This window comes from Hoplias malabaricus, chromosome 10 (assembly GCF_029633855.1).
Source record: "Hoplias malabaricus isolate fHopMal1 chromosome 10, fHopMal1.hap1, whole genome shotgun sequence".
Taxonomy (NCBI): Eukaryota; Metazoa; Chordata; class Actinopteri; order Characiformes; family Erythrinidae; genus Hoplias; species Hoplias malabaricus.
The window spans coordinates 23,366,038-23,480,081 of NC_089809.1; the positions used below are offsets into that span (position 1 = coordinate 23,366,038).

The 114,044-nt window shown below is 37.9% G+C and overlaps 9 protein-coding genes across 14 annotated transcripts; 2 read left to right on the plus strand and 7 right to left on the minus strand.

Annotated features, from left to right (window-relative positions):
- The first annotated feature begins 2,718 nt into the window (after positions 1 to 2,718).
- Positions 2,719 to 6,378, plus strand: LOC136708704 (T-cell surface glycoprotein CD4-like). Its single transcript, XM_066683428.1, has 8 exons — positions 2,719 to 2,857; positions 3,077 to 3,194; positions 3,555 to 3,766; positions 4,203 to 4,442; positions 4,727 to 5,047; positions 5,356 to 5,610; positions 5,953 to 6,074; positions 6,222 to 6,378. The coding sequence occupies exons 1-8, from the start codon at positions 2,794 to 2,796 to the stop codon at positions 6,363 to 6,365; spliced, it is 1,476 nt and encodes a 491-aa protein (XP_066539525.1). The 5' UTR covers positions 2,719 to 2,793; the 3' UTR covers positions 6,366 to 6,378.
- Positions 6,379 to 7,134: 756 nt separating this feature from the next.
- plekhg6 (pleckstrin homology domain containing, family G (with RhoGef domain) member 6) lies at positions 7,135 to 25,848 on the minus strand. The gene is made up of 15 exons (XM_066683430.1): positions 25,628 to 25,848; positions 25,354 to 25,479; positions 22,217 to 22,229; positions 19,906 to 20,048; positions 18,946 to 19,041; positions 18,117 to 18,167; positions 17,540 to 17,689; positions 17,154 to 17,264; positions 15,591 to 15,740; positions 15,334 to 15,468; positions 14,990 to 15,109; positions 14,759 to 14,891; positions 10,471 to 10,586; positions 8,501 to 9,762; positions 7,135 to 7,602 (listed from the first exon to the last, which is right to left on the minus strand). The coding sequence occupies exons 1-15, from the start codon at positions 25,805 to 25,807 to the stop codon at positions 7,425 to 7,427; spliced, it is 2,964 nt and encodes a 987-aa protein (XP_066539527.1). The 5' UTR covers positions 25,808 to 25,848; the 3' UTR covers positions 7,135 to 7,424.
- Positions 25,849 to 32,234: 6,386 nt separating this feature from the next.
- On the minus strand, positions 32,235 to 39,787 carry tnfrsf1a (tumor necrosis factor receptor superfamily, member 1a). 3 transcript variants are annotated; one of them, XM_066684123.1, is made up of 10 exons: positions 39,030 to 39,051; positions 37,588 to 37,702; positions 37,126 to 37,255; positions 36,799 to 36,927; positions 36,557 to 36,703; positions 36,339 to 36,420; positions 35,228 to 35,301; positions 34,972 to 35,135; positions 34,680 to 34,791; positions 32,235 to 34,555 (listed from the first exon to the last, which is right to left on the minus strand). In XM_066684123.1, exons 2-10 carry the CDS (start codon positions 37,651 to 37,653, stop codon positions 34,266 to 34,268), a joined length of 1,194 nt encoding a protein of 397 aa, XP_066540220.1. In that variant the 5' UTR covers positions 37,654 to 37,702; positions 39,030 to 39,051; the 3' UTR covers positions 32,235 to 34,265. The 3 variants fall into 3 exon arrangements, with proteins under 3 accessions (XP_066540220.1, XP_066540219.1, XP_066540218.1); XM_066684122.1 differs by lacking the exon at positions 39,030 to 39,051 and adding an exon at positions 37,830 to 37,945; XM_066684121.1 differs by lacking the exon at positions 39,030 to 39,051 and adding an exon at positions 39,635 to 39,787 and having other exon boundaries at positions 32,236 to 34,555.
- Positions 39,788 to 46,330: 6,543 nt separating this feature from the next.
- On the plus strand, positions 46,331 to 51,826 carry cd27 (CD27 molecule). The gene is made up of 6 exons (XM_066683101.1): positions 46,331 to 46,432; positions 46,877 to 47,006; positions 48,457 to 48,585; positions 49,903 to 50,121; positions 50,368 to 50,478; positions 51,647 to 51,826. The coding sequence occupies exons 2-6, from the start codon at positions 46,877 to 46,879 to the stop codon at positions 51,778 to 51,780; spliced, it is 723 nt and encodes a 240-aa protein (XP_066539198.1). The 5' UTR covers positions 46,331 to 46,432; the 3' UTR covers positions 51,781 to 51,826.
- Positions 51,827 to 55,771: 3,945 nt separating this feature from the next.
- Positions 55,772 to 61,310, minus strand: si:dkey-260g12.1 (uncharacterized). 2 transcript variants are annotated; one of them, XM_066683099.1, is made up of 9 exons: positions 61,257 to 61,310; positions 60,707 to 60,766; positions 60,132 to 60,186; positions 59,208 to 59,318; positions 58,694 to 58,915; positions 57,886 to 57,996; positions 57,766 to 57,797; positions 56,650 to 56,812; positions 55,772 to 56,017 (listed from the first exon to the last, which is right to left on the minus strand). In XM_066683099.1, exons 2-9 carry the CDS (start codon positions 60,764 to 60,766, stop codon positions 55,773 to 55,775), a joined length of 999 nt encoding a protein of 332 aa, XP_066539196.1. In that variant the 5' UTR covers positions 61,257 to 61,310; the 3' UTR covers position 55,772. The 2 variants fall into 2 exon arrangements, with proteins under 2 accessions (XP_066539196.1, XP_066539195.1); XM_066683098.1 differs by having other exon boundaries at positions 60,132 to 60,189; positions 61,257 to 61,305.
- A 654-nt stretch (positions 61,311 to 61,964) lies between these two features.
- Positions 61,965 to 79,599, minus strand: iffo1b (intermediate filament family orphan 1b). 2 transcript variants are annotated; one of them, XM_066682752.1, is made up of 9 exons: positions 77,877 to 79,599; positions 74,280 to 74,340; positions 72,684 to 72,779; positions 72,307 to 72,447; positions 71,833 to 72,023; positions 71,390 to 71,510; positions 68,985 to 69,074; positions 67,941 to 68,071; positions 61,965 to 67,203 (listed from the first exon to the last, which is right to left on the minus strand). In XM_066682752.1, the coding sequence occupies exons 1-9, from the start codon at positions 78,818 to 78,820 to the stop codon at positions 67,119 to 67,121; spliced, it is 1,860 nt and encodes a 619-aa protein (XP_066538849.1). In that variant the 5' UTR covers positions 78,821 to 79,599; the 3' UTR covers positions 61,965 to 67,118. The 2 variants fall into 2 exon arrangements, with proteins under 2 accessions (XP_066538849.1, XP_066538848.1); XM_066682751.1 differs by having other exon boundaries at positions 68,985 to 69,077.
- Positions 79,600 to 80,162: 563 nt separating this feature from the next.
- Positions 80,163 to 86,609, minus strand: opn9 (opsin 9). The gene is made up of 8 exons (XM_066682288.1): positions 86,483 to 86,609; positions 85,823 to 85,973; positions 84,758 to 84,897; positions 83,927 to 84,065; positions 83,290 to 83,404; positions 82,990 to 83,073; positions 81,852 to 82,380; positions 80,163 to 81,746 (listed from the first exon to the last, which is right to left on the minus strand). Exons 1-8 carry the CDS (start codon positions 86,607 to 86,609, stop codon positions 81,580 to 81,582), a joined length of 1,452 nt encoding a protein of 483 aa, XP_066538385.1. The 3' UTR covers positions 80,163 to 81,579.
- Positions 86,610 to 89,147: 2,538 nt separating this feature from the next.
- On the minus strand, positions 89,148 to 94,129 carry gapdh (glyceraldehyde-3-phosphate dehydrogenase). Its single transcript, XM_066682207.1, has 12 exons — positions 94,032 to 94,129; positions 93,413 to 93,458; positions 91,766 to 91,865; positions 91,333 to 91,439; positions 91,154 to 91,244; positions 90,949 to 91,064; positions 90,675 to 90,756; positions 90,398 to 90,549; positions 90,005 to 90,083; positions 89,686 to 89,769; positions 89,474 to 89,571; positions 89,148 to 89,384 (listed from the first exon to the last, which is right to left on the minus strand). The coding sequence occupies exons 2-12, from the start codon at positions 93,433 to 93,435 to the stop codon at positions 89,315 to 89,317; spliced, it is 1,002 nt and encodes a 333-aa protein (XP_066538304.1). The 5' UTR covers positions 93,436 to 93,458; positions 94,032 to 94,129; the 3' UTR covers positions 89,148 to 89,314.
- Positions 94,130 to 108,029: 13,900 nt separating this feature from the next.
- Positions 108,030 to 111,043, minus strand: nppcl (natriuretic peptide C-like). Of its 2 annotated transcripts, XM_066683780.1 has the most exons (3): positions 110,866 to 111,043; positions 110,081 to 110,225; positions 108,037 to 108,872 (listed from the first exon to the last, which is right to left on the minus strand). In XM_066683780.1, exons 2-3 carry the CDS (start codon positions 110,177 to 110,179, stop codon positions 108,573 to 108,575), a joined length of 399 nt encoding a protein of 132 aa, XP_066539877.1. In that variant the 5' UTR covers positions 110,180 to 110,225; positions 110,866 to 111,043; the 3' UTR covers positions 108,037 to 108,572. The 2 variants fall into 2 exon arrangements, with proteins under 2 accessions (XP_066539879.1, XP_066539877.1); XM_066683782.1 differs by lacking the exon at positions 110,866 to 111,043 and having other exon boundaries at positions 108,030 to 108,872; positions 110,081 to 110,194.
- Positions 111,044 to 114,044: the final 3,001 nt, after the last annotated feature.

The following is a 114,044-nucleotide window of genomic DNA, read 5'->3' on the forward strand; positions in this document are numbered from 1 at the left end:
TCTGTGGCAAGTCAGCTTACAATAATACATTTGTAGTACATTAGCCAGTGAGTGTATAAGATTTTTAAGTAAATATTTGAATGATGTATGATACTTTCCATCAGCAGCAGTAAGATGAAATTTTTTTTGGGCTGTGGTTTTTTTCCCCTCACATTTTCCACTATAACACAAGCTGAACCTGAACAAATAGGAGGCATCAAAAGAAACATGGGCAGAGGTTAAATGCAACTTCAAAGCAGTGTGTGTATTCTGTATGATTCAGTATGTCCTTCTTGACCTGTATAAAACAGATCTGTATAAAGTACACCTGTTGTCATAAATAAAATATAACATGTAGTGTGAAACATGCAGGGGAATATCTAAGGCGTCTTATACAGGCGTTGTAAGCAATACCCAGATTTCAGTGGAAACCTATTCTGCATAATTGCCAGCATTCTGATGTGCATGTGGTTAAGCTATAGACTTAGTGATGAGGCTTTCCTCTCACGTCCACTCACAGAAATGGGAGTAGAGGCTCAAACAACAAACAAGTAAAAGAGAGAATAGAGAGGGGGGAGACTGAGTCACCCACAGCATCACTCTTCTTTCTCTCCATCAAAACAACTGCTGCCTCCATACTCCACCTATCATACATTCTCTCTCTCTCTCTCTCTCACACACACACACACACACACACACACACACACACTTCCTCTCTTGTCAGTATGTCTGGCCTGCCGGGAAGTGGCGCTGAGCTGAACGTGCTGACTGCACATCTGTATAGTCTCAGAACTGAAGATGAGGCAGCATTCACTAGAATACCGTTCCACTAAGCAATGCAAACAATAAACAGTCACATACTGTAAATCAAACTATGCCACGATTACTGCATGGATGATTACTAGACAGACGCAGTAATGTACGTTTTTTGTGTCCGAATAAGAAAAGTTGCTTGTAAAATAAAACTTCTCAAAATAATACTTTTGCAAAAAATTCAAAGAGCACTTCCACAAAAAAAAAAAAAAAAAAAGTAAATTAGTTTTGGTCTTTTTCTGGGTTCATATCCAAATTAATGTATGAATTGACAATGATGTGAACAGTACCGTGCAGAAGTTTTTGGAACATGCAAAAAAAGCTGGAAAGTAAAAATGACTTCAAAAATAATGTAATTAATTATTTATTACTTGAAAGAAAATGACAACAATGTGCAGTAAACATTAATAAACTAAAGAAAGTCAGTATTATATGTGGCGACCATTTGCTCTTTTTTTTTTCTTAATTATTAGTCCTAGGTACAGTTTACACAGTTTTATAAAGAAATTAGATGGTAGTTTTACTGAGCATCTTGGAGAATCTGCCACAGTTCTTTTAAGAAGTTACTGTCACACTTTTTTTATCATGCAAAAAACTTTGCACAGTACTATTTATATATAAGCAAATTGTTTCTTACAATTTTGCTATACACACTGCTGCAATAATATCTTGCAAAACCTTCATCATTTTTATCTAGAATCTTAATTCACCTCTTTTGTGGTTTAAGATCTTTCAATGACCATTCAATAACCAGATGCAATGCTCCTAACTTACTTGCTCATGTTTAGCCATTTGATGATTCAGGAATGGATGTTTTTAAGCACATGGAAAATGCATTTAGAAAATGCAATTGTGTGCTGTGTGTTAACTTGAAAAATGCATTTTATCTCTCATTATGGTAATGTTTATGTAATTTTTTATTAATTACTTTTGTGCAGTGTGTAAGGCTAGTAGTTTGATTTGGACTATACAGTTGAAGGTAAGAAAAACCTAAATTTAGCATGAATAAAAATACATATTTTTCCTCTACCATGAAGTACAATGACTGCATTGTTGATCTTGCTGGGCAAAATCTAAATATATTAGGTGCAACTGCAAAGTAATCACATTGTTAGAAGAATGCATTGAAGGATGCATATATTGTTAATAATATGGTATGGAGAATAAGACTGTGCAAAGGGTTTTAAAAATCCACTAGCACCACTGTACACTTATTATCTGCATTGCTCAGAATGATCCAAAACCCAAATTAATTCTGCTCTGTGGTACATTTTGCAGAGCAAGGGATGGACTACCGGATGTAACTGTATATATATATATAGAGAGAGAGAGATGGGCCCTGATTCAGCTCAATTCATTATATATCTAACTATATGGTTTAAGGTGTGACAGAGCAGATGAAACACATTGTGCAAGTGGGCTTCATGCTTTTCATGGCAATGCAGTGCACTCCTTATAAAATTAAATTGTATTGTATTAATTGTTGCTTAGAGAGTGTTGCAGGTGTTGCATTGCATCACCTCTTTGTAAACCTGACCTGTTGCAAGGAAAATGTTCCTTTAATAAACACTGAGAGTAGACTGTGTTGTTTTGTAACAGCAATGATTTTTCCACTCCTTAAAAGTCATGACATACTTTCAGATTAGAAAATTCTGAGAGGTGCTGTCTGTCTGTGTGTGTGTTAGAGAGAGAGAGAGAGAGAGAGAGAGAGAGAGAGAGAGGAGAATCCGTGGGCATTTGATTATTTCATCTCTCTCTCTCATTTTGTTTCATATTCCATTGTGCGTCACACAGACCATAAATTAACAACTCTTTGTCACTGTCTTTGAAGTCATGTGACAGAGGCGGAGGAATCACCTACAGAGCCACACTCCCCACCCACCTGATATAATACTCTCCTCAAACCAGAAACTGCAGACTGTCGGGGAGAGAGAGAGAGAGAGAGAGAGGTGACTCTCTTAATAAATATCAAGGAACAAACATTTCAGTTCAAAGAAGAACATGGCACAATCAGTTCTTAATGTGCAGTTTCTGATTCTCATAGCAGCACCTCTGGCTATCTCACGTGAGTCTGATTCTCAATATTGTGCACATGGTTTCACAGATAAAGAACATTAACATGTTGTCTTTTAAAAAAAGGAGGCTTCAGCTTGATTAATTAGTAACAGAGGGTTTGTTTTGTACTTTGCTTGATCTACTGATGCATCTGTGAGAAAATGCTGGATAAGGGCTTTGTAATTGTAAGTGTTTCTGTGAAGATATTCAGTTTGTGTGTTTCCTGCAGGTGGTAACTCTGTGGAGAAAGAGGTGTTTGTGGAGAGTGGCTCAGTAGCAGTGCTGCCGTGTTTGGTGTCTTCCCCATATTCGTCCCCTGCCATACAGTGGAAGAAAGTCATTGGAAAGTAAGGACCATCTATAGATATTTCTTCATTAGACAGGAATTATTCTATTTTTTTTCTTCCAAAATCTCTGTGAACTTAAATACGTTTAATATCTGGTATCATACACCATGGGTATCTAAAATGAAGATGTATTAAAATTGATGTTCATTTTCAGTATCAACTTGACTAGGAACTGCAGATGAAAACAGTTGTCTATATCTGGCACACTTACATAAAGAAATAATGATGATTTAATGTGTATATCAATATGACAAAGTGGCTTTGTTTATATTTGAGCCTTATTGTTGTGCAGAGTATTTCTATATTAAAAACAGACGAAAAAAAATATTAATGTAGGCACTCCCTCACTATTTCTTTCAGTGATCTGAAGACCGTGTGGCGCAGGGACAGGAGTGGTCTCGAGTTTCGTTCAGTGGGGAAAGTTCCACACGCTCACTGCCCAAAGCCCAACTTTAGAGAGGGGGATTACAGTCTTCAAATTGAGGCAGTGAGAGAAGAGGATGGAGGAATGTACTACTGTGTGGTAGAGGGCAACATTGTTGACATCAAAGTCATGCTCCGTGTCATTAAAGGTAATGACCTCACATACAAGCACAGACACAAGCCATGACGAGCAGCCACTTTATGAGTTTATTTACTACATACTATGCTTTTCATATTCATATTAAAGAGAGAACATGTAAAAAGAGTAATTAAAAGCTAAATGTGTCAGTGAATCAGCTGGGTGAGCAGTAACCCATCCATAAAACCCATCCATTCAGTCTTTTCTGTGTTCACATTTTCCATAAGGTTTGTATGTACATAATTGTCACACTTTGTTTCCACGTGAATGTCCTTCTCAGTCTCTTAGTAATTGTTACTTGAATGTTTTGACTGTATCCATATAAAATAGAAATATATTTGTGCAAAATATATGAAAATATGCCAAAATACATACAGGATCATGAACATGTAAAAAAATATTAATTGTAAATTCCATTTGGTCCTCATGGTACCTTTTCTCTGCAGTGTCCTTTTCTGCAGCTGAGGTTTTGGAGGGGGAGAATCTGGAAGTGACTTGCAGCATCACTCCACAGCCCAACAGCAAATTAGAGTGGAAATTGAGTAACTCAAACATCCAGGCATCTACTAAGTCACTGATGCTCAACACTGTTTCTCAGAAGGAATCTGGGACCTGGACCTGCATGGTTTGGCACTCTGTGCAGAGGAACCTACTGGGAATGTCATCTGCATCACTGCAAGTCAAAGGTGCACACTTTACTCACATTGCTGTTATACAGTACCATTGTCAAGCTTGTATGATTTTGTTACATTTACATATAACCTTAAACTGTAAAGGCCTGTTTGGAGGGCCATACTTGGACAACATGCTCTTATTATCACAAAATACATTATAATTTATTGATAGTCACTGAATACGTTATAAATATTTTTGGAAAGAAATCCTTGAGATAAACTTTAAGCAACTGAATAATATGATCTAGATTATGGGGTTAAGTGATTAACTCTTTTTTTTTCTCATGCTCCTTCAGGAGTCCTAGCCCCTAAGGATAATCATGCAGTGGTGTATGCTGAGGTGGGTTCCTCTGTGTCTTTGCCTTGCAACTTCTCAGATGGTCTCATTCTGAACAGCTCGTCTTGGACGAAAGTGTCAAGTAAAAACTCCCAGCCTGTTGCACTCCCTTCATCTTTCAAGATGTCCTCCAGCCTTGCCAACCCACTGTGGGACAGGTCAGCTCTCATTGAGAGTGTCGAGGAAGCAGACCAAGGAATGTACAAGTGCTCGGGTCAGATGGAGAGAGCCGATAAGAAGAGATCAGTAGAGAGGGTCATTAAGCTGGTCACTACTCGAGGTGAATAGAGACTTTCCCAAAGGCAATATGTGATGATACATATATATCAGCACCACCTTTCATTTGTAACACCTGCAGAATATTTTTTTTCAAGAACTATACCAATTTCCTTCATTGTAAAGAAACACAACGGATCTTGTGAAAACATTAAGCACTCAAAGGTTTCTTTGAGTTGTTTTGGTTCAACTTAATTTTCAAACACCCCACATTCGGATTGTTTCAGGTTGAAACTAAAGGAACTTTATAGAAAACAGAATGAACAACATTTTAACTATTTGCTAAACCACTGTGTTTCTCTTTCACTGCAGTTCTGAGTTCATCCAGAAGTGGCCGGCTGGTTCTGACATGTGAGCTTAGCAACACCACTGATGTCACACATTATGAGTGGCTCCGTTTGGACTATGGTGAAAATGCAACTGAGACACTGACCCCTGTCCAAAAGTCAACATCGAAGGTCTTAGACATTCGCAAAAGTGAAGTAAAGGACCTGAGTGGATGGGTGTGTCGTTTTTATGCGCAGCAGAGACTTTTGGGAAATGTCACATACCATCAGTCAATAATGAGTGAGTAAACTGCTCTTATGTAATATTCTTTGTGCATGTAGTTCTATGATTTGTGGCTAATTACAGGGTTAAATGAAAACTAAACTATTAAATTAAAATGTGCCTTTTCTGTTAATCATATCTTGGCATGTACAACTGTAGATTAATTTATTTTAATATTAATGAACCACCTCCCAAAAACAAATATAATGTTATACAGATGGTCAAAACAAAACCTGCTGATATGTGTGGGATCTCCATGAGTAAAAGACAATAAACCTTACAAAGAAAGGAGAAGAATTCTTTGGAGATCCAAAGCAGCTCACAGGGTTTGTAACACAGATTGTATTACTGTATCTGCAGGTACTTTGAAGGTGCAGAGTGAGCCGGGAAGCAGTAAAAAAATTATTACAGTGATAGGCCTATGTTTGCTGTCACTGCTGGTGCTGCTAATTTTGCTCCAGCTGTTCAAGAACCACCGCAGGGTAAGTTCTGGGAAATATTTAAAATAAATAAAAAAATGAATAACTTTTTTTTGCAAAATTGTAACAAATTTTCAGTCCACTGTACACTTGCATCATAGACATGATACAAGATGAATAATGTGGGGGATTCTCCATGTTTCCCTGTAGAAAAAAATGATCATGCAGTATCCAGCTATGGAGACGATTGTACATCTGGCAGCGAATGAACGTGAAAGGAGAGAAAGAAGCAAGGCGAGGGAGAAGGAGCTGAAGGGCTGCTGCAGTGGAGAGCAAAAAGCAGAGACTGTATGAATCCTTTGCTTGTTTGGACAAGGATTCCTGAGATTTTGAGGGCTACCTGCATTATTGGGGTGTGTGTGTGTGTGTGTGTGTGTATGTGTGTGTGTGTGTGTGTGTTTGTTTGACACTTACAGACAACTGTAGCATGTAAATAGGCCATGATATTGAGAAACTACACAATTTCCTTAAATGCTGATCTTTATCCATGATATGAATAAATGTATTCACACAAATAGTGCATATGTACATAAAATAATAATTTTTTTTTTCAAATAATGTCTATGTATGGTTAATCTTATAAAAATGATTTATAAATAATAAATCATTGAATTCAGACTTTTTCTCTGTACAGTATATACATTAGAGTATTTATAGAGGTGAACTGTGGGTTTAAAATAAACAACTTAATTTAAAAAAATTCCTGCTGTTAAACAGATATGTATTATATATACACAATACTGTTCGAACTTTGGAATCACTTGTAATTTTTTGGTGCTATTTTATATACAAATATGTGTCATAATATAGACTTGACACCATAACAAGCCACCACAAGTGACCTTTATATATTTTGTTACATATTTAAAGATTATTTCACATCTGTACACATAACATAATTGAGGTTTTTTTATATACAAATATGTGTCATAATATAGACTTGACACCATAACAAGCCACCACAAGTGACCTTTATATATTTTGTTACATATTTAAAGATTATTTCACATCTGTACACATAACATAATTGAGGTTTTTTTATAACACAAAAATGTCCTATAGTCAGTGCGCAAAGGCTAAACAGTGAATGATGCGTGTGAAGAATTGTAGCACAAAATGTGCAGCTGATGGCTCTCTGCAGATTTTTTAAGCTCTGTACCTAATTTTACTATGATATATAATGAAAAGTGTGTTGGTGCCATGACAAAACATTTTAGAAACTACTCTTTTAGCCTAATAAGGACATTATAACCATCTGCTCTGAACCTAAGGCAGCAGTAATTAGTTATGGATTCCAGGGCAGGTCACAGGTTCCAGAGCCTTTCATTTATAATACAGTAACGACCCATAGCTCTAGACCTCGCTGTACTCTCCATCCTCTTGCTTTTGTGTTTCTTGGCACTTTGCAGAGTCCAGGGTGTGGTCAAACAACTCCACTGTCCCATTATAAGGCTTCAAGAATTCAAGCACTTCCTCATCATCAAAGCACCAGCCAGGCCAATCCACACTCGCACCCAGAGGAGTCACAGGGCTAAAGCAAGAACAAAGAAACAATGATGTTGATTATAACAATAATAACAATTCTGATTTCATATAAATAATATAAAATAAAGATGTTATCTTAAACCTCAACTACTTAAAAATATACGGAAAATAATATATTTTAACTAATGTGGAAATATTAACGCAATTTAATTTTGAAATAATACGTTAAAATGTCACATACTGATTTATAAACATAGAAAAATAATAAACATAATAATCATAAATTTAAAAATTTTTAAAAATAAATACTCCACTGTATAGAAATAAAAACAGTAGCAAAATTAACAAAGATGAGCCACAGCACACTAAGCATTATACAAGTGGATAAAACATGGATTTTATCTTTCATTCTTATTGTTCTCAGGATATTGCTGAAGCTAACTTTAAATACCATAATTAATATCAGAAACAGAACTTAAGAGGAAGCCAATGTAAACTGCATTTAAAATAATGGTTATCGCTACAAAAAAAAAACTCATACAAAAATCTGATTTTTCAGCTAAATATTTCCGCTGTGTGAATGCTGAATGGATTTAAATGATGCAGCATGAAGGATTATCTGTGTGGGTAGAGCAGCACAGTAAGAATAAGACAGCACAAATGAAACTATTGTCCTTATTTGCACACTAACTCATTTTTGTAGTCATTTTCTTCTAATGGAACAAACAATGACCTCCACACAGACCATTTCAGGTTTTAGTAATAATTCCACTGGGCGTTTTTGAGATATGTTAAATATTCAAGGGAAAAACCTAAACATGTAAAATACACATTGTAATAAGCATAATTAAATATTCCAGCTTGAAATGAGAATCTGTAAAGCACTGAAGGTGAAACTACATCCAATTTAAAAAAGAAAAAAAAAAAAAAAGGTTGAATCTAACCTATATTTCCTCTCCTTCTCGGGGTCATCCACACTGCACTCCCTCCCACTGTGTGAGAAATGTTCCCTCTTTCGTTCTCCTTCACTGGGAGACGGTGATGGCTTGCTGGAGACAGAGACAGGCTTCTGAAGAGAAATTGTACTCTTCTCTGTCTGTTTTACCTCTGTCTGCTCCTTTTTTGCCATCCCTCGTTCCCTGTTTCTCTCCTTGGCCCTCTCGAGGAGGCCCTGGAGGGGGGAGGGATGTAACATGGAGTCATGCCCTGGAGGAGGTGATGGGCTCAGCCTCTTCGGGACGCTAAGTGGAAAGCTTTGGCTGTGCGAGTAGACGACCTCTGGCGTGGAGGCGCTCCTCTGACTTTTCATTTTGGGCATTTTTAGAGAATTCTGTGGTATTTCATTGGGCAGCTCTGGCTCAGAAAGAGTGTGTAGGTCTAATGATTGTCTCTCAGTATTCCAGAATACACTACTGTTCCTCTTCAAGGAGCCCAGCTTGAGCACCAGATGGGAATCCTGGGGTTTGGAAGAGGAGGAGGACCTGTGAAAACTACTGTTACCATCAGAATCTGAGTTTGAGGAAGAATTTCTGTCAGGCAAAATTTCTGTTCCTTTCAATTTCATCCTCATAGAGTCCTGATTTGCGACAGAGGGTTGAGGATTCACTGGACGCTTCCGCCGTAATTTTGGTGACTTTAACTTCCGGGAGAATCTCCATGACTCAGAGTTTAAATCATCTTCTTCACCTGAGTGCAATGATTCTTTCAATGAGTCAGTTTCCCGAGACTGGTCATTGGAATGTGCTTGTTTTGTTTTTTCCATGGATGTCACTTGATGTGTGTCTCTTATTGCAGGTTCAATAGATATATGTCCACTTGCCAATAAAGCATCGCTTGATGATGTCTGGTTTGATGTAGCATTTTCCATCATTCCACCTACTAACAAATGATGTGGACCATTTGGCTGACTGGTCTCTACTTCTTCTTGTATAATGTTATTGGAGTCCATGGATTTATAATTCCATGTAACACGTCTTTCATTTATTACACTGGACTGAACATCAGTCTCCCCTTGATGTGCTCCTTCACTCCTCTCTCTTTCCTCAGGTTCTATAATTAGTTCATCTGGTTGACCCACTGGTTGTACTTCTCTTTCCTCGGGGGCCTGTGTGCTGTGTGTTTCTTCAGAATCCTGTAACTCAAGTTGATCATTAGGCTCCATTGGTTTGCTTTGGTTTTGTTGTTTTCTTAGAGCCTCCAATGATTCCTGTAGGACAACAGCAATAATGAATATCAATAAATACATGTAAAAAAATAAAATAATATATCACTAAATACCAAAGCAATCACAAAAAAAGAAAAATAATGTCAAAATAATAAAGCTTAATCTTCCAAACCAGAAGAGGCATGCATACAACTTGTACTGATTCATTTAGCCTAACACTGAAAGTTGAATATTAATGACGCGATGCGATGGCACAGCAGTTAATGTTGCTGTCACACAGCTCCAGGTTACTGGGGTTGTGGGTTCAAGCCCAGCTCTGAGTAGCTGTCTGTGCGAACTTCAGGTGTGTTCTCCCCGTGTCCGCATGGGTTTCTTCCGGGTGCTCCGGTTTTCTCCCATGGTCTAAAAAACATGCTGGTAGGTGGACTGGCGACTCAAAAGTATTCATAGGTGTGAGTGTGTGAGTGAATGTGTGAGTGTGTGTCACCCTGTAAAGGACTGGCGCCACCTACAGGGTGTGTTCCTGCCGTTTGCCCCCACAATGATTTTGCACATCAAATGATCATGAATAACTGGGTAAGATATAGGTGAAAGCATCAATAAATTTTCACTGAATCAACTTTAATCTTTGTCACCTGAAATAATTCAAATGAAAGATGCACAAATTAAACTAGGCTGAAAATAATTATCTATTGAATTATCTGTTTAGAACCAAGTTCTAAGACTGTGTATTTGTATCAAGTAACCTACCTGGGCTTGGTGGATGGCAGAGACCCATGCTGTGCAGATCTCTGGGCTGGGGGCCGAGACACTGTATACACTGACAGCACAGCCTAGGTCACTCACCTCCACCAGCACAAAAGAATCTGAAAAGTAAAAACACAAGTATATTTTGAGTATTACATTTTCTAAATATCTGGTCAATGGATAAGAAATGTTTTTTTTTTACATACATCTGAGGTAAATAATCTTTATATGTCACTTGTGCTAATGATGCAAGTGTAGAATTATTTTTTCACAGCATCAGATCTAGCCATGGGGCCTGTTTCATAGGAAAAGACAGATCTGTGTTGGGGAAGTTAGGCAACCACAAACACCTACAGAGAGTAATTTTTCTTTTTATTTTTTCCTTAGCTCTTTCAGTGTATAAATTTACTTGTTTCTGGTTTGGTGGTTTGGCTAATTAGCCCCAGTCCTATTAATGCAAGTTATGTTTTTGTTTGATTGTTTTGTTTTGTTTGGTTTAAACATAAATTTAATACTGTGGAAATAAATGGTGCACAAGTGCATTTATTTCCCAAGAGAAGAACACTTGGAGTATAATGAAGGAATAGTTGTACAGTTGCTGAAATCGAGGCATTGACAGTGATATTTGACTGAGCTGGATTAAGTACCATGCAGTAGATGAACATACTGATTCATGAAACCACATGGCACTGAAGTCAAGATAACTGGATTTGCTTTCTTTTCCATTCAAACAAACCACAACAAACATTCTTTTTCATTTGATCATTTAAAAGGCACGAAGGCATGCAAATATTTGTCAAAAGTCAGAATATTTGTGTCTATTCATGATGGAATTCACCCAAAGTATAAGACATTTCCATTCATGCAAATCATGGGAAAAATCCCTACAACTTTCACGGTTGCTTAGGTGAATCAGTTTCTAAACAGAGACTTTATTCATGCACAGACTTTAGTATGTGTAATTTGTTTGTGAAAAAAAAGTGTGTATATTAGGCTTATGACAAGCTTTAAAAATTGAACTAAGGAATTAGGAGTGGAGTTTAACAACAAGGTATAACAACAGTTAAAGACACTATCATAATTCATCAAATAAAACACACATCACAATATTAAAAATTTGAATAAAAAATTAAGTAGTTGTGTCATATTTGAAAAAAAAAATATGAGGACAGTTATTTTTCTCCATTTTACCTACTAAATCCAGTTCAATAACAGATCAGTTAAGTACTGACAAAATCCACTCCAAGAAAAAAAATGTTCTTAATTACAAATGAATGATTTGGAAAATTGATATTATACAGGATGACAATTATTATTTAATTATTATACAGAGATGACAAAACCCTTAATACTGTGGTTAAACATAGGGCCTAACTTCTTATCTTCACACAACTTAAAGCATCTGCTACCATGCAAGCTTTTCACATGGGTCATAGAGTAGGCACCACCCTTTATCAGTGTTCCGCAGAATTAAGGCCACTACACCTGCAAAAATCTCAGTGAGATCTGGTGTCCCAGACTCACCTTTGGAGACCTATCATTTAACCAGCCTCTTATATGTAGATGCATGTTCAGTGACAATAGATCCATGTGGACTCTACACTCTGCATCTCCAACCATAAACACAAAACACTGGCATTTCTTCAATAATCATAATTTAACACTGGCCTCCCTGGTGTCTAAGGCTGTACACTGGCATTATTAATGCATGCTTAGTGCCAGCAATTCCATGTGAAATATACATGATACATAAATTGATTGCATATAATTATTTATTGTACTACACCTGCACAATTAATCCCTTACTGTACTTCTACCCACTTGCACCCTTCTTGTCAACAACCACTGACTTTCTTTTTCCTCTTCCTGTGACAATTTCTTCATGGCTGCCTTTTAGCACATGTCCACAAAATCCAAATTTAAGAAGGATGTTGCAAATACCCTAACTCTACCTAAACTGGCCTAATATATCCCTGTGTCTCCTCAAACACCTGCATACCTCACCTTCTTCCTTTTTCTATGCCTCATTGACTCCATCTTCAACTGCGACTGTTTATTTCAATTAAATCAATGACCCGTTTGATCTCTGAGTACACCACAATTCTGAGATTATTTAATGTAAAATGGTAAAATGGTGTGATATTTTATCTTTAATGATTTAAGAAAAGCATATTTTTCTACACACATTTCTCCCAAATCACCAACACCTGTGAAGGATCACTGTTTGTAGAGTACCTAGGATATTCATGGACTCATGTAGAGCATGCCCTGGACTGGGAGGGAAATTTTGCTATTTAAATGCCTTTTCCAGAACTCGATGATATCAGATCTATCATTGCTGTCTGGCCACATGATCTTTGTTTAGTCAGTGATTAAACAAAGAACATAACTGCAGCTACAGCTGTAGATCAATTTGTCGATATGCTTGCATGGAAATACAACCTACACTATTCCCAGAAACAACTTGAAACTTACTTAAGTAACTGGCATCCATCACTGCTAATTCCACAGTTCAATATTTGCTTTTGATTTTTGATTCAAATGAGAAAGTTAGATAATATAATATATTTAAATGTTGTGGACTAAAATGTAAATCAATCAATTTCTGTATCTTTGAATGTCTTCTGCACCTGTCAAATGGGTAGTTCGGCCCATGCTTCCTGAGCAAATTGTCTTAGGTTTGAAGAGTGTCTTTTCCAGACGCTTACAGCTTTTTAAAAAGATGATTTATAGGATTCAGCTGAAGAATGTTTTTTAGTCATTTTTGAGTCCTTTTAGCAGTGTTCATTATCCTGTTGGAGGACCCATGAACTGCAAGTGCGACAGGTTTTTGGACATTTTTCTTTGCCCTGCATAGATTCAATGCACCCTGTGCAAGATGGGTTGTTTTGAGATTGTCTTTGAAATTGTAATGTTTTTGTCTGTGAAAATATAATGTATGTAACTTGCTGAAAAGCTGAAGTTTTGTCATCTGACCAAAGAACATTCTCCCAGAGAACGGCCTGTAAACATTAATTATAGCAACTTCCAGTCTGGCTTTTTCATGGTGTTTCTTCACCAGTGGAGCCCTTTTGGGTCTTCTTCGATGCGAAGAAGTGACTCAAGTGACAGACGGTGCAGTCAGACTCAGAAGTTTTTATTGGTTTGTCTATATTTTTTTCTTATTGCAGTTGGAGGTTGGCTACGATCTTGTTTCTTAAACTTCTTAATTATATTTGCAGGCATTTTAAAAAGAATATCAGGCACCTTAGATATGTTCTTACAGCCTTTACTTTTAACATGGCTGTCCAGAATATTCTTTCTGATATCCTAAACAGTTTTCTCCTTTGTTTTCTCTGTTCCATGTTTAGTGTGGTGCACATAATGATACCAAACAGCAGAGGGACCCTTTCCTCAATTTAAAGGAACACCGTGTAGTATTTTTTCCTAAAGATGACAGTTTCAAAAAGATTGTGAAGCACCTTTGACCAGATTTACACTTTGTGTCTGTGGAACCCAAGCTTTGTTGACGACAAAGTGTTAGAATCAGGTATTTGAGAGTTACTGTTGAAGCAGGGCCAGTTGTAGCACCTGCTAACTTTAGCCGGATTAGCTCACTTTTTAGTGTCAGACACCTAATCTGGTAATAAGTGCTTTTCTGTCGGCTGCTGTGTGGTTATAAATTCTAGAGTAATACCAAATTTACACACGTCCCACAGGCTCAACATTGAGGTAGTGTGTGTGCACAAGCCCCGATTGTGTTTATCCGGTGAAGACCTCCGAGACTTGTTTTCACGACAATACTGTAAACGTGAACAACACTCAGCAGTAGGGAGAGCTCAGTAGACAAATAAAGCCACTTTTTACATAGTATTCCTGCAGTCTTTATAATACTGAAGATGTAATAGTTATTTGAAGTATTAATATAATCCATTTATTTATACTCCTTTCTTCTTTAGTCACCCACAAATCTTATCTTTGTATCATAAGCAATGATTTATTGCTTTCCAATTTGGCTTTCATTTACTCTATGATATACCAAAGGCATGCAGTTAGACATGGGACAATTGCTTTTAATTTCATCATTTTTCAAGAGAATGATGAAAGAAACTTTTCCACGTCTGTATGTGCCTTTTCAAACTGTATAATATGCCTTAATATATATTAAGGTTTCTTTAATCTTATTACTCAGTTACCATGACATTCAGAAACATCTAATTACTGTGTGTAATTACCTGCAACAGACAAGTAATGTAGGATCATTTCTGCTTTAAGCAGGTGAAATGGTTACCACAAGGGTTGAAAAACTCACAGCCATCCTTCAGCTCAGCACAGTGTATTCTCTCCAGGGACAGCGGGGGGCGCACTATCTTAAATTTGTCTGATTTCTTCTGGGATTTGGTCAGCAGTAGAACATCAGTGAAAAGCAGGACCACAACCTCCAGCTAAAGACCAAAAACAACAGAAGAATGATGTGCTCAATTTGGCTGATATTATACTCATATGAAAGCTCTTGTTTCCCGTTTGTTGACCTGCTTCTTACCTTGCTATCCTTTCTGCCTCTGACCTTCAGGGTCTCTTCCAGTAGAAGCTTGCGTATGATTTTGGGTCCAATCCCTCGGATTGGGCTAGTCAAATCAAAACGACAGAACTCCTGCATGTACTGGGAAGTAAATATAGGGTCCACTAAGCTTTTAAAGCAAAGGTGCAGTTGCTAAGGTGAACCAAGTAAAATTAATATTTTATTCAAAATAAGTACACATCATCTTCAGGAAACACACTTTAATATGAAACTGGTTTATCTGCCAAATTAAAATGACAGGAATTTTTTTTCTAATGACTAAAATTAATACATTTTGAAGATACTGAAAGTCAAATAAAATTTACCTTGTCTATTTCTTCATTCATTCCCTGCATTGTATACCCCTCTATTCTTTGGGAAAGGGCAAGGAGAGCTAGCTCATCAAACTTAAACTGTAGATAGTCATTGATGCTGTCAAGAAACTGACCGACACTGGTCAGCTAAAACACACACATGCATAAGACTTTGCATTAAAGAGGAACATGTACTGTGTGTTATTTTTTTAAAAAGGTAATTCTTCATTATTCTTAAAAGAAAATGCAGAAAATTAATTGTGACTCACCATGCGGCACAGTGCTTGCTGCGTATAGGGATCCTGTGTGGTCTTGAGAATGGCCTTAAGAAGCAGGGGATACTTTGTAATCCTCTGGTGGGGCTTTGCTTGCATGTCACCCACTCGCATTCGCATGCACTGAGGATGAGTCTCTACCCACTGAACATACAATAGATAATAGTCATGAACATATTTTACCACATTGACCTATGATCTGAAAAAGAGCTACAGTTTTTATTGTATCTAGTAAGCTGTTCTGGGCAAGGAATATTAATCCTAGATCATTATATCAATTTAAATATTTTATTTTTCAGCATCTGAAAAAATATAGAAAGCACAAAATGCCAAAATATTCTATAAGAATAATAACAAACGTGTCAATACTTATTTTGTTCACCATTTACAGATTTTTTTAGAATTCATTTATTCAATGCCTGTAACCGCTTATCCAGTAAAGGGTCATGATGCTTCCGGAGCCTACCCAGAATCACAGGGCATAAGGCATGGACTGGCACCTTGCTCAGGGTGCCAGTCCATCACAGGGCAACACACACTCACACAGGACCCTGGAGCTGTGTGACTGCAACACTAACCATTTTACTACCATACTGCCCCAATTTATTTATTTATTTCATGTGCATCTAAAATGATTTGAAATATTTGGGGAAGAGTCAAAGGAAAAATACAGTAGATGTTTAAAAGCAGATGCTTCTTAAACTGGAGTTAAAAAATGATTAAGAATATAACGAAATACATGACTAATAATAATTATATAGGACCTGGTATACCAATATACAGTTAATATAAGTTAAACAGTCCTTATTAATATTATATTATTATTAACAGTACAAAAACTGTTATATTGCTGAATACTTCATACAATATCCTGCCTGTTTGATTAAAATTAAGGTGCTTTAATTGCAAGAAAAAAGAATGAGTTACACTTGTAGACTGAGAAAAAAAAACACGTGTAGGCCACACCTATGTCCATATCTCAAATTTATAATTGATTGATTGTTTGGGATTTTTTGTTTCTGATTTTTTTTTCCTGAACTGATAAATTAACTTAAACCTGATGGTTAATTGATTTTAAATTAAAAGTGTGATCTTCAAATTTTCTTTTTTTTTTTTACTTTAACTTCACTGACAGTGTGAATTGGGGTTAATTTTATTGTTTGATTTTAATTGTTTTAATCATTTTAATCATGCTTTCTTTTAATCTGTATTTTTTATTGCATTATTTTAGTTGTTTTAAATTACTTTTATTTTTATTCTTGCTCTTAATTTAACTCTCTTTTTTAATTGTTTCTTTAAACTCTGTAAAGCACTTTGAATTTATTTGCTCTGTAAATAAACTTGCCTTGTCTTGCCTTGAATAATAAAAAAAACATTTATATAAAGTCCATTTCTGGAAACGTGTGCCTTTTCACAGCAATGGGCTGAATAAAAGAAAAGCCTTACGTTGCCTGCTGCTCTCATGAATACTTTCATACATGGGTTTCACATTCAGTTCTTTGTTTAAGAATTGTAACAGCAGAAGTTGGAAATATGGAAATATCAAATTTTCAGTACCGTGAGAAAGGTGTAGAAATGTAGGTTTGTTTCCAGTTGTCTGCGTGTAGATTCCACATTTCTCTCCTCCTCCCAGCAGTAATCCAAATACGCAGAGAATCGCTCTGTGAACTATGAGCAAACAACATGAGATCAAAGTAAGGGGGCAAAGTAAATAATATAACTTTTGAAGCGTGAAGTCCTTTGGTCAAAGTATGTTTAGGGTTATTTGAAGGAGAATAAAGAATGCATCCTCTACATAGAACACTACTCAACACATTTAATGGACAATTACTATTTATTTGTTGAACAGAAGATACTGAAACATATTTTGACCTATGCAAACGGGGTGTCCAGGTATTAATTTTCATATCAATGCAGTGGACTGCCTGACAGTTGTCATATACCTGCAAACATCCTGGTTCAAGATTCAGAGGGTCAAAAGGTTGTTGAGATATTCTGGCGTTTTTTAACATGGGGTACAGCACTTGATGCCAAAAAAGCTTATGAGCGTTGAGGATGTCGGGAAGGTTAGAGAAGAGCTGGGTTGAAATAACCTGGACAAAAGTAAGAAAAAAAGAATGAAATAAAGATATGAGTGAAGGCCACCATCTCAAAGTGGGCTGCTCTCACCCACCTCCACACTCTCAAGCCAGGCTAAGAATAATAGTTTTCCACCCTGTCAGCAGAAACATTTATTTCCACTGGTAGGTGCTCAGAGAGTTACTGAATACTCTATTGAAATTAAATGGAAAGAGTCATGCTAAGAGCGGAAAGAACATCTTACAAAAACCCGCCACACCACTGCTGCCAAAACCAGTGCCCTATATTAGCCCTTTATCAGTCTAGCAGCATCAAATTATATCTTGATCACAGTATGATAACAATGCAAGGCGTAAAGGACATGTAACTGTGTACAGTTAATATTTGCCAATGAATATTGTAAAAATATTGACGACTTGATTTAAAAAATTATGCACAGACCTCAAGGAGGAAGCCTCGTTGATGAACAAAATCCAGTGCAGCCAGAACAAACTGTAAAACATCAGTTGGATTAATCAAAGCTCATATTATGCTTCCAATTCCATAAATAGGTGGCCATATATTTTTATGGCTCTGCATTTTCTTTGATGTTGCACAAATCATTCAAATAAATAGAATTTGACTACGGGCTTCTGGAGAACACAAATTTAAAAGTAGTTCTCTAATTGTTCTTTAGTAAAGATAATAAAAAGGAGAACTGCGATGAATCCACTGAACTGTCTGAAGGAACTAGTGGGTACTAAGCCTCTAAGGAGACATGATGGTTGTTTTTATATATGGTGTGGCCACAAAATAATATATTAAGGCCAAAACATTATATATTGAGCCTATACAATAGTATATTTTGCCTGCAATATATTATTTTGTGGCCTACATATATAATTCTTTTGTTATCAAAATATAACACTGTGACATTAAAATATATTTTGTGGCAACACCTTATTAAAACAACCAGTACATCACCTTAGGGACTGTGTAATAGCGATTTTTCACATGGTAAAACTTTCTTTTCTATACTGAAAATCCTGATGGACTTTAAAGAATATAAAAAATAATTCAATACAAAAAAAAGTCTTGTGCTAAAACATTTTTGGTACTGAACGTTTTGGTGTATTTAGATGTTGCAGGACCCCAGGATTTTACTCCTAACTTTAAATTAACTTTTAAATACAGAAAACACTCTGCATGCATTAAGCTGTAGAAATATCAGAGTGAAAATATTTACTGTTAATTATCACTAGAAACACAGCTTAAGATTGTAAAACCTTACATCAGTAATGACAGTGAGTTTGTTGATGTATATGTACTCAGTGTGAATGAGCTCCCACAGCGCTTCCTGCTGGTGCCTCTGGGTTTTTGACATTGACTGGGCAGAAGACAAAATTACTTAATTACACTTCAGTTATTTCATTTTTTAATTACTGTTTTTATAGGTGATATTTTATTGTAAGTAATTAAAGACATTCATTATTTGCAACTTACAATTTCACTGATTATCAACAAAAGATACTATTCACTACACAGACCATTCATTCTTACACAACATCAGTTTACCAAATATTCAGACAGGATGTACATCAAGATGTAAACTGCAGATATAATTTGAGTGGTGGATCATTCCCATTGATGCAGTGACACTGACGTGGTGGTTGTGTGTTAGAGTGTGTTGTGATGGCCCAGGTGAATCAGACACAGTTCAGCCAACAGTGTCCTTTGTCCACTGACTAGAGGACAACCAACACAAACTGAGCAGCAACAAATGAGCTGCTGTCTCTGACTTTACAAATACAAGATGGACCAACTAGATGGATGTGTCTAACAGAGTGAACAGTTAACAGACACTGTATGAAAAAAAACACATTAACATCACCACCACGTCAGTGTCTCTGCAGCGCTGAGAATGATCCACCACCCAAATCAGACCTGCTCTGTGGTGGTCCTGACCATTTAAAAACAGGGTGAAATGGGATTGCTGGACTACAGTCTGTAATCGTAGAACCACAAAGTGCCAATGGCTGTAGATTATTTACACTTACATGTATTTATATATTTGTATATGTATATGATAGGTTTTACTCAAGTTTGACTCTCTTTCCCGAATGTAAACACATCTGGAATTAATCAAGCATATATTCTGTCTTTACAGTCTCTATCCCTCAACTCATGGTTACTCTGTGTGTGTATAAACTATATTCTCCCTCTTTCCCTCCATACTCTCATCTGTTCATACCTCTGCAGACTTCACTATGTCTGTCCAGCTGTTCTCCAGTGAGTCAGAATTGTCTTCTCCAAAGTTCCAGCTGAGATCAGCAGGCACTGGGAATGAGTCCAGAATCTCTTTCAATGCATCCACTTGCTCCTGACCTCCAGCCACTCCACGCTCCTGAGAGGAAGAGAGGGGGGGGGGTTAGCCATTTTAGTTATACACGCTCAGGCGGTGGTGGTTCTAGCTTGTGTGACACCCTGGGCGAGCCCATTTTTTAAGACTTACAGAGCCAGCCACACTACACTTATTGTTGCACAATATACAATTATTCAAGCAACTGATAATGCAATATATTCACTAAAAACAACATAGTAGCTAATACAACTACAGGAAACCCTTATGATATCAACTCACCAAATCAATAATATATTTTTAAGTTGTTATACAGGCTAAGTAATTCCTTTTTCTTTCGTCTTTTCCCAAACTGGGCACCTTAGACCTAGGCTTAGACCTATACTTCATTTTTGTGTGGTTTTGGCACTCAAGCATTTTTATCCATCATTCAGCACTATCAACCAATCAAAACTAATGGTGAACCGTATTATATATATATATAATGAATAAACTGCATCTTATTTGGTAGAATACCATAGTCACTGCCTGTTTTTACTTATTTTAGTACTCTTATGTGTTCACTGTGTTCCAGTGTAGAGACATGACTTAACATCCTCTCCTCTAGTGCTTGTCAAAATCAAGGGGCAAAGTGCACCCAGGTGCTGATATAATGTAAACTAAACACATGGTGGAACTGACAGGAAAACAGACAACAATGTGGAAGCTACATGACTCCTGAGAACAACATAATGACAGGCGCCCACTTCAAAGAATTAACTAAGTTACGTTCATTTAGTAACCTGATGCGCCGGGCAAATATCTAGTATTTTAATAAATATATAGTTTTGTGTGTGTGTGTGTGTGTGTGTGTGTGTGTGTTTTATGCACGATGCTGCTCAACACTCGCTGAGGACAGATTTATAGCTGCTATTTATGCTTTTAAACACCAGGTGTCATTGTTGTTTTGCAATTTTAAACTACGAGTAACAAACCCTTAAATTTCTACTAATGAAAATCTAACATACATTGGATTAAAAAACTATATCAGTCGAGACTTATCTATATGGTCAAATTAAATTATTTGTGTATTATTATTTGAAAGAAACTACACAAATGACATTAGAACATCCCTAAACCTAAACATTAGCATTCCTTAAGAAGCTTAAGATGATAATCCACAACATATGAATATACACAATGGCCTCAGTGTGTGAATAGCCTGAGCAAAGGAGGTTAAAAATAACTGCTACTGTAACATTAATAATCAGAAAATATTAACACTAATCCGCACATACATACATGTCACTTTCCAATTAAATCATGTGACTCCATTTTTGTGGACTCACTGAAACACAACAGCTCTCATTCACATTGTGTGAAAATCTCATGATGAATGAACCAATAGAAATGCTACAAAATTACTTGGAATTAAATCTTTATATATTGAATTCATAACAGGAATTGCTTCATAAATTACCTCCAACAACAAAACCTAAAGCCTTTGTGTAGCCCCTTTGTTTCATCTGAATTACACATAACATAGTGCGCTAAATGCTTACATCTGATTATGCTGAGCCTACCACAACAGACAGGAGAAATTATGTAGGGGGAACACTTCCTTTAAGCAGGGAGCCAACACAAAGGTTTTCCAACAGCAAGAAAATCCAAACATACAGATTTAAGAGAATGTTTATGATTGTGGCTAACTGCAGTTCTCTCAAAAGCTCAGTGTCTGTTAATAGCGGACAGTATGTTTGAGGAGAAAAAATGACTGTTGTTTGTACATTTTTATTCACTGTTTGAATTTCCATAGAGAAACAGAAGATTTGTATCTCAAATTGTTTAGATTTGCAACACTTTCAGTCTGTTTACTTTCATGCAGTTCCCCACTTCTTGTTAATTATTTACTGACACTAAGGTTTTGCAAAAACTTTAGACCAGTTTCCAACATGTAAATAGACTGAAGGATAGCGAATGGAAACATATTTTACGTTATATGCGTTAACATTAAGAGTCCAAGACATTTAGGGACCAATGGCCTTCCACACACTTGCACTTGTCTCCTCGTGTAGAGGTCTGTTATTAAGGAAATGAAACAAAATAATGGAGCTGAGCCCATTCCCAAAGAGAGAACCCTTCCCAATGGCTCCTCTCACTTCAGATAACACTTTAACCGTTTTTTATGTATGTATTTGTATGCAGTTTGTATACGTTTTCCTACACCGTTTTTCAGTCTAAATCTTTACTCTTTACATCACAAACTCATACTGTTCCATTTTGATCAGAAGGGATATTTTGTATAAAGCCACAGCTCTGGATACACATTAAATTTTGTTATGCCTTAAATGGTTCAGAAAGAAAATTTTAACAGTTTAACTTTTTGGAAGTTTGTTTGGAAATTGTGGAATAAACTATTGCCAACATTGTCATTTTAAATCTAAAATGACTTAATCAATGAACACCATACAAACATCTCAAACATGTGAGAGCTTAATTTGTCCACCCAGCTCAGCTCTGTAACTGTAATTCCCCCATTATAAACATTTTGGACAGTGACTGATTAAAACCCATTCAGAAACTCATACAACACTGACCTCGTCAAGCCCCATGAATCGTTAATTTCTGTGCAATATTAATGTTTGACACAAATGTCAATGTGTAACACCACAATAAACCCTCTAAAAGAAGTGAACCTTAAAAAATACCCAGATTTTTTGCAACATTTTTATATTACTTGTAAGTTACATGGTATATAATTGGGGTTATAATCATAAAATACCAGTGTGTGACTGTGGGAGGAAACTGGAGCACCCAGAGAAAACCCACACAGACACAAACTCTTCACTAGGGCTCGAACCCACAACTCCAAGGCCCTGGAGCTGTTTGACAGGGACACAACCTGTTGCGGCACCATGCTGCACGCCATTAAAATATTATCACTTGTTATACACCAATCAGCCTATGTCATTATGAGCATCTCCTTGTTTCTATACTTACTGCCCATTCTCTCAACTCCACTGTCCATATAAGACAATTCTGTTTTTTCACAATAATAGGTTGTAGCCCATTTGTTGCTCTATATACTTTGTTTTTCCCCCTTTTCACCCAATTTACCACTAGACCCCCACAGAGCAGGTTCATTTGTCTGGTGAACCACTGCAGTCCACTCTGTGGTTTTGTGTGTGGCACTGGTATGATAGGATCAGACACAGCAATGCTTCTAGAGCAGGGGTCGGCAACCTTTACCACTCAAAGAACCATTTGGACCCATTTCACACAGTAAAGAAAACACTGGGAGCCAAAAAACCCTTTTGAAATTTTAAATGAAATAACACTGTGCATAACAGGGTTGTTTTGCCTTTGTGCTATGTATAAACAAACTATACTGTGTGACATTTATGAAATCAATGAACGACTGCAGAGAAAATGAAATAACATTTCTGCATGCAACAAAATATTTTTAAATCCGAAAAATACTGAATGTCTATTTGAGTCCTTGTAGTAATGGGAAAAAAAACGCCGAACTTAAATTATCCTCTATCTGCGTGGCGTCATTATTTTACTGGCGCCGTGCAGTCAGCTGTCAAAACGTTCAAGAAACCGCACACTGACGGGTGTCGCACATTGTAAATTGTGACGTGTATTAAGAGCGACAAAAATATTTTAAATATTAAAATATTTTAGATGTTACAAGATCGCCATAATCTTCATAGAATTACATTTTGAAAATGAACGAACTAAAATAAAATAATTTTAATTAAATTCTCATTAATTATTTTCAAAAGCTGAGCCGCATCAGAGGGATCAAAGAGCCGCATGCGGCTCTGGAGCCGCGGGTTGCCGAACCCTGTTCTAGAATGTTTAAAACCTTCAGTGTCACTGCTGGACTGAGAATAGTCCACCAACCAAAAATATCTAGCCAACAACATCCTGGGACCAACAAAAACCTTGTAAAAACAGATGAGCTAATGTCACTGGCATTATATCTAGAAGGTGTACCTACAAGATACCTGTGTCAAATTGAGTCCTGTGAGTGGACACTTTATTTTATTTAGTTGAGCAGTACTGCTTTGTCTGATCTACTTGGACCTATGCAACACACACTAACACATCACCACCACATCAGTGTCACTGCAGTGCTGAGGATGATCCACCAACCAAATAATGCTCTGTGGTGGTCCTGAGGGGGTCCTGAAAATTGAAGAATTGGGTGAAAGGTGGTAAACAAAGTATGCAGAGAAACACAGACTATAATCTCTAATTATAGTACAAATTTCTCCTGTATAGTCAGTAGTGTTAAGAGAATGGACAGTGAGTGTACATCCCCATTTCCAGAAAAGTTAAATGTAAATCACTTAAACCCTATATTTAAATGAAAACGAACAAAGATGTTGTCAGTAGGTCAGTGACTTGATTGGGTTTAAAAACTGTGTCTCAGACAGGCTGAGTCTTTTCGCAGTTATTAAAGATAGGGAATTTTTAGTATTAAGTAAAGATAGGGAAGGGATCACCACTCAGTAAAAAATATGCACTGGCAGTGAAATTATTCAAACATAACTTTTCTCAATTTAAAATAGTAAAGAACTTGGGGAGTTCATCATGTATGACACATCATTGAACATTTCAGAGAATCTGGAGAAATCTCTGTATGAAAGCGACAAGGCCCAAAACCAGTATTAGCTAGATGTGGTATTTGGGCCCTCAGATGTTACAGAATAAAAACAGACATGTTTCTATAGTGGAAATCACTGCATGGGCTCAGAAACACTTCCCAAAACCACTGTCAATGATCACAGTTCGTTACCACATCTACAAATGCATGTTAAAACAAATGCAAAGAATGATCCACAAACGCAGCTGCATTTTCTGGGCCTAATCTCATTTAAGATGGGCAGAGGAAAGTGGAAATGTGTCCTGTGGTCTGATAAATAAAAATTTGAAACCCCTTTTTGGAAATCATGAATGCTGCATGGTCTGGGCTAAAGAGCATTGGGACCTTATGCACACAGTTTAAAAGCCAGCATCTGTGACCTTAGCGGTCTTAGTTGACAAAGCATGGGTGACTTCAACATCTGTGAAGGCACCAGTAATGCTGAACCTTATATACAGGTTTTGGAGCAGCATGCTGCCTTCCTTTCAGGGAAGACCTTGTTTATATAAGCAAAACAAGGCCTAATCACATTCTGCATACATTGCAACAGACTGACGCCCAGGTGCTGTATTAGTCATAATATGTTACCCACTGAAAACAACTGGTGCATTATTAAATGAAGAACACTAATACAATAAATAAACAAAATGTGTTAGAATGTATTAATCTATGTTAGCCACAGTAAGAACACAGGGGAAGTTAAATACCTCTTGAGCCTTTTCAGATGATCCCTGATTGAAGAGCACCTGCTTCAGTGCTCCTCTAGATTTGGTGTTGCCAGATGCTCCTTTACTCACTGTAGAAAAGTCCACTGGCAGCTTCTGCTTCTTTTTCTGATAATATAGGGATTAAATAAATATTGCATACTTTATAAACAATTTTACATATTGTTATCATTTAATTACACAGTTTGCTGACAGCCTGCAACAAACTTCATTATTTGCAAAATTAAAATTTGCAGAATCCGGGTAGTGGTAGTACCTGATAACCCAGAGTGTTGTATCTCTGCTTTTCTAATGCCCTCCGGTGGCTGGTCCCTGTCTCTGTGTGTTGTGAAAAAAGCCCATCCAAATGATCACTTTCTTTCTCTTTCTCTTTCTCTGCCTCTCTCAACTTGTCCATTTGAGCATTAAGGGCAGATTCCTCTGGGGGGCATGGCATCACGTCTTCTGTTTCCACTTTTTATTATTATTTTTTCTTCAAAATTGCTGTGGAGTCAAAACAGATAAGAATTTGTTTAAAAGTGAAAAAGTGAAAAGAACAGAGAGAGAGAGAGAGAGAGAGAGAGAGAGAGAGAGAGATAGTGGGTATTTCCAACAGTGTCAAAATGAGACAGAGACAGAGATAGAACATAGCACTGCATCTGAAAAAGGAAATGAATCGGCCTCATAAATGTCAGCACTGGTATTAAGCTCTTAGGTGACTGTGTGACTTTTGGGAAGGGAACACTGGCTACAGCTGGGTTCTAGAGGAACTTGTGAGAAAGCCTGGGATTTTACACAACAACAAATAAAACCAACATTAACATCAGTCAAAACAATCAAAAGCACCAAAGTGGCAGAGCCAGTATAACAGACTCATTTCAAAATGCCCATGGGTATTACAGTCATGGTTTCAGATCAGAGCATCAGAGCAAGGGAGAATTATGCATGCCTATTCTCAGTTTATTAATAAGAATGCCTAGACTCCCGTAAAAACAGAACTTTTCTTGTACACACCCAAGCACTGGGGTGGCACCCTCAAACTATACTCTCAGTGAAATGAGCACTGCGGTACTACCTCTCACAGTAACTTTTGTTTTGCTCTCAAAGGTATAAGTCCTCAGTACTTTTAGTTAGAGAACATTATTGTTCAATATCCTACATAGATTTCCTACATGGAATTTTAAGTTTCTTTAATTTCATACAGCCACTTCAATTCCTGAAATTTTAACTTTTTTATATTAAAAACAAACAAACATTCAATCAAACAACTATTCAGCCATGAAAAGGAATAGGTGCTTTTTCCAGAGAAAACGAATAAATTGGACTTTGGAATAAGCTGGAATAAACCTACTTTTTAAAATTCATTTTTTGACAGTGTAGACCTGCTAAAATTTCACATAACTTTCATATGTTAATAAGCCCTCTAGCTCTAAAATTACACAGTAACATAAAAAGTATATAAAGTTTAAGCTTTGTTTTCTGTTATCGTGATAAATATATAATGACAAATGTCTAATTACTCTAAAGAATAAACGTATGATTCACAAATCACACACCCACTACACACATGCGTAGACAGAAGACACAACAGTCCTCCCATGTCTGACATCACGCCCTATCAAAACACCAGCTGTGCTTAAAATGGCTTTCAATAACATGACTTTTTCCAGACAAACCATTGAATTTCTTTGTATCTGTGTGTTCTTCTGTGTCATATGGGTATAGATGTACCTGGTTTAGTGCCAGAACATTAAAACTAATTTAGCAGTAATCTAAGTCACCATGTACTTTGTGGCTCTATAGGTTTCATGGGAACACCAAGTTGGCCTCTAAATCCACTTAGTCTCTCTCTCTCTCACACACACACACACACATTTTAAAAGCTCTCAAAATGACAAGTGTATACTAGATTACTTGCTTTTAGGCGCATCCATCTTCACAAGGTAGGCATCTGTCCACTCTGTCTGCCCCAGAATGATTTCCTGAGACTTTTTGCCTATGCCTCCTTCACTGATTTTTTTCTCCAGCCCTTTCAACAGTAACTAGTCTAGCAAGAGAAACAGGATTCTTTTCTGTAGTTTTGTTCAGTACAGTTAAGGCGTGTACTTAAGACAGTTTTCAGCTCACTGAGCTGTGTTGACTGACAGGTGCAGTATATGTGCAGCAATAATCATTATAATCATATCAGATATGAGCTGACTGGAGAGAATGACCATGTTATCACAGGTCCACATGCACACAAACAGAAGTGCAAGGAAGTATGAGAAAGAAGTGGAAAATCAAATTCAGTTACCTTAATACCTTATGAAGTTTGAGTCATAAACTATTTTTACTATTTCAAGCAAAACTTGCTTTCAGACACAAGCTGTGCCCAGCTCAGTCCTCCTGATATTTTAGGGATTGTTAGAAGATTCTAGAATATCCTCCACCCATTTAATCTGGTTTAATTGTTTGAACACTTGCTTTAGCTCATTCTATTGAGAGGGTTTGTTGTGCTCTGCAATGATAGCAATGATAAGTAAATAGAGATGAGGAAAGTGAAAGAATAATGATTGGAAAATCACACACTCTATGAACAGTACAAAACTGCACTGTAAAAAGTAGAACACAGGACAAAGTTCATTTAAATTGTTTTTAAAACTGATGAAAAATGCAGTGTTTGCTCATCTAATCTGAATTGTGTTTTACATTTTTATTTACAATATTTTAGTTTAATAACCCTAGTTTAAAGGTGCATTACAATATACAGGGTGAGTCAAAAGTCTCAGGACACCCTTTATTTCAGAACCTAAATGAAAAATTACACATCTGAATACCCCAGCAAGTAATGGGTGAGAGGGGCCTATTTTTTTGTCTGGAACATGTCCACCATTTGGGATTAAGTGCAATTTTTCCAATGGCAAGTTGGTCATGTAGCATATCAAAAAAGACTAGAATTGTCTCAGAAATCAACGGCTGCAATCAGATTTGTTATATAATGCGGTTCAAACATTATCAACACAGAAAGTTAAAAACATTTGTTGTTAATTGCAGGCTTGTCGACCAGACTCTAAATGCTCAGCACCATCTAACAATGCTACAGGAAACAGTTTTGCCCTCCATTCTAACCAAAGATGGCACTGAGTAATTAGGGTCTGGTCAAGCCTGTAACAAGCCTGTAACTAACAACAATAGTTTTGAAATTCCTGTGTTAATAACTTTTGAACCACAAGAGATATTGCACATCTGATTGTGGTAATCTGGTCCTCTTTGATATGCTACATAAGCACCTTCCTATTGAAAAAACCTGCCCTTGATCTAAGGTGATGACTTTCAAAATGGCAGCCATATTCCAGACACGCCTAAAACCCCCTCACCTTTTACTTGCTGTGGTTTTCAGATGTGTCATTTTCCTTTTCCTTTCTGAAATAAAAGGGTGTGCTCCAACTTTTGACTCACCCTATAGAGTGCCTTGATAATTGTCTAAAACAATTTTTCTTGGCAGGTAAAATAGGGTGACCATACTTGAATTTTCAAAAAAGAGGACACATGGTGCTTCCATAACCATGTAACTATGGTGCTGAATTTTATACATAAACAGATACTCTTTAACAAGATAAATAACAAATGCCTTTTTGGACAGATTCCTTTCCATTCAACATATGGCCCTAAGCAAAAATAATAAAATAATATTTTTGTCATTTCATGACAGTTTATTATCATTGAAATCTGTTATTTTCTGTTCATACCAAACTTCAAAACTGAAGCCTTGTATTAAAGTGACTTGTTTACACCAGAAGGCTCATGATCATGACAGAAACTAATGAGTTTACATTTTAACTGTGTTTTTTAAATGTTACTAAAACCAAGTACCACATTTTATCAACCAGAAGTAATACAGACTTGATAAATGATCAGAGCATCACTGGATCCAGACATTTATGTAAAAATACGTATGCTACATTTCATATTTTATAAGGTCTGGCTGATAAAAACGTGGACGTAAAAACGTCTCCCCTGTTCCAATTTTAATGATCCGGAGATTTGGACAGTTTTTTCCTAAAGTTAATGTTAAACAGAAAAACTGCGCAGATGTAACTGGATTAACTCGTCAGAAAGTCAGTAACGGTCAGTTGTGTCCGTGTATTTGTGTCTTTATAGGGAAAGAAGTGACGTCTTTCAGTTTTGTAAAATATAGGGCAGAGAGTGAAAGGCTCGTGTGACACAGAAACGCTTCCAAATACGAAGAAGAGGCTATTAAAAATTACGTTAACAACTTTCAACACATTTCTGTTCGAGGCTCCAGTAAAACACTGTGATGTGGAGCGGAGCTCGGCTGAAAGTGATGTAAGCCCAAGAAAGTGCGCGACGAAGTGTGTCCCATTTCTGCTCTGAGACCGACCCCTTGAACAACTTGATCCCTTTTGCTCACCTATAACAACGTCATCATACGTTATCGAAGTGCACACTACAAGAAAGAAATTAGGATTTTTTTGTAAGAATTGGGATGGGGAAAGACGGTGGACGGCATTTTTAGGTCCCGAAAAGAGGACATGTCCGGCAAAAAGAGGACGTCTGGTCACCCTAGGTAAAACCAAGTTTTTTACAGTCAAATACAGTAAAGCCACTTCATGCATTGGTTTAATCTTATTAGTAGAACTCACAGAACACTTACAATTACAAAGCCCTTGTCCAGCATTTTCTAACAGGTGCATCAGTAGATCAAGCAAAGTACAAAACAAACCCACTGTTACTAATTAATCAAGCTGAAGCCTCCCTTTTTTAAAGACAACATGTTAACGTTCTTTATCTGTGAAACCATGTGCACAATACTGAGAATCAGGCTCATGTGAGACAGCCAGAGGTGCATTCAAAATTGATTGTGCCATGTTCTTCTTTGAACTGAAATGTTTGATCCTTAATATTTATTGTTTTCTTTTTCTTGTGATTATTACAAAGGCTTAAACAAGGTAAATGAATGATCACATCCTGATCAAGTAAGTCTGTAAGTGTTTTTGATCAGTTTGATGACCTAAAAGAATAAAATATTGCATGTAAAGACAGACAGGTACACCTGAAGCTCTAGTAGCCAGGGATGATGATTAAATGAGATGGCAGTGCAGGAATAACTGTGGTGTGTGCAGGCGTAGAAGGAGTCCAAGCAAATGAGACAGACGAAGCAGACACTGAAGTGTGAGAAAAATCAAAGGAGCATTAATACACTTTATAGGGAATGCAGAAAGACAACATGCCAGTAATTATATTTAAACACAGATATTCCACAGGCACATGCACAGACACGTCCATTAATTAACCATCAAGAACATCAGGTGCAGGTTGTTAAGGAATCCGTTCCTTCCACTTATTATACAAATACCTTATAAAAACAACAAATTCTGAACAGTGTTTCAAAAGAAAATTAAATGATAGCTAGGCATGGGCAGGGAAAATGTCCTAAAGTTCCCCTGTTATTTAGACTACACACCTGTTATCTAGGCCTCTTACACAGCAGAGGTGAAAAGATACACGTAAAGACTTACAGTTGCACTCCCTTACTGTATATGTTTTACATTTTTATATTCTTTACATTTTTACATTTCATGTCAAAATCTGTCTTACCGGAATTCTGTGAATTTGCTTTGTGACAACATCAGTTGTAAAAAGCTCTATACAAATAGATTTTATTTTATTTTATGTATTTTTTAATTTTGTATTTTTATTGAGAGCTATAAAATACATATCAGGGACACAGGATACATAAAATCTAAACTGAGGCACAATCAGGGCATTCACAAGATTGTGAATCAAAAGATAGTGATAGACTGGCCAACAGGGGGCAATCTCTTGCACATTTACACACTTATCCACTAAGATTAGCCACTTCCTTCAAGCTACATGAGACATTAGGAAGCAGACAGTTGAAACTTTGTGCAATTTTTGCTGTAATTTGCTGAACAAGAAATAGGAAATTACTAAACTGGGCAGAATTTTAAAAGTGTAAATCTTTTAAAAATGTCATTATCCAATTGCACATTCCAGGATTTTAGATGGTTTTTAAACACTGAATACTGTAAATCATTTGGTAACTACTATGAAAATAATTAATGATATTTGAAGAACCGAAAGCAAGCCCTGAAAATCAAATAAGCTGTGATAAAGGCAAATGGTGGACAACAAATTTTAAACATTTTATACTGTAATACATTACTCATATTTCTCGATATATTACTGATAAAAAAGTTTCCCGTAATGCATCACACACTAGTTGTTTTATCTCCTTTCAAAGACAAGGAAGAAACAAATAAAATGTAGCATTTTAACTTATCAATCACGATTAAGCATAGAATATAGTTGTGATTAACACAATTAAATGTTTGAATTGACTGACACCACTAATTATTATTATTATTTTTTTTACATTTATATTCATTCACTGTCTGTCCAGTTTGGGGTTGTGGTGGGTCTGGAGCATACCTGAAATTATTGGGCACAAGGCAGGAACACACCCTGAATGGGACACCAATCCATCACACGGCATCACACTAAAATATTTACTCACACCTATGGTCAAATTGTGCATGAGCAATCAACCTACCAAAGTGTGTTGTTGGACTGAAACCAAGGCACCCGGAGGAAACCCACAAAGACACGTGGAGAACACATCAAACTCCAACACATCCAAACTATTAACTAATTCATATTAGTTAGAAGCATATTTCCTACTTGGTCACATCATCTTTTCTAGTAATTACACTTCTCTAATATTTTGGAATTGAAGATACTAATTACAGTTACATTCCATGCTGTATACAAGACTTGACTTGCTCAACAGTCTGGTCACTGATTTTGCTCTTCAGGCTTCACCACATATTTTCAACAGGAGACGGATTAGGATGCAGCCTGGCCAGTCAAGCACACACATCTACAAAGCCTCGGTTTATCTTGTGCAAAATGAGGTCTGGCTTTGTCCAGCTGAAACAGACATGGAGTTCCTGGGATGTCTTCTAGACAGCAGCGTATGTCTCTTCATTATACTAACATAAGTTTCCACATCAGTGGTATCTTCACATGCAGAGATATAATAGTTGAAAAGGGTCTTATTAGGTAAAGGATTTTTAATTGTCATTTGTTTTGTTTGGCAGGTGCTTTATACATGGCATGACACATATTTATAGTCTAGAGAAACAGGAAGGTAAAAATGGCCGTTTAAGGATCTTCAATGATTCAGTTGTGCATTAGAAAAGTAAAATAATATGACAATATATCAGGTACATTTTATTTACAAATAAATTCTAGGAATGATAATATTTTTTTAAAAGATTTTATTTATTTTAAAATATTCTGTCCAAGTAAAAAAGTTCACGTTTTCAGTGCAGGATCAAGCTGATAAAATACCCCCATACCATGGTATTTGTTCATATTTACTTAAAATTAATCATCTGAACTGTGAATCTTGTAAAACATAAATACTTAGTAATTTTTTTGTAAAGTGTGATACAGACACATCAAATAGAAATCTGTTCATATTACAATCCAGTTCTTCAATTAAATTTTTTTTTTTTTTTTTTTTTTTTTGCATTTTACAAAATAGTCCCAACTTTGCTTTGTTCATTTCTTGGTAGAAAAATATATTATTGCAGATATTATTAAGCAATAATGCATGAGAGGGAGAGCTGTAATGTGAAATATTGATGCTGGTGTACAGCGGGCAGAGAGCAATGCAATAGAGACCACATCTCACATTAGAGCATGAACCTTGAGAGCGTATTGCACTTTTACCATAGTTCCATTATTGCTGTTTAATGATAGGTTTTAAGATAGAGGACATCATCATCATCATCATCTTTTCCGCTTGTCCATTTCAGCATCGTGGTGAAGATAGAAGACAGAAAAACAGTTTGTTTATCAACATTCCTCAAGGTAAAATAGTTCCATTCTATCAGAGACAGCACAGCTGTCTTGCAAGTGCAAACGTCATTGCTAGGTTACGCGTGTAAGTGGTGAAGTAATACTTGAATGTCTTTGGTCATAGTGGAATTATCATGTAATATTAGCACTCCTCTGTCTTGCAACCAATCACAATACGGGGTGATATGTAACTCTGTTATAACTAATTTTGTATTTGTTTTGCTTCACAAAATTACACACTCCTTGCCCATGCTTTCACTCTAACATGGTTTCTCATGTCTTATCTCATAGAAATGGCACACAAGCACATGTTCTAAATCAGATGTGTATACTGATTTTTATTTCACAAATCAGTAGATTTTTATTATCATTTTTTTTTTTTTTTTTTTTTTTTTACATTTCAGTATTACAACACCTATTTTAAAACACCTGCCTGTATGTCAATAGTATTACAGTTTGATTAAGTGTTTTAATTTTTATATTTACATATGAAATAGTTACAAAAAAATAAGTAACAAGATAGCATGGAAGTGTCTATCTTCAGAAGAAAAACTAAATCCAATACTCCTCAGACTTAGTGTAATTGATCTGTACAGTACATAAATGAAAGATGTTTTTTTTTCCTTTTCGTTTTAACCATATTTACACATTGGAAAATGATAGACCTTCAAAAATGTCAATCTCTTTGTAAAGTATTTATAATAAAGCCAGTGATCAATGTAGACGTATATAAATGCAAAAGTTGTCAGGTGTTGAAGACTTCACCATTCGTTAATTGTACAAAACACAATAATCTTCTTTCACCTTAGAAGCTCTAGTATAAAAATAATGCAATTTTGTAAAAGCTAAAAGAGTGTGTGGCTATACCATATTCTCTTGTGCATATGATAGTTGTCAAAATTCTTTATAGTATGAAATTACATTTAACTTTTCAAATAATGCCCTATTTTTTTCATTCTGGTATGAATACATGAAATTAATGCTGAGTGTGTGCATGTGAACATGTAGCTTCTGTGTTCGCAGTGTGTCTAAGTTTCGGGGGAGTACTTGCTTTCAATGCTCTCTGCACAGTTGTTCAAATTCATGTCCCTTAGTCTGTCTACAAACTCCTGGATGAGTGGGAGAGGCAGAATGTGTTTCCCTGCCCCAGTTCCACTGTCACTCCAAACCTTCAGCATCTGGTACTGGGCTTCAATGAATGTGCGGTTATCATGTTCTGCTCTGTCGATATCCTGCTCTGATACATTCAGACGGCGAGCCAGCTCCCTAAAACGTTTAACTGGCACCACTTCCAGCGCAAAGTAGATAAATTCATGAGCTACACAGGGAGGGAGAGAGAGAGAGAGAGAGGTGGTAGTATAATCAATGTAAATGAATTATCAAATCTACAACAAAAGATGATTGCACCTTAAATTCGTTTTAATGTATTAAAAGACACATACTTTTAATCTCTTTGGGGACGCAATCTGGCAGCTCAGATTCTCTCCAGTGACTAGCCAGTGCCAGTGGAGTATATTCCTCAATTTTGACCATTGTGGTCTCTGGACAGTATACCTTTAAACAAAATAGTACACATCAGTATCAGTGTGTACACACACATATAAGGGCTGTCAGATTACTAATTCACTCGATTACTTTGCCATTTTTTTGGGTAATGTTCAGTATTCTAAATATTACTACTGATCTAGCTTACCCTAAAAAATGGAACAGATTTTGCTAACACTTTCACTATACCTGTTTTGATGTTTCATTCTCTGGGTCATGTGATTCTGACTGGTTGCCTACATTTCGTCTATTCTTCCTACATCGTGTGATTCCCACATAGACAACAAGGATTACCAGAGCCAAAACTGTCGTTGTGCCCAAGAGTGGAATGAGGACTCCTGGTAATGTGGGATCTGAAAATTAAATATCATATAATTATGTGTTAACTAAACAAGGTCTGTAGAAAAAAATAATACTCTATAGAAAAGGGGAGATTCGTGTTTACCCTGTGGAGGACGAAATACTTCACCCGGATCGGTAGAGGGGGGGTTACACATGTCTTCACAATGTTCCCCGCAACTGAAAAAAAAGCCATTTTCAACATGTATGTATGCAAATACAGAGAACATCAGTTATTACAGATTCCTCCTACAGTCCAAAAACATGCTGGTAGGTGAACTGGCTATTCAAACATGTCCGTATGTGTGTGCATGTGATGCCATGTAATAAACTGACACTGTCCAAGGTGTGTTGCTGTTTTGTGCTCAATGCCACTGAGTCAGAGTAGGCTCTGGACCCACCATGACCCTGGACAACATGAAGTGTCTACAGAAGATGAAAGAAATTAATTAATGAAAATGCTTTGACCAGTCAGTTTTCATTTCCTGAGTTCCTCAAGGCAAATTGAGAATAATTTGGACAGCCTTGGATCATGTTGGCTGTTTTAATCTTTCTTTTTAGGCAGCAAGAAATTATGAGAAATGTCTGGACATACAAACATAAAAATCATATGAATCTAGACCTTCCTGTTCAGAGTGTGTCACATTGCTGCTTATTACATATTGATTGGATTTCATTACCAAATGTGAAAGTGGCGCAATTTGAACTGAAACTATCAGTTTCAGTGTGCTTTTACACACAACCTTGTGTTTTTTTGTTAACAATTTGGAGATATAAAGCCTTGTCAATTCCAATGATTTCATTCATTCATTATCTGTAACCACTTATCCAGTTTAGGGTCACGGTGGGTCCAGAGCCTACCTGGAATCATTGGGCGCAAGGCTGGAATATACCCTGGAAGGGGGCGCCAGTCCTTCACAGGGCAACACACACACTCACACCTACGGACACTTTTGAGTCGCCAATCCACATACTTTTTGGACTGTGGGAGGAAACGGGAGCACCAGGTAGAAACCCACGCAGACACAGGGAGAACACACCAAACTCCTCACAGACAGGCACCCGGAGCGGGACTCGAACCCAAAACCTCCAGGTCCCTGGAGCTGTGTGACACTCCTTGCTGCGCCACCGTGCCACCCTTGAATCAATAATGATACTGTCATTGATAATGATGATAATGTCACCACATAGAAAAATTAAAGTCTCTGATCACTCACTATTTGCATGGTACACAGGCAGTCTTGTTTACACGGTAATGCAAATCTCTGCATACACACTCCGTGTTTTTGTCTGCAACACCTGATCAAAACATGGGACCATTCATTGGACAAATTACAATCAAAATAAAGCCAGAAAATATTTTGACTTATAAACATAAAAAGACAGCTCCCCTCAGAGAAAGGCCTTGGCTGAATGGTAAAAAAAAGCAGCTTACACTTTGTGATGTTTCTCTCTCCAACTCCACACTTTTTGCAGCGCTCACAGAACCTAGTTTCCATATCTATATGCTTTGTGTAGTATCCTTCTTTACAAACACACACACTGTTTGTTTTATGTGTACATGGTGATATCTGTTTTTCATCTGTGAGTAAAGAATGGGTGCACAGAGAGGGGGATTAAAATTTGTCGCTCTCAGTCAGAGTAAGTAACAATGATGTATGAAAATCTATGACATACTTTTCACGCATTCATTACACTTGAAACAATTAGGGTGAAAGTTTATGTTGTCTTGGTATGTTCCATCACTGCACTTCTCACATTGGGACCTCAGACCCACTGCTGAACACTCCTTTATCAGTTTAAATCCTGTAAACCAAAGAAGTCTTACTTAAAATCTGTAGCATGAATACATTATTTATTTTAAATTTCGTATAGGTATACTTAGCCTACATTAATAAATCTAACACAATAACAAATGTGCCACACGGTGAAAATTAAACAGCAGGTAAAACTATATAGTTTTCAAAGAAGAATAAAGTTTACAATTAATATTGGTTATTTCACCTGGTGAGCATTTGTCGCAGCAAATTCCATTTTTAGACATGTACTCATCATCTTTGCAAGATATTTGGCTTGCATTTCTTCCAAAGACTTTTTCAGGTTCTGCTGTGGTACCCTGTTGCATTAACAGAGTCTAGGATGGAACAGAAAATTAAAGTTTAACCATAAATCCATCCATATATCCATTGCCTGTAATCAATTATACAGTTCTGAGTTGTGGTGGGTCTGGTGCCTACCCAGAATCACTGGGCGCAAGGCAGGATCACACCCTGGATGTGGCACCAGCCCATCACAGTAACCACAAGCATAGCAATATAAGTTGTATCATTTATTAAGATGATGGAAATGCTGTTGTTGCATAAATAATGCTATCATGATTTGAAAAGTACAGATATAAGCTGCTCATTAATAAAGAAGTTAATTTATTATTTCATTTGGGCCTGGTATCCATAAGAGACTTCTTACCATAAGAAATAATATGTATGGCAGGCATTTCTTCCTCCATTTGCCTCTGCTGTGCCCAGTGTCCATCCTAGCATAAGTCTTCAGCTCTCACTCCATCAGACAGAGCACAAAACAACTGAGAGGAAACAAGAACAAAGAGTAAAGCAATAAGTAACAAAACATCAGTAAAGTGGAATAGTTACAGTTGAATATCAACTAAACTGAACTGAACTAAACTGCGTGATATATATACACATACATACATACACCAGGTGGCTCCTATGGACCTGGGGTTGTGTGTTCAAGCTCCACTCCATTGAGGAGTGAAGAGTTGGTGTGTTCTCCCCGTGTCCCTGTTGGCTTACTCCGGGTACTGCAGTGTCCTCCCACTGACCGACAATCCAAAAAAAATACATTGGTAGGTGGATTTGCTACTCTAAAAGTGTCCCTTCATGTGAGTGTGAATGAATGTGAGAGTGTGTAAAGGACTAGTACCAACTCCAGGGTGTGTTTCCACTATCTGCCCAGTGTTTCCAGGTCAGCTCCAGACCCACCGCGACCAGTTACAGACAATGAATGAATGAATGTAAATATATTGAGATGTGAAACAATTTATTTGTTTTTGAGTGATTTGGCCCTAAGCAGTAATCATGGGATGAGCTGGATCCAGAATTAACCATTCAAGATCAGTACACAACCACATTGCAGGCATCAACCAAACATTTAGATAGTGTCTATAATAATTGTCCATTACGTTGGTGTACAGTCTAATTGAATATTCATTCATTCATTCATTCACTGTCTGTAACCGCTTTTCCAATTCAGGGTCGCAGTGGGTCTGGAGCCTACCCGGTATCACTGGGCGCCAGTCCTTCACAGCGCGACACACACTCACACATTCACTCACACCTACGGACACTTGAGTCGCCAATCGACCTACCAACATGTGTTTTTAGACCGTGAGAGGAAACCGGAGCACCCAGAGGAAACCCACGCAGACAGAGGGAGAACACACCTTACAGACAGTCACCTTGAGCCGGACTTTAACCCACAACCTCCAGGTCCCTGGAGATGTGACTAATTGCATATTGTTTGTTTATAATAAAATTACAAATTATATAAGTAAGATATGTAATTTTTTCAGTCTTTAAACTGTTGATATGGAAATTTGGAAATATAACCCATTTTATTTTTACTTTGTGCCTCTCAAAACCCACCCAAACAAAGGAGGTGTAATACCACGTATAGACACCCCAGTCAAAACACATTTAGGGCCCAAACAGGCTGTCCAGCTATGTACATACAAGTTTTTTCCATGGGTTAAATGCTGGCCCCATCTATGCCATTTAGGATCTGGGCGATCTATTAGGGCCAGGGAGGATTAAACATTGGGCCAATATGGGGCAGCCTACCTGGGTCCCAATAGTAGCCTATATACTAAGCCACTCAAAACCCATACCCACCATGAACCCAGTTAGTCCAGTAAAGCAGGCCGGGACAGTCTTCAGTAGGAAAACAAAGAGAAGCATATTTAAAAACGGGCGAGTGTTTTTAATGACACTCACTGAACTGAGTATTAAGAGACTTTTTGGTTTACCTAAAGATGACTTCATCACTCATTAAATATGAAATTTACACTTTTTAGTAACTTCGAGATATCTCTACCACTTCCTTTTCTCCGTAAATCTTGCGCAACTTTCGTTTTGGTTAACGCTTTAGAGACTCTCACAAAATTACTAGATTTAACCAACATTCACCATCACTCTGGTCCAACATCTGTATGTCTACCCTATTACCCTGACGCTATACACAAACCACGAACAATAATATAAAATGTCAGACATTTTTCCATTTTTTTCATTACTTTCGATGTCGTTTCACCGCCCACAACCAGCGATACTGATCTAAACTAGTTTCCGTCGGCGAGGTCAGATTACCCTTTGCAGATCAAAGGAGCTTCGCCTTTTACTTCGTTTAAAGATACACGACCCCAGGAGCACTTTCAGGGCCCTGGGTTCATTTTATAGACGGAATGCTACACATTAAATAGAGAAAGCTTCAAACAAACCTGTGGAAGTCCATTTCCCCTGCTCGCTGGGAGAAGAGGAAGGCAGGCTTTGACGGGAAACGTTCTGCGTCACATTAAACCGCTCCGCCTCGAGTCAGTGAGTCCTACTACAGAGCCACAGTACGCCACTTTCAGACCCTCACTATGCAGTCCAATTCAGCTTGGTTTTACTGGCATGACTGATTCAGAAACAATGTTGCCGAAGCACACAAGCTTTAAAGCTCAAACAATTGTGTGAGGAAAGCAATAAACCAAACAAACAATATATTAAAAACTCATAAACTCATTTACAGTAGTTTTATAGAGTGTCGGAGCTTGAGGTGGGTGGGGTTTTGTACCGTGTGTTGCTTTCTGTTCTTCAGGCGGCGGCATGTTAACACATATTTGGCAGCGAGAGGCGCCGTTTTTCCTTTTCTGAAGTTTTGTAACTGTTCATATTGGGTCAGAATTATGTGTGGTTTTAAACATAAATAAATATTATATTATATTATATTATATTATATTATATTATATTATATTATTTATGTGTGGTTTTTAATTAACAATTATTTAGAATCCTAGGCAGGAGAAATTGCAGCTCTGACTGTCTCGACCTAACCGCTCTCCCCACACACTCTCTCCTCTCTGGACAGCCAGGCTGTGGTCACTGGCCCAGTAATTATTCAGGATCTGTATCTGTTGCGGCTCTCTGTGGGTGATGAGATACTCTGCTAATTTAGAGCATTTTTCTATAGTATTTATTTTTTAGCTAAACACCGGCCCTCTAAAAGTTTGAAAAACAGTGAGCTGGTGAGTGTGCAAGTGTGAGTATTGGGACTGGGTGAGAAAACAGGACTAATCTAACATAATCATATCAAACAAGGGTCTATATGGTCTTGACAAATCCAAGCACAATCAATTCACAGGGCCACAGGACTCACATTTGTGCATTAAAGGTACACTAGCTCCTGGGCTCCCCTTTCAGCTGCACAGTGTAATTCACTTTTACAGCACTGGAAGTGCTGGAAGGAGGAAGTGGTAGTGAGAGGGACAGTTTTCATACCCTCCTCTAGAAGTAAGAAGTAAGAAGCCGGTGTGTCAACAACCAAGGTTCTGTTCTCTCTATTTTAGATCACTGAGGCATCACAATGATTTTAAAAATAATTTGAAGGTAAAATACTATTTAGTGTTGCTTGAACTAAGTATTTTAAGTCCTGTACAAAACAGAGAGTAGATTGTAACTACAGACCATTTAAAGTTCCCTTCCAGTCAGGGATTAAACCTCTAAAGACTTAAATTTATTGATCAGAATCACATATTTAGAAGCTATTTCCATAGAAAAATATCCCACAGTACATTGAAAGTTGCTTAGATGTAATCTCAGCTTGTCAGCTATATTCACCCTGGCTGTCTTAATCAGATCATTTGAGAGTTTCTTTGGAACACTTCAATTTCTAGGCAAAAAGTGCTCAGTGTAGCGTATAATGCTTAAACATTTCAAATGTGAAAAGCCTCACCACAACCCTGAAATGGATAAGCGAAAAAAGATGACGATGATGATGATCATGTGATAAGTCTTCTAGCATGTATTATATAGCATGAAGTTGACATTTTCATCTAATGATATTTATAAAGCACCACTAGCATAATACGGCCCTAGAGTTGATACTATTTCCAGCCTAACCCCGGGCTCTCACAATTTCATGATTTTCTTATCCCTCCTGCATAAAAAAACACGTATTCAATAACACTTTTTATTATAATAAAGCTGGGGTTTTGTGGAAACTGGCATGTTCTGGATTGTCAAATCCAACACTAAGGTATGTAATTATCATGCAGCGACCTCTGTTCAGGGGAAAATCAAACAGTATTACCACAAATACACTGGCAACCTTTCCCTATCAGTGCATGGGGCCTATGTGTGGCAAGCTTTTTGTTGCTAGCTCTTATTAGCAATCAACTGACACTCCACCATTTTTCTAAACCTTTGAATCTATAGTAATACAGAGTGAATGGATGATTACAGAGGTTTGCATTCCTGTAATCATGTGAGGTATTGCTTGGCCATCTATCAACTGCATTGATTCCACTACAGCTTAATAGTCTTTAAGAATTTCTTTTAGTCTGCAGGTAGTGTCGCAAGTCACACAGCTCCAGGGGCCTGGAGGTTGTGGGTTCGATTCCCGCTCCGGGTGACTGTCTGTGAGGAGTTGGTGTGTTCTCCCCGTGTCCGCGTGGGTTTCCTCCGGGTGCTCCAGTTTCCTCCCACAGTCCAAAATCACACGTTGCAGGTGGATTGGCGACTTGAAAGTGTCCGTAGGTGTGAGTGAATGTGTGTGTGTCTGTGTTGCCCTGTGAAGGACTGGCGTCCCCTCCAGGGTGTATTCCCGCCTTGCGCCCGATGATTCCAGGTGGGCTCTGGACCCCCCGCGACCCTAAATTGTGTCAGAAAGTCATGACATTCCTAATCAATGAGTTTTCAGGATTAGAACCTAAAATAACAATTTGATATTAGTTATTATTTTAAGGGAAAGACTGAAGAATAAAGAACAAAGTATGTCTTTACACCCTGTTGCAGGATTGCCAATATTTGTGAAGGGCAATCTTAGATAAAGTGATAATATAACAGAACATACACAAGAATATGTTTCTGAATAAGTTATATTTTTGTGTGCCTGCATGTGTGTGTGTGTGTGCTCGTGATACATCTTAAGGGGCCACATCCTGACACCTTTTCCACTTCCTGTGTGACATCATATGTATATATAGTGTTTTTAGTATGATAGCACAATGAAATAAATGCCAGTGTGTGTGTGTGTGTGTGCGCACATTTCTGATTGAAGTACATTATCCAAACATACCCAGCTAAGAGTGGTTTTGTAGTCCATAGTTAATGAACAAATGTGTGCATTGTATAGGCTATAGCCTCTAGTTTTGCAAGTGTGTACGTGCAATTAACTATACAGGAATCCTTCTCACACAGACAGTTCTCAGACTCTAAGAGAGTAATTTATTATTAGGTGTCCTTAAAACTGCATATATTGATAATGTTACCATTGATAATGTCATGAGGTGTTTAAAATGTTGCCCTTTTGTAGCTGAGTTGTTCTTGGATGCTTTCATTTCACAATAAAAAATCACTTAAATTTGGGAAGATATCTACCAGGGCAGATTTTTTTACAAAGTGACTTCAGGCAAAGGTGGCTTTAGCAAAGTGAATGCCTATATAAGTTCCACATTAGTTTTTTCTGATATCATTGCCACTTACAAGCTAATAAGCTACTGGACAGAATAGGTTTACTAATGTAACATCATCTGACTTTTATGAGTATTATATTAAGTGGCTGTGCTCCAGTGCCTTGTATTTTATGAGTTGTTTTTTTTTTCATATGGTTCATCAAAAATGAGATAATATGTAGGTGTATATTTATAATTTAGAAAGTTCTGATTCAAACAAAGAGATCTTTGTGATACATTCTGTGATGAAGTTCATTTACTACATATTTTCTATTTTCCCTTATAGGTTGTAGTTCAAAATTATCATAACACTGTGACTGTTTTGCACCTCCCTGAGCAGCCAGGAAACTGTATTTAGCATATTTCCTTGTACTACTGAAATAGACCCCGATGACCGATTTGATGCAGAGACTTTGACACAAAATGTTACAGGCTGCATATACCATGTGCTATACAGCATACATCAGCATAAGTCAGTCTAAAAAATGCTGAACAAAGAAAGTATGGTCATCAGAAAAACATTGCTGAAGACAAACATAACTACAAGCTAAAAAAAATCTAACTCATCAATGCAATAATAATAATAATATTAAATAAATAAATACATTTAAAGAAGTAGCATTTAAAAACATAAATAAATATGTAGGGCAGCACGGTGGCGCAGCAGGTTATGTCGCAGTCACACAGCTCCAGGGTGCTCCGGGTGTCTGTCAGTGAGGAGTTTGGTGTGTTCTCCCTGTGTCCGCGTGGGTTTCCTCTGGGTGCTCCGGTTTCCTCCCACTGTATAAAAACACCACACATTGGTAGGTGGATTGGCAACTCAAAAAGTGTTCGTAGATGTGAATGTGTGAGTGTGTGTGTTGCCCTGTGAAGGACTGGCACTCCCTCCAGGGTGTATTCCCGCCTTGCACCCAATGATTCCAAGTAGGCTCTGGACCCACCGCGACCCTGAACTGGATAAGTGGTTACAGATAATGAATAAATGAATGAATCATATATCAAAGTAAATCAAAGAGACAATTTATTCATTTAAAGTATACATTAAAATAGTGTTTCATTTTTTTGTAGTGTTTACACCACATAACTCTGCTTGAAGATTTTTTTTGCAGAAAGGTTGCCATGGAAGATGTAAAGCTGTCATCAACAGAGAAAAAAAAGGATGACAAAGCAAACATTTTAGAATAAAAATACTAAAACTAAACTAAGTTAAGACAATGTTAATTTCCCAAGATAATGGAGGCATTATACATAACACATGCTAATGTATTTCATGAGATGTACAGAAGTGACACTGATGAATATTATTGCTGATGAAGCTGAAGACTTTTATGAGTAACACATGAGAAACATATATGAGTAATTGCAAACCCTGCACTTAAGAACCTTAAGATCGAGTGATGGTTTTTTCACACTCACACATCTCTTAAACAAACATGGTTCTTTATGGAACCAAAAGTAGTTCTTCCAAGGTATCACTCAAAGAATCCTTTTATAGCACTATTATTTTTAAGAGTATCTTTCTGGAAAGGTTGAGATATCATACAAAATAAAATACATTTGTTAAATTCCTTGAACCATTATAACCAACAAAGGAAAATTGCAGTTTTGCCAGTGCAATTTATTAGCCATTCTTACCTGATACAAGTCTATAACTTCCAAAGTGCATGCTCTATTTTTCTGATTCTTCTGATCATAGTGGGCCATACACTTTTGATAGGAAACAGATCTGGGCTGCAGGCAGGCCAGCGAAGCACATGCACTCTGTGTCTACGAAGCTATGTTAATTTAGTACATGCAGAAAGAAGCCTGGTGTTGTCTTTCTGAAATGACTATAGACTTCCCAGCAAAAGATGTTGCCTTGATGCAGCATATTTGTCTCTAAATTCTAAACATACACCTCTGAGTCAAAGGTAACTTGTCAAATAGTGACAGATGTTAGCTTCTGCACCTTTTGCTGATAACAGACCACATGGTCCCTTTCAACTTTGGCACAAAGAAGTTGGCATCTGTTGACAAGTTGAAACGTGGACTTAACTGACCACAGCACACATCTTTATTGTTTTATCCAAGATGAACTTGGGCATAGAATACTGGCATTTCTGCACAGAATTGATGTATGGCTTTCTCCTTGAATTATAGAGATTCTGCTGATTTTGCAGCAGTGGAAAGTACTCCTGAGCCCATGTAGCTATATTTACCACAATAGCAGATAGATAATAGCACAATAGATGGTTTCTCATGCAGTTCTGCCTGAGGAATCAAAGGACATATACATTCAACAGTGGGTTTAGCCTTGCCCTAAATGTGCTGGGAGTCTTTTCACAATATATTACAGATGGTGGAAATTGAGGAGCCAGTTTTTTTTTTAACTGTTTGACAGTTTTCTCACAAAATGTGGCACAAAATGACGACCCACACTCCATATTTGCTTAGAAATACTAAGCCTGTAGTGGATGCATTATTGTGAATTGTTGAAGTGATGGAACTTGAATATTGAATACGTTTTTTGAGCGCAGGCTTTTAAATTGTATTTGTTTGTATTTCAAAATACAGTGAAGTGGTCCACCCAAAATATTTCAACACATTTCTTTGTATGTTTGTCATTTAAATACAGGTTAAAAAATAAGTTTAGGTTTACAGTATATTCCAACATTTCTGTACAGTAATGTCATCATTTTGCTGATTGGCCTTTGCATATTAACATCTCGTATTTCAGATTTATTTTTACAGAATGTACATTTAAATACATTAAAAAATATATCAGTCTGATTGATAAAGTCAATGAAGTAATGATATGCGCATATAGAAAGAAAATGAGATTGGGTGTGATTCACTACATCCATTTACCTAGGTTTACAGGCACAGGGGAGGGTCTTTACACTCTGTGATCCTAATTCTGAGAATTGCAATAAACCAGAGAGCCCTGACACATCTAAATCTCTAACTTAGAATATTACTACATCGTGTAGAGAGAGAGAGAGAGAGAGAGAGAGAGAGAGAGAGAGAGAGAGAGAGAGAGAGATGAAAACACGTTTCAAGTGATTCTCGACTGGGTTCTCAGCTGACCTCAATGGCCCTAGCAGTTTACAGTTACATGAGGTCATGTAACAGTTCACAGAATGAGTGGTCTCCTTGAAATGCATGCTCATTATCATTTTCATACTCATACTCATAATGAGACTCATAATGTGCAGAGGACTTGTGGTACATGAGAGAGAGAGCAGGAGAGAGAGAGACAGAGAGAGAGAGAGAGAGAGAGAGAGAGAAAGAAAGAGAGAGAGAGCGAGCGAGAGAAAGAGAGAGAAATTGAAAGAGTACAAGAAAGAGACTACTAAAGTGGGGTGTTTTGGAATCAAAGTTGACAGCTTAAAAAGACATGTAGATTAATGGAAATGGTGAAGGAGGTAAAAGGCAACGCTTTGCTAGGGTGGTCTTATGCTTAGTTTGTCATCTGAGTTCTTGAATGAGTCATCATGACATTTACTGATAACGGCTTTCAAGAGGCTTCTTAGACCTTTACGTTCAGAGTTGTCTAGGGGTCCGACCCAGTCACTTCACTTACCTCACCTTCTTGTTTTAAAGGTAAGACTCTGAGCTTGGGGTGCAGTGATGCTATTAGGGTGCTATTGTGATGGGGCCAAACCTGTTTGATAAGGTAGTTTAATTGAAGGACTGATTGACAAATAAGATTAAAGCAGTCTAGATGTATTTTCATGTTTAAGAGCCCAGATATGCAGTGCTCTGCTGTGATCTGTATTTTAGGGATGTGAAAGTTTTCTCCACATGACTCCTTAGGCGCAGTGTTCAGTCACATGTTGCACTGAAAAAGGGATGCACTGCATGTACGTGATTTGAATTTGTTCCACGTGAAGGCAGTATTTTACATTAACCAAATTATTATCAAAAGGAAATAACTGAAATATATGAAAAATGTTTTTTTTTCAGTCCACTCAGTCTGATTATGTTTTGATGTTTCTACATGTTACCCTGATCCAATATTAACATCTGTGATTCTCCCTCCATCAGATGTGGATCCAGAGCTGCTGTGCCCTTCTCTTAACACAGTTCATCTTCGTCACTGGAACCCTGGTTTGTGACAATGATACACATTATAACTGGACAGGTGCAAGACAGTGCTGCAAAAAATGTCAACCAGGTAAACTTGTCTACGTTCTACCTGCAAATTTGCTCACAACATTATAGTATTTTATTCTCCAAAATGGACATATCTAATGACACTTATTAAAAAATAATATCACAGAGACAATATTTCTAGAAGTTATAATTAAAATCTTTTAGACAGAACCACCGAGAGCACAATGACCTTTTCAGTGCTTTTCTACATTTCATGTTAATACAAGGGGAAAGTACTTGTACAGTACTTCATGACTGGATTGTCAGAAATGACACATCAGGTGATTGCCATGTGCACTTGATTTTAAGTAACATAAAATGGCAATTTGTTACAGTTAATATCAAAATAAAGACAGTCAAATCCAGTACAGATACTTATGAACACAAAAGAAATGTCAGTAGAGTATTATCATAGATCAGAATTCCTCTTTTCATGCCCTGCAGATTAAAGCCAGAAACATTAGAAAATTCCAAGAGAGAAAAAAGAAATCTGAAAGTAAGAGGGAAAAACTCTGTTTGAGCAGATACAAACAAACAAAAAAAGGAAGTGTGAAGTGTGACAAGGGTTTTGTGGCTATGTTATCCACTCCCTGCACAGACTTCACCACACTTTCCATTAAATGAGTGTTTTATGAAGGTTTATAATATAAATATATAGAATGTTAATACAGGAACCAATATCTAAACACAGTTACACTTATATTCACAGCTTCTACACTTCAGTGTAAAATTCAGTGTAAAATGTGTAAAATCAGAAACAATTCTGAGAACTAATTGTAATTTGCAAATATTTAAAGAGCGAGTGATTAAAAGTGCATTAAAAGCAGGCGTTTATGTTTATTAAAATGTATTTCTGTGTGAAAGAATCTACTTTCTGTTCATTACAGTATAGAAATTCATATTTAGTTACTAATTCATTTTTCATGATTTCATGATGTTTTGTTGTTTATCTGGTGCTCACATCACTGAAATCAATTTTATTTATAGGGCAATTTTTTCAAAAGGTATTGACACAAAAAAGTCTGTATAACCTCATTTCCTGTGCTGAGAGATGCTGCTTATAATGAGAAGTTCCACTGCAGTTGCATAAGTTGTTTTGTACTTGAGCTGCTACTTTGCTAATTCTACTCATACAGACATATGTACTACTATAACTTTTTCCAAAAGGGTAATAAACAGTTATTTTGCAGAGCATAATTAAATATTACCCTCCAAATCCTGTATGTAGGAATGACATATGGCATTCTTGAAAATGATGAGCTGTTCCCTTAACTGTAAAAACATAGTGATACCAGACTTGCTGTTGTGTTACTGACAACTGCTGACACATATCCTTATTGACACATCATAATATTCACAGCAGTAGATTCAGAACAAGTGGTCTTTGACCACATGTAACCACCACTGTTACAATAATTCAGAAGACTCTGACATGTGTGTGTGTGTGTGTGTGTGTGTGTGTGCTTATGCAGGAGAATTCATGCTTCAACGATGTTCTGAAAAGGATGAGACACAGTGTAAGCCTTGTGGAACAGACTACTACATAGATTACTACAATGTGGAAAGGAGCTGTGAAATGTGCTCTCGGTGCACCAAAATGAGTGAGTATTACACAGACGCTGAGCACATTTACACACATCACATATGTTCAGGATCATCAACCGTTTGAATTATTATTATTGTTTCAAATGTATTTGTTAATCATTTCTTTGAATAGCCAAATGAATCAGCTTCATCATATGAGAGTTCAGAAATGTTAAATGGCAATCAAGAAATGAGAGTAACATAAGAACAGGGGATACCCCTAAACTTGGGTGGGTTTCCAGCACTAGGGGGTCTCAGGTTTGCACTAAAAACACTGAGTCACACACCACAATCTATAAAACAGACAAATATTAGAAAGTTTTTACCAAATAAAATATTAAAAGTAGTGAATCAAAAAAAAAACTGCAACATTTTAGAAAGTGGGGGAGTGGGGTTTTAAGACCAGAATCTAAAGGGACATTAATTACGTTTTGCTTCTTTAGTTACTTGCTAAAATAAGTTCTGTAGACATAAATAACAACTCACCCAGTATAAACTGCCTAGATGATGATCACTGTCTTTTGAAAACCTTGTTTCATGGAAAATTAGGCATATACACATATACACAACACTTCAAAAACACCTGGAGCCCTTACATTTTTGGAAATAAAGGTGCAATGAAATGTTCTTTGACACATTGTCTGGAGGAACCCATTTGGTTCCTTACAGTACTAGTAAATAGATGTCAATATAAAGAACCACTATTTAATATATGAGAGGTATGCCAAGAACATTTTTAACTTTTAAAGAACCTCAGCAGAATGTAAACGACAAAAATCAGTTAAAACCTTTGGTTGCCAGGCTTACCTAATGCATATTGCTTACTATTTATTTGGGCCATCTAGCTATTTAAGTAGTTGTGGAGTTCCTCTAGAAGACCAGAACCATTTAGGCACCCTTCTTTTAAGAGTCTACGGGATCTGCTAGGAAATATTAGTCAGCCCATTATCTGTCAAGTTCGGTAAGTTCAGCCTGCTCAGTTTTGAGAATTTCAGGACATTACTGCTGAACCTAAACCTGAGACCACATTGAAAGTCTGGGATTATTTTATTTTAAGATAATCAAAAATTTATACTTGAGATACTCCTTTAAAATTTCGGCCTTTGTAGAAAAATCTCAGATTCAACTTGTCTTTCAAATTGTTATACTGATAATGTAGTACATAACAATTCTATTAGTTAAAAAAGTTGCAAATTATTTTATTATAAATTATAATATAATTAAGTTATTACACACTCAGCATTTGCACATTTTTTTCCTCTCAGAACAACAAGAATTATGTAAGACAGTTTATGTTGAATTCATATATGTGACATATGTTGTTGTGGTTGCAGATATGATTAAAATTAAGGAGTGCACTTCAAAGAGTAATACAGTGTGTGGCTGTAGTAACGGATATAAATGCAACAATGAACAGTGTGATGAATGTGTGATAGTCCAAGGAGTAATGACAACAGCATCAACAACAACAACAACAACAACAACAACAACAACACGAGTTACACAACCTTCAGCTCAGTCTGTTAATACCAATCCCATACCAGATCCCATAGGTAAGCATTCTATATGAGAACACATACACGTGCATGTGGCTTCACCATCACAATGGCATACACCCAGACACAGAAAAGACCTTTAAATTTTATTTCATAAAATTTTAATCACTTCCCCATATTAATGTATATTACTGTCTTCACACACACTGACAAACAGAACTAGAAGTATGTAATATTGACTTACTCTCTCCCTCTCTCTTTGTCTCCCTTTTCTCCCACTCACTCTTGATCAATCTCTCACAGACAGTGTGTGGATCTCTCTGAGTCTGTGTTGTACGTGCTTTCTGCTTACCTGTTTCATTCTCATCAGCAGACACACACCTGCAAGTGGACGGACCCTGTCAGCATCAAATGGTCAGTAATTCTGAAATTCAAACATTTTTTTACACTGACAAAAATACAAACTGCTCATTAAAGCATGTTAAGATGATGAAAAGACCAAGAAAAATGATTCAAAATTACTTGAAATTATTTTGGTCTGAAATAAAGTTAAAACTAAATAAACATCAGGTATTCATTAAATGAATAATTAATAATCAAATTATTATAATTATAATTATAATGAGCAAAAAGTAGATTCCTTTTTTACACAGAAACACAAAACACATTTCATTAGAAGTAAACACCCACTGTTAATATGTTATCACTTGCTCTTTAAAAATTCACCAATCACATCTATTGTGTTCCGACATTTTTCATCTGTGAACTCTGGTTCAGATGTGTATATGTACCATATGACTGAATTGTAGAACATTTTATATAGGTTTGAAGTATGAAATTAATACTCCCATAGTATTTGGTAAACCCCCTGCTACTTTAATGACAGCATACAAGTTGAACAATGACTAAGCAACTTCTGATGAATAGATGTAATCCACGTGAGCACACTCTTAGCACATGCTGTAATGGAAATTTTAAGGTCTAACAAAAACAAATTTTGAGATATACAGTATATTTGTACACATACACACAAAGGCTTTAAGGTAGTCAGTTTCACAATTCTGCTTACATTTGGAAAAATACTTATTCTTGTCACATTACTGCATTTCCAAGCCTGAGACGTATCATCAAATCAAATCTAAATAATTCAAAGTTGATTTGTAATATACATAGTCATATGTGATACAACTAGCAGTGAAATGCTTTGATCACTCCTCTTTTCTACATAAGATAAAATTATAAGATATATAGATTTACACAACAACATCCCAATCATAAAAAACAAGCATACAATATAGATTGATATATACAGAGGTGTAAACATAACTAAGGATATATGTGCAAAATAAGGGTAATAAATAGAGGTCTAGTAGACAAACAGAGATCTAACTTTAGAAATAACTATGTTACTATATTAATATTATAATATAACTGCAAAATGCATGCAAAGAAATATCAATGCTTTCATGCAAAGTACAGCATAGTTTTATGTAAAAAGAGCCTATATCCTATAGATCTAATTGTTAGTTTCAGGTATAAACAGTGTCTGATGATTAAATATAACTGCTTACTTTCTCCACAGCTTGCTGTTATTGGACTACTAAGAAGAGCTCAGTGGATACCAGTGAGTGCACAGAGGAAGAGGAAGAGGAAGAGGAAGTGCCAATGCCCGTCCAGGAGATGTGTGGGGGAAAGTGCGATTGGCAGAATGTCTGAGAAAGACAGAGGGAAGAAGAGAAAGCGAGACAGGAGATGCCACATGAGAGTTTGGGTATATAAACTGTTATTCACAGTCCAGAACATAGGGGTGAGACACACATAAAGATCTCTTCTTGATCTTCAGTGAGACAGGGTGAGGAAGCACACACCTCTTCTTCATTGTTTGAGCTCAACTACAAAGATACCGACACACACATATACATACAAACTCATGCACATGTGTGTATGGATAAGATTACATATCACAGATGTCTTAAGACATTTTAGGAAAAATGGACAGCTGCTTTTTCTTTTTTTTTTCAGAGCTAGAAGTCCATATTATTAGATGTTCTCTTGTATGGTTGTTTTTGTTCTTCACTAGTACAACACACTCTGATAATATATACTAAATTGTCACTAGGGTGGTAGCCTTCAATAGTGCTTTTTCAGTACCATTTGTACCAATTGTACCATATTGTATAAAAATATATATATTTGCATTGACTTCATACACACTGGTTTGTCACCAGGCGTCTCATAGTAGATTTCTAATTCTATATCAAATCTCTAAACTTACTATGAAAACGTGATTAATTTACACTGTTCAGGTTTAGAGACAGGTTTATGCATTTGTGGGTACATTTGCACTCTTTGTATTTAAGGAAAAAAACTGTGGGTAATTTTAAGTTCTGGTCAGGATATTTAAGAAATTATAATTAAAAATGGCTACCACTAGAGACAAAAACTATTGTATTAGGCTGCTTTTGCACATATTTCCCATAGATGTCTTTTTTTTTTGTCCGGTCAAAGTTTTTAAAAGTGAGAAATGTCCTAACTTTTCAAAACAATGAGTGGTGTTTTATGTTTTATATAGCAGCCGACCACTCAGGCTGAGAATATGGGGTGAAGGGTTTCCCACAAAAAAAATAAAATAATAATAATAATAATAATAATAATAATAATAATAATAATAATAAAAAAAACAGATAGAGAGGAAAAACTCAAGTGATATAGTTTGGACTAAGGTCAAGTCAAGTGATAGTGATTTCATGCCATGCATGAAACTACAAGGATATGAAGATGCTATGCATGAAATCTTTGTGAATTTTATTATTATTATTTTTTTGTATATGTACAATATTACCGCGACCCTGAAATGGATTATGCAGTAAAGAAGATGATGAGATTATGTACAATATTCAATGACCAGTGTAGTTTTTTGAAAAACGTTTGTGAATGTTCAGCAAAAGCTGCAGAACATACATCTTTGGCACTGTTCTACCAGCCATGTTTTGATGGTCACTGCCCTCTCATGTGGCTAAATCCCAAATGGCTCTATACTCCTTTCATAGTGCACTACATAGGTCATGAAGTAACAGTTTAAAGAGTACATTATCCAAAAGTGATATGAAGTTGAATGCAAAAGGCCTATTTAAGTGAATATACACATCCTTAACCGTGAAAACCGGCTGAATTAATCCTATTGGCAAAAGGTAACGCACATTTGGTGTGTAATATGAATAAGAAATATCATTTTCTGCTCATGCTTTGACATTCATTTCAGATATTAGCAATATTTTTTTAGAAATTCCCAAAAACAAAACCTGCATTAATATTCAATTGCTTAAATCTTCCCAGAGTTAAATAATTAATTAATGATCAGAATATATTGTACATTTCACTGTATGGGCAAACAGTTGTGGACACCTGCTTTTTCAATGTTTCTTCTGAAATCAAAAGGTTTTGATGATTTGCTGCAGTAACAGCCTCTATACACTTCTGAGAACGCTTCTTACCACGGGAATATTTCTGAGGATCTGTTGGAATTCAGACAGAAGAACATTAGTGAGATCAGACATTTTCCTTAAACTATTAGTTCTGGAACACAGGTGCCACTTCAGCTAATCCTAATTGTATTTGATGATGCTGTCCAAAGAATACAGTTCACGGTGCATGGTGACTTGAAAGTTATGTACAGCTGCTCCAGAGCTTCCCATTTCATATCACATATTTGTATGGAGATTAAATGAACATCTGTGTCCACAGTGAGGACACATAAAAGAAAATGAATTCATGCTCGATGAGGGGTGTCTACAAATATTTGAACATATAGTGTAATATTAATTTCCATTTTTTGTTTGTTTGTTTGTTTGTTTTTAACTAATTTCTCTTGTGTAAAATATCATTTTTGCATTGCTTTTTATAAAATGTGTTTAGTATTTAGAGTATATGACGATATTTCTATTGCACTTCAACACAGACACACAGAAAAGGCTTTTTGAGAAAATCTTCAATGAATTATATATATATATATATATTTTTTTAAACCTTATGAAAATGTCAATGTTTATATTGTGAAAACATTTCATATAACTTGATCATAAAATTTGAGTAGGAACAGTTTTTTTTGTGTGTAAAAATGTGAGGTTTTGGTTCAGCAGAAACAATACAATACTTTTCTAAAACATAAACTAAAAACAGATATAATTTATCAACAAACAAAAACACTCTAATAAGAGTAACAATGCCTCTGATACAATGATACATACTCAGAACTGCACAGTGCAGTGTCAAATAAATACTTCAATCATATGTGCAGGAGATGAGGGCTTACAGTTATGATGTCACAAGTGTCTGAATAAAGACTGATTGATAAAGACTGAGACAATTAAATGTTTAAAGACCTGGATACACTCTTCTGATTGGTGTTAGAGAAAAGCATTTGATAATCATTTTTGAAGAAAGTCCCTCTGGTTCACATTTTCAGTTTTCATCTATAAGCCAGGAATATAGATGTGAAAAGGCTTAGAATGCACAAGAACACAAGTTGAATGGTTTTGTTAAAATGCAAATCAACAGTGGTAATGTTCTTAACTCTTTCAGAAATACCTAGCAAAATGTAAACCACTGTTTAAGTGCAGTGGGGCCAATGCTTTATAGAAAGTGTCACTAATACCAGTAACAGTTGTATAAAAAACACTGAATCTATTGATTAATATAATTGCAAGTTCATACATTAAAAGCCTCCTGGCAGGGAATATCATTGCTGAGCCGTCGCAACCTCTCCACATAAACTGATTCAGCTCCTACCCTCAGGCAGAGACTTTGGCCACATGTCATTTTAATTCATTTTACTGGTACATAATACTGTTGTTTATCTGGCTGCTACATATTTGTGTATGCCAACACAGTCATACCAACTACTGTGTATTAAGCCAGTTTCAACACAATGTGTATTGAGAATGTATACTCTTTTTTTTTATAACTTTTCAAAATGACATTTTTTAAGAGAGCATTAGCATGCTAACAGAAACTTGCATTTCTGCTCTTTTTCTTTCTTTTGATAAATTCAGCTTATTAAGCAGGATGTGTTTATATTGTCACATCTGCAATTGAGAACGTCTTGGGCTTTATGTTACAGTGGAAGGTGCTAATCTGTATCAGTTGTGAGTGGCAATTATGAGTAGCTTAAAAAATGTTCCTCACATTAGTGAGTCCATTTACATTTTAGTTAGCCACTTATGGATTTTCATCTCAACAATGACTTGCACAATCACAGTACAAGGTCTTGTCAGCAAACAAGTATTACCAGTCCAGAGCTAAAATGCTAACCTGTTAGCATGCTTGAGACACTAATATGTCATCAAGAGATCTCCAAACACCAACTCATGTCTACTGTAACCCTTGTATCCAGGGATTTTGGAGATCAGTGGATGTATGCTCATCTAAGATTGTGCCTGAAACAACGCCTTATACATGTTTCCAATAATACAAACACGTGCAAACATGCTTGCACACAATACATGTGTGAACATCTGCAAACTTCTGGCGGGATCTAGGCAGACAGGAAGGCTGTGGACCAGGTGATGTTATGAGTGTAAAACAATCTTTGGACAAGCTCTTTACTTTAAGCAGAGAGTTACGGCCAAAGTTGTGGTGTGGGCTCCTCATAAATCACAAAGTACCTACAAGAGTTTCACAGAATAAGAATGGAACTAAACCTCAATTCATCACAGCCCCTCTTCTTTGGACATGTGACACTCCTTTCCTTGCTCCTGAAAGGGGAAAGAGATGTAACCACTGTCTCTATTCCTTTCCTCTGTGGACAGAGGGAGTGGAGAAGTAGGACCATTCACCTCCATCTTGTTTGCACAGCGCTGCTGTAGATCTTCTTCATCCTTCTCTCCTCCATTCTGTCCAAACTGGTTCAGCAAACTAACAAACACTGTACCTGCCCCATATATATGGAGAGGACCTGGGAAGGAGTTTTTGGAAAGTAATAATATCTTGCAATTATCACTTTGTTTTTCCTTTCAGAATACAAATATTCAGAAAAATTCATGACTATCTAGAATTAACAGATACTGCATGTATTTATAAGCTGTGGGATCATATGATTCAATTAAAGTTTTCCATTAGCATCTCAGTGAGACCTTTTGAAAACTTTTTTAAAAAATACAACACTGCACATTGTGGCTGGCCAATGAAATCAAAGCATATACATATTGTCCTTGTGTATTTTTCACCCACATTTCATGTATTACATACAATAAGAGGTTATTAAATAGTCAAAAAAGAGTTTTAGCTACACAAGGTCACTTAACATAAAAATACTGACAAGCACAATTTCTTCAGTACTACTTTATATATGCCATACAATAAAAAAGCTACAAGTAAAAAAAAAACAAACATAATATATATATTATACTATAGTTACATTCTGGAGTGCATAGGATAAACATATCAGCTTTAGAATATTCAGAATATTGCTCTTTACTATATACTGCAGTAGCAGCATTTAAAAAAAAACTTCTAATTAAATAATGGCCACTCTCAAATCCAATGATATTTCAGAAAAGTATGGTATTGCAATTGTTATATACATACCCAGGTTTCCGTTAGTAGGCAGAGGCTGCTCTGTGCTGGCAGGCTGAGTGTTGGAACAGTCTGTGCTATTGATGGTGGATATAGGTGTGTGTGGAGACAACTCTTCTGCATGGACCTGTTTAATCTGCTCACTTATCTGAAAAGGTGGAGTAGCAGTGTCCCCCTGTAAATGTTCAAAGAATGTTTTATGTTGGCAATATTTGAAATATTTAAGCATATTTATGTACTAAACATGAATGTAACCCATAGCAAAAATAGTCTGGATGCAACCTTTAAATATAATATAATATAATATAATATAATATAATATCCGGTTTCCTCCCACGGTCCAAAAACAAAGGTTTGTAGGTGGATTGGTGACTCAAAAGTGTCCGTAGGTGTGAGTGTGTGAGTGAATGTGTGTGTGTGAGGCACTATGAAGGACTGGCGTCCCCTCCAAGGTGTATTCCCGCCTTGCGCCCAATGATTCCAGGTAGGCTCTGGACCCCCCGCGACCCTAAATTGGATAAGCGGTTACAGATAATGGATGGATGGATGGATAATATAATATAATATAATATAATATAATATCCGGTTTCCTCCCACGGTCCAAAAACAAAGGTTTGTAGGTGGATTGGTGACTCAAAAGTGTCCGTAGGTGTGAGTGTGTGAGTGAATGTGTGTGTGTGAGGCACTATGAAGGACTGGCACCCCCTCCAGGGTGTGTTCCTGCCTTGTGCCCAGTGATTCCGGGTAGGTTCTGGACCCACCGCGACCCTGAACTGGATAAGTGTTTACAGATAATGAATAATATAATATAATGTGATGATATGATATAATATATTATCAAAGATATACAGTGTTGCTTTCACAGGGGGAGTCACTGGTCTGCTAATGCTACTACAGATCCAGTCCCCATCGCATAGAGGAACTCCTAAGCTTGACAGAGAACGGCACTCCTCAAGAGACATCTATCAATCTTGAGATGCAACCATCAGCTCAAGAGATGTGGAATGTAAACAGGGTCCAGACTGCACTACAGAAAGATGGTTTACCAGTTGTGCAAACCCGGTTCATGACCCACTGCTGAGTTCATGGTTCTATTTAAAAATCACATCTGCAGTGATAGACGCTTACCTTTTGATTGCCAGGTGAGCATCGCATTACCCCTGAGAAATAAAGGAATAAATAAATTTAGGGAAAATATAAAAATAAGCCTAAAGAAAACCCCTGGAACAATAAAACCTTTGCACTTACATTTCTTGAGGCATTCCTTTTTTCTTTGTCTGCAGACATGCAGTATGATCAGAACAAGGGACAGAACACCAAACACCACCACAATAACTACAACCCAAGGATTCTGAATATCTTCGGTAACAAAGAGAAGGACAATTACATTCAGTGATGATGAAACAATAATAATAACAACATCTGTCTAAAATTATATCTAAATAACAATACATTCGTTTGTTCTAGTTATTCAGACACTGCTTAATACTTGTGAGTTCACCTACTTTAAGGTGCACCTTTTGACTTAGTGCACATGAAACTTTGATAACTATGATGTAAGCTCTGGACACAGAGTTATAATGCAGTGATCTGTGTAGCAGCAAAACTGTGTTTTTTGGAGATATGAGGCACCAACCAGTACCTCTGTGGATATATGAAATGCTTTTTGAACCAAAATAAGTACTTTATCTCAAAAATGCTTTAGTGGGCCATAGGTGGGTGTTTCTCTGACATAATGAAAGCAAAGTACAGAAATCTGCTGTGCCCCTATCAAAAACAAGGTTCCATCTGCTTATAACTGATTGGCTGAACACTACACTGCTGCAATATTCACTTGCATAAAACTCCACACTGAAATGTGATAAAGTTCGAGTGAACCCACACCCTTCGTCAAGTGGTGGGACATTTTATGGAGTAAGGGGTTTGTAGTAGACAAACCACTATTTAATCCCACTTATTTCTGAAGAAACCAATTTGGAGGTGCTTTCAAAACTTTAATACATCATTTTTACCATGTAGCCTATAACAAAAAACTGTTCTGAAAGCATGTTCTCACCCTTTGGTCTTTGAGTCATGGTAGTGTGAGACTGACGGTGATGTAGAGTAGTAGGAACTGTGGTAGAGTGTGAGACCAGAGCTGTGGAATAAACATGATCCTCCACACACTTGGTGCAGTGGCCTGTGAAAGAATCTGTCATACTGCAGGAAAAGCCAGCCATACAGCGGCACACCACATCAGACTTATGGGTGCAGTTCTTCACCACCTGCATGTTCAAATCTAACACACACACACACACACACACACACACACACACACACAGGTAAATATAGTTTGGAAAACATTTGTGGTGGTGTGTGTGGCCTAAGAAAATTTGTCCAGTTTCCAAGCTCCTCCCCAATCTGTGCTTTTACCCTTGGCAAATAAATTAAGCAGTTCTCTTTTTTTATTTTACTGAGCACAAGATATTTATAGTTTTTTCCATATCTACATCTTCCAACATAAATATTTTTGCCACATTTGAGGCAAGGCACCATGGCGTTAGGATTTGGTAAGGTTAGGGTGTGTTCACCTGGTATACAGTTTCTGTAGCAGGGATGGCAACTGCGCTCTGTATTATCTTCACTGGTGTAGGAGCCATCAGAACACTTAGAACATTTATTACAATTTTCTAAATATTCTCCTGGAAAGTTGAGAGGAAGAGAAGGAAGAGGTGGAAATAAGATGAAAAAAAGAACAAAAAGCAATATATGTCCAGTTACTGTGTATTATAAGATAATATCACCCAAGAACGAGTTAAATCTGTATGTTAAAGACAGAATGGATCACTGTAAACTTATTTTCACATTTATTTCTTATGTGCTAGCCATATTTGTATGTACATATGCATTTTTCATTAGCACAAAAACACAAATAATGTTTTTTTTAATACCGTAGCTGAATTCAATTAAATTTACATGCATTTGTATGTCTGAAATTGTGAAAATAAAAATGCTAAGTATTAAAATGTTTTAATGCATGAAGACACTAGACACACAGCATAATCACCAAAGACTGCTGATGGTACGAGTGACTGAGATAGAGAGGTTCTGTATGTGAAGTTTTGTGCTGACTGAGCTAGGAGTGAGCGCACAAACAGGAAGTTAGTCTCTGAGTGCTCTTTCTGAAGAAGGAAGTGGTTTCTGTTTCTATGTCAATACGCGTTATTTCCCATCAGACAGAAAGAGAGAGAGAGAGAGAGAGAGAGAGAGAGAGAGAGAGAGAGAGAGAGAGAGAGACTTGACTCCCGTCACAATTCTCATACATTCTGACAAGTAAAACCGCGGTACCTAAGGTACCTATTGTGGTTCATTGCTACAATGACGTTTTTCGTGGCCAAAATCTTGACATGCAAAATTACAAACATTTATATTTAAGTTCTAAGATATCAGCATATATAAAAATGTATTTTATTTCTGCATTTCTTTAAAAATTTAAGTAAATACAGCGGTCTCACCTTTTAGACAAGTTTTGCAAGTCCTTCGCACTCTGACATTTGTGCTTTCCGGTTTCTGCTGATCACGAAACCACAAGTTAGTACAGGTGCGAAGGAAGAGTTCAGTACCACAAAGTCTGGGACCAGTGCATTATTTCGCTGTCTTAACTCTGTTAATTCAGTTCTGCACTAGATTTGTGAGGCTAATATCACCAAAAAAAATAAAATAATAATATATATATATATATAAGCCTCATAACTCCAATCTAAACTTTGAGCAAACTTGTGTTGGTCATCTGGCTACGTTTAGGTCATGGGGATAAGCTTGTTTAAATATAAGTGAATTATCTCTCACAAATGTTCGACTAGATTCTCATATTATGACTAAACTTACAGGCAACTTTTATACTTTAATGTGTAAAAGTAGAATTAAGATATAAAGACATATTTAACAACAGACTTACTAGATTTATCATGTTAACCTTACAGACCTCCTGACAGCTTCTGATATTTAAAACAGTTTCTGGCTTTAAAATAACTAATATCTCCAAATGAATTATAAAGCATTTTAAAATTATTTTCAAAATAATAATCACCAGAGGAAGAGCAGAGGTCAGACCATCCATCATTATCACTATGACAAGTAGCACCCACATCTATAATTATAAAACATTTATTGGCATAACATTTTTTACTAATAGTGCATCATACAGGAGTAGACACAACCCACAATAAAAATCTGCAGCACAAAAGATTTAACATGGGTCATTTTTACTTTCTCCGTCTCCAGGCAGAACTCAGATTCATCAACACACTATTGCATGTAAATGCAGACAACCAGACAAAATCAGTGAACAGTGAGATCATATTAAAGACAGGCATATTTAATAGAACATACAATGGTTAATTTAACTGTAGTACTATAAATAGGTAATACAAGGTATAATACTATATCAATAGCCAAAATAAACTGATTGTAATATAACATTTTTTAGTGTCACCTATATCTATACACTAGATTAGAACTGGGTTAGTTCTGTGACAGTTCCAGAGCATATAGCATTGATATAAAAGGCCCAATGTAAAAGTAGACAAAAAAAAAAAAACAAACAACAAAAAAAAACACACAACTGTGAGATGCAGTACCTTGCACACAGGACAATCCAGCTGCTGCTGCTGCTGTCACTCCTTTGTTCTCTTCTGAGTCACTCTCTTTCTGCTCACATCTTCACTCATATCTGTGTCATTACTTCCTCACCTGCATAGTCTTCCTGTCATTCTCCACCCTTCATTTTATCTGTGAAGGCTTCTGCTTGTGAAGCCATCAGCTGTTTTTCTAAGTCTGCTGTTCTCCTTTCTATAGAAGTCCATTTAAAACGACATCATACATCCTTCCACTCAGCATTATTGGAGTGTAGGAAGAGGCTTTATGTGGATACTCATTATAAGGTCCTGTAATATACCATACATGTGCAAAACTCTCTCTCTCTCTCTCTCTCTCTCTCACACACACACACACACACAAACACACACACACACACAATCTTTCTCTGAAAAACATCTATGCTGCATGTACATTACGCACTCTCTCCAGTCCAGTGCTGTATTTCCACAGATGAACATCAAAAAGACTGATAGAAAAGGTCAGGCCCAGCTCATCTACCAAATGAAATCACACAGGCATGCTTTATTTTCCAAGAGTACCTTATTGTTTGTGTGTGTGTGTGTGTGTGTGTGAGAGAGAGAGAGAGAGAGAGAGAATTAAAAGGAAAACGGTCACTAAAGAAAACAAAGCCAGAATGAAACAAACTCTATGACACAAAAACTCCACTATGCAAAGTATATGTTCAGCATATTATTTTTATTTTTCAAGTCTTATTTAAAGCTCCAGTCTTTCAGCACTCATTAAAGCAGGCAGGTCTCCCAGTCAAAAAACTTCTTTAATTAAAGTAGGACATACTTGTGTAGTTTGATTTGCATTAGATCTTTGACATTATTTAAAATAATGATATGCTTAAAATACTTTGAGTCAATTTGAGGAATGTTCTATTAAACACTTAGCTTTTCACTTGTTCTTTACAACCAAATCACAATTCTGAAGCTTGATGCTCTAACATTCAAATTTATAAGTGACTTCATTCAATCCTAGAGGTGTTTAGATACCCAGTGACACAAATGTTTCAATAATTCTTACTTCACTTTACTTTATAACAACGTCACAGTTACATGACATATATATAGCTATGCCATTAATATGTCATGACATATGCTATCAGGAGTTAAGCTTTCTTTACCATTATTGGTAACGGCCATGTCAGACGGCATTATGTTTGCTGTCATTATGACTTATGCCAAATGCTAATTTTGGTTAAATGTCATCATGTCAATTTCTATAAGTGATCAAACCACGCTGTTCTATTAATGGACATAAGCTGTCATACTTCGCATATGACATCAGCCATCTCATATTTTTATGTTACATCAGTTTTATGTAGAAAACTTCAAATAAAGCGAAAAAATTAAAAAAATAAAAATAATGAACACACAATGCTTACAAATAGAGGAGTCAATGAGTGAGAGCATTGAAGACTAGAGTACAGCTGTAGATATACAGCTGGCATAGGCCATTTTTCTGTAGCTAGCTTGCTAGATTTTAACAATGTGTGAAGGACTCCACACATGCAAAAGTGCACACATGCACAAAGGCAGACTGCAGAGCATGTCATCCAATAAATGTATTTGGTCTGAATGAAATGATTGGGGGCGGCACGGTGGCGCAGCAGGTAGTGTCACACAGCTCCAGGGACCTCCAGGTTCAATTCCCGCTCCGGTAGACTGTCTGTGAGGAGTTGGTGTGTTCTCCCCGTGTCCGGGGTTTCCTCCGGGTGCTCCGGTTTCCTCCCACGGTCCAAAAAAACACACGTTGGTAGGTGGATTGGTGACTCCAAAGTATCCATAGGTGTGAGTGTGTGAGTGAATGTGTGTGTGTGTGTCGGTGTTGCCCTGTGAAGGACTGGCGCCCCCTCAAGGGTGTATTGCCTTGCGCCCAATGATTCCAGGTAGGCTCTGGACACACCGCGCCCCTGAATTGGATTACAGATTACAGAAGCGGTTACAGATAATGAATGAATGAAATGATTGGACTGAGGTTTTCAGTACTGTGGCTGCCATAGATAACATTTTGTTTCTTTTTATTATCAGAGCGTTTGATATATTGAGTGCTAAGGATCTAAAGAGTATTTTTAAATATTTAAAAAAGGCTCTCAAATTAAAGAACCCACTCCATCTTTCCCATTAATATGAAACCTAAAAATAGCAAAAAATAGCAATTCTGTTTGCTCTACTTAAGGTAAGGTCAACTGGTGGATTAGTTGAACGACTGATTGATTAGTATTGCAGCCCCTGCCAGACAGTACTATTCCACATACATTACTTGTACTAGCTTCGTAAATGCTGGAATAACACAATATTATACACATAAGAGTCTTGGGAAAGACGTTCAACACTATAGTAGGGTACTTATATAACATGATTAACAAATGGTGAATCAAACTAGATATCAATGTCTGCCAAACACAGTTAATGTAAATAAACATTACATTATAACTATCAGTCACCTTTAATCCACCATCGTCAGATCCGCTCAACTGCTCAACTACTGCACTACCCAGATAGCAATGAATGTTTGACCCAAACGTGGCACATCTGCAGTTCTCTTATTGCCTTTAAAGACCTAAATGTGGCCCAAATGTGTCTGCTATCTTGGTATAGTAAAACCTAATTTGGGCCATTATTCCTTTTGTTATCTGGGCCAGAGTTAAATGGGGACTTAGCCCATGTTCAGACCAAATCAATGCTGACTAAAAGAACCATAAGTGATCACGTGTATGTTTAACAAAAAAAAAGTTGTTTCAAACAATAGAAACTTTTCTGACTGGGAGAGAGGACTTGCTTGCATAGCCAGCGATTATATAGTAAAGATCCTTACAGATTGTCTCTGGGTTACAATATCATAGCAGTCATACCAACATTTTGGATAAGCATTCTGTTTTCTCTTTGCTTTTGATTTGTCTTCTTTTTTGAGTTTTTTTTAACACAAGGAATTTACCTATCATTTTTACTGACTTTAAATGTGAGGTATTTCAAATCCAATCTGAATTCAATTCTGAGGGAAAAAAAAAAATATATATATATATATAAAGCTGGTTCAAGTGCTGTAGAAAGAGTATTGTACACTATTGCCACGATTTACATTAGATTCTGTACAGTATTTTGAATAAATACAGTGATCAAGCAACAACTTGCCATTCATATTTGATTAAACCACAAGTAAATTCCTTGTCAACAAAACAAATCAGCATACACAATCAAAATACCTTCATACACACACTCACATATGTCCTATATTTAAATTGTATGCTGTTTGAACCAAGTAAAAGAATATACATAAGTTTAAAGCAAGTTTTAAGCAAACAGAGAGACTGACTTCTCATTTTGAGTGATATTTTAAGAAGAATTGTTTTTTGCCTTTTTTAATTAATATAAAAGAAACAGAAAACAAAGTGGGCTGTTGTTTTCTGATAATCTACACGAAGGGAAGATAGTAATAATGGAAGATATTAATAAAGGAAACCATTACTCAGAGTAGAACAACACTGAACAAACTGTACAGAACTCAAAGGTAAGAGAACAAGAATTAAGACTAAATATAATGGAAGAGCTTTTGAGGGAGAGTGCTGATTTAAAACTAGAAGAATCAGAATGAAAACAAGTAGATAAGAGGACAGAATCTGAAACTGGATGAAAACATGGTGTTTTTGAAAACTAAACAGCTCTGAAAATGCTTTGAACATACTGCACTTTACAATGCATTACATTGAGAGCCATTCTTGCTTTTTTCATATTGCAGATTACTCATTTACATACAGCTTACATACCGTTATAATAGTATTTGTCTCTTTACATTTTAAAGCAGAGCAAATATTTACAAACTGGACGTACAGCACCGTTTTTGGAAGCATCACCTCTTGATGCTCTTTCCTGCTCAGAGTCTGTACCCTGAAAGCTCAGTTCACATTTGGCACTATAGAAATTCCTTTTGTTCCAAATACATTAGTAAATATAACAATTGTGGTTCTCCTCTTTGATGCTTGCTCATGTGTCACATTTTCTTTATTATGTATATGTATTTTGAGTTATGTTTCTTTCTTCTACGGTCAAAAAGCTCATTGTTTCACTGCATTTGTTAGAACCATTAAAAGGGTATGTATTTATAGCAACCCTGACAGTCGTATGTGACATGGAAAATGTGAGCTTTGCCCAACCCACTGATTGGTGCATTACTCTTATTTCTGTACTCTGCTTCATGATGGCTAAAGTTGCTAAACACCAGACTAAGTCAGTTTTACAAAGATGAGACAATACCATATTGCTAGCCACCAGGGGTATTAATATAAACTCCCAGTGGCCTGACTCCAAATCAATCATTTGATCAGTGTGTGTTACATAACCTACTATAACTTCATTCAGAATAACTGAAGCCAAACCCCAGATTCTGTGAGGCTACCTCCGCACTTACTACTGTGACACACCGTATATCTCACAGAGTACAAACACACACACGCACAGTGTAGGAGCTCATTTCCTTTTACACTATTCAACACATTATCTCACATATTACGCATTATTTATACAGCAGAATAGGTTAATATAGAATCTTGTGTCCTTTTCTCAAACTGTAATATGAGGAATGAGGATGTAGTGGCAGCTGTAAAGTTTTAGTATTTACACTGTGCTCAGACCAGGTTTAACATTTACAAACCATATATTTTATAATGGTCCTTCTTACAGTATAGATTGGTTCAATATCAGTGTGTATCACAGGGTCAAACAGCACCTTTTGTGTTTGTAATAAGGTTTGTGGTCTTCTTGAATGGCATGACCCGAGTGTTACTATCACCAGAAACATGACACACCATATTAGGTTTGAAAAGGCTGCAAAGTGTGCAAATGTTTTTTTTTACACTTTACTAATCAGCAACCTTTTCATACAAGCTCTAACTGCAGACAACCAGCATAATTCCATTTATCTTCAACAGTTGCCATGGTTAAGGGCAAGTATGTAAAACCATGCATCAGCTGCCCTTTTGCAAAAGATAATGTGAAACTGATCTGAGAACAGCATAAAAGTCTTAATATAACCTTTGCTCGACCACAAGTTAAGCTTGTCACAGCAAATATTTCTATTTATACAACATAGCATATGACTGCACAAATATACAGCATTTTCTTTACAAGAGTCTACACTATTTACATTATGCTATATTTTCTCAATAAAATAAAAATGTTCACATGAATGTTTAACATTCAAGCTTGTTTCAGATTTTAAAGAGTTGAAGAGAAAAACTTGGAACATAGACACACTGGTCACATCCTCAAATTTTTTTGCCACAACCCAACACAAAGCAGAAATGACACTTACAATAATAGATGTGCGCTGGACTCACGTCATTTTGAGGACATTACTCATTTTTGTGATTAAAAGAGGCTTGTACTCAGTTGTAAAGAGAGCATTGCTTTCATTCTGAGCCCCTTTTATGCTATTTACTATAAAAATAGCAGTGCTTTAAAATTATTTTACCTGAAATCAAATGGTTTGCACATGTATCACATGTATAGCAAATCCAAACAATGTGCTAAAGGGCAGCTATGATGAAAAGAGTTATGGAAAATATGAGGTCTGTCACTAGACCTGAAAAAAAAATTATTATTTCCAAAGGCCACCAGCAGGGGGAAGTTCGGGTCAGAATCAGTCAGCACAAGCCTATTGATGTGACTCGTGCCCTGCTGGCCCCCTGATATTTTGGGAGATACCGACTACATATCCACTGATGAAATAAAGCCTTCAGTAGTGTTGTACAAGCACCTGTGGGCTAAATATGGCTTAGAATTTACAGATAGATGAGAAGTTGTTACCAACTGAGATTTTTTTCTTCATTGAGTTCATTATTATCTTCCTCCTTCTCCAGACTTTTCTCTTTCTGACTCATCGTTTGCTTCTAGTCCTCCGCCAGGGCTAGAAGACTGAGATTTGCTGATGGTGATGACAAAATTGAGAGGGGAAAAAATGATTCATCAAAAAAGTACAATAACGGCCTTGAAAAACACTATAGTACTGCCATTATAGTTGCCAACAATGAGCTTAATAATATTAACTGAGTATTCTACTGATTATTTTGTATGAGTGTGTATACTACAAGAGCACTTTGTAGTTCTATAATTACAGACTATAGTCCATTTGTTTCCAATTTTTTTCTTTTTCAACCTGTTCTTCAATGGTCAGGACACACACTGGACCACCACAAAGCAGGTATGATTTGGGTGGTGGATCATTCCCAGCGCTGCAGTGATACCGACATGGTTGTGATGTGTTAATGTGTGTTGTCCTAGAACAAGTGGATCAGACACAGCAGTGCTCCTTGTGTTCTTAAATAGTGTCCACTCTGTTAGACACACCTACCTCGCTGGTCCACCTTGTAAATGTAAAGTCAAAGATAGTAGCTCATCTGTTTCGGCACAGGTTGTGTTGGTCATCGTTTAGTCCTTTATCAGTGGACACAGGATGATGTTGGCTGCATATTTTTGGTTGGTGGACTATTCAGTCCAGCACTGACACTGAGGGCTTTAAAAACTCCAGCAGCACTGCTGTGTCTGATCCACTACCAGACAGAGAATGATCCACTACCCAAATCATACCTGCTCTGTAGTGGTCTTGACCTCAGAAGAACAATAATTTTGTGGCCACATTAAATCGGGTTTATGTGTGTGTACCTCTCTCCACTCTGGGTGATGAGTCTCCTGCAGGTCTCCATCTGTACATCAAGTCCTCTCTTCATGCTGCACATCTCCATGTACTCATGCAGGTGCCTGTTCATGTCAGATTTTGCAGTGGCTAACTCTAGCTATAAACATAGAGTCAATAAGAGCATTCATGTACAATTTAATACCTGGGGAACACAGCCTGTGCTACAATCTTACACAAAAACACTGTAAAATGGTTTAAATTGCAAACGGGAACCCTCAAGCTTTTTGTGATTGTCAAGCCTTTTGGGTTTAAACAAAATATTTCATTATTTTTTATTCCATTATCTTTGTTCTGAAACAAAAGGGTTAAATCCCATCTGATCAGTGGTTGTTTTCTCTGTGCTATGAGGGCATTTACAACCAAGTGATCTCTCCTATTGAATATGACCTCAAGAGCTGAACACATGTCTCATACATCAGAATAAACACTAATATAATGAGAAATTGACTCCTTCCTTCTAGGAAGTTCTAGATACATCACTGGGGCTATGAGCTGTAGTCTAACCAGGTTTCACTAAAATTAAGTCACTGTCAAACTACCAAAATATAAAACAAAAGATAATTTGTCTAATATTCTCTTCAAGTGAATCATGCACATTTTTCACATGCCTCAAATGTCAGGATCAACCATTTTAAATACCTGACTCTCTGTGCCTACCTCCAGATTTATTAATACAACACACTACCAGACATCTAACAAAGTGTGAAACACACACACACACAGTGTGTAGGAGTTCATTTCCTTCAACACTGTGTAACACATTATCAAAGATATCAGGCATCATTTATACAGCAGAATAGCTTAAGGTGGAATCTTATATCTATTCTTCCAACTGTGTGATCAACTCTGTAGATAGCAGAGTGTAGTTGTGGATGTAAAGCTGTAAAGGTGAGAATATAATGGTAGCAGTAAAGGTTTTTACATTTACAATTTGCTCAATCTGAAACTAACACACTTCTAAAGTCTCTTTCATTTACAGCCAAAACTGAAAGCTTATCTGTAGTAGTCACCTCAATCTGGTCTATGGTCTCCTGATATTCTTTCTCTCTGGACTTAAAAAGGCACTCTGTGTCTTTAATAACCTTCTCAAGGCATTCTTCCTGCTGAGAGAGAGAGAGAGAGAGAGAGAGAGAGAGAGAGAGAGAGAGAGAGAGAGAGAGTTAGAGTGTCCTATCTCTGTCTGTGAGTTAGAGTGTCCTGTGCACTGTGGGCAGAGCAGCCGATAAAGATAAAACATAACCAAGAGGAAAAGTGTACTGATGGAAAATGATGGGTCTCAGAATCTTCTTAGCTTTCCCTGAAACAAACAGAACACCATCACTGGCAACAGTCCATCAACACACTCATCCACTGCATTGACCAGTTGTTGGTTATATTTGTATGGGTCAGCGATTCTACAAAATGGGTTATGGAAAATATTGAATTTTACCAGAATTGTCCTGTGGCAAGTTTGCCTCAGAATATTGGACTGAATACCCCTCTGCATGTATGCAGCACTGGCTCTTGTTCTGACAGGCGTTTGAGCTCAGAGGGAATTTGAACTCAAACCTACTTGTACCAACTAGGATACACATTCTGTCTGAACACTAAACATTCTTGTGAGTCAATCTGGGTACGATCATTTTCTAACATCTGTATGTGTAAATGTATGTTAATGTTTGTATGTATATGTGTTGGTTGGGGGGGCAGGTGCTAGGTCAGCTGTAGCTAAACATCCTTGTTGTCTTCATCAGAAAATGTGTTATTCTCCATCAAACTGACCTTGGCGAATTTTCAATATTTAGCTCTTTCATCACTTCTTATTCAAGCTGGATGTTTTTTTTTTTTTTTGGTAATTGTGTGTTTATGTTACAGACAGTAAACAAAGCAAACATTAATTTGCATGGGCATGAACCTAATGTTGGATGGAATCATTTATTAGCTAATGAAGGTGAGGAAATGAGAAAAGAAGTTATTTAAAAGTGCATTTGAGATTTTGCCAGCAGAGCTAAACATAAACAGTAATTCTGCGATGCCCTTCCCTTCAGCCTCGACTCACTTTTAACTTAAACAGAGAGAATGTAAGACATACAGGTGCTGGTCATAAAATTAGAATATCATGAAAAAGTTAATTTATTTCAGTAATTCCATTAAAAAAAAAACTTGTATATTATACTCATTCATTACACACAGACTGATATATTTCAAGTGTTTATTTCTTTTATTTTGATTATTATAACTGACATAATATAAATGAGCAATGATGCGGAGCACCAACTACCAATCAGAACGTAGTCATCCCCGTTCCCTCAGACCTGTACTTGTGGGGCGCTGCCTGCCTATGTGTTGCTGGACATACACATTCCCTGCTGCAGGAGCGACGCTGAGCGATTCTTATCACTTTCAGTTACTATGTGTTAGTGGCTGAACATGTGAATTTTTGTGTTGTCCTGAATGTTTGGTATTGGAATCTGCCATCTTGCTTAGAGAAAGCTGTGGGCAGTGCAGGTCTTGTTGTGGACGGCAAAACAAAATTGGAACTTGGAATGTGTAAAACCTCAAATGTGTAAAATGGGGATGACACATACGTAAGACACTTCATCACACATACTTCCTGTAGTTTGCTTAGAGTTTGGTTTGCTGTTGCTCATGTTCCTATTTCAAGTTTTCAGGTAGTTAATTTGTGAATTTATTTTTTATCATTTAATAAGAAGTTGCAGTTCTTTGTTGCAATTTTGTATATAATATCATGCAGTATTCTAATCAACAAAAATGGGTGTGCTGCATAAAAGGTTTGGTAACCACTGCCTTAGCACATGATTACCTTAAAACAATAAAATGTATATCCGTTGCCTTTAAATATATAAAAAAGCAGATAAATATTTTTGGTGTATTGAAAATTGCTTACTTATAGTAAAATTGCTGCACAGTATTAACCTTAACTAAAATCTTTAGCTGATATGAGCTTAAACTTCAGCTTTCATTCTGTCAATCTAGACCAATAAAATATATTTTTTCAAGAAGCAACTTCTCAAAAAATGTGATTTCTACATAACTCAGTACAGGCACTGTTTGGATAGATACAAAACGGTCACTTTGAAATAGATGGAATTTAATCAAGCTCATTGGCCCTGATGATGGCACATCAAGAGTGATTTTAATTTTAGCTGCATTTCTCTCACATGGTGTTTCATTTCAGATTTCATTACAGGTTTTTTCTTAACAGTAGCCCATCCACTACAGATTTAGTGTACGTTCCAGTTTAACATTTGTGAATGGGTGTCTTAGAGAAAGGGTAAATTGAAGTAGAAGATTCAAAGATGAAGTTTCAAAATACCAGTGACCAACATTTTGGTATTATCATAGGCATTAAAGAGCTATTGTATCTAAACTGTAATTTGTGATCAGCCACCTGCTTGCGCTTCATTTGTCTTACCTCACTGTGATTGGTGTCTGTGGTCAGAGCACATCCTGGGAAATCTTCCCAAAGCAGCAGAGTCTCCTCAGTCTCCTCCCAGGCCAAAGAGTCACAATCATCCTCAAACTCACACTCACGCCTAAAACACAAAAGCATGTTGAGTATTCACATGGAACTTGTGAGAGGCACAGCCATGAAGCACTTCAGTCATGAACATATAATGAGACATGATACACGTGTAAATGTCAAAGCCCTAATTTCTACACTGATTATACAATGAAATGGGCAACACAGAATCTGTTTAGAGGTCTGCAAAAGAGAAAACCTTGCCCTCCAGCCTGTCCACCTTGGCAATGTACGTAATTTAATTTCCCCTGCCAAAAGCAACACAAGGTGCCGACCTTTTACATCAGGTCAGCAGCTCTCTAATCCATAAAACATGGTACAGGAAAACATCTCACAGTTGGGATAACATCCTCTGCATCTCTTCATTTATCTGATTGGCTGAGGTGGTGCCCATATCCTCCTCTTTTGCTCCACCTCCATCACTATCTGAGGTGCTAGTTGGCTCATCTGTCTCACTGCCATTGGCAGGAAGTGCTCCAGTCTGTTTCCGTGGACGACAGTTGCTAGAAGATTGTGGGCTGGGTACCTTAAATGAAGAGAAGTTACATCAACCAGTGAATGAATATAGACTGAAAGCAGAATACTGACATTTGACTTTGTTTAATCTCTAAGAAAGGAACATCAGCAGAAAAATATTTCAGCACTGCTGTAGGGGAGTGTAAGCAGAGGCAGGGTAAGTCCCTTAATCATGTTCGTAATGAGTTTAATGTACCAAAATGAGTAGATAATGCAATTTTTTTTCACTCCAGACCATAGTAAGAGAAAGGTAGAGTAAACGTATGCAGGCCAGTGTGCATAAGTGACCACACCTTGAAGATTTTAATAGGGTCCTCACAATTCCTCTGCTGTGCCAGGTCACAGAGGCGAGCTGTGATATCAATGCGTCTGCAGATGTCCATATCCACCTTCATCGCCTTCTCCTGGATCTTACTGTCCAGCTCAGACAAATCCTGTATGTGAGGAAGCAAACTAGTTACTTCATTAGAAGAAATAAAAAAATTCTTAAAAATATCCCCTTACAAATTTGTTAAGGCCAAACTAATGTCTCGTTCTCAGATTCCAACACTTTTAATTTACAATTTAATTAAGAATGAACATGAAAAGTCTTATTTGTTGTATTCATTTAATCAATTCTAACTAATCTTGAAATAAGACCACCTTTGTGGTGTTTTGTGATTACACTCACATTGCTCATTAGACCCTTGAAGAGGACTAGCTCAGCCTTCAGCTGCTGCACTCTCAGCGCCAGCTCATCCTGACACACCTCACTCTCCTGCAGATCCTAAACAGAAACACAGAAACACACACACACACACACAAAGCTTAAAACAAAAAAATCATTTGTGGAGAACAAACACAGATCAGTCATAACAACAATAAAACAATATCTTATTTATATGTTGGTCTTATGAACGATGTTGTTTGGGGGACTAATCTAGGTCCAGCAGTAACAATGAGGTGTTTGAAAACTCCAGCCAGCACCACTCTGTCTGATACACTCATACCAGTAAGCTTACACTAACACACCATCACCACACCACCACACTAAGGCACTGAGAACGATCAGAATTACATTTTTGCAAAACAGTGACTAGAATTATGCTTACTAATGAGGCCTCATTTTAAATCAGCATTATTCTGTTACTCAGAAACAAATATGAGCCAATGACTCTACGTCATTCACTGGACAAACCCTGTTATATACCTACATACCAATATACCTGACACATTGTCCCTGCAGGGATTTCAAGCTAAAACAGGAAAATATCAGCCATCATAATAACAGAAGTAAGCCAAAACTTTCACTGTACCCGACCTCTAAAACACACCTGGCTTAGACAGCGACACAGCACGAGATGAACATCAGACAAAATCAAATTTAACTCCAGGAGCTTGGATTGTATATATTAATAGAACATGTCTTAAATTGTTATTATGCAATGTTTGAATAAATAATGTAATGTTTATAGAACTGGAAATCTGACAGTTCTCCAAATGCTGATTAAATAGACTCATTTAAAATACAGCGTTAATGTCAGCATAAAAGTGTAATTTGAAACACATCCTCTCCAAGGACTGCTGACTCAAACCTGGCCCAGTCTACAGTGTTTCTGTTTCAGTCTTCATTCCGTTTTCTTATATTAAATTATCATGAGGGATGATCATTAAGTCCATGAGGGATTTGTTAGTTCACTGAATAGATAAACCAGGTTTATCAGAGGTGCACACATTTTAAACTGGACCGCTTTAAAGCCCTGTGGTACAAGGAAGGATGATCATTACACACATTTCAGATCACAGATGTGTTAAACATGTTCCCCTGCCACTTTGAGTTTGTTTAATCTGGCTGTCAACCAATCAATAGTGTACAGAGAGATAATGGGGGCTCATCATTACAGGATAACAGCAGGAACACACACACAGTATGTCTGTGATATGCTTAAGGTCAAGAAAAAACTGGAAGCTAAATAAACAATGGAGTAGCCTTTGACAAATAAAAGGGCATCTGTGAGAATATTTTGGGGTGTGTGTAATGGGTTCTTAGATAAAAACATCTAGTGATTTTATATTAATAAAAGTAATTACTGCATGTAGGCCCAGTTTTGCATTTAAACCATTATATATTGGCTGTTAAATAATAGAAGCAAGTTAAGTGAATTGAATAGTAAAGTGTATTGAAATGAAGTATGGGTAGAGATAACATAATGGTGATGTGAGGAGATTTTTTTGCGAAACATTATAAAAAGTTCATATTTAAGTACTCCTATAAAATATATTTTACCTCCTGTAGATCTGTAACCTTCTGTTGGAGATCCACTCTTATTGTGTATTCCTCCTCCCATCTTATAAAAAAAAAAGACAACAGACATCAACTGACAAGTAACAACACTGCAGCACCCAACACAGTATAGACATACATACATAATTGACATATATATATGAAAACTCTTTTGCAAACAGTCATTATTATTGTCAGTTAGACTGCACATTGTGTGTGTGTTTGTGTGCATGTAAATTCTTCCACATTTCTAAATGATTCATAATTTCATGCAAAGCACAATCACGGTTGGGATGAGCAGTACAGTAGAGTAAAATGGTCTCCAGCTCCCTCTTACGTAAGGACTCTTTTAAATGCAGTGCACTGCAGTATTCTCTAAGCGTATTAAACCTTCTCACTTGACCACACGTTTAGACCTACAGCAAAAAACAAACATTACAATCAATTCCAATATGCCAACCCACAATTACAGAAAGGATGATAGATGGGGAAGGTGAGAGAGAACAAAGCAAAGAAGAAGGATGAAGAGAGAGAGAGAGAGAGAGAGAGAGAGAGAGAAACAAGAAAGGGAGAGGGCGAGGATGATGACTAAAGACACTCCATCAGTGCTAGCCTGAAAACTGCATTGCAGATACAGTGTGAAGTACTGATATTCAGGAAAGGAAAATCAACTTCAATAGTGAGAATAACTGAATACCTCAAGGTGATATAAAAAGAGAACGACACAGAGTCTGAACTGAAAAATGGGCAGAGACATACACAGGACAAGTTAAAATTACTCTTCACATGCCTTAACATGCCACACGCTCTGAGTCAGTGAACACATGCAATGGGTCTGAATGACTCTTCAGCCGTAAATAAACATTATTTTGTGGCTTAAGGGGGAATGGGTTCATTTGGCTGTAATTGTGGAGCAGGCCGAGGCATAAAGCTGCAGTTTTCCTCGGGGGAAAGCTGTAATTCTATAACAAGAAGAAGCTTTTACTAGAAGCTTTCCAATTCTGATTTAATGCATAGCCTCAGCCTTCTCTCCTCACTTCACTGATTGATCTCATTCTCATTTCTTCTCCATTCCTCCATTTCAGAGATGAATCAATCTCTAAATCTTATTTGATTTCAAATTTGATTCCAAAATTGCAGCTTGACTATGAAATAAAATGTAAAATGTGCACTAATCTTTATCTAATTTTCCCAATACATTTTTTTTCAGCTCATTGCCTTGAAAAAGTTCCCCAGGAAATGAGTTCCATTCTACAACTACAAAGTGTTCTTCTAGGCCAGTCAGGACACACAACCCCTAACAGCTGCGCTTCTACATGACAAAAATAACCTGAGCCCCTGTTTAACTGGTGTGAGAGAACCGATTCATCATTGCTGCAATTATTTTCCTAGAACATAGATTACACTCTGTACAGTAACCACAGAGAAAATGTAGGCCTGAATGTTTTTCACTGGGGGTGTAACAGTGTGTCATAATATTATGATATTGAGATATCACAGTGCAAAACAGTGACAATCTTCATGTGTAATGGACATAGAAAATGTATTCCTGGATGTTATTACAATGTACAGTGACTGCCCAATGTTGTACAACATTACTATAGTAATTATTCCTCATCTGAATTTTGTTTCAAATATTAGGAGAAACTGTGAACCATTTATCAGTCTTGAGATTAGCACTACACAAAGTGAAGCAAAACAGTTGTGCTTGCTTACTTCGGAAAATTATTCTTACCTATGTTTTGTAAAATTAAATGTATCAAAATAATAATTTATGTTCTTTAAACATCCCTTCAGTTCATGGTTCTTTAAAAAATTCAGTAAGCACTTAACTAAAATGTTATGGTACCAAAAGTGGTTCTGATGTGTCATCACTCCAAAGAACCCCTTTTGGCACCTTTATTTTTAGCACTGTGATTTAGCTCTGAGTGAATGCAGGAAGGATTTGTGCCTCAGCACCAGGAGAATGGACAGCACTCAGAAGCATGTGCTTTCATTTGACGAAGCATGCTGACATCAGTGTGGCTTGTGCCTGCCTGATGCAGCTGGTTTTTTTTTTTTTTTTTTTTTTTTTGCTGAGCCCACAGTTGCTCTGGACCCTGCAAATCATGCTCCAATTCTGTACATGCTGGGTTACTATCTATGGACCAGAAGTAGTCAACTAGTTAGGTTGTGAAATTGTAACCTTACTCCATAATACATATTAATGCTATGCTACATGCTATCCTTTAGCCAGCATAGTACTGTAATCAAACGAAGGCCTTTCCAGAAAGGCAAATATCTTCTTTTATTACTCCCTTTATGTATAAACATGCAACGTCTGATGACTAACGTGAGCATATTGTGTTCTGTCATATGATACATGTTTCAAAAGATTTAGGACATTCAAATAAAGTCTAGTGAGAAGAGCATTTGCCAGCCTAATTCAGCCACCTCAAATAATTTAATCATACTACAGCACATGGGTCTGTTTTGTATACTAATTAATGAATAAAATATTTTAGAAAGCACAAATAAACTGGGGTTTGAGAGAAAGATATTTGGCAATTCATAAACTACCTTGAATGTAAACTCCAGTGTTGTTGTTTAGTCCTACTTGCAATGCATTCTGGGATACAGCACGGAGATTAGGGCACACTTTTGGGCCCTAGAGCCCACACATTTCAAGGTGCCCTGATACATGATTTTAGAAAATGTTTCAACATCCTTAAGTAATTTTCTAAAATGGCACACTCTAGAAATAATGGAATCCTCGGGTTCACTTCCAAAGCTAGGAAACTTAATTATGGCCACACATTTTGAAGTGCTCAGTATTATAAAAATAATGCATTGTCAGAAATAAAACATGTCAGCCATTTTGTCATGTTTGAATTTAGCTGTGATCCAATGGCTGGTCTCAGTCAACCTAACTAATGTACAAGCAATTCAAAGTTAGTGAATTTGCAGCTGCCCTCTCAGCAGTTGTGGCAATAGCACACATACGAAGAAGGAAAATATAGAGCAACAGCTTTTGTGATTTGAAAAACAAAACATATTGTTTCTACAGCTTTTTAAAGGGAAGACTTTGACTAAATGTTGACGGATTTTGTGAAGATTTGATAGCATTAGGCTTTGGTAATTTTACTGAGGTATATACTGATGCAGGATAATTCATTGGAATCACAAAAGCCCCTCCAACTCATCACAAAATAACTGCATGGAGCCCTGTCATTCAAAAGCGTGCATTTCATTACATCATAGCCCACAACTGTGATGCTTTGTACCCTTTTAGCTTATGCTTGGCATTGACTTATTCCTTCTGGAGGATCTTTTTCAAATCATGCTTTTATCTATTGATGTCTATTGATAGGTGATATATATGTGTATATTATCTATTTATATTACCTCTATCTATCTATCTATCTATCTATCTATAGTACCTTGCCATTCAGTAGTCAGTGTTGGACATATGTAGGCCTAAAAAATGTAACCCATGTAATGCCTGGTCAAAAGCAAGCCTTATTTGCTCCAGAAACAAACATGAAACACACATTAAGCTTGTCTTTTGGTGTAACCTGATGCAGACAGAGGGCACATGCATATCCTTTTCATGCAGTTCACCTGCGCTTGTACTCGTCCCTCTCCCTCTTGACTTTGGCCAGGACGTTGTAAAGGGCCCTGATCTCTGGGGTGATGGTGTCTATCTGGACACCCACTCCGTCAGGGTGCACCCAGGACACACCGGGGCTGGTGATCCTTTCCGCGCCAGCACCACCCCTCCGGCTCGGACTGTAGGACCAGATGGTGCCGGGCAGGAATCGTGGTGGAGGGTTGGGGGCTGCAGCGTTATTGGAGTTGTTGGTGTTGGCGGCGGCGGGTTCGGTGGGGGTCGCGGCGCTGTGGGTTATGACCGGATTTGCGCTGCGGGCCTGGAGTGCAGCGGACAGAGGAGGCGTGAACAGAACAGTGGGTCTCCTCGCGCTAGTGGACGAGTTGTTGTTAGTGTTGTGGAATGGCAGTGAGGAAGGCCGCACGGGCATGAGCCCCACGAAGCCGGTCTGCACGCCGCTCTCTTTGCTCTGCGTCCGTGGGGTGGGCGCCTCTTCTTCCTCGGCATTGTTGGCGTTGTTCTCCAGCGCCTGCTGCAGCTGCTTCTCCAGGATCTTGTTGCGCCGCTCAAGTTCGTGCACTTTGGCCAGGAAGCAGCGGAAGCGCAGGTTGAGGGTCTTCAGGACGCTGATGTTGGAGCCGAGGTCGTTGCGCAGCGCCGCGGCCGCGGGGGGGTGATGAGGATGTGTAAGTGGATGAGGGTGAGAAGGAGAAAGTGGATGAGAAGGTGAATGAGGAGGTAGGCCCCGGTGGCGAGAGCTGCTCAGAGGCGCCAGAGCCTGCAGATCAGCGCCCGAGAGCGGACCGTGAGTGGGGAGCTGCGGCTCGGCCTGCAGGAAGAAGGAGTCATGGAACAGCGCTGAGGGGGAATCCGGAGCCCCGGTGTCATTCTGCTGCTCTCCCAGCCACGGGTTCATGCTGCGGCACGGAAAGCTCGCTCGCTGCAGATCTGGCATGAACACCGCCCTGTACTTCTGCACCTCTTTCTGCTGCTGCTGTGCTTAGTGCCTCCTGCTCAGATTCAAAGCACTCCGGACGATGGAGCCTTCACTGACACGCAACTGTCAACGATGTTCATGAAAGATAAATGACCAAACATACACACTGGATTGAACAGAATAAAAGATAACTCCGGATATGATGAGAGTTAAGCGGAATGAAAACAAAAACGTTCGGGTTGGGAACGCGCGTATCGCAGCTTTCTTGCCAAGCAATGAGAAAATTCACTGCGGGACAGGCAAAGAGCTGGAGTCGATTCAAACATTATTCGAATCCTGGCTTCAAATTAAGAGTCGATTCAAACGCTGTGAACGTAATCCCACACATTCCCAAGTGCACTACACAAATCACTAAACTTACTCGTACAATCGAATACTGCACTCTAGTTTCAAAAGGGAGGTCTGCGTCCTCTGGTTGAGTCCTAAAAAACTTAGTTATATTCGACATAATCACGTTATCTGGGTGCAATATCTCTTTTTTTCAGCTACTGCCTATGAACTGTTTGAGAACTAATCAGTTTGTCTGTCTGAAACAAACAGTCATTTCCACTACATATACATCAATTGTTGAGCTATATTTTTATTTGTTATAGGCCTAAACTGGAATGCAATATAAAAGATAACATACAATGTCCTAAACACAGACTATGGTAAGTCACGTAGGTTCAGACCTGACCACTATTTGTGCTACCGCTTTAATTGATTGTATTACTGATTATAATCACTGCTCTGCTCTCTTTCTAGAAGTATTAGCGTTTAAAGACCCTTCATGTGGTGAATATAAACACGAATCAACTCGGAATCGACTCCCTCCACTGCGGGAGACTGGGAAGGCGGTATTTATATTTTTACTCACCGGTTAAATACAAGCCCTGCTCGTATTGCTCTGTGATTGGTTAGTAATGTTTCACCGCCTGTGCTATGATTGGCTAGTAGGGCATACTTGATCAAAGTTATTAAATCATTTATTAGAAATCCCGCTTGTAAAAATGTACACAGACCTACATTACGGTTTAGCTTTTCTGTTCTTCCAGCTTTAAATACATACTCCAAGTTTATAGACATGTGTCACAACAGTTTTAGAATATACTGTATGATGATGTATGATCTTTATAAATTAGTACAAGGAAAATTGTTTGTGGGACCAAACTTTATTCAAACATTATTTCATTCGCAATAGCTACTTTGCTATAGGACCAAACCGCAGAATGGACAACATAAAAACGTGTTGCAAAACAGATTGTGGATTCTTAAACATTGTGTGACTTAAATAATGCAACCATGCTTAAAAAATTACTAGAGATACAGACACTTGTACAAAAAACAACAACAACTAAAATAAATAAATAAATAATCATGCTCGATGAGTGATTTGGGCCACATACTTGTTTGGTTTGCCCATGGTGTATAAAAGCATTTAAATTAATTCAAATATCTCAATAACATGGCAATTCAAAAAGTACGTGAGCCTGTGTCATTCAAGAAGAGAGAGAAACACCACTGACGTAACTGGACCACAGAATGTCACTTAAATACAGTATAATAAAGCAATTAGCCATGAGAGGCCGTGATTTACTGCGATTTATCACCGGTAAGGTTGGTTTTGGCACGACGAGAAGCGGAGTGCCAACATTGACTTTACACGTGATAAAATCGTATTAACGCACGGTCTTGAGTGGCATATTACTTTTACAAAACGGAGGTCAACATAAAATACATTAAAATACACACATATATTCAATTAATAAGAGTATTAATTCATTCTCAAACATTCAAAATAAAATATTTCTTTATGAAAGGACCCTTAAGCCCAATTTATACTTCTGCGTCGACTGTACGCCGTAGGCAACGGGTCGACGCGGACCCTGCGCCGTAGCCCAATGCGCACATCTCCAGAAATGTAAGGTATAGCAGCAGGACGTATGGAGCTAGCCCCGGCCTGTGTTTTTAGCCTTTAGCTAAAGAAAATGGCTGAGTAGGATTAGTGATTTTGATAGTGAATTTCCGTGTTCAATTCATAAATCATATATTTGAGTAGTATTTGTAATAACCATTCCTTCACTAATATAAATTTCGGTAGCTAAGTAGTCTAACATGACTTTAACTTTGACAAGTTAGACATTAAATGAAACACCCACTTAATGATTAGGACTGCCGTTTATATTAATCTGCAATGTAATTCATATGAATCTGGACGATGTCTTCACACCATTCATCCACGGTTAACCCACCCCATATATCAAAGGTTTCCATTTTTTACAAGCTGCTCACTCCCAAGGTTTAAGACAGTGGCGTATTAATATGGAATTCAGATATTGTGAGGCGGTCATAGGTGTGCATACATCGTGTATTTACAACGACTTTGAACAAGTACTCCTTACTGCAGAAAAAGAAATCCCCTGGATGGAGTGGATCACATCCAGCTCCTTCTTCAGGGGAGGTTAGGGTTAGGGATAGGGTAAGGGTTAGGTTGTACTGGGAGGAGTCCGTTTAATCTGATCCAATAAAAACGCAATGAGGGATTTCTGGTTCTGCAGCGCCGGCCTTGAACGCGGCCCAGCTAATCAGATTTTTGGACCGGAACTACCGTTTCATAATTAATATTATATTATTGCAGAAAAAGTCTTTACAGACATTTGCTCCTGTCATTTTTGTTTATTTCTGCCTTTTGCTGCCTTGCTCCCTCTGTGTTGGTCTTTGTGTCCACAGTGGCAGCATCAAGGGGTGCCGATCCCACTGAAGCGTCGCCCTGCTAAGACCTCTTCTGTTTTTTTCCTGCCCCCCATATCATCCTCTTTTTCCCCACGCTTCACTGATGAGTGTGTGGTCGATGTGCTTCTCCTCCAAATGTGAGAGTAGGAGAGACTCAGGCTGCTACGAAACCCTGTGAGAGAAAGAGACCACCACTGTTTTAAATATACAAACTATCTCAGTGGTTACATTTGATATTAAAAGCATAAGAAATAATAAATAAATAAATAATCCTCACCATCAACATCACTCCCTACTCTCCCTCGTCTTCTCCCTCTCTTTCCATCACCCCTTCTCCAGCAAAGCATGTCACATACATCCTCTCTAAAGTCACAATTCATAATTTGGTAGATAAAGGGATTAATCATGCAATGTGACTTAGCAAAAATTGCTGGGACCAGAGTGACCTCAGGCCTCAGACTGGACACAGGCCAGTGACCCTGATGGTCTACTGTATTAGCACCAGACACTGCTGTAGAGCTGGGTCTGGACCCATTGTAACCATACTGATCTGGAGTCTTGTTTCTCCAGGAGTCATATATATCTCCATAGCTTTCAAAGGCAGTCCAGTTGATGAAGGGGTGCAAGTTGAAATAGTCAGAGAATCTACCACCTGTGTGTCCAGTTCCAGTTCCTGGTGTTTCTGCCATCATTCCAAGTCTTCTGGACTCTTCTTGCTCATCCTTGATGGTGAGAGCAGAATAGAAGGAGACAATGGCGTATGGTGTCCAGGCTATTAGGAACGAGGAACAAACCACTGCTGCTATCTAAACACAATGACGGATAAAAAAAATAAGGCTTGTTCCAGTGCTACTTTAAGGCATTTATCATCTAAACTCTATCCCAGTTTGTACATATCTTCATTTGTTCAGTCCTCAGTCGCCCTTTGGTGATGCATGCATCACAATGGACCAGCAAAGGCAGCTTAACCAAACTTCTCTGAAAATTCTATAACCTGCCTAGTGGAGAATGAGTTAAATTTATTCATTCATTCATCTTCACTTATTGGTTTCATCATGATCAGGGTCATGGTCATATACTCATAAGTTAAAAACAATCAATTTTAAACAAAGTGACATCAAGGAGATGAAGATTTGTTACTGTGTGCCACTGAATGTGGAAGATGTCACAAAATGTAAGCTTTCATGAGGACCACAGGGTTAAGGGAACACGTTAGGCCAGGCCTATATTACAGGCAGATTCAGTTGTTTCCAGTGGGTGAAATAAAAACAAGTGATAGTAGTAGAGAGGGATAATAAAGTAAGGGAGAGAAAAAGACACAATCCTTTTCAGGTGAATCAAATCCTGAATGTTTCTGGAAAAAAATATCAGGTTCAGAAAAAAAACAGCACAGGTAAAAGAAAGGGTGCACAGACCTTAGTCAGACGCAAGTCTTTCCTGCTGCTGTGACTGACAGATGAAGAGGAAATGGAGGCCAAAGTGCGACCTGAACGATAAACCTGGAACAACAATGTGGATGCAACTGACATAAAACTAAGCAATACATGCTGAATGATTTACTTCTGAGTTATTTGAAAATTTCTGATATTTTGTTCTCATCATAATTCAGCAAGATGCTGGAATAAAAGTTTTTTTTAATTGAGCTGACTTCCAGATAAGAATTGTCCCTTAACAGTTTCATACTGTTATTCTTCCTTGTCTTCTTTCTGTCTCACCGTGAAGAGGATGGTGATGTAGGATGCGAGGATGACGAGAGTGGGAATGATGTAGCACATCAACAGAATCAAATAGATATAGATTCTGTCATTCAGAGATGATTTCATTCTCCACCTGTACAAATCAGTAAAAATACTCTGTCATCAATTAGTTCAAGATCACATTACTGTCATTATCCTTATTATTCCTCATCAATTTAAATGAATAACATGCTTTTGGTGTTTGTATGAATGTTAGAGGACATAATATAAATATGCACAAAATGATAAGTCTATTTTAAAACTATTCTAAAAGGTCTGGTTAACCTCAGTGGATATTTTAATGTAGAAAGTGCATACACTACTATTGGAGCAAATCCACATAGATAGGGTAAGACAGTGACCTGAGACAAACATCAGTACCTCAAGATCCTGCAGCTACAGTATGTGACAATTACAGCCTGCAACCCACCCTCCCCTGCACTCACCCCACTCCTTCACATCTTTACCACACTCAACCATTATGGGTTTAGTTATTGTTCTTATTATAAAAATCCCTTACAAAACATAGATAAATGTGAGAAGAGTTGAGAAGAGTAATGAAGGTTTGATGGAAATAAGTGCAGGACTAATTCTAATTGTAAAACAAGGCTCTTACCAATTTATGGTGCAACTTGTGCCATATGGCTCAGGGCCATAACTGCCAAACCCCAACACAGGGAGAGATGCCCAGAAGACAGTGTAAGCCCACATCAAAGCAAGGGACAGGGACACATGACCCCTCTCTATCCACTGACCTGAAAAAGAGAGAGAGAGAGCGCATGATGATAATATAAGAACCTAATTTTCCATGCTTGCATTTATTATAGATGAGTGTCTATATATAGATATAACTTTCTGACCTTTTGTTACAGTTAAAATTTTACAGTAACTCTTAAATTGATTCACATCAGAAATTGTGGGATGAGAGACAGAGGAATGTCAAGATGCTTAAGCCAAGCCCCTGTGGGCAAATGTACTTTAGACACTGTATCCATGTAATCTGTGAAATAAAACTTGTAAATAAGGCAAATGTCCAGTCACCTATTCTTTTTATTATTATTATTATAATTATTATTGATTTCTTCCTATATATTAAACAAATGGTATGCTAGGAAATATCTGCCAAGACAAAATACGGTTCTTCTTCCGATTCATATTTTTTTGCATCATACATTGCTGATGCCATATGGTATTATTCTTTGTAAAGATTGTTTTATATAAAAAGATATTCTGTGTAGATTACTTATAAACGTAGCCTAGCTCAGAGATGTGAAATGGTTGAAATATATTTTCCTTAATCTGGGAATCAAAATGCGATGGTGGTAGATAGCTAATGGTATAGGAAACTAAAAGGTAAAAATTTAAATTTATAAAACATTAAAAGAACAAAGCGCTCCAGGCATGCGCTTCCTCCTAAAATGTAACAGGAGAAAATTGTGTGTCTGACCATATCGAAGGCTGCAGATCTTGAAGCAGCGGTCCAGAGAAATAAGGCAAGAGGTGAAGAGAGAACCGACCCCAAACAGGAAACCCTGAAATCCATACCACAGACAGCCTACATCCCCCAGGACCCACTCATGGGAAAGACTGGAAGAGAGACAGAAGGAGAATGAGAGAAATTCTGGTTGTCAGTGATTCATTAGCAGAATTAGGCTTATGGGTTTAATACAAGAGTTCAGTTTGAGATCGAAGGTAAACTTCAGAATGGGCTTCTTTATGAGCATTTTCGAAAACGTTAAATAAAATATATTGTTGCCTATGCGTCACTGACACATTCCAGTGCCACTCCCTGAAGCCCTCTCAGGAATGCTGCCAACTGATGGAGGCATGAATGAGTTTAAGGAGAGCTGCTGAGGCAAAACGCTTCCTCAAAGGTTCCTTCAGCAAAGTCCAAACAACAAACGGTATTCAGTTCATTGAATGCAATACAACTAATGCTGAGGCACTGTTCTGGTGTTTGATGAGAAGGAAATCGAGCCCAACACTCATTTTAAACAGAAAAAAACAGGACTCGCGAGTGTAATCTGTTGTGCTAGTGCAGCTTGTGGACGCGAATGGAGTCGGATTCTGACGAGGCTTTTCAGGATCCTCCAGAAAATTCCGTTGTGAGCTTGCATTTGGTTTCTAAACTTGCATCGCGTTTTTGTAATGAAGCACGGCTGTCGACGTTTTGATTGATGTGTTTTGTGTTTTGCGTTTGGGCTTTCCCGGTCACCGTAGAAAGCTGGTCAAAAAGAAACCAACTTAAGTTTCGTCCACTTGAATATATATAATAATAGTGAAGATTTTTCCAAGACCTCCAGATGAAGTCTTTTCATATGTAATGATGTTTCTTGTTTAATTATTCGCGAAGTCTTCACTTTTACTTGTACAAATGTAATTTTTATTAGCTTGTGGGTAAGTGGAGGACAAACAAAGTAAGAATTTCACTGTACAGTAATCTTTTCCTTGAACAACACAATAATGAATTATGAAAAAACCCTTGAATGTTGAAAATTGAATAAAATCCCACCTGGAGATCACTATGCATGGCGCCCCCAGCAGGCTGTAGCCAAAATCACACACAGCTAAATTTATAGTCATCAGCTCATGAGCTCTCAGCTTTTTTCTCTTCCGTCCATGAGTCAGTAACACCACCCCATTGCCAGTCACAGATACAACCCCTGAAAGGGAGAGAGCGGGAGAAAGAAATGAGTCACAAAGGAATTTAAGCCTTAACTCTTTTCTGACAGCTTTGCAAATCCAGCTTATCACGATGGCACCTGTGTGTAATGTTTAAAGCACTGCTTTTATCTGACTTACTATCAGTAACTGCACCTAACAACACTATGCAAATGTTTGTAGAAACCTCTTCTAATTAGTGAATTCAGTGAGAATTGTGCACACATTGCTGATTTAGCCTCTATAGAAAATTATGAAATGAAAAGGGATGTACCTAGATTAATTCACCATGGCCAAAGCCAAATGTTGACAAGAGGGCTATGAACCATCCAGCACTGGGCTTGGAGTGAAGGAGCACCATCCAGTGCTAATAACATAATATCAGTACCTGTCACTAGCAATTCTCTTGTGGCTGAATGTCACCCAGTTCTCACAGTTGTACCATTAATATTGTAATATCTTCCTAGAATAAATACATGGATAGATGGATGGATGGATGGATGGGACCCACCTGTGATGATAAGAATGATGGCCACTAAGAGGTCAGTAGAGTGGGAAAGCTGAGATTGGAAGGAGGAAGTGATGGAATAGGGGTGAGAAATAGGCCCCCTCCAAGAATGGTTCACTCCCTCAGACATGAGATTCTAGTATAATGGAAGATAAAAAAAATGAGTTATACTTCTCACTGGCACAGGTTTTATTAATTAATAAAAGCAAAGTAAAACCTAGATTGTGCTCTCAATCTCAGGGAAAAAAATAAACATATCTAAGCATTTTAAACTGTGCCTTTAAAGGTACAACAGTGGTTCCAGTTATGTTCCAAGGTACATCACATTATCTTTATCAGGAGAGCTGAATATTTGTGAGCTTTCATTATAGATCTGTGTAAAATAATATAAATAAAAAAGTCCTGGAGAGGAAATGGGGTGTATGAAATTAACACAAATTAAAAATTTACAATTAATGCAGAATATGGTACAATAATGTTCTGAAAATTGAGGGAACCACCATAGTGACAGATTCCTGAGAGTGTAGAGATTAGAGTGAACAGAATGATCCTGTCTTTATCCCACCCCACCCCAACCCCACACAAAAAATAAAATATATAAAAAATAAATAAATAAAAGAAGAGACCACATGCCACATCTTATAATTTTACAGATCAGTTAAAAAAAAGAAAAGCACTTCTAATGTAACTGCTGTTATGATGACAAAGCTTGACATTAAGCTCAAAGAAGAGAAGAGAACAGAGAAGGATTGCATGATTAATCATGAAAATGTACATTTTCTATTAACAAATATGCACACAGTGATTATTATGTAACATTAAACATGTTAATGGCCTAATATAAAATAAACAAGTCTTTATATATATTTTACTCCTTGCAGTGAAGTGTACCAGCTGATCTAGACATACAGGTGTAAACCTTTATAATAAGTTAAGAAAGCATAATGGGACATATAGGCACTAATAGAGGGGGTGGGGTTGCAGAACTGTCAGAAAATAGTTAAGACTTACCTTCCACTGAGTGACTCACTCGCTCTCTCAAATAAACTCTGCTAGTTGATTTTCTAGCAGAACTTAAATCTCGCTTATGATTCTATCTGTGTGGTATGTATTGTATCTCGTATGTATTGTATTGTAGGATTGTATCTAGTATTTCTATCTGTTCTGTTCTGGTCAGTCTAGCACTGGACTGATCTGTCCCTGCTGTGCACTCAGAGAAATAGAGAATTAATGGAAAGCTCAGTAGCTTTTTGCTCCTCCACCTCTCACTGTCTGCTGCACTGTTGCATCCCCCTAGGCAAGATTTTTCACATTTTGTGTATATGTCGTGGGCACTTCATAAAACTAATGTGCATCTAGACCGCAGATAGGAAGAGGCACAGAGTGTGACAGTGAATAGACTTACCCCCTGGCACGCAACAGCTCTTGCTGATCAGCTGAAGTGGGGTTAGGGATTGGAAAATATTAATGGAATAAAATGTGCCTGAACAGAACTGCTGCTCCAGTCAAATAATCCCCTCATTCTCTTTCTTATGAAAGTTATTGGACAGGAGCTTAAAAGAGAACAAATACACATGACAACACAATCTGAGCACTAATCGCTGGAGTGGAGATTTTTACTTTTAAGATAAGGCAGTGACAGAGTGAAGCTCAATGCTTCACCCCTTGGGGAAGGGTACTGAACTACAATAATTTTGTCATTGGGCAAAGACTCAGCAGCTTTGACCTACCACTGTAATATGGTTGAATTTGAAAATCACTGCCAAATGCCATCGTAGCAAGCACCCAGAACCCACAAAAGTCACCAAATGTTGTGTAGTGCAAGTACATAGAGTAGAGTGTAACAATCACCAATGCCATGTTGGAAAGCCAGGGTTTTTTGTGTGTGAAGCACCTCAGTGGCCTGTAACTCAAACTGCTCTACAGGGGGTGCTATTTGGTGTTTTGCCACAATGAAACTGTCCTGTTTAATGATATTTAGCAGAAGCAATGATCTGATACCAGGGAAATATTATGAAACACAAGATCAGCTACCTACATTAAACCCAAACTGAGTTACAGAGCTAACCATATTTAACATTGACAGTTTAGTCTGCTATCAGCTAAATCCTACCGTGTACCAGCACAAATGGACTTAAGCATTACAGGCCTAAGCACCACTGCTAATGATTCCCTTTCACATTGAGACATGTAAAGTTAATACATGGCTTCATCTTTGAGAACCTGTTTAAGGTTCTGGTCTAACCTGTAGGCATTATTTCAGTTTCTGTTCAGGCATCACTGATGCAGTGTTATGCAAATCTGAGTGCATGCATACTGGCTTTTATCTGTATTGTCAATAATATTGAGCATCCCAGATATTCATGGATTCTGACTTAATGCATCCTGGCATGTTCAGACCATTATTAATACCTTTGGGTACTGAAGTGCACAGAATCAGTGCCTGGGGAACTGAGATTCACCAGCGATACAACGTGACATGACCGATGGCCACTAAACAATTCAAACATGCACTGACATTTGTCTCATGGTGCTTTTGAATAATAAGCAGCAACCGAGTAATTCCATTTGCTTACAAGAACCTGCTCAGATCAATATTGCAGACATTTAAATGTGGAACCAATCACACACAGGACAAATCAGTTCTCACTGCAGGAAGACTTTATTCCGTCAAAAGGTTTTAAACAGACAGATGCCTTCAAAAGGTTCAGATCCACCTCAGACCTCAAACAGAACAGGGAATTTCCATATAAAAAAAACAAAATTACAATTGGTCTTCAAATGCAAGCATGGCACTTCAGGTTTAACAGAATATGCAAACCACAAAAAGGTAATTTACTCCTTGGTGGCCATGTGAGCCATCAGGTCACAGACACGGTTGCTGTAGCCAAACTCATTGTCATACCTAGAGGGAGAGAACAAACCTCACTGAATATCTTGCCACAATACAAGGGAATAAAAGCAGCAAGGCAATCCAAGTTAATCAGAACATACCATGTCACCAGCTTGACAAAGTGATCATTGAGGGCAATTCCAGCACCTGCATCAAAAATGGAGGAGCGGACATCCCCATTGAAGTCTGTGGACACCACCTGCAACGAGTGTAGCAAATTACTATCAACTAGGGCTAGCATCATGTTTAACAGTTCAATGCCTTGCCTCACCCAAAAAGCACCAATTTTGGCATTTAGTTACACCTGACATACCTGATGTTCTGTGTATCCCAGAATGCCCTTCATGGGTCCCTCAGAGGCTTCCTTGACCACTTTCTTGATGTCATCATACTTTGCCTTGAGTGCAAAAGGCAGAACATCTTAAGAATTCCTTTAATAATCACAGAACTTCATAGCAGTCATAAGCCAGGTCCAAGTGATTGGAATTAAAGCTAAAAAATCTCCCGCCCCCAATCTTGGCTAGCCAGCTGATTTTGCAGTGCCCAATTTGGGTAGAAAGGGTTTAATCCTTCACTTCCTATTGTAAGGGACTAGAGCCATTTCACTGCAATATTGTTATAGTAGTACTCACAGGCTTTTCCAAACGGACAGTCAGGTCAACCACAGACACATTGGGAGTGGGAACACGGAAGGCCATGCCAGTCAGCTTGCTGAAACAGGAAGATGGTTAGGAGCCAATTTAAGCCAGAAAAACAGGAAGCTGAGCAATGGATAAGTCAAGCTAATGACTAAACACTGCTTTCATTCTGAGCAAGCCACCGATTACTGATGACAGAATGGGGTTTACCATCCAGATCTTTCCATTTAAGTGTTGACATAGCAAGAGTGATTAAAGTTTTAGTTTAAATAAAATATAGGGCAAGGCAAGAAAGTATTTAAATTTAGCTCTTCAGTAAGACATTCAACAAGACTTAACCATGAAACAACTTCTAGTATGTTCACTGAACAGAGTGGAAAAACTAACCCATTGAGTTCAGGAATGACTTTTCCCACTGCCTTGGCAGCACCAGTGGAGGCAGGGATAATGTTCTGGCTGGCACCACGGCCATCCCTCCACAGTTTACCAGAGGGACCATCAACAGTCTTCTGGGTGGCTGTGATAGCATGGACAGTGCTCTGAGGGAATAAGAATAAGTTAGATACACATGGGCTATAAAACAGGGTTGCTGGAAAACTGAAGTGATTGCAGAATGCATTTTATCAAAGTGTCTATGGCAGGAGTGCACAGTATTCAATCTTACCATAAGGCCCTCAACAATGCCAAATTTATCATGGATGACTTTGGCCAGAGGAGCCAAGCAGTTGGTAGTGCAAGAGGCATTGCTATAGAGGGTAGGGAAAAAAGAAATTGTCAAACAAGTGGTAAAACTCAGCTGGTGATTGTACGCCCCCTACTGGCTCTTGATCACACCTTCACCAATAACCAAAATCAAGCACATGCAAATTGTAACTAGTCATCTGGAAAGTACTACATAAGTGACTAGCCAATAACCCTACCCAAGTCTAGCACATTACCTGACTACTTTAAGGGAATTGTCATATTTCTCATGGTTGACACCCATGACAAACATTGGTGCATCAGCACTGGGAGCTGAGATGATGACCCTCTTTGCACCACCCTTCAAATGAGCCTAATGAAAGAGCAAAATTGTTCAGACAGTTTGTAAGTGTGAAAATATCTACATGCTGGAACTTATTCAAGTTGGTTACTGTGACTTACAGAGGCCTTCTCAATAGTTGTGAAGACACCAGTAGACTCCACAACATAATCAGCCCCAGCATCTCCCCATTTAATGTTGGCAGGGTCCCTCCTACAGAACAGAAGGACAAAGTAGAAAAGTGAGCTAGTCAAAAGCAAGTACAATGTTATACCAGCAAATGTATAAAAAGGCAACTCACTCGCTAAACACAGTAATGGCATGTCCATCAATGACAAGTTTGCCTCCCTCAGCCTTCACCTCACCCTTGTACTTTCCATGGGTGGAGTCATACTTGAACATGTATACCTAGGAAGTAAGCCAGGATGAGTTAGATTTTCATGAAAGTGACAGGCTCTAGTCAAGCTACAGTTTGACTTCCCACACCAAGTGATAAAATCCTTGGTAACAGGTTTGCCAATGCAAGTGGACTTGCAGACTGATTGACAATGGCCCTCCAGAATGTAAAGGCAGCTGTCCATTTATCCCCCAGCCTCTAACATTAATGAATAGATTAGCTTTTTGTATAAGACTCTTCCTTTAAACAAAATGCCTTATATTAAAAGCACCCCTGTATGAAGCTAGCCTAGCTCACCTCTGGAACTGCAAGATTTAGGCTGTGCCTTTAAACTCACCATGTAATCCAAGTCAATGAAAGGGTCATTGATGGCCACAATCTCCACCTTCTTTGAGTGGAAGGCAGCACGAGTCACCAGACGCCCAATACGGCCAAATCTGAAACAATTTGCACAGTCTGTCAAATGTTTAAAGCTAGAATTCAACCAGAGGAACCACTGCTGATGTTGCTGTGTTGAGAAAGACCCTGTTGTAGGTATTTACAACACTGAGACTTAGTATTTACATAAATAACCCACCGACATGCCTCGTGTAATTTGTAAACATGCTGTTTGAAAAAAATTAAATATAAAACCCCAGTGTCTGAGTTTGTTCATCTACACATGCAGCTGCTCATTGTAAGTATTGGGCAAGCACTCGACCCACCACTAGGTGGTAGAAGCACTACACTACAGAAAGAGGGAGAGAAAAAAACCCTCAATCCGTTCAGCAAGAGCAGTCATTGAAGTGAGCTGCAGCTTCCCACCTGTCAGATGTGGACTGTCACTAACACCCCCTCACTACATAAGGACTGAGGTCTGGCACTCTTGTCCATGTAAAGGCCTTCACCTTCAAGCCATATGCTAGAGGAATGTAAAACTTGACCCTGCATACGTTTCTAGACAAAAGGTCAAGATTAATGTCATGACAATACTGTGCCACTCTTAGGCTGCCTTTACTTGGTGTTGCCAAGAACAAAAATCCAATGGCTACTCTAGTGTCTTCAGCATAGACTTGAACAGAACTCTGGAACAGAGCAATATCACTAGTAACTTGAAGTACATGTTGAGTGCAGTTTGAGAGATGATTTAGAACAGTCGCTGAACAAGGGACAATTGGCTTCCTCTGATAAGATAGGCAGACATTGGTCTCAAAGTTAACCAGGTACTACAGCCTGAAAGCAGAAGTTGAGAAACACTAACATAAGGATTAAAGTCCTGTTCCTGACAGTAAGAGGACAGAAGAAAAAGTCTACAAATAGTTACAGTTTAACCCTGAAGCAAGTTCAGAGGCTAGAGATGAAAGCAGGAACATTGCTGTAGAGACCAAAATCATTCACATCCTGTTGTGTTACCATGTAAAACCAGAACACAACAGGACTGAAGCATTAACATGGCATCAAAAAGCAATACTGATTAAGCAGTAGACTTCTTCAAAGGGCATCCTAAAGTAACTTTCACCAGTGTTTAGCTTACTGTATGTATGTGACCTCTAAACTATGTGGAAGGCTCACATTTCATATTACACAACAGGCACCCGTGTTTAAGGTCAGGACAGCTGATGCCAGAGACAGTCATGTGGGCATACATTTGGTGTGCTAAGAGTGCATCTACTGAGGGGGTATGAGCAGATTTCAAAGGCAAACTAAACCTTCACACAAAGAGGAGTCTGAAACAAACATAGTGCAGGCAGAGTTGCCATCACCTGACGTCATGCTTTGCAAACATTGCTTAAACTGAAGCCCAACTATCAACTCCTATGTTATCAACAGTATCATTGGGTGAACACATTGAAGTTCAGGTCCAAAGTGAGCTCACCACATTATCCAACTTATCTACAGTTAGTAACTCTAGCTATTCTGGGGTACTTTTACACAAAAGGCACAGGATTCAGTAGGCTGTTAGTAGACTAGACCCTATACTCTAAAAATAGAAAAAGATTCTTACCCATTGATGCCAACTTTAACCATTTTGCCTGCTTTGGTCTTGTTCACTGCAATGAAGGAACAAATGAGTCATTAGGGAACAGGTGCTGCTTATTACATGGGCAGCAGATAATGTGGTCTCTAGCACAAAGTACAAGCTGAAATTACAGTAAATCAGACTCAGACAATATCTGGGTACTGGTAGGCAGCATTAGGCTAATTCTCTCCTCTATGGATAGTGGGGGGGGTGTCAAAATTATAAAGTATAATCATGTAGAGCTTTGGAGGAGGCGTGGAGCACAAAGGCCTGTTAACTAAGGGAAAAAAAAGCTATAGGAGCTCAAATGTCAGCTTTATCTGTGCAGCACTCCGGAGAGCTGTGTAGTCAAAAGTAGCATAAGGGCCATGCATAAACCAAAAGAATTACCAGCCATAAACACTGATTAAATATACAATGCCAAAATAACCTTCACTGTGCTCCAACTTGAACAGCAAAACAGATTAAAGTAGGAAAGTCACACTTCAGCAAGCCAAAGGCTTACACTAAAAGGCTAAGCACAGTAAAACAAACTTAATCTTGCGTGCATTTAAGCTTAACAAACATTTCAGCTCATTTCTGAACCGTTGGAAAGGTTTATTACCGTCTGTGAGGAGGGCCTCTGTCCTTCCCTGTAGTTGAGGTTGCGTGAGTGGAGAACGATCTTTGGCCTGTTCAAAATTTATATCTGGTGTAGGGCATTAGCCACGCCCCTTTCCCCTTTAACACTTAATTGCTCCACCCACTCATAATGTCAAGGTCATGCTGCAGGCTTAAAGCTGGATACTGCTTTAAAGATCATTTTAAAATGTAATAAATTTAACTTAGCTAATAAGACCATGCTTCATAAAAAAGGCAAAAAATACCTCTTAATTAATGTTAACAATAATAAGTTGTTTTCCTGAGTGTTTCCTCTGTAACAGGTCTAGCTAAACTGTCTCCCAGTCCCACCCTGCCCCAGTGTTCATAAACTATAGCATCTCTCAAATTTGCCCCAATGACACATGATTGCATTTTATTGCATTAATATTTAATGCAGTCTTTTCAAGTAATGTATAAAAGAATAAGTAAAAACTTTGCAAAGGGAACAACTTTGAATGGCCACATCAGATCTATCCCCAGAGACAGAAATTTAGAGTGGGATTGCTTGTCTAACTTTGACCTTCTCACCAGCCATAGACAGAGACTGAAAGAGAGCTGGAGCAAGGGATCAAATCACTCTCTTCCTGAGTGGGTGACATTTACCAGAAAGACCATGACCCTTCACTTTTAATCAGCCATCCCTCCAGCACCTCAATGCTTCTGTCCCTGCCCTTGCTCATGTGCGATCGTGCTGAAGCTCACACTGTTGTGCCTGAGAAAACTGAACTCAGAGAGACGTGTGTCTACAAGCAGCGCATGTGCAGTAGAGTGAGGGTGTATACACACCTAATTGTGTGTGTATGTGTGTGTGTGCTTGTGCATGCGTGCGTGCGTGTGTGTGTGTGTGTGTGCGTGCATATGTGCTGTGTATAGTTCATGCATACCACAAATGTTGTCACATTGAGTGAAGGAATGCAAATGAATGCTAAAATTTGATGTGACCATTATGCTCTCAGGGCTCTTAATATGATCATTAAACTGAGCTTAAAAGAAAATCCCCATATTAGAACAACCACAAACCTTTATTTTACAGCCAATCCAAAGGATTACAGTACAAGAATAGCAAGTAACTCTATTCTCCCCTGTTTATATTTTTACTACATTAGCTGCCCTTGAAAAAGACTGAATAGATGGCTAAACAGAAATGAATAAAATCTCTTTACACTAACATTAAGATTTAAGAAGTTTTTGCATTCTCTCACAATTTTGTATATATTTTCTTTCTTGTAGGAATATTACTCAGACAATTTTCTTTTTAATTGCATAGAGAGAAAGATTAATTCATATATGTTTTACACTATATGCAAATTTGCTTAAAGTATGCAGTAAAAAGTCTAATTTAATTTAGCATTTTATACTATTATTTTCATATTTTTGTCCAAATTCTATCAGAAAAAGGGCATAATATTTGATCACTGTGACTAAATGCTGGGATAATTTTACAGGGAAAGCAACATCCCATTAGACAGAACAAAAGCACAGATCCACTATGACGACTGGCTGTTACATTAGCCATAAGGCACTAGGTAATTTTATCTCTGTTTAATGGAATCCTATAATCTGTCATTTGAAATCCAGTAAGGATTATTCATTTCTGTACTGTATTATTTACAGTATTATTTATTGTACTAATTCTGTGAACCTGTTTTGTGACAACATCAGTAGTAAGAAGCACTATACAAATAAATTTGATTTGATTTGATTTGATTATTAGGGCCCCAGGAGTGGTAATGTGTCTTCTGAAATTGCTGTGCTTACATGTTTGTGCTGCCAAGGCCTCAACTGTCAACCCTCTGCCTCTTGGTTTCACTCAGTGGTCTTAAGGTCAAGAGACCAGCAGAAGGTCATGCACTTGGTGTTAAAATAAGGGGCAAGTTCCTAAGGTCACAGCTCTAGGCTCTATCCTACCAAATTTTACTGCCTCATCATACTTCTCATCTAATCATATTCACATGATATATTTATGTAGCAAAGGCTAGAGTAATCAGATAATTAGTACGTAATGCATTATAGAACAAAGTGAAGTTCATTTGGGAAAGTAGTGTTTAGAACAGGAAGCTTTGTCCAGTCTGGGATGGCCTCTTTGTCTATCTGTGTTCCTAACTCTAAGAAAACACTCTATAACTGTGGTTCTCAAACTTTTTAGACCAAGTATCACCAAGTAGTCTTACCACAGAAAGTTTCTTTTTCACAGTTTCTTCTTCTGCTACAGGGGCTGGTGGGGGCATAAGTGAATTTTACTAAAATTTATAGAGAGGGAAAACTAATAATTAGGCCTAAGCTGAATGTTTTAAACACAATTATACATTTAAGAGAACATATTATATATATGGGGGGGGGGGGGGGGGGGGTTTAAAAGAAATAAAAACGTGAAGAAAGAAATGTCCTCCCTGGAAAAAAATAGAGGGAACGCTGGCCTGGTCCCTTACAGACGTAAACAACTACAGTGTACACGTAGCTCGTTGTAATATATTTATTTTTTTAACACAAACGAATTTCATTGGGGCATAATTAAGAAAACATGAAAACATCAGATTTTCAGTTATGAACAAAATCCTTAATTAAGTAATACATTTTTCGAGGTAATTTGGCCTACCACCGCTTGCTACTTCACATACCACAGTTTGAGAACCACTGCTCTATAACATCTCTTGGACCTTACAAGCAGCAACTTGAAAATGTTCTATGGATATACTAAATATATAACTTTATGTTCTAGGGGGCTCAAATTCACCACTGGTGTGAATAGGTCTGTTACTTTAGAACATAATATTTCACATCAAACTATTACAGTACATTGCATTACATTATTTTACTTATTCATTATGTACAGTAATCTTTGACAAGTTTTGACAAGATCGCAGCACAAACTGAATCTAAAATGAACTAAACACTGCTTTCAGGAAACTGTTTCATGTTTGTCTAAGAAGCACAAACTAAATGAACTGGATGCCTTTGGATATACACCCTAATTCCCAAAAGAGTTGGGAGCTGTGCAAAAGTAAAATAAAAACAATGACACTTTAAATCATTAAAACCCTATATTTCATTTTAAAGGGATCAAAAACTACAATCTGTCAAATATTCAAATTCAGAAATGTTAATGTTGTTTGAAAAATCACATATAGTTTTAAATTTGATGGCAGCAACACATTAAAAAAACATTGGTGGAGGGACAGCACAAGACTGAAAACCTTCTATTATAACATCTCACAATTATTTAGGTTAATTAACAACAGGTCATTAAGAGGACTGGGAGTATAAGAGTATTTTAAAGAAGAGAAGATGATGTGTGTTTCATGGCCATGTGAACGTTGTGTGTGTGTATGTGTGTGTGTGTGTGTGTGTGTGTGTGAGAGAGAGAGAAATAGTGCCACAATTTGTGAAGAATATTTTTCAGCAAGAAAATAACTTTGAGACTTCATCTACTACACCAAGCATCATTTTAAAAATCTCTATATGCAAAGGATGAGGATGAAAACTAATATAAAATGGCTGTGATCTTGAGGTATTTGGACCAGCCTAAGCTAAAGAGTAAATGGATCATCAAAATTATTAGCACACAGATCAAAGCCAGAATCTTGGATGGTAAAGGGAGCATTAGTGCAAATTGCATACTTGATGTGCACCGCTGTAAAGGCACCATGAATGTTGAATGATTTTTACTCATGGTCATCTTCAGCCGTGCAGAATGCCAAACCACGACAAAGCAGACCAAGAATCGGTGAGAGTCTGAAATTCCGTATAAAGCAAGAATGAGAAAACATTTTACTTTCAAAACTACAGCAATTCATATTAGTTCCCAAATGCTTACAGAGTGGTATTAAAAGTTGAGGTGATGTAACACAGTGGTAAACATGGCCCTGTCCAGTCTCTCTTGATATGATACTTGTGTCAAATGTAATATTAGTTTTTAAAATTAATAATAAATAAAAGTTATCCCATCATCTGATATTCATCCGTTCATTCATTCACTCATTATGTAACAGCATTCATTCATTCAATCTATAATTGCGTCATCCTTTTCAGGGTTGCAGCGTGTGTCTGGATCCTACCTTGAGTCACTGGTCTCAAAGCAGGACACTCTGGACAGATCATTATTCCATCACAGGGCAAGTGTCTGATTAAATATAGGTTTAAATGATTTGCACTTATCTGCATTCTTTTTATTGATATTTCTTAAGCCATTGCAACTTTCTAAAATGGAGATTGTATGTTTGAAAAAATTAATCTACATCCTGTTCACACATTAGACACGTTAAAGAATGTTAGAGCAGGCTTAAATCTAAACCTGTGAAAGTATGTTTTTTCATCTACAGATTAGGGTTGGACTGTATAACTGTAATACTGTATACTGGGGTATTTAAAAATGTGGACGATATCTCAAAATGAGGGCAGTATTTATGATGTGTGGGGTTTGTTACATTTCTGTTCTGTATTTCTAAGTACAGGGCTAAAGAAACAGGTTTTTTTATTGCCAACATGTGTGTCGGTGTGCCTTCTTGGGCTGTGCTGAGCTGAACCTCAAAGAACCGACAACCTTTCACTTGACCCCACACTGACAGATGTGCACCCTCACCCCACAGTAATACCATATACCATATTAATATATTGAAACAGTATGATGATAAGGAAAATGTGGATATTGCCTACAACAGATAAAATTTAGGCAGAAACAAATAGAATAATATTCAAAGCATTATCTGAGCTGTAAATGGTCATACACTAGAACATAGTAATAACATGGCATGTATTAATATTGAGCGACAGTGTCATGGTCCTATATGTACAGCAAATTATAATTAATGACACCACTCTCGCTTGTGTCCTTTTATTTATGTGACTGCTTGACTTTTGCCCTCATTGCATTAACAACCTGTTCCATTTTCACTTTAAATTTTAAAAATGTCTACTGAAATCTTTCTGGTGGAACAGGTCAAAGGGAGATGGGCATAAAGTGCCATGCTACTGACTCCTGATTTGGGAAGTGTTTTTCATGTATTAGTGCTTAGTAAGTGCTTAGAAGACCAAAGTACAACGCTGTGGACACACTTTGCATGACTCAGTTTAGGACTGTACAGCTGAAGACAAAATAAGCACTAAGCCTATTAATAAACTTATGTATAATGTGAATTAGAATCAGTGTAAATTTTTGCATATCTTTATAGGGACAAATATAAACATTTAAGTTCCAAAACCAGAAATGATTTATGAGCTGGCATTTTAAATTGCATGATGGCCACCTACTCAGTATATTAATGCCTGTCCTTCTGACTCTCCTGAATTTCACTCAAACAAAAATGAGTAGCTTAAGCAGCCTCATATATCCAGGGCTTTCTTATTAGGGTTTAAAAATACAGAAAGGGACCATTTTGGAGTTGATTGTACTCTGTATTTTTAAATATATATATTTTATCATTATTATTGTTGTTTTTTCTTTTGTATGCAGTCGTGCAGTGGGCTGCAGGCATCTTCAATCTCTTCCACTTTTGCCCCTTCTACCCAGCTTGGAGAATGTACTGGAGAGGGGCCAGGGTCAAGCTAAAAATACTCGAAGGCCAACACTACACCCTTTTTATATGCAGCTATCTGCTTCAGTGGAGTGTTCCAAGTGAGCCACCTTGCACTGACAACCAGAGCAAAAGATTTCAATGAAATCAGACATGCTCTTAAACTTATCCTCCATGCCACACGGTGCATCTGTCACATGAGATTGTCTCAGGGTTTCACCAAACAGAACATCAAAATTAGGTTTCATTCATTCATTCATTCATTCATTCTGGAGCCAGACCTACTTCCTTACTTATAAAATCACTTTCACACATCAAATCCCCAGCCTTTTATAAAGAGCAGGTTCTCATTCTATTTTGATTTAGCAACTGTATTTCACCAGTGCAGCCAGTGTGTGTGTGTTACAGATTAACTGTTTGTTGTGAGGCAGTGTTCTTGTTATCTATTATGTGCAATGGAGCTCAGAGTCCACTATCTTGCTTTGGATAAAGTGCACTTTCAAACATACCAGCATGGAGCACTTCCCAAATTAGAAATAATGCCACCTAATGGTAACATTTATGAACTACATTAGGCCTTTTTTTATAGCCAGGCATTTTTGTAGTGTCCCAAGTAACTGTTGGAGATGCCTTTCTTCTAACAGTGTTGTAACTAACACCCTACTTAATGTCCCCTGAGAGATATTTCTGCAAAATAGGTGTTTTTAAAGTCTCAATGAAATCAAACTTCTGTGAATGTTATCTCATATTAGCTGAGTAGATGCCTAAAATCTTTAATGCTTTTTAAAAAGTCAACATGAAATTTGTTATATGGTAAAGCTACAAATGAAATGCCTGATGCTTGAAGTAATGATGATAATGATAATTTCACACAATCATTAGTCATCTCTAATGATAATGCAACATCAGGACAGGGCCCCAGTAGACAATTCAGCAACTAATGAATACTGACTTTAAAGGATATACTTTACATCTTAATGACTGAATTTTGTTGACACAATAATTATCCCCTTTAAAGGAACACTGTGTGGTATTTCAACCTTCTAAATTATCGTAATGTTCCACGGAGCTGTAAAAGGGAAAATATAGCCCCTGTTGCAGCTACGCCGGATCCTCTGCTGGTTTACTGCACTAAGTAACTTCTGAATCACAGGAAGGAGGACTCTCACGAGAAATGGGTAACACTTAATGGCACATAGCTCACAGGTGGATAGTTGCCTAGCTGCAAGAAGATTTTAGCTCTGTATTCCCATTACGGACATTATAGGAGGGAGAGAGAAAGAGAGAGAGAGAGAGAGAGAGAGAGAGAGAGAGAGAGAGAGAGAGAGAGAGAGAGAGAGAGAGAGAGAGAGAGAGTTAGCTGAAACAGACATGAGGACACAAGTTGGAGCAGTATTTGTTGCCCTTGTTCATGTTTTGCGGTGCTAGTTAGTGATAGTTTTGTTGAAGTGTTACAACCCCTAGCACACATTATGGAATCACCAGTCTCTGAGGATGTTCCTTCAGTTGTTTAATTTTGTAGAAAAAAAGCAGATCAAAGATCTGAAAAAAAACTAAAGGCATTTCAAATGGCAACTTTGTGGCTTTAAGAAACACTAAAAGAAATCAAGAAAAATAATTGTGGTAGCCAGTAACAGTTAGATGTTTAGAACAAGCACAGGGAATAAATTATGGAATCACTCAATTGTGAGGAAAAAATTATGGAATCACCCTGCAAATTTCCATTACAAACACTAACACCTGCATCAGATTAAAGCTGCTCATTAGTATGCACGTAAAAAGGAGTGATCACACCTTGGAGAGCTGTTGCAACAAGTGGACTGACATGAATCATGGCTCCAACACCAGAGATGTCAATTGAAACAAAGGAGAGGATTATCAAACTCCTTAAAGAGGGTAAATCATCACGCAGTGTTGCACAAGATGTTGGTTGTTCACAGTCAGCTGTGTCTAAAACCTGGACCAAGTACAAACAAAATGTGAAGGTGGTTAAAGGCAAGCATACTGGTAGACCAAGGAAGACATCAAAGCGTCAAGACAGAAAACTTAAAGCAATATGCCTTGAAAACAGAAAATGTACAACAAAACAAATGAGGAACAAATAGGAGGAAACTGGAGTCAAAGTCTGTGACCGAACTGTAAGAAACCGCCTAAAGGAAATGGGATTTACATGCAGAAGAGCTAAAAGAAAGCCTTCACTAACACCTACACAGAAAATACAAGGTTACAATGGGCTAAGGAAAGGCAGTCGTGGACTGTGGATGACTGGATGAAAGTCATATTCAGTGATGAATCTCGAATCTGCATTGGGCAAGGTGATGATGCTGGAACTTTTGTTTGGTGCTGTTCCAATGAAATTTATGCAGACGACTGTCTGAAGAAAACATGCAAATTTCCAGTCATTGATGTGGGGCTGCATGTCAGGTAAACACACTGGGGAGATGGCTGTCATTACATCTTCAATAAATGCACAGGTTTACATTGACATTTTGGACACTTTTCTTTTTCCATCTAGGGAAAGGATGTTTGGGGATGTTGGAATCATTTTTCAAGATGGTAATGCATCTTGCCATAGAGCAAAACCTGTGAAAATATTCCTTGAAGAAAGACACAAGGTCAATACCATGGCCTGCAGACAGTCCGGATCTCAATCCAATTGAAAATCTGTGGTGGAAGTTAAAGAAAATGGTCCATGATAAGGCTCCAACCTGCAAAGCTGATCTGGCAACAGCAATTTGAGATTTGCTTTTTTTTCTACAAAATTAAACAACTGAAGTAACATCCTCAGAGACTGGTGATGCCATAATTTTTGCCAGGGGTTGAATTATGAGTGATATATGAATTTTCCCCTGGCTCAAAATCAGCTGAAGCCCCAGTGTCATTCACTACTTTTGCAAACATCACTCGATGAGTGACTGAGTAAAAGCGAGAGGTGTGTGTTTTTCTGTGAGAGAAAGGGAGAGTGTGTGCGAGAGATGGTGTTCTGACGAGTTGTGCTTTTTTGCAGCTCTGTGCATGCTCAGATCAATTTTTTTTTACTGTTTTCATGTTTTTCTCCTGTGCATTTCACTATTGTAGTTTATTGTTATTTGCTTGAGTGTTCCAAATCTGTACAAGATTAATTAAAAGTAAAAAAATATAAATATAGCCGCAAGCGACAATTCCCGGGGTCCAAGCTGTATTCGCTGGTAGAAGAACACTGTGCTAGCTTATGAGCTGTCCTGAGATAGTAGGGGCTTTTGGGGCAGTGTGTGTAGTGTTTGTAAGGTGTTCCATGCTGTACTGGCATCTCTTTGGAGGTGTAGCATGAGATTGAGGAGTAGCGGATGACAGAGACAGCATAGAGCACAGAAGTCACTCTGGAGTTGCACCCTGGTTTCTCACCCTAATGTTCAGGACCCAAAAACAGCAGATATGATGTGGAGTTGCTTGTACTGCAGTCAGTCATCAGTGGACAGAACACACTGTCTGCTGCATGTGTTTGGTTGTGGACTATTCTCTGTCCAGCAGTGATGCTGAGGGATTTACAACTCCAACACCTGAGTACCTGCAGTATGGGTGTCCAGATCAAGTCCAGGGTGAAAGCAAGCAATCTTTGCAGAGCAAGAGCATAGCATATGGCATTTCCTCATACAGGAGCCACACTTTAAGATAGATTTTGTAGTGGTTTTAAATGTGATCATTGGTGTTCTGGTGTCTCAGTAGAGTAGGATTGTAAGAAGAAGGGGTAGTAGATGAGTGGGTGAATTTCTGGTCTGCAGACAGGTGAACGTGGGGCTTTGGTTACAGAGACAACACAGAGCACAGAACTGACTCTGGAATTTCACCCTGGATTCTGACCCAATGTTCAGGACCTCCACAAAGCAGATATGATTTGGGTGGTGGAAAATTCTCAGCACTGCAGTGATACTAACATTGTGGTGATATGGCAGTGTGTGTAGTGCTCTTATGAGTGGATAAGACACAGCAGTGCTGCTAGAGATTTTAACACCTGTGTCAACTCACTGTCCACACTGAGATACACCTACTTAATTGGTCAAACTTATAGACATAAATTCAGACAGTAGCTCATACATTCTCAGCACTGTAGTGACACTGACATTGTGGTGCTATGTCAGTTTGTATTGTGCTCTTATGAGTGGATCAGAAAGAGCAGTGCTGCTGGATAATTTTAAAACCTGTGTCTACTCACTGTCTACACGGTTACACACACATACTCTGTTAATCCAGATTATAGATAAAAAAAAGGCAGAGACAGTAGGTCATACATTTTCAGCATATCTGCTTTGTATGTGTCCTGACCATTGAAGAACATGTGAAAGGGAGCAATGAAAGTATGCAGAGCAAGAGGTGCACCCCTCTCTGTAGTTTTAGATCTACAAAGTGCTCCTGTGGACAGTGGAGCTGAAAACACGGACACTGAAAGTAAAATGAGGTGGTCATGATGGTATTGTTGATTTGTTTAGATCTGCTTTCAAATGTCTGTGTCCTCTGGCCCTCTCTGACTGGCAGGGGGAGGGGAGGGGGAGAGGTGACAGTCTGTGTGTGAGGAGGAGAAGGAGGGGCTGAGGGGGGATTCTGCATAGAGAAAATCTGCAGGATGAGATGTAACAGACATATATTTGATCATGAACTAGTGCTTGGATCAAAAGCCAATATGGACATATGTGGTATCATGAGATTCATAAGAACCTGAATTTGAATAATTATCGACAAAATGTGGAACTTTCATTACTGTGCGATTGCAGCCTCTGCTTTAATAAAGCTGTGCAGCTTGCCTTTGAAACACTGCCTTTGAAACACTATAACTCACAAATGCGTTAGTCATATGTTATGAAAATGCAAAATCTCCTTTCCCATGGTCTTTGGAATATATCTGTCTCATCTTGCTGGTACTGCATCTCTAGGTGGCAGTGTAATCAATTATGAACCTATGCAACCAGTTGTTGTTTAATTGTAGCGCCCCCTTTCTGTGCAATACGGGCATATTTAGCAGAGTACTTCAGAGTAATGATATACATATATGCACCAAGTTGTGTTCGATTTAGGTGAAGTTTGTTGTAGTTATAGCTCAAAGAGTGCATGGAGCCCCGCCCATGCATATTTGTTAAATTACTGCCACAACAGCGTGTCAAAAGTTAAAACTTTTGTGAATAATTATTGATCTACAGTCTATACAGATTGCAAAAATACCAGTTGTTTATTGATAAGACAAAGTTCCAGGGAGGAGTATGAAAAGCTCCATTTTCATATACCTGACTATTGTGGATAAACTATGCATTTTTGACAATAGTTGCAATTGCAAAGTTGTAAGACACTATGCAGAGTATGCAATAAAGCAAACTGCTTGTCAATATGTTTATATTTCGCTGAGATATTCCATATTTTCATGTAGAAAATTTGAATTGCGCCCCCTAGTGGCTATCGTAATAGAAATTGTTATGTACTTAGGAAGTGCTGCCATGGACATACCATGCAAGTGTCATGATGATAGGAATAATGAATAATTATTAAAGTTCAGGTTCTTAGGATTCTGCTGATACCACATATGTCCATATTGGGTACATTTCCAGAGACTAGTTCGCGCTCAAACATATGTGCGATTTTGCATATTATGCAAATTAGCTGAAAATCTAAGTAGGCGGAGCTTATGGGTTCTTGAGGCTTTTTTGTAGGGTCTGACCTGAGGAATCAGGGAAAAAAAGAATTTCGTCTCTACGCTACACGGGGTAGGAGATATAGGGAGCGACGCGTTACGCGTTGCTATAGCGCCACCATCAGGCTGATCGGGCTGATTCTTTGCGCCTGAGTAGCGGGAGGGTTTACTACCAGTTGACCAAACGACAAGTCTGTAGGACCTACGGTTTGGGCTGCCCATCGTGTTTCATCGGAGAAAAAGAAGAAGAAGAAGAAGAAGAAGAAGAAGAAGAATAGGAAACAGACCAAAAACAATAGATAACAATAAATACCATTTCTTATCACTGTAATAATCATATAATTTCTTTAATAAATTATACGATGCTTATATTTCTGTAGGCAGCATCTTATGATACACTACATTTAGCTTACCAACCATTTTATTTAAATAACTGTACGTTTAAAAGTACACTTTGGCAGCACATTTTGACAAGGTAGCTCAAGTCATGAGAACCATTGGGGGTAACGTGCCTTGCTCAATTGCACTCCCTCCTTGTGGAAAAGATGGCGCTACTCCCTAACTCCCCCCACCCCCAATGTCCTACCGGTCGTGGAGATCAATCTGGTTACCTTCCATTCCCTAGCCCACTTCTCCAAGCGTTGGGGCACAGCTTCAAATCTGGTTGTTTTTATTTTCTTAGTGCTGTTTGTGAGAATGTCAGACAAGAAACAAATTAGTCCACTTCTGAAATAGATGGTCAAATATAATGTATTTATTTTCTTGGTCTAAAGGGAATGTCTATAACTGTGAGCATGGCACTTCTCTCTTGTTGTTTACATTTCAAAGCTCAGCGTCTTTTAAGTTGAAACAGTGTGTTTAAGGGGGAAAAACTGACTGTTGTTTGTGCGTGGAAGTTTTACTTGTCTAAGTTTTTTATTCACACATTTTATTATTTAATTTGAATTGTTTAGTTTTGTAGCATTTTGGGTATTGCAGTTTGCCATCTCCCAAATTTAGAGACATTTCCATCTTAGAGATATGTCTATAAAACCCACCTATGGAGCATATATATAATAGAGTAATACCCTAATTTCGGTTCATGCTTTTCAGAGTTTGGAGTTCTCCCTGTTGTCTAAATATACTCCAGATGCCTCTGCTATGAGTAAAGACAGAAGAGCAAGACACAAAGACTAGCATACCAGAAGGAGCCAGTTTATTTTTCTACTCATTTACTGACACTGGGTCTTCATAAACACACCAGACTGGTTTCCAGCACACAGATTGGAGAGCTAGCAAATGATGAGGAAACGTCTTCTGAATTTTATTTTTAAAAAAGTGCACTATGCATTTAACACATCTATGTGCCATGGCTCTGCCCGAACATAGCATGACTTCCTCTACCTCTGAACCTGCCTTTCCATTATCCCAGCATAATATTGTTTGTTATTTTAATTGTATTCCTGTTATTGTGTTAATGGTTTTGTTTTCATTGTTTTGGCTTAATAGTGTGTTGAAATTGTGGCTTAACTCTAATTCTTTTTATTCAGTTTTCAATTTTATATTTTTAGAGTATGTTGTCTTTTGGTTTAACTGTGCTTTCGGCTATTTTGGCTTAAGGGCACCTAAAGTATGTTTAATACTGTAACAAATGGGAATAATGAGCAGTTTCTGCTCCCGTAAAGAAAGAACATGGTTTGTCAGAATGATTTGGAGAGATATCTCATTGTAAATTTAAAATGAATTTTATTTTCATTTTATTAAACATATTTGAGCATATAGACAGATAAACATTTATGACAGGGATAATTTGCTAAGAATAATTTGAAGGGTTTTTTTTGTGAAAAATGGAAAAGTTTGCATTTCTTAAATCTAAACTTTCAGGAAAATACAGGTATATTTGGAAAATGGAGGTGAGGAGCTCATAGATTTAGACAGCCTGACCTAAATAACAGAGCTGCAGAGAACCTTAAGATCAGGCATCCACCTGATGTGTGGTTCTCATAAAAATGACTGGGTGTATGAAGCATTTAGACCCTGATATGTAAAGGATTTAAAGAAGATGGTTAATTCTGTAATCCTGACACCTACACAAACACGCACATTGAAAAGATTTACTGGCACGAAATGAAAACAAAAAACATTCCTGATGCAGTTCTCCAAATGTTTGAAAATCATTACAGTGGTCGGTGGTATATGGGCACCACTAAAAATATCCCCACTGTGAAATTAGGGAAATACATCAGTGAATCACGGCAATACGGAATGGAAGGTGCTCATTATGTGGTTTTTGCATTCCATCCATTTTCATGCTTTTCGCAGTACGAAACCATTATGTTCAAATTAGCATCACTTCAAAGTAGACTGATGGATAGGCTTAGGTGTAAAGAGATAATTAAGCTGGGTAAATTGCTCTTCATCTTTGCGTTCTAGTTACCAGAATGTTTTTTTCATCACAAAGTGTCCATCTCTCTCCATCAATCCGTTACTGTTTCTCTGACTGTAGGGGAAAGGCACGCACTGGGCTCCCCTGCACATTCTTACTGACAGAGTAACAAGGTCAAAGAAAGAGGCACTGATTGGACATTTTGCTCAAAAGGACTCTGAGTGAGATAGCAGCAGGGCAGCCCCAATACTCAGAAGGTGAAATTCTATGGGTGTCACAGCTAACTAAGGCATAGGCTTAGAAAGAGCAAGAACAGCCTCGGGGATGGTGCACAACTGTGAAAACATCTACATTCCTCTTTCTAGTGGTTCTTTATCTCTCCAAGAACACTTTTCAGTACCAGGAGCCATTTCCTCCTTCACTCACATTCTAAGCACAGTGCAAAAAAAGGATTTTGGAAATATTTTATTCATGCCATATTTACAGAAACATAAAGGTGAACCATGTTAATTTTGATCATAAATCATGCATGTGGCCCAGAACAGTCTAAATATAGTTGCCAATATTTCCCTATGATTTTAATAATAATAATTTTCTTTCTAAAAACATAATCATCTAAGTAAACAGAGCTTAGTTTCACTCCTCTACTACTACAGTACAGACTGAACTTTAACTTGACAGTAAAATGTTACAGCACTCAATAATAATAACCCAATTTACAATACAGTAAGACACAAGCGGAATGAAAGTAACAGCATAAGGAGGTCACTCATGTAGTTGAGCCTTCAACCACTTGTTCAGTAGGAGCATATATAATTTGTCCCCAACAGCTGATCTGAGAGCAGTTCTGCTGTAGAATGTGTGAATTCAGATAGTGTAACTGACTCTAGATCTGGTCTTGGGGGCAGTCTCTAGCTAAAGCCTAGCAGGACTAACAGTCACCTCCTATTGGTCTCATCCCTCTGTCCATTATTAGCAGCCAAGGCCACTCATAGAGCCAATCCGGTCCAGTTTCAAGCCAAAGCATCCGCGGTTCCAGCCCCTTCGTGAGCGATCTGACAAAGCCCGCTTCTGACTGGCCAGAGCACCCTTGATGAGACGAAGCCAGGAATTTTCATTCTGAGCAGGGATATCAACCCATTTGGGATACTCTGCCACCTTCACTCCTGAATTAAACGCCTGCACAGGCTCCTCAGGGTGCTCAGTGGTGAAATTCTCCAGATCATCTAATGTTAAAAGGTCATTGTAACGCTCTAGGAACTGCTCAATGACCTTTTGTGGGAAAGAGAAGAAATCAAAGCTGTTATTTTCTCAAAACTATATGTACAAAATCATTATGATAAATGGAGCTTATATACATAATTTTCCATTTACCAAATAGGTGAACTTTTAGTTCTACAGTTACAGATCACTACCATGCATACACACATTGTAGTTCTAAAGTCCCACTGATGGTCTACATACTTGGTAGCTGCATTTCACGTTATTCTTTAGTGGTCATGATCCCATAAGGATCACCACAGAACAGATATGTTGTGTGTAGTGAATCATTCTCACTGCTACAATGACACTGATTTGTTGGTAGTGTGTTAGTATGTGCTGCACTGGTATGAGTGGGTTAGAAACTAGTTCTGCTAGAGTTTTTAAAACCTTCATTACCACTGCTGGACTGAGAATAGTCTATCAACCAAAAATATCTAGCAAACAGCATCATGTGGGCAGCATCCAATGAAGAAGGTCTAGAGGTCGACCAACACAAACTGAGCAGCAACAAATGAGCTACTGTCTCTGACTTTATATCTACAAGGTGAACCAACAATGCAGATGTGTCTAACTGGACAGTAATTGGACACAATGTTTAACAATTCTAGCAGCAATGATCCACTCATGACAGTGTATTAAGCACTAGCACACCATCATGTGGTTTCACTGCAGCACTGCGAATGATTGACCCAAATTATACCTGCTCTGTGTTGGTCCTGTGAGAGTCCTGACCATTGAAGGACTGGATGAAAGTGGAGGGACAAGAATTTATGCAGAACAACAAATAGGCTACAGACTAAAATAGTAAATGTACAAACTACACCTGTATGGTCAGAGAAGTTGAGAAATTGGACAATGAATATTGAAACAATGTCATTTTAATGTTATGGCTGATAGGTATAAGAATACAATGAGAGAAAGTGAGAGAAATAAACATATATCTTCTACATATCCAAGGATTATTTGCACAGAGAGAGAGAAAGAAAAGAGAATAGAAATGCACATTTAAAAAGAATAAAGTTCATAAAAATGTTCGATTCATGAAGTAAACATTTTGTGGAGGTGATCACTGGTCTACACTGAGAAGTCAAAGACTTTCTAAAAGGCAATTGGGTCCCAATTCTCAGTCTGTTACACTCAGTTAGATTCTGTATATTTAGGTCAGTTCTGATCATATGTTCCCACACCCCTTGTCCATTGCAGAGAGGAGAGCCCACCTGCATGGCCTGGTCAGGGTTGTGCAGGCTTCGGGCGTGGCTGGGCTCCAAAGGGGTCAGCAGTACCAGCAGCGCTGCCAGGACGGCCGAACACAGCATTGTGCAGCAGATAAACACACGACCCTCAACTCAAAGTATTACAAACCTAAAAGGACAGAGCACACTGTGACTGGGAAGAAAAAGTGTATTCCAATTGTAATTAGTGTATTCCAATATTAGCAGTATTTAAAAATGAGGATGAACATATTATCACTAGAAAAAATACATTAATTAATGGCATGTATGTCTCACAAAGGGAAATGAAGGCATGTAATGGTATTTTGCATCAGATACATTTGCACATTAATTAGCCTACTGACGACTGAGCCAGTGTTAATATCCCGTATTATTTCATATTTGTTTCCACTTAGACCATTTTGAGGTTGCGGTAGGTTATGGTATGTACTTTTCAGAATGCATTGGTTCATCTTATATTTCACCAGAGGAACAAAGAGGTGAAGAGAAAATGACAATACCCTGATACTTTTGAAAACTGAAACAACAAACATTCATTACATAAATAAGAAATTGTATAAACCAAAAAAACACTGTATTTTTCAAGAACAAAATACAATATGTACTCATCAATACAATAACGAAAAAGGGTATAATTATTTACAATAATGTACTTCATGACACATTATTGACCATGTTTACTTCTCTGTTCTAACAGTATGGGTGATATCTACATTTATTCATTCAAACCCATGAGAAACAGAGCAAATTGTGAAAAGCAGGGAACTCACCAGAGACTGTCGGTGTGGAAACCTGTGGCTGAGTGTTCATCCCCTTCACTCTCTCTCTGTCTGTCTGCTTCTCTCGTTCTCCTCTCCCTCAATATTTGGCACCTGCTAAGAGCATCCCTTTCCCTCCTCCTCCTTTGCTCTCTCTCTCTTGCTCACCATGAATTTGATTTGTAGTGTGAACTGTGTGTGTGTGTGTTGGAGGAGTATGTAAATAGTCCCTCCTATGTAAGGATGAGGTGTGTATTAACCGTATCCCCCCACCCACCCACCTCGCTTACACGTAAATACTTTTGTATTTTCTCTCTTTTTCATCACGCTTTTTTCTACTGTTGATGTCATAGCTATAGAGGGGGTGTGTGACGTCAAGTCCATCCTTGTCCATGCTCTCTTGAAAGAGCATCTTGATCCCAGTATGTGTACCCCCCACTTAAACAAATACACAGGGACACACAAGTCCCGTCAGAATCAGGCCGTCAAAGCCAGGCGCTCCCTCCTCTATTCCTCCTCCTCCTCTTCTCTCCCAAATGACCTCATGCTTAATTTTTTCATTCCTCTTTCGACCATCCTCTCCCCTCACTTCCCTCTGTTTGCCAGGTCTCTCTCTGCCTGGCCAAAGTGTCCCAGCCTGGCACAAGTTTACGACCATTGGACTGGTGCCAGGATCTTTTTAGTGGTTCTTCCAGCCGTGGATATGTGGCTCTCAATAGTGTACCCCAGAGAAAGCTTTTGTTTCCTTCTTCATGTGTATTTATGGTAGGAGTTAAAGTTGGTTTCACTAGTTGAAGCCAGTTTTAATCGGATGTAATTTGTCTGAAACAAATTTTTTTCAGGCTGAAAATGGTTAAAATCAAAGTTCTCATCAAGGTCATTACTCACATTGAATTTGATGATGCTGTTGTTTTCATCTAAGAGAAGTTAGAGGTGAAGATCATATAGTTATCAGATTGCAGCTGCTGTCAAACCTGATGCTTTTTCTTCAAGTTGTAGCTTGTGGGAGGGTGGCACGGTGGTGCAGCAGGTAGTGTCACAGTCACACAGCTCCAGGGACCTGGAGGTTGTGGGTCCAAGTCTGAGTATGTGTCACCCTGTGAGGGACTGGTGCCCCCTCCAGGGTGTGCTTCTGCCTTGACCCACAGCAACCTTGAACTGGATAAGCGGTTACAGACAATGAATGAATGAATAAAGCTCATGGGGGTTGAATGATGATGCAACAGGTAGTGTCACTTCCACACAGTTCCAGTGCCTCTGGGTCCTGCATTTGATCCTCAGCTTGGGCAATACTGGGAAGGTTACTTCTGTAAAATGTATTCCATAACAGAATACAAATTATATGCCCTTAAATGTAATTTGTAATGCATTCTGTTAGGCATCTCAATGGGAGAAACATATTCTGGATTCTTTGGGATACTTCAACATTTTCTTACAATCACACCATGCTTCTTTCCCTGAAAATGTTCAGCATTTGCTGTAAAGAATTAAAGACTATAGGTATGATATTCAATTATTTGCCTGCTAAAAAAAGGCAAGAAAAATGTTCCCATGACTATGTTCACATTCATTTTAGCAGTTAAGAGAGGAAAAAATATAAGACAAACAAAAATTATTTGGTAGCATTTTACTTTTAGTGTATTTTATGTTGCAACTAATCCTCTTAATATAAAAGCAACACCAGAGATAAAAGGAGTTTGTCACATGAATCGGTAGAATTAATCAGTTGATTCAGATGTAAAGAAGGTCAGTCAAGTATACGCATGCTGCAGATGACTTTAGCCAGACCACAAAAAATCTTACTTTAAGACACTTCTTTGGGAGAGTAGTCTCTGGATAGTGAAAGAAAGTTAGTAGCTTGCAAACAGCTCCTATTGTTCTTGCTTAAACTTTAAATATAGTAAGAATTTTAAAGACAATAAATGGTCTTCTGGTGGGTGGCATGGTGGCCTAGCAGGTAGTGTCGCTGTCACACAGAACCAGGGTTCTGTGGTTGTGGGTTTGGACCCTGCTCCAGTTGACTGTGAGGAGTTTGGTGTGTTTTCCCCTGTGTCCACATGGGTTTCTCTGGGTGCCCACAGTCCAAAAGCACACATTGGTAGGCGTATTGATTACTCAAAGTGTCCATAGGTGTGAGTGTGTGTCACCCTGCAAAGGACTGGCGCTCCCTCCAGGGTGTGTTCTCTCCTTGTGCCCAGTGATTCCAGGTAGGCTCCAGATCCACCATGACCCTGAACTGGATAAGCGGTTACAGACAATGAATGAATGCTCTCCTGGCTGTGTCATGAGAGTGCTGTGACCTTGAGTGAACAGGCAACTAATGGAACTGCAAATGTGTTGTTTGAAAGGGTTCTAGGAAATATATGTAATGTGTTTTAATTTTATTTGACAGTAAATAAACGTGCTAATTGATAATCGGGCGGCACGGTGGCGCAGCAGGTAGTGTCACAGTCACACAGCTCCAGGGACCTGGAAGTTGTGGGTTTGATTCCCGCTCCAGGTGACTGTCTGTGAGGAGTTGGTGTGTTCTCCCCGTGTCCGCGTGGGTTTCCTCCGGGTGCTCCGGTTTCCTCCCACAGTCCAAAAACACACATTAGTAGGTGGATTAGCGACTCAGAAGTGTCCGTAGGTGTGAATGTGTGTGTGTGTCTGTGCTGCCCTGTGAAGGACTGGCGCCCCCTCCAGGGTGTATTCCCGCCTTGCGCCCAATGATTCCAGGTAGGCTCTGGACCCACCGCGACCCTTAATTGGATAAGCGGTTACAGATAATGAATGAATGAATAATTGATAAATCCCTTCATGTAATCTATTAATTTCACAAATGTAACTGTATTCAGAATGCTATCTATTTACATTGTAGCTGTACTTTAATACAGTAACTTCTGTTTTGCGTCACCAACACCTTGGGGCACTGCATCTGGGTAGTCTGGTGTGTTCTACCTGTGTATATGTGATTTTCATCTGGGTGATCCAATGCCTTCCTAATGGAACCCCTGCTCTAGACCCACCATGGCCCTGAACAAGATGAAGCAGTTACAGAAGATGAATGAATCAATAAAGCTGGTGGTGAATCTAATGCTTTCAAACTTGTTTGAAACTAAAACAGATGGAGTTGATGTTGTTAACAGGTTTTTGCCAGAATTAAATCAAAAGTTATTAGTAAGCTGATATTCTATCAGCCTGAAGGTGAT

Coding starts and splice junctions, on each gene's coding strand:
- LOC136708704 (XM_066683428.1), top strand. CDS start 2,794: ATGGCACAATCAGTTCTTAATGTGCAGTTTCTGATTCTCATAGCAGCA. Junction 5,611..5,952: donor ATACCATCAGTCAATAATGA/GTGAGTAAACTG, acceptor CTGTATCTGCAG/GTACTTTGAAGGTGCAGAGT. Junction 6,075..6,221: donor TGTTCAAGAACCACCGCAGG/GTAAGTTCTGGG, acceptor GTTTCCCTGTAG/AAAAAAATGATCATGCAGTA.
- plekhg6 (XM_066683430.1), bottom strand. CDS start 25,807: ATGCCATGCCCCCCAGAGGAATCTGCCCTTAATGCTCAAATGGACAAG. Junction 15,110..15,333: donor TGAATGAAGAAATAGACAAG/GTAAATTTTATT, acceptor TTTACTTCCCAG/TACATGCAGGAGTTCTGTCG. Junction 14,892..14,989: donor GAGGCAGAAAGGATAGCAAG/GTAAGAAGCAGG, acceptor TTTGGTCTTTAG/CTGGAGGTTGTGGTCCTGCT.
- tnfrsf1a (XM_066684123.1), bottom strand. CDS start 37,653: ATGGACACTGGGCACAGCAGAGGCAAATGGAGGAAGAAATGCCTGCCA. Junction 35,136..35,227: donor AGTATTTCGTCCTCCACAGG/GTAAACACGAAT, acceptor TTTAATTTTCAG/ATCCCACATTACCAGGAGTC. Junction 34,792..34,971: donor AGAATGAAACATCAAAACAG/GTATAGTGAAAG, acceptor TTTTGTTTAAAG/GTATACTGTCCAGAGACCAC.
- cd27 (XM_066683101.1), top strand. CDS start 46,877: ATGTGGATCCAGAGCTGCTGTGCCCTTCTCTTAACACAGTTCATCTTC. Junction 48,586..49,902: donor CTCTCGGTGCACCAAAATGA/GTGAGTATTACA, acceptor TTGTGGTTGCAG/ATATGATTAAAATTAAGGAG. Junction 50,122..50,367: donor TCCCATACCAGATCCCATAG/GTAAGCATTCTA, acceptor AATCTCTCACAG/ACAGTGTGTGGATCTCTCTG.
- si:dkey-260g12.1 (XM_066683098.1), bottom strand. CDS start 60,766: ATGTGGGTGCTACTTGTCATAGTGATAATGATGGATGGTCTGACCTCT. Junction 59,319..60,131: donor TTGCAAAACTTGTCTAAAAG/GTGAGACCGCTG, acceptor TCAACTTTCCAG/GAGAATATTTAGAAAATTGT. Junction 56,018..56,649: donor GCCTACTAACGGAAACCTGG/GTATGTATATAA, acceptor ACTCCTTCCCAG/GTCCTCTCCATATATATGGG.
- iffo1b (XM_066682751.1), bottom strand. CDS start 78,820: ATGCCAGATCTGCAGCGAGCGAGCTTTCCGTGCCGCAGCATGAACCCG. Junction 74,341..77,876: donor AGGGACGAGTACAAGCGCAG/GTGAACTGCATG, acceptor TTTTTTTATAAG/ATGGGAGGAGGAATACACAA. Junction 68,072..68,984: donor AGACCATAGACCAGATTGAG/GTGACTACTACA, acceptor CTATGTTTATAG/CTAGAGTTAGCCACTGCAAA.
- opn9 (XM_066682288.1), bottom strand. CDS start 86,609: ATGTCTGAGGGAGTGAACCATTCTTGGAGGGGGCCTATTTCTCACCCC. Junction 83,405..83,926: donor ACAAGTTGCACCATAAATTG/GTAAGAGCCTTG, acceptor TGATTTGTACAG/GTGGAGAATGAAATCATCTC. Junction 83,074..83,289: donor ACATCACCATCCTCTTCACG/GTGAGACAGAAA, acceptor TTGTTGTTCCAG/GTTTATCGTTCAGGTCGCAC.
- gapdh (XM_066682207.1), bottom strand. CDS start 93,435: ATGGTTAAAGTTGGCATCAATGG. Junction 91,440..91,765: donor TCATTGACTTGGATTACATG/GTGAGTTTAAAG, acceptor CTTACTTCCTAG/GTATACATGTTCAAGTATGA. Junction 90,084..90,397: donor GTCATTCCTGAACTCAATGG/GTTAGTTTTTCC, acceptor TTCCTGTTTCAG/CAAGCTGACTGGCATGGCCT.
- nppcl (XM_066683782.1), bottom strand. CDS start 110,179: ATGCTGTGTTCGGCCGTCCTGGCAGCGCTGCTGGTACTGCTGACCCCT. Junction 108,873..110,080: donor ACCCTGACCAGGCCATGCAG/GTGGGCTCTCCT, acceptor TTCCCACAAAAG/GTCATTGAGCAGTTCCTAGA.